The sequence below is a fragment of the Bufo bufo genome, chromosome 7, assembly GCF_905171765.1.
Source record: "Bufo bufo chromosome 7, aBufBuf1.1, whole genome shotgun sequence".
Lineage (NCBI taxonomy): Eukaryota > Metazoa > Chordata > Amphibia > Anura > Bufonidae > Bufo > Bufo bufo.
Genome location: NC_053395.1, coordinates 193,610,639 through 193,732,534, shown reverse-complemented (window position 1 = coordinate 193,732,534; position 121,896 = coordinate 193,610,639). Strand labels below are relative to the sequence as shown.

At 44.1% G+C, this 121,896-nt stretch overlaps 1 protein-coding gene across 1 annotated transcript; it reads right to left on the bottom strand.

The window, feature by feature from the left end:
- Positions 1–6,797: 6,797 nt before the first annotated feature.
- On the bottom strand, positions 6,798–76,101 carry SLC38A11 (solute carrier family 38 member 11). The gene is made up of 13 exons (XM_040440284.1): positions 76,066–76,101; positions 66,688–67,204; positions 66,457–66,577; positions 65,656–65,730; positions 63,189–63,323; positions 58,568–58,633; positions 53,532–53,638; positions 50,119–50,198; positions 27,263–27,333; positions 25,580–25,741; positions 20,167–20,279; positions 15,501–15,632; positions 6,798–7,135 (listed from the first exon to the last, which is right to left on the bottom strand). Exons 2-13 carry the CDS (start codon positions 66,724–66,726, stop codon positions 6,863–6,865), a joined length of 1,374 nt encoding a protein of 457 aa, XP_040296218.1. The 5' UTR covers positions 66,727–67,204; positions 76,066–76,101; the 3' UTR covers positions 6,798–6,862.
- Positions 76,102–121,896: the final 45,795 nt, after the last annotated feature.

Here is a 121,896-nt window from a genome sequence, read left to right as displayed (position 1 = left end):
ATTGCTTAACTCATTTAGTTGCATTTAGATAACATGTCTCATAAAGCATGTGTGTTAACCCTGCTACATCCGGATATATATTGTGACACAGTGAGAGGTTTTGTCTGGGAAAACAGGTATTTTCCTCCCAGCATGTGCTGATGGGCTGATTGACAGTCAGGTGAGGTCAAATACCGGACCTGATTTTAAGTGCCGGTCCGGGTTTTGGCAGCACCTGGCTGTCCTTAAATAGGCAGCTGGGCTCAGAAGCCAAGTCTCTGTGTTGGGATCTGGGAGCCTTGTGTCTGGATGAAGGCTTGCTACCTGTTTGGCGTGAAAACAGGTTGGTGCTGCTATCAGCAAGGACTCTTTGAGGCAGAATTGCCACATGGTGTGAATTACCACCAACACCGCAAGGTGACTTTTTGTTTGAATATGACTGCTTGTTTTGTCACTTGCCTAAAGTGTGAATAAAACACTAAACTGTTTGATCCAAAGAACTTGGATGGTTGTTGCCTCTATAAGGCGTCCGCTAATCCTGTCTACCAGAGAGAAACCCCACAATATATACTGTATACCGGTACATTTATATATAATTATACACTCATCAACTGTAATGTTATATCCACTCATTGATTATCTCAATACAATGAAACCTGTTAGGGGATCAAACTGAAATTGTGATGGCTAGATGACTGACAACATCAGAGCATCTCCAAAATGGCAGGTCTTGTGCATTCTTCCTGGTAATGCAGTGATTAGTACTTGCCAAAAGTAGTCCAAGGAAGAAATGTTGTATGTTGCACCAGTGACTGGTCATAGTTGGCCAGGACTCATTGATGTGAAGGATAGCCGCCTGGTCCGCTCCAACAGTAGAACTACAGTAACACAAATTGCTAAAAACTGCTGCTCACATCTACTGTTACCTGTCTGTGTACTGCTGAATCAATAACATCTTTTGACTTAGAATTGTAGAAATATCAATGAGCAATAAAATTAAAACCATAGTTTAATTAATACAAAATAAGAAGTAGAATTAAAGAGATCCTTCAATCACAATTTTTGTAAATATTCTATATAATGTTTTAATTTAAAAAATATGATATCATTATCATGGATATCATTTTTTGAAGTCACTCCCTGTATTGTAAGTCTTTTCCTGGATTTTTTACTTCCTTTTTGTTTGGATTTTAAGCATAGCAAACAGTCTGGCCTAAAGGGAATCTGTCACCACATATATCAGCATTAATCCAGCTGACTGTAAGCGTGGGTTCACATGACGTTTTATGTCTCCTTTTGACGTATACGTTAGAAAAAAAGGATACAAAAACGCAGAACACCACGTTCTTGTATCTTGCACAGTCCGGTAAAAAAAATGTATGTTTTTTTTTTTTACAATGGTAAAATAAAAATCATATGTTTTTTAATTTTTTACAGTGGACCTCTATGGTGAAGGATCCGACTGTATGGCATCAGTCTAAAGGCATCCATTTAACATATACGTTTTTTGTATACGTTAGACAGGTGGAAAAAACGTGACGTGAACCCAGTCTAATGCTGTTGGTCGAATCTCCATAGGTGGCTGCAATGTTAAATAACTATATGCTCTATATTATGTAAAGTAGCCCCTTGGTGCAATGAGGGCAGTGCCATTGCACCTCATTGCATCCAGAGGCTTTGCTCCCTGTCTCCTATGCTGCGCGCCCACCTGTCACGGACGTTCCAGCGACAGGTGGCAGGAGATCTGTGAGACTGGCAACACGTGGTTTGATCTGACATGTTTTCCATTTGGATCAAATGACGTATGTGTTGTTTCTGGTGCTTGCCACACCTTCTTTCCACAGGTGTGGTTATTAGGGTCATTTTACCTTCTCTATTTATAGTCGCTTCTCCCACAATGCTGTTTGGACCTTTGGATAGATTGTGGTTGGATCTCGGCTGAGTTCCTGGTGCTTCCATAGCCTCTTTGAAGTTAAGTCTTTCCTTTCCCTTTTGTATTTTGTTTTGGTTCTGTGTGTTGCATTTCCCTATTGTTTGTATTAGGCCTGTAGGAGACTCCTGTTCATCCTTCCTTTTAGAGGAACAGGTAGTCTCGTCCTTGCCATTAGTACCAGGGTCCTATAGGGCTTGATAGGACTCTAAGTATTCCTACTTATGAACTGACCTTTGTTCATACTGGTAGTCAATCAGGATTTTGGTTAGGGTTTTCACTAGGTGTCCATTTTCCTTCCCTAGTTCTCAGGCCTGATTCCGCCCTTTCCCTCCTATGCTCGGTGTGGTGTTTCCCTCCCACACCGAAGCATGACGCCACCGCTTTGACTGACAAGTCAGGCCATGAAAACATATTCATGCCTGGCACTGAAACCTCGTGTGAGCACATTCTGCCAGGAGGCGCCGTGAGCCCCATCCCTGTACAGCATGTGTGCTGTACAGCATGTGAAGCTTCCGCCCGGCAGTGTGTTCGGTGACGTTTTACTGGCTAGGGCAGCTCTAAATCACACCCATCAGTGCTGGTGACGTCACCGGGCTTCCTGGCAGCCCCATGAAAAGCCACTGGATCTCCAAAATTTAGATTTAGCTCAGGGCAAAGGAGAGCATCGGTGCATGAACTGCTCCGATGCTCAAGTCAGGGGGGCTGCCTGGGTAAAAATGGGGGTATGTCCGGGTTCAGCTCTGAACCCGGACAACCCCTGTAAGGTTTCAGGGCCAGGCGTAAATATGTTTTCAGTGGGGGTTGGCAAAGGAGACAGGGAGCCCTTTGGTGCAACAAGGGAGGGTCCCTCCCTTGTTGCACCAAAGGGCTAATTTACATATTACAAAACAGCTATTTTCTGAACATTGCGACCACCTACTGACATGGGACCAACAGCATTACATTCAGCTGACAAGTGCACATCTCACATGTCAGCTGGATTAATGCTGATATATGTGGTGACAGATTGCCTTTCATTTTTCTCAGCTCTTCACTGCAACCAGACAGAGCCCCCCTGTAATGACTCAATTAGAGAATCACACATTACATTAATCAGTGCAATGCTCCTCTGTGAGCATCTTTAACTAGGCCTATTAAGAGAACAATAGAGTTGTCATACTATTGTCCCAATTCTATGTCAACTACTATAATAAGGATTACCATGCAAATAACATCTTCCCTTCACAGCAGCAGTAAACTGACAATGGATTGCCTTTCTATATTAGAGGTCTTATCATTTATATTCCCTGCTACAGAATAACAGTATTTTGTATATAATTTTGAACGGCATAGTACTGCCATAATTAAAAGCTAAAACTGTCATATTTTTTTATGAATATTGAGTTAAAAGAAATACCCCTTTCTGATGGACATGTCCCTTTTATAAACAGGGTCAAATTTCTGAAAATAAATTGAGTCCTGATACGAATAAAGCTGTGTTCATATTACAAAGGAATGGATAAATATGATGGTTGGCCAAACCTTGCTTATTATTGCTGGTCTATTCACAGAGCGGTGTTCCTTTCCTCTTCCTCTGGAACTTCCTAAATATTACTGGTTGTTGCTGCCTGGAATTTCCTTTTATCCAGCTTAAATGTTAAATGTATTGTTGTGGTCTATCTAATGAGTTACCTCTGTAGGCTCACCATTCATTAATGTCCTACAATTAAACTGACACCAAGGGGGTCATTTATTAAGAGCGGCGTTTTAGACACCGGTTTTAATAACCCCTATATCTGGTGGTGGATCTGCTGAAGTTATGAAGAGCGCCAGTCTAAATGTAAGCCAGCTTCCGAGCTGACATTTAGACCATTTTCTGCACCTAAAACAGGTATATATAAATGATGAATAAGACGGGCCTGCCGACCCATCCCCGTCCCCACCCATGCCATGCCCACTTTTTTAGACCTGCAGTGAGCGGGGGAAAGTCACAGATTGTGGAGCAACCTAACACCATCTGTGCCTGAAATATGCCTAATATAGGCATATTTCAGTATAATAAATGACCCTCCTAATCTTTATCATTATACCCTTATATACAAGTTCCTATTAAGCATGGCGCCTCATCAAGTTGACCCAACAATCAGCTGATTCAATTACTTCCAGGCTATAGATTCTCCTTGCAACAGCCCCATTGTGAAGGCATAGGACCATTTTTTCTTCATGTAGTCTGGTCAAAGATGTGACTGGACCTCTGGTTTTACTTTTAGATATTATTTAGCCCAAGGAAAGAGGACACGTTTTGGGAAATGCTTTATATAAGAGTATAGTAAACCAATAATCACACTGTTGAGCATAATGGTTTGTCATGGTGACAGAGCTGTGAGATGGGGAAACAGCACTCATTGTTTGAACACTATTTGTGTGGATTAAATTAAATGTTTTGGACTGACATTCTGCTGTTTGGCCACAAGATGCCGCTGTTTCCTAATACAGCTACAGACTGCATATATATCTCCATATTCTTGAGAGAGGTGGGGTTTTACACAGAGTCTGGAGAGGAGAAAACGAAAGGCAGCCATCTTAGAGGGAGGTAAAACGAAGGAACTGTGTGAGCAGAGAATCTGACGGCATCTAGGTGTGAGAACATCCCTCAGTGACCAGAGCTGCAGCAAAGTGAAGCTGATCGTGTCCAAGACCCTGATCCTGCCCAGAGGAAGGAAGATTGCTGCCAGGAATGCTGATGAGAGCAGAGGAACAAAGCTACATACACTGCGGTACCGCATGCTTGTTGGAGAGGCATATGTTCTGTTCAGAGTCACCAGCGTAGGCAAAGCAGACCTGGGTCGGTAAGATCGTGCACGCACCTCATTACAATGTTGGCGCCTAGAGACTGAGACCAGGCCTGTAGTTAGTTAGGGTACTTTCACACTAGCGTTATTCTTTTCCGGCATTGAGTTCTGTCCTAGGGGCTCAATACCGGAAAAGAACTGATCAGTTTTATCCTAATGCATTCTGAATGTAGAGCATTCCGTTCAGGATACATCAGGATGTCTACAGTTAAGTCTTTTTGACTTTTCAGGACGGAGATAATACCGCAGCATGCTTTGGTTTTATCTCTGTCCATAATTCCGGAACACTTGCCGGAATGCCGGATCCCGCATCCGGTCCCGAGTGTTTCGGCAAAACGGATCTGGCATTGCGGTCTGCGCATGCTCAGACCGAAAAAAAATTGAAAAAAATAATTGCCGGATCCGTTTTTCCGGATGACACCACAGAGACGTATCTGGCATTTCAATGCATTTGTCATATGGATCAGGATCCTGATCCGTCTGACATATGCCATCAGTTTGTGTCCGTATTGCCGGATTCAGCGGACGGAACTGCCTGCCGAAATCCTCTGCCGCAAGTGTGAAAGTACCCTTAGTTAGGGTTAGTGTTACTACTGTTTATCGCAAGAACTCTATAACTTAAAGTGACATTTCACATTGGAGAGCTGATAAAACTCTCAAGCCAGGCTAGAGTTTTTGCTCAGGAGGAATACTCAGGCACGTGCTACAGGACCACTTATGGGAGGGGGAATACTTTAGTACTTGATAAGATTGTAAGCTGTTGTGCTGCACCGCAGGCTAGCTCCTACCACATACCCATACAGTGGTCCTTGTTTTTAGGGTAATAACAGGTAAGGTGTGGCAGTTTAGTTGAGCCCGCCAGTAGGTAAATTAGTGCACTTTCTCCCTGCATCCATAAGAGAGTGCTATGCTGTGCAGCACAAGGGTCTCAGCCTTGGGGCTGGGTGTATGTAAATGTATTGTATGTTCTCAGCATTTGTGAGTGTGTTTAATGCCACATTTAAGTAAAATTCTGTTTTGGCAAAAGCTGGTGTTGGGGTTTCTTTCCTCGTTCGTGACTTCACTGTATTCTGGGGAGCCCACCCCGGTACACGGCTTACAGAGCAACAAGTAAAGAAACAATCAATTGTGTTTTGCTGATGGAAAATGAATCAAATCCACGTATATGTACATACAGCATGTTAAATAATTTTGCAAATTACTAATTTTAATGTTGGAGAAATTTCCTTAAAGGGCATCTGTCAGCAGATTTGTACCTATGACACTGGCTGACTGGTTACATGTGCACTTGGCAGCTGAGGACATCTGTGTTGGTCCCATGTTCATATGTGTCCGCATTGCTGAGAAAAATTATGTTTTAGTATATATGCAAATGAGCCTCTAGGAGCAACGGGGGCGTTGCCATTACACCTAGAAGCTCTGCTCTCTCTGCAACTGCCACGTCCTCTGCACTTTGATTGACAAGTCCAGGCGGTGATAACATTATCACACCAATTTTTACTTTATGGAACTGTTTAACAGATGAAGAAGGAGCGTGGAGGTGGTAAATGCCATTAGAGATGTGCCCTTTAAGTACTGACTAAAAAGAAGGCCTCAAGTGATCCACTTAAAAACCTCATAGGACATGCACTTCCATGTGTAAATGTTGCTTCATTAATTTGTAAGTTGCTACATTCATTTTTGTTTATATGAGGTACAGTAGGAGGAATTACCGCAGCCCTTTACTTCCTCCCTGCTGATGTCAGCTGCAGGAGCAGACAGATAAATAATGGAGCAATATAGCTAAAATAGCTTGAATATGTGTTTGTCGAGGAAACTTGCTATTTAAGAAAGTAATGCGATCACTGCAGTCTATGAGTCAAACCATGTGTAGGAGCAAATGAAGGTGTGGTAAGCTAGAACGCTTTTGGAAACAGGGACCAGGACCGGGCTGCAGCGCCAATGTACTTGTAATACCAACAACATCAACTTCCTAAACATGATTATCTTGGTGAAGCTTTTATTTTTCACTTGAAATATCCTTTAACATAAAACATGTTTAAAATACACCCAAAGTAAGTAGAATTCATACATACAACTTCATAAATGAAATCAATGCATATGGTGCGGTAATGCAGAATTATTTTATTTCCGATGCATTCCTGTGGTATAAATGTGATACAGGAACATCAGTACGTGTAGAATTTGAGAAACAGTAAAACATTTCTTTTCCGTGACTACATTCCTGTGGATATAAAACGGTCATAGAAAACCCTACTGGCATTATCAGTATACCAAGCAGAAGGATGAAGCAGGGCATGGCATTGCTGATGTGGTACCAGTGATCCGACGAGAGCTTCAAATAGCAAGCGGTAGGAATAATGAAGACGAGAGGAGTCGCGCTGAGAAGGCCCTGCATAAAAACAGAGACATGTTAGAAGGAATTCAGATTTTGTGATAGTTTTAAATATTAAAGATGGTCCCAACCTACATTTTACATTCATTTATCTAGTATGGCACAGGGGCCGCGTTGCTTGCTTTTCCAAAATGTGTAGGTGAGTCCCAGACAATGGGTAGATCTACCAGACTCCAGGAAGGTTGGACTCTTCTCCTGCATGGATGCCTCCTATGAATGCTTGCACTACAGATTTCTTCTTGCCGAGTCTATACTATATTAAGATATATAGGAGTTTGTGGTACAGACTACAGGATAGGCACCCAGATGCTATCACTATGCATTCAGTTTTTTTTTGCGGAACCATTGACTTGAATGGAGCCACGGAACGTGATTTACGGGCAATAATAGGACATATTCTATCTCTGAACGGAATGGAGATACGGAAAAGGGAATGCATACGGAGTACCTTCCGTTTTTTTTGCTGAACCATTGAAATGAATGCTTCTACATACAGACCACAAACAGAAACTGCAAAAACGGAACGGAAAGGGAATGAAAATACGTTCGTGTGCAAGAAGCCTAAGAAAGAGAAAAAGAGTAAGGCCTCTTTCAAACGGGCGTTGCGGGTGACGTGCAGGAAAAGATGCGGGTGCCTTGCGGGAAAATGCACGATTTTTCCCCGCGAGTGCAAAGTGTTTTAATGCGTTATGCACGCGCGTGAGAAAAATCGGCATGTTTGTTACCCAGACCCGAACCTGGACTTCTTCACAGAAGTTCGGGTTTGGGTTAGGTGTTGTGAAAATTGTATTATTTTCTCTTATAACATGGTTATAAGGGAAAATAATAGCATTCTTAATACAGAATGTAAAGTACAATAGGGCTGGAGGGGTTAAAAAATATAAATAAAAATTTAACTCACCTCATCCACTTGTTCGCGAAGCCCGGCTCGTCTTCTTTCTTCTTCTTTGAGGACCTGGGAGGAAAAGGACCTTCGGTGACGTCACTGCACTCATCACATGGTCCATCACCATCGTGAAGGACCATGTGATGGATCATGTGATGGACCATGTGACGAGCGCAGTGACGTCACCGACGGTCCTTTTCCTCCCAGGTCCTCAAAGAAGAAGAAAGAAGACGAGCCGGGCTGCGCAAACAAGTGGATGAGGTGAGTTTAATTATTTTTTTTAACCCCTCCAGCCCTATTGTACTATGCATTCTGTATTAAGAATGCTATTATTTTCCCTTATAACCATGTTATAAGAGAAAATAATAAAGATCGGGTCCCCATCCCGATTGTCTCCTAGCAACCATGCGTAAAAATCGCACCACATCCGCACTTGCTTGCGGATGCTTGCGATTTTCACGCAGCCCCATTCACTTCTATGGGGCTTGCATTGCGTGAAAAACGCACAATATAGAGCTTGCTGAAATTTTCATGCAACGCACAAGTGATGCCTAAAAATCACCGCTTATGTGCACAGCCCCATAGAAATGAATGGGTCCGGATTCAGTGCGGGTGCAATGCGTTCACCTCACACATTGTGAAAGAGGCCTAAAGGGGTTGTCTCTCACATCAGCAAGTGGCATTTATCATGTAGAGAAAGTTAATAACAGGTCCTTACTAATGTATTGTGATTCTCCATATTGCCTCCTTTGCTGGCTTGATCCATTTTTCTATCACATTATACACTGCTCGTTTCCAGAAGTTACGACCACTACTGAAGCACAGATATGAGGGGGTGAGGACGACCACCAGAGAGCACAGCACGGCCAGCACTGCTGCATTGCCGGGTGGTCGCAATCCCTGGAAACGAGCAGTGTGATGGAAAAATAAATCCAGGCAGCAAAGGAGACAATATGGACAATCACAATACATTAGTAAGTGCCTTGTATTTACTTTCTCTACATGATAAATGCCATTTGCTGAAGTGAGAGACAACTACTGTACTTTTAAGGGTTTCTACCACCAGATTTTGAGATTTTCCGCTGACTGACACTAGCGATCTTGCCAGTGTCTGCACCACCTAACCGGGCTCTTGTATCACCTTTGTCTGCTGCCGTTAAGCTTAAAAACATACTTGTATTGATATGTAAATGAGCCTCTAGGTGCTATGGGGGCGTCTTTTCAGCACCTAGAGGCTCCGTCTACTCACTATTTCTGCCGCCCACCGCGTCCCTCCAGCCCGCCCCGCTCCTCTTGATTGACAGCCAACCTCGCTCCATCTCGAATTCCAGCACCTGCGCCGTGCGCTTCTATATTCGGCGCAGGCGCAGTGACTGTCGGACCGCTCTCTGCGCCGGTGTAACGTTACTTTACCCTACTTCGTGAGATTTCCCTACCTCCTAACTTCCGCAGAGTGAAGGCAAAAGGGCCAACAAGTGCTAAGCATATCTCTGGGAAATCCTTCAAGACTGTTGGAAGACCATTTCAGGGGACTACCTCTTGAAGCTCATCAAGAGAATGCCAAGAGTGTGCAACTACCTACTGGGCCGTAATATTTCCCTACTGAGGCTCTCCGGCGCATGCGCAGTGTCCCGGTGTGCAGCTGAACTCCGCTGTGAGATTTTCCCTAAACTGTCCTTTTGCGCATGCGCAGATCGTCAAAACTCAGGAACGCCTCCTCACGTCATTAGCGGTGCGACCGGAAGTTAGGAGGTAGGGAAACCTCACGAAGTAGGGTAAAGTAACGTTACACCGGCGCAGGGAGCGGTCCGACAGTCACTGCGCCTGCGCCGAATATAGAAGCGCACGGCGCAGGTGCTGAAATTCGAGATGGAGCGAGGTTGGCTGTCAATCAAGAGGAGCGGGGCGGGCTGGAGGGACGCGGTGGGCGGCAGAAATAGTGAGTAGACGGAGCCTCTAGGTGCTGAAAAGACGCCCCCATAGCACCTAGAGGCTCGTTTGCATATCAATAAAAGTATGTTTTTAAGCTTAACGGCAGCAGACAAAGGTGATACAAGAGCCCGGTTAGGTGGTGCAGACACTGGCAGATCGCTAGTGTCAGTCAGCGGAAAATCTCAAAATCTGGTGGTAGAAACCCTTTAAGCTTAGGTCCTTACAAGCCTCCTTTCCCCATTTCCTGTTTGAGACAGACTATTTGCTAGGGACATTCTGCTTCACAGCCCATTGAAAAGACTGTAATTGTTCTCCACCAACCTGTGTTCAGAAATAGATATTTTTTTTCTAGAAACAATGAGGCGGAGAACCTCTTTAAATTACATAATACTTTATACAATGTAACACTGTAACAAACTATACATTGATAGTATAAATAAATAATGATACCAATACATACATTGGGGGACATTTACCAAATCTGCTCTGCCTGTTTTGTGGCATAAAAATGTTGCAAGTGATTTTGTGTGCAAAATTTTGTGACTTTCGTTGAGCTGCTGCAACTTTTTGTGAGCTGCACCTTCCGGCAATGCTTTCAAGTTGGTCAGATTTTGCCAGTAGATACATTTTAAGGCCTCTTTCACACGACTGTATGGCTATTTCAGTGTTTTGCGGTCCGTTTTTCACGGATCCGTTGTTCCGTGTTTTTGTTTCAGTTGTGTTTCCGTTCCGTTTTTACGTTCCATTTTTCCGTATGGCATACAGGGAGTGCAGAATTATTAGGCAAGTTGTATTTTTGAGGATTAATTTTATTATTGAACAACAACCATGTTCTCAATGAACCCAAAAAACTCATTAATATCAAAGCTGAATATTTTTGGAAGTAGTTTTTAGTTCGTTTTTAGTTTTAGCTATTTTAAGGGGATATCTGTGTGTGCAGGTGACTATTACTGTGCATAATTATTAGGCAAATTAACAAAAAACAAATATATACCCATTTCAATTATTTATTTTTACCAGTGAAACCAATATAACATCTCAACATTCACAAATATACATTTCTGACATTCAAAAACAAAACAAAAACTAATCAGTGACCAATATAGACACCTTTCTTTGCAAGGACACTCAAAAGCCTGCCATCCATGGATTCTGTCAGTGTTTTGATCTGTTCACCATCAACATTGCGTGCAGCAGCAACCACAGCCTCCCAGACACTGTTCAGAGAGGTGTACTGTTTTCCCTCCTTGTAAATCTCACATTTGATGATGGACCACAGGTTCTCAATGGGGTTCAGATCAGGTGAACAAGGAGGCCATGTCATTAGATTTTCTTCTTTTATACCCTTTCTTGCCAGCCACGCTGTGGAGTACTTTGACGCGTGTGATGGAGCATTGTCCTGCATGAAAATCATGTTTTTCTTGAAGGATGCAGACTTCTTCCTGTACCACTGCTTGAAGAAGTTGTCTTCCAGAAACTGGCAGTAGGACTGGAAGTTGAGCTTGACTCCATCCTCAACTCGAAAAGGCCCCACAAGCTCATCTTTGATGATACCAGCCCAAACCAGTACTCCACCTCCACCTTGCTGGCGTCTGAGTCGGACTGGAGCTCTCTGCCCTTTACCAATCCAGCCACGGGCCCATCCATCTGGCCCATCAAGACTCACTCTCATTTCATCAGTCCATAAAACCTTAGAAAAATCAGTCTTGAGATATTTCTTGGCCCAGTCTTGACGTTTCAGCTTGTGTGTCTTGTTCAGTGGTGGTCGTCTTTCAGCCTTTCTTACCTTGGCCATGTCTCTGAGTATTGCACACCTTGTGCTTTTGGGCACTCCAGTGATGTTGCAGCTCTGAAATATGGCCAAACTGGTGGCAAGTGGCCTCTTGGCAGCTGCACGCTTGACTTTTCTCAGTTCATGGGCAGTTATTTTGCGCCTTGGTTTTTCCACACGCTTCTTGCGACCCTGTTGACTATTTTGAATGAAACGCTTGATTGTTCGATGATCACGCTTCAGAAGCTTTGCAATTTTAAGAGTGCTGCATCCCTCTGCAAGATATCTCACTATTTTTGACTTTTCTGAGCCTGTCAAGTCCTTCTTTTGACCCATTTTGCCAAAGGAAAGGAAGTTGCCTAATAATTATGCACACCTAATATAGGGTGTTGATGTCATTAGACCACACCCCTTCTCATTACAGAGATGCACATCACCTAATATGCTTAATTGGTAGTAGGCTTTCGAGCCTATACAGCTTGGAGTAAGACAACATGCATAAAGAGGATGATGTGGTCAAAATACTCATTTTCCTAATAATTCTGCACGCAGTGTATACTGTATAAGGGTGCATTCACACATCTGTGTGTGTTTTGCGGATCCAAGGATCCGCAAAACACGGACAGCAACAATGTGCGTTCCGCATTTTGCGGACAGCACATTGCCGCCACTAAGAGAATATACCAATTCTTGTCCGCTATTGCGGACAAGAATAGGACATGTTCTATTTTTTCCAGGATCTTAATTGCAGACCCGGAAATGCGGGTCCGCAATTCCGGATCGGGGCCGCACGTCGTGGGGCCCCATAGAAATGTATGGGTCCGCAATTCCGTTCTGCAAAATGTGGAATGGAATTGCGGATGTGTGAATGGAGCCTAAAGTAATTACATAAAAAAAATTGGGCTGGGCATAACATTTTCAATAGATGGTTCCGCAGAAACTAAACGGATACGGAAGACATACGGATGCATTTCCGTATGTGTTCCATTTTTTTGCGGACCCATTGACTTGAATGGAGCCACGGAACGTGATTGGCGGGCAATAATTGGACATGTTCTATCTTTCAACGGAACGGAAAAACGGAAATACGGAAACAGAATGCATACGGAGTACATTCATTTTTTTATGCGGAACCATTGAAATGAATGGTACCGTATACAGACCGTATACGGAACGCAAAAACCGGCCCACAAAATGGAAAATAAACGGTAGTGTGAAAGAGGCCTAAGTCATATTTAGGAAGTGTGACTTTTTAAAAATTTTCTAAAAAGTTGCAGCCAGCCACAACTCCATGCCAAGTAACCCCCAAGTGCACTTTTATTGTAATAGGTGCAACAACATTGCACTTGTGGCAGGTTTATAAACACCGTGCCCCATGTTCATAAATTTGGCGCAGGTTAGCATGGCATCTCCACTTGGAAAACTGACTTCAAATACACCTGCAATGATAAATTCCCCCCTATTATGTTTATAAGGTTCATAGTTCTTATAGAATACGGGTGAAACTTGAAAAATTTGAATATTGTGCAAAAGTCCATTTATTTCAGTAATGCGAAGTAAAAGGAATCGCATTAATGCAGCTTAACATTAGAATTTTGTGAAAAGGTTGAATATTCTAGGCTCAAAGTGTCGCACTCTACTCAGCTAATTAATCCATACCCCCTGAGCAAAGGGGACCTCAAAATTGTGACTTTGGGGTTTCATAAGCTGTAAGCCATAATCATCCAAATTATAACAAATAAAGGCTTGAAATATCTCGCTTTGCATGTAATGAGTCTATCTCAAGTGTTAGTTTCACCTTTTAAGTTCCATTACTGAAATAAATGAAGTTTGCACGATATTCTAAATTTTTCGAGTTTCACCTGTATATTGTCCAAGAGCTGTGATATCTCTGCTAGTTTTATGGTGTCCACAGTATTAGCACTAGGACCCAGGAGCCTCTAGCTGTGTCGCTACAGCGGTATAAATGCTCCTTTTCATAGCAGACCTCATACATTATAATTTAAATCCACTTAATTTTAGTGCCCGGCATGTCCCTAGTAAACCTGCAGCGCAGCCAAAAATTCCTGCATTCGCACCGCCTGTTATATTTAGACAAATCCCATATTTATGTGCAGATCCCAAGGGGTATATTACGAGGGAGTATAAAGTTCCGGTCTGCGCCAACCCTGTGAATGCTGGATTAACCCCTTAGCGGACAGACTGTTTCGGGGCCTTAATGACCCTTTGTGTGGTTTGTTTTTTTATCTTCACATTCCAAGAGCCAAAACTTTTTTTTATTTTTCCATCAACACAGCTGTATGGATGAGAGTTTGTTTTTTGCAGGTCAAGTTGTAATTTTTAGTGACACCGTCTTGGGGAACATATGATGATTTATGAAACTTTTATTTTATTTTTTTTATTTTTTATTTTTCCGTTTCTTTTTTACACTGTTTACCATTTGGGATCAGTAACATGATGATTGTAACATTTCTATCACAATCAGTGCAGCGATACCTACTATGTATGCTTTTTTTTTTTTTCAGTAAGAAAAAGTATTTTGTAAAGAAAACAGAATTTTCACTTGGGATTTTTTTCTTCCAGACTTTCATACATGGCAGACCCAGAGGCACATCTTGATCAGTGGAGTGACAGGAGTATAAGGTATTAAAATAGATTAAGGGGCATCTGTCAGCAGATTTGTACCTATGACACTGGCGGACCCATTGCATGAGCGCCTGGCAGCTGAAGGCATCTGTGTTGGAAATTTGAATATATGCAGATGAGCCTCTAGGAGCAACGGGGGCGTTGCCGTTACACCTAGAGGGTCTGCTCTCTCTGCAACTGCCGCGTCCTCTGCCCTTTGATTGACAGGGCCAGACGTTAAGATGTTTACACTGCTTGGCCTTGTCAATCATAGTGCAGAGATTGCGACAGTTGCAGAGAGAGCAGAGCCTCTAGGTGTAATGGTAACGCCCCCGTTGCTCCTAGAAGCTCATTTGCATATATTAAAACATCATTTTTCTCAGCAATGCGGGCACATATGGACATGGGACCAACACAGATGCCTTCAGCTGCAAAGCGCACATGTAGCAGGTCAGCCGGTGTCATAGGTACAAATCTGCTGATAGATGCCGTCTAAGTACCCGCTTCTCCTGGCACAGGACACCAATGCAACACATAAGGCGGCTATTGACATCCAATAGCCAAATGATTGTTTCTCTCCCTACTCCCTCCCAGCATCCCCATCTACATACAAGTTCAGTTCGTGTTCAATGGGGAGAGCTGGGGAAAGTGGTGGTGGATTATCTCCCTGGAGATCAAAATGATTAGGCAAAAATATTCACTTTGCCCGATCCTTCTCTCCCGTGACATCATCTTTTGGGTGGAGAGCTCCCTATACCCATTAGACTGTCGGCAGTCAGTTCGGCTGACAAAGGCAGTGGCCTTAGTGACCACCGTAGAGGTGCAGCCACACGGACAGGTTTCCTGATGCAGGTTTGGAGGCCAAAACCAGAAGAGGATCATAAAAGGAGTGAAAGTTTAAAGGACAGGTACGACTTCTCCTCTTTTTTGAATTCACTCCTGGTTTTGGCTTTCAAAACTTCACACAGTAATCTGACCTTGTGGTCGTACCGTAAAAATAACATACCAGATGGTCAGTCACTGAGAGGTGAAACCCTAGGTAAGATGTAAAAAGTTGGTCGACTTTCAGGGGCTCCTTAGCAATAACGTGCAACTACAGTATGATCAGTGTACATTTATGACGACATGATGGCACCTCACACACTTACATTGAGCTCTAGCACCATTCCTAGGCAGTCCGAAAATAAGGATATGACTGTGGTGAGAGATACAACCAGCAATGTGACTGCAAAATGATGGACAGTGGAAAGGCTCCCGCCGAAGAATACGTTGGAAATCACCTGGGGAAAGCAAAAACACATGTGACTGATTGTGTGACATGGAAATTTAATGCCCCCAAGTGGCATTACCACTCGTACCTACTGCTTCTCTCTGTGAGTGCTAATATCATGTTATCTTATGCATTTATTTCCAGGTCCCAAGACACTGTGCATTTATAATAATGTTTTGTAATTGTCCATGTATTGTGCCTGGTTCACCAGCAGGTGGCAGCAACTATGGCAGAGCTACACTTAGAGAGAATGGAACTCACCATTCCATTCTCCCCTCCTTTCTTGGTCAGAAGTGGGCCAGTCCTGTTTGCTACTAGGAGGAGGTAGGGAGTTCTGGTGTGTTCTGGTTGAGACTCCATGTTGGAGCTGCCAGGATTCTAACCTATTCCCTGGCATAATCCAGAGGAGTCAGACTACAGAGAGAAGTTGTAGCATCCTGCAGAAGCAGAGATTCCATTTAAGTCTGTTACTACAGCAGAGCCAAAGAGAAACCGATGTAGCAAAGTTGAGATTGTTTGCTTGCCAGAATTAATGCTAAAACCTGCTGGAACCAAGATAAAGTCTGTAAACCGTTTGGAGAAACGTTTATGCAAAGTAAAGCTGCCATTGAACTTCATCACAAGGTCTGGACTCAAATTGTTCACCCTATTTGTCTGCTTCAGAGCCATTGCCTGGGGTTCGAGTGTATCCAGGTAGGAGCACCGTAACACGTGCACAAAACATTAAGGGACATTATAGGCCACCCTATATCACTCGGCTATTCCAAGACCTGGGTACCAACACCATTTCTTAAAGGGACTCCGTCCCGTTGTTGCTTCATTGCAACTGGCGTCACAAAACACTTATATCATGTTAAAGGGACCCCTTGTGGACTGCTGTTGTTGTACAAGGTGGCCTTCACTGGAGCGTTTCTTCCATTACATCTCTATTACACCAGGTAATGCTGAAATTGACTGGACCTAATAGTCAAATAATGTCCATCATACGCTAACAAGGGAAGGTGGGTGCGGTAAAATGACATTTCTCACACCTTATCTACCTGATGCCTGTTATAGGGCGTGAAAAGGTTGTCCTAGCTTTCAAGCCATCTTGACAACTTTACCTTCTATAAAAGCAGGATTCCAGATGGTAGAGTTGTCGAGACGGTTTGAAAGTCCTTAGAACAGCCCCTCTTCCTAGACAGAATACAACCCCCTCATAAAAAGTGCTTGTATTCTGTTCATGATGTCGGGGAGAGAAGACTTTGGGACAAGAAGTTCTCAAGGTCTGCTCTGGCCTGTAATCGCAATCATTCCAACCTGATGGATTCCACATCATGGGATCCATCAGGTTCTGTCGTAGTGTCCATCATTTCTTCAGGGAAGACAGCATTGCTTGCTATTCTTCACGTCAGCACAAATATGGGAAACGCTGTACGCTCCCAATTGCTTTATAGAACATCAAGATTTTGTATGCCGTGAAAAAAAGATTTGGAGGAGCAGCGCCATCTACTGTTTATTTGTCAGCACTGTTCACATAGTCAAGATTTTTCAGAAAAAATATATATTTTATCATTTTTATTCTGGAAATGTAATTTGGAGAGCTTCTGTAAATCACAGTAAAAAACTTCTGTCTATACAGTTGTGTTCAAAATAACAGCAGTGTGTTTAAAAAAGTGACTAAAGCTCAAAATCCTTTTAATAGCTTTTATTTCCATTCACACAAATGCATTGGGAACACTGCACATTCTATTCTAAATCAAAACATGAAGAAAAATATATCAAATTTGTGTTGTTCCTCTAAAATAATTTAAGAAAAGTTCATATCAGACTGTTCAAAAAATTTGCAGTGTTTGTATTCTTCTTTACAAACTCAAACATTCACTATATAAACTGAAAAATGTTTGAAGATTTTGCTTTCCTTTGAATGACTTCACTAATATTTAGGCCTCTTTCACACTTGCGTTGTTGGGATCCGGTGTGCACTTCCGTTGCCGGAGGTGCCTGCCGGATCCGTAACAACGCAAGTGTACTGAAAGCATTTGAAGACGGAACCGTCTTCCAAATGCTTTCAGTGTTACTATGGCACCCAGGACGCTATTAAAGTCCTGGTTGCCATAGTAGGAGCGGGGAGCGGGGGAGCGGTATACTTACAGTCCGTGCGGCTCCCGGGGCGCTCCAGAATGACGTCAGGGCGCCCCATGCGCATGGATGACGTGATCCATGTGATCACGTGATCCATGCGCTTGGGGCGCCCTGACGTCACTCTGGAGCGCCCGGGGAGCCGCACGGACGGTAAGTACACTGCTCCCCCGCTCCCCGCTACACTTACCATGGCTGTCAGGACTTTAGCGTCCCGGCAGCCATGGTAACCACTCTGAAAAAGCTAAATGTCGGCTCCGGCAATGCGCCGAAACGACGTTTAGCTTAAGGCCGGATCCGGATCAATGCCTTTCAATGGGCATTGATCCCGGATCCGGCCTTGCGGCAAGTCTTCAGGATTTTTGGCCGGAGCAAAAAGCGCAGCATGCTGCGGTATTTTCTCCGGCCAAAAAACGTTCCGTACCGGAACTGAAGACATCCTGATGCATCCTGAACGGATTTCTCTCCATTCAGAATGCATTAGGATAATCCTGATCAGTATTCTTCCGGCATAGAGCCCCGACGACGGAACTCTATGCCGGAAGACAATAACGCAGGTGTGAAAGAGCCCTTAGTTGTATAACCGCTGTTTCTGAGAACTGCTGGACATCTGTGCTGCATGGAGTCACCACCTTTTGGCCCCTGTGAAGAGGTATTCCAGCCCAGGAGGATTGGACTACATTCCACAGTTCTTCTCTATTTCTTGTTTTTTCCTCAGAAACTGCATTTTTGATGTCGCCCCACAAGTTTTCTATTGGATTAAGATCCGGGGATTGAGCTGGCCACTCCATAACGTCAATCTTGTTGGTCTGGAACCAAGATGTTGCACGTTTACTGGAGTGTTTGGGGTCGTTGTCTTGTTTAAACACCCATTTCAAGGGCATTTCCTCTTCAGCATAAGGCAGCATGACCTCTTCAAGTATTCTGATGTCTTCAAACTGATCCATGATCCCTGGTCTGCGATAAATAGGCCCAACACCGTAGTATGAGAAACATCCCCATATCATGATGCTTGCCCACCATGCTTCACTGTCTTCACAGTCTACTGTGGCTTGAATCTAGTGTTTGGGGGTCGTCTGACAAACTGTCTCCGGCCACTATACCCAAAAAGAACAATCTTACCTTCATCAGTCCACAGAATGTCTCTTTAGGCCGTCAATGTGCTCTTTGGCAAATTGTAACCTCTTCAGCACATGTCTTTTTTTCCACAGTGGGACTTTGCGGGGGCTTCTTGCAGATAGCTCGGCTTCACAGAGGCGTCTTCTAATTGTAACAGTACTCACAGGTAATTTCAGACCTTCTCTGATCTTCCTGGAGCTGATTGTTGGCTGAGTCCTTGCCATTTTGGCTATTCTTCTACCCATTCGAATGGTAGTTTTTCGCTTTCTTCCACGTCTTTCAGGTTTTGGTTGCCATTTTAAAGCATTTGCGATCATTTCAGCTGAGCAGCCTATCATTTTCTGAACTTCTTTATGTGTTTTCCCTCCAATCAACTTTTTAATCAAGGTACGCTGTTCTTCTGAACAATGTTGGGAACGACCTATTTTCCTCAGAATTTCAGAGAGAAATGCACTGTAACCAGCATGTACAACATTTGCTGCCTTCCTTCCTTAAATAAAGGCAATAATTGCCACCTGTTTTTCAACGAATGAATGACCTCACTCATTGAAATTCACACTGCTATTATTTTGAACATGCCCCTTTCAGTTAGTGATTCAATTACACAAAATCAGCAGCATGCATGTCATGACTGTTGTGTCTGTTGGGTTTCTATTACTCTACTACACCTGCTAGTAAATTATTTGCCACGTAGAAGTATAATTTATACCAAAAACAGTGATTGATCAGGTTAATGATGTCTGACTGCTATTATTTTGAACACAACTGTATATCCTGGTGAGAGAATTTTCATATGGGACAGATTTCTTGAATGGGGCTTGCAGAAACCCATGCACAAGCTGAAGAAACAGATTTCTAGAGGCAGAAGTTTCTCCAACAAAGCTGCATCATCATCAGAGAAAAATGCCTCTTTCTCCCCCACTAAACTAAGGGTCCTTTTACACAGGTCAAGGATCGGGCCAATTAGCAACAATAAATGTTTGCATGAATGCTCTTCCCTGATAATTGCCCCATGTAAAGCCGCTGCCGTTCACCCGACAGACGAGCAAATGGTAGTTTGTCGAGTTATTGCGTCTTTCATCCTTGTTTGTCATCAGCAAATCCCTGTGTGTAAAGAAGGAAATGCTGCAGACAATGGAATGGTGTGGGGATGAACAATCGTATGAAATAATCATTTATCCCCATGCATTAGCATTGCCAGGCTTCGGCAGTCTTGTTGCAGAGCTCATCATAATTATTATATCTATCTATCTATCTATCTATCTATCTATCTATCTATCTATCTATCTATCCTTAACTCTTACCTCTCTAGTAACAAAACATTCCATCGGGTATGTGAGGATTACTGTCATTGCATAGAAAAGCCTTCCGATCGTGACCAGGTTATCATCCTTACAATAATTTTCAAACAGGTCCCCTGCAAAGGAAAGATTTTTAAGTATATGTATTATGGATGCTGAGCATGACTTAAAAGGGTTATCCAACCCCTATAATGCCCCCCAAAATGCCGGGACACCTCATACAGGTTATACTTACCCAGCTCCCCCACCCCCAGGTCGCTCCTGATGCCCGCTGCCGCATCTCCCCGTCACGTGGGGGGGATTTTGGGTCAGCCAATAGCAGGCCTCGACCGAGACGAGCCTCCCTAGCCCCCTAGTGCTGTATACCTGAAACCTCACATCTATCCATCTGTCAGGGGCGTAACTTCCATAGCGGCAGACCAGTTGACTGCTATGGGGCCCAGGGCAAGAGAGGGGGCCCAGTCTTAGTTGGCATCCTCTCCTCTTCTACTGGAGGTGAAAACTTGGTCAGGACTCTACCCTCTAAAGCAGGCATCCTCAAACTGCGGCCCTCCAGCTGTTGCAAAACTACAACTCCCAGCATGCCTGAACAGCCTACAGGTATCAGTTTACAGCAGGGCATTGTAGGAGTTGTAGTTTTACAACAGCTGGAGAGCCGCAGGTTGAGGATGCCTGCTCTAAAGGAACAACTTTTAGCAAAAGAGGCAGTGGGATATATCGCTCAAGGGTCATTGAAAAGGGTTTAGGCGCAAACCCTTCTGTCCTGTGTGGGGGGCCTGGTTTGATCCTTGCTATGGGGCCCTTACTTCTCTATGTACGCCACTGCTATCTGTCTAATTTCTATCTATCTATCATCTATCTAACTACAGGGAGTGCAGAATTATTAGGCAAGTTGTATTTTTGAGGATTAATTTTATTATTGAACAACAACCATGTTCTCAATGAACCCAAAAAACTCATTAATATCAAAGCTGAATATTTTTGGAAGTAGTTTTTAGTTTGTTTTTAGTTTTAGCTATTTTAGGGGGATATCTGTGTGTGCAGGTGACTATTACTGTGCATAATTATTAGGCAACTTAACAAAAAACAAATATATACCCATTTCAATTATTTATTTTTACCAGTGAAACCAATATAACATCTCAACATTCACAAATATACATTTCTGACATTCAAAAACAAAACAAAAACAAATCAGTGACCAATATAGCCACCTTTCTTTGCAAGGACACTCAAAAGCCTGCCATCCATGGATTCTGTCAGTGTTTTGATCTGTTCACCATCAACATTGCGTGCAGCAGCAACCACAGCCTCCCAGACACTGTTCAGAGAGGTGTACTGTTTTCCCTCCTTGTAAATCTTACATTTGATGATGGACCACAGGTTCTCAATGGGGTTCAGATCAGGTGAACAAGGAGGCCATGTCATTAGATTTTTTTCTTTTATACCCTTTCTTGTCAGCCACGCTGTGGAGTACTTGGACGCGTGTGATGGAGCATTGTCCTGCATGAAAATCATGTTTTTCTTGAAGGATGCAGACTTCTTCCTGTACCACTGCTTGAAGAAGGTGTCTTCCAGAAACTGGCAGTAGGACTGGGAGTTGAGCTTGACTCCATCCTCAACCCGAAAAGGCCCCACAAGCTCATCTTTGATGATACCAGCCCAAACCAGTACTGCACCTCCACCTTGCTGGCGTCTGAGTCGGACTGGAGCTCTCTGCCCTTTACCAATCCAGCCACGGGCCCATCCATCTGGCCCATCAAGACTCACTCTCATTTCATCAGTCCATAAAACCTTAGAAAAATCAGTCTTGAGATATTTCTTGGCCCAGTCTTGACGTTTCAGCTTGTGTGTCTTGTTCAGTGGTGGTCGTCTTTCAGCCTTTCTTACCTTGGCCATGTCTCTGAGTATTGCACACCTTGTGCTTTTGGGCACTCCAGTGATGTTGCAGCTCTGAAATATGGCCAAACTGGTGGCAAGTGGCATCTTGGCAGCTGCACGCTTGACTTTTCTCAGTTCATGGGCAGTTATTTTGCGCCTTGGTTTTTCCACACGCTTCTTGCGACCCTGTTGACTATTTTGAATGAAACGCTTGATTGTTCGATGATCACGCTTCAGAAGCTTTGCAATTTTAAGAGTGCTGCATCCCTCTGCAAGATATCTCACTATTTTTGACTTTTCTGAGCCTGTCAAGTCCTTCTTTTGACCCATTTTGCCAAAGGAAAGGAAGTTGCCTAATAATTATGCACACCTAATATAGGGTGTTGATGTCATTAGACCACACCCCTTCTCATTACAGAGATGCACATCAAGTAATATGCTTAATTGGTAGTAGGCTTTCGAGCCTATACAGCTTGGAGTAAGACAACATGCATAAAGAGGATGATGTGGTCAAAATACTCATTTGCCTAATAATTCTGCACGCAGTGTATCTAACTATCTATCTATCTATCTATCTATCTATCTATCTATCTATCTATCTACATATTTTAAAGACAAGATACATCCCCCCCCTGCCCCCAGGAATCATACATAACATGAATTGCTTAGCTTCACAGCTTTCCTCTCTTCCTAGCAGTGGTGAAAGTTCAGCCTAGAAGACTCATAAAGTTTAAGTTAATAATATAATGATCTCCTTTTTCACATAGAAAATTTGCATTGGAAATTGCACATCAGCAATTTTATATCCAGCGTTATAGGGAAAACATTTTCATATTTTCCATGAAGGGACGCTCATTTTTCAGCACGGAGGATTAAGAGACTGTAAGGGAATCTTTTTACTGTAAAAATAAACTTTCCAGTTAATAAAGGAAATATCCAGTAAGAAGAGCCTACATTAAAGAATGCCCTAAAGCAAGACATTGGTTAAAGGCGTTGTCCGGCCATCAGTAGCTGATCTGCGGGGGTCCGACACATTGCACACTGTTTTGGGTAGCTTTGTCACCGGAAGTTGGCGGCGGAGCTACAGAGTGCTATCAACATTGTACTGGAGGGAGCTTGTTACTACAGCTCTGCCTCCATGGATGTCACTTGTCTTTAATGGGAGCAGACCTGCGGTGACGAGCTCTGTCCGCTACACAGATGATGGAGCTGTGTAGTTCTGGCGCTGACTTCCGGCGATGGAGCCACACAGAGCAGCTGATCGGTGGGGGTGTGGGGTGTCAGACCGTCTCTGATCAGCTAGTATTGGCCTGTCCGGAGAATAGGTGGATAGTCTTATGTTGCACACGTCCCTATCAGCCCCAATATTTTATTAAAGATTATAAGGCATTGTGATTGCAGACGTGCAGTGAAAACCTTACTTTTCAAACAGGCGTTTGATCTTCCTATATAACACTTATTTGGTTTATATAATTTTGGGGGTTTTCTTAAATCTTAGTCTATAAATTCACGGTTGGTAATGTTCTTTTATTTTAAAGATACTTTTTCCCCACGTTTATTAAATTGTTTTGTTCACATTCTCTATATCTCGTCCGAACCCTTGGAACCTGAGCGTATTCAATAAGCGCTTTTTACAGACGTTTTTATCGGGCGTTTGTATCGGGCGTTTTTAATGGGCGGAAACAAGCAAACACCCATTTAGGCGCGTTCCCGCTGAAGTCTATGGGCGGGAACGCGCGACAATATGCCCCAAAGAAGCTCCTGTACTTCTTGGGGCATAGGGCATTTTACAGCGCGTTCGTATGCGCTGTAAAACGCTCAGGTGAGAACCATGCCCATAGGGAAACATTGGTTTTTGCCTGTTGAGTGTTTTACAGCGCGTAGGAACGCGCTCTAAAACGCTCAGGTGTGAACCCAGCCTAAGACTGCGTGTACACAAGACTATACATCATCATCATCATCGTATAGCCCCTTTAAATGAGTTAAATGCCAATAATGTATACACAACCACACATTGAAATACCAACATTACATTTTTATTGTTAGAATACATTAATAAATAGACATAAATACATAAAACTATGCAGGAGATGTAAAATATGGAACAAGAAGGTCCTCCAGGGCCCAGGGTTCAAATAAAAGATGAAAAAGACTGTATATATGCCAACCTGCTAGGTAGGTACCATAGAGGGCTGTGGATACTCGCATACACTACAGGATCCCACCACAAAGCATCCTAACAGTGCAATAACATGCCATAGAAGATAGCAGCAATAACACATATTAATTGTAATCAAACAGGAGGGTGCACTTAAGCAGAACAAGTGCACCCCCGATATATGGGTAAATAAAACGGTACAAAGCTGTTACCTAATGTAAAGCATACAAATCACCATATTACATGCTGTTAAATCCTATTGACCAGGTGGGAGATCACCACCAATACGGCCCACATACCCAGAAAACATGGTTATAGCAATAGTAAATAACAAACAGTCTATAAAAGCCCAGGTAACCCATAGTACAAAGATGTCAGTATTAATAAGTATAACAAGCCCTGATGATAACCAAAGTAGTGATAGTAATATAGTAGAAATGGGTAACAAACCTCAAGAGGGGAGGACCAGAAACCGCTTCTTCCAAGGGGCCTTCTCTGGTAACCATTTTTTCTGGGTATGTGGGCCGTATTGTGGTGATCTCCCACCTGGTCAATAGGATTTAACAGCATGTAATATGGTGATTTGTATGCTTTACATTAGGTAACAGCTTTGTACCGTTTTATTTACCTATATATCGGGGGGTGCACTTGTTCTGCTTAAGTGCACCCTCCTGTTTGATTACAATTAATATGTGTTATTGCTGCTATCTTCTATGGCATGTTATTGCACTGTTAGGATGCTTTGTGGTGGGACCCTGTAGTGTATGCGAGTATCCACAGCCCTCTATGGTACCTACCTAGCAGGTTGGCATATATACAGTCTTTTTCATCTTTTATTTGAACCCTGGGCCCTGGAGGACCTTCTTGCTCCATATTTTACATCTCCTGCATAGTTTTATGTATTTATGTCTATTTATTAACTTATTCTAACAATAAAAATGTAATGTTGGTATTTCAATGTGTGGTTGTGTATACATTATTGGCGTTTTGGTTTGTTCCCACACATGTAAAAAATTATTTTGCTATATGGTGGACCTTTAAATTAGTTGTAAGATTTGCTATGTCACGCACGCTGTACTGGTTGGTTGCCAGCCAGCTTTTCCAGAAACAGATACTGGTTTTGAGCAAATTGAAGTTTACGAATTTCAATCCGAATTTCAGGAAACACTTGATAGTGGCTGTGCTTGGTATTGCAGCTTGGCGCCATTCACATGAATGGGGCTGAGCCGCGCCAATGAATGTGACATCACATGGCCTAGGAATAGGCTTACAAAGTGCCACGGCCTCTTCATACAGATGATCGGTGGGGTTGGACCCCACTGATGTCATCCTTAGCACAGGCCATCGATATGAAAAAAACCTGCTTCTGTACATTACCTTGTGTGAATCCTGTAAATGACACATATCCAAAAACCGAATACTGGACACTGATAATTAAGGAGATGATCATTGAAATGTGGGTAATATTGGACCAACTTTTGACTGTTCCTTTTTCAAGCGATCCATAAATTAAAAAACAGGCATGGTGACACATGAACACTGGAAAAGAATGAAATGAGGATTCACTGAGTCACCCCATAAAACAGATGATAGAATTTTTAAGATACAACACAAAAAATATAAAATATTATTATTATTATTATTATCCTGTACATGATTATAAAAAAAAATTCTGCATTTTTTCCAGAAATAGTGCCGCTCTTATTCATAGGCTATCTCTGGTATTGCAGCCCAACCCCATTTAAGTGAGGTGAAATATCAAACGCAGCCCATGACGAGGAGTGGCGCCTAGACCTGTTTCATTAAAGGGGTTTCCCAGGAGTAAAATATAGATGACCTATCCTAAGGATAGGGAATCGATATCCTATCGGTGCAGTGGGGGTCCGGCACCCGGGGCCCCTGTCGATCAGCTGTTTGAAGAGGCTGCAGCTCTCTGATAAGTGACTCTTCACAGCATAGCAAGTTTACTGGATAGCGGCTGTGCTTAGTGGGGCAGCCCACGTCCAATCACTTGAATGGGACTGAGTTGTCCCATGTGACTAATGAACGTGATGTCACTGTCCTAGGAAGAGGACGCAGGGCTCACTGGACTTCCAAGACCTCTCCAAACAGCTCCACTGATCAGGTACTGATAACCTATCCTGAAGTCATCAATATTTTACTCCTGGATATGCCACCAAAATGAGTTTCTAATACAGTGATCCCTCAAGACACAATGGCCTCAGGATACAATATTTTCACCATACAATGGTCTTTTCTGACCCATCGTAAGTTGAAACCAGACTCAACGTACAATGTCTCAGACTCAGATCCAACCAATCAAGGTCCCTTCTCTGGTAGAATAGCCGTATTAGTTGCTATTTATCAGCTATTCCTGACTGTTCTATGTAAGGACTTGTTTTATCTGTCTTAGTTATCTGCTTATCCTTCTTAACTCTTCATTTTCTCTTATCTTGGATGACATTTTGGGGCTTTGGAACTTATTACTCAACTTTCAATGATTTCAAAATACAATGGTCGTCCTGGAACCAATTAATATTGTATGTTTAGGGGCCACTGTACATCATAGATACATGTGAGGAACATATCGGTCACATGTGGACTCTCAGACGGACATTGACTTCCAGATGGAAATTTTGAGGTCTCTTTAGAGCTATCAAACCTCATTAGCACTGCTTAGCGATCTATAAAATGTCACTGACTTGGGTAAATTCCCTTCATAGTTATCTCCCCCAGGCCTGTCAATCAGGAAGGAGAGGGAGGGACTGGCAGAGTAAGCAGGAGGAGCAAAGGTGCACAGAGTAGCTTGAGCCCGCCCTCTGTGCACTCAACTGTTCATTTGCATATGGATTAAAAGTACTTTTTCTGCAGAATGCGATAGCCCTACAGGACATTGTGCCTGGGTTAACAGTAAATTTCCTGGTGACAGAGTAACTTTAAGTAGCATGCAGTAGGGCAAAAGCATAAATGTGTGGCAGGTCACTTCATAGAGTCGATTCATCCTCTTTACATACAGCAAACGTCAATAATAAAGACAATTTTGCACACACAGATATTTACCAAAAGACATGACTCCGACTGCTTGTATCGCATTCCACTTTGCGAACACCCAAGCTCCTTCGGTATGTGGTCTGTAGAGCAAGCAATAACCTTAGGGTAACACATCATGACGGTGCTAAATGTAACACATTCATGTTTAAAGGCGTTCTCTCATTTTTCAATACTATTTGATCATTTTTCACAAAAGTTAAAGGGGTTTTCTGGAGGAAGATTTTTTTTCTTTTTTTTTTAAAGGGCCAGGAAGGATTAAAAATAAGAAATAAACAGTACTCACCTCACCGTTTCCCCAGCAATGCAGTTCTGACGCTGCCCTGGCCCCTACATAGCAAATACCTTACCATAGACTCACCTTCCATGTGGTGTAAGCAGCTCAAACAAACCCTGTATGGTCTGATCCTGCCGCCATACCCATCCATATGTTCTCCACTAATGTGCATATTGAAGAAGAGGACAGAAAGAAGCTTCTGCGGCTGCAGGATGAGGTGACACTGGGTTTGTTTGAGTCTGCACTTGACCTATAGACCTAGGATACATAATTTTTAATAGAAACTATTTACAAAGTTGCTTTATTTTTCATTTTAGATGCAAATGAAAAAAATTGGTTGTGAAGGTGAAGCTAGGACCCTCTTAGGTCGACAAAGAAAATGAGAAGTAGCTACAGTTTCACTTCATGTCAAAGGCAGACAGAGGTACAGCAACAAACAACTCCTGGACAATTGTGTCCATGACATCCTTTACAATAACTATTTACGAAGGTTGCTGTAATTTTATAAAGTTTTTCTTCTACCTTAGTTGCTCCTATCTCCCATTCTGGGCTGTGGTCACATGACCATGTCCATGCAGCTCTTTCTTATTTCCTGTGATGTTATGTCCATGGGCGGGGCAGTGATAGGGGAGTGTCTGTGTAACTAGCTGGGTGGGAGGAGCTATAATCTAGCTGTCCAATGTTAGGGGCGGTGCTAGAGTTGGCAAGGAAAGGAGAAGTGCATCATGGTTTTGGTTGGATGCGGCAACAGGAAGTGCTAAATGCAGGATGGAAACAAACCAGAGGGATTAGTTTACATGTTGAAAATGGGTCAGGGGAGTCCAAATTGAAAAGGCAAAATCATGGGGGAGATGATAATGAGGTAAGCAACTACATAAGCTTATGTGTTAAAAAGCATCATAATCCTGGAAAACCCCTTTAAGACTTGGAGTGGAGCTTTAAGCAAAAAGTTTGAAATAAACTTTCATAATGAACCCTATAGGATTTCATTATACTGCGTTCCTTGTGTACGTCAGAGCAGTGGCGTAACTAGAAATGACTGGGCTTCACAGCAAATTTTTGAACATCCTCTCCAGCAACTTCTTTGCAAATCCCTTTATCACGTTCGGATGTGAGAGGGAAACACCACACCGAACATAGGAGGGAAAGGGGTGAGGGAATAAGGCCTGGAGACTAGAGAAAGAAGATGGACACCTCCTAGTAAAACCCTAATCAAAGTCCTGACTAACTACCAGTATGAACAGACCCCAGAGGTAGGTGAGTTCATACACAGGAATACCTAATGTCCTAACTCACCCTATAGGACTCTGGTACTAATGTCAGGACTGAGACAACCTGTTCCTCCAAAAGGACGAACAGGAGTCTCCCTCAGGCCTTAATACAAATGACAGGGAAATGCAACACACAAAATAACCCAAGCAAAATACAAAAGGGAAAGAAAACACTTAACAAGTGGCTATGGCAGCACCAGAAACTCAGCTGAGATCCACACACCAGCTATCCACAACTCCAACAGAAGCTATAAACCGCATTGCGTAGTGGGAGAAACAACAATAAATAGAGAAAGTTAAATGACCACAATATCCACACCTGGGGAAGGAAGGTGCGGCAAGCACCAGAAACAACACAGACGTCTTTTGATCCAAATGGAAAACATGTCAGATTAAGCCACGTGTTGCCAGTCTCACCGATCTCCTGCCACTGTCGCGGGAACGTCCGTGACACCCTCCTCCTGTGCAACCCAACTCTTGGGCTACTCAAGATGGCTGTCTCAAACCAGGCCTGGCAGTCGCTCTGTCCGTTTCCTACACGTATATACTGTATGTCATGTCACTGTATATAAAGTCCTTGTATATAATGTCATTTTATAATACTGTTGAGGGGGCCCTGACAATAAAATGCTTTAGTTCTCCTGTTGGTGTTGGCCACTTCTGAGTTCGGCCCCCATACCAGCCACTTCCACTATAGCTATGCCCTGCGTCACCATACCATATACCTCAGATACAGGCCTCTGAGCTATGCCACTCTATAGCCATATGGTAGCATGTTGCCCATGGTCTCCTATGTTGAGAGAACTTATAGAAAGCAGTATGCAACTGGATGCCTCTGTATAGAATAGTGTAGTTGGCGCTATTCAGAATAATATGTACACCGGCATATACAAGCCTGACAGATACTAAAAGGTGGCTCCGTTTTTGGCATTTGTCAGGTGGATAGTTTCCTTTTCATATGGCAAACCAAACGGGCTCTGCAAACACCATGTGAATCCAACACAATAATGATGATTAGTGTTGAGCGAATCGAAGTTCACAAAGTGGACTTCAATCTGAATTTCAGGGTAAATTCGATTTGCTGCGAAGCCAAATTTGTGCTTTGTGGTAATGAATTGATTTAACCTGAAATCGTGCAAAAAACAAAACAAAACAACATACTTAACTGCTCCATTTGCTCGTGATGGGCCGGCCACTGCCATCTTGCTTGAAGATCTCACAAGAAATCCTGTGCGCGGTGACATATGACATCACCATGCCGGCCTGAGTGAAGACATCATCTCGGGCGCAAAATCTTCCAGCAAGATGGCAGCAGCCGGCCCATCGCGAGAAAATGGAGCAGGTATTATTTGAATTTTTTTTCATTTTTTTAAAAAGTTTTACACCGTGTTATGTATATTGGATGCTGCGATCATGTATGAATGCAGCATCTGAGAGGTACAATGACCGGGAGCGGTGCAATCGCTGCTCCCTGTCATTGCACCCACTGCTTACAAAGAAATGCGCTTGGTGACAAAGTAATTTATCACAAAGCGATTATATATTTTTTTTTTATTCCGCGAAGCAGCCAAATCAAATTTTCCAATACTTTGCTCATCTCTAGTGGTGATACTTCATACTGCACGGCCATAGTGACTATACATACTGTATATAGAGTCCATGCACCCACACAGTTGGACAGCTTTTCCGTGAAAAATTAAACAGAAAGGAAGTCTAGAAGAAAAATCATTCCTTATCGTCCATTTCCTTGAATTACCACTCTCAGCCCACTCAAGCAGAACATTCTGCACTTTGATTCCCAAGCTCGGATTTTCAGCGCCGCTCTTTCCCACAGTAATTCAGTTATTTGCTCTCACCGCAGTTGTTTACACAGCTATTGTATCAGCGGAACACACAGGCTACAAGATCCACAAGAACATTCTCTGATATGGAAAAGCTCAAACTGGTTTTTATTCATTATACTGGTTTCTTAAAGCGCCAGTAACAGTAATTGATCTATTCTGCTTTGTTAAAGGGTTTGTGCAGCCAGTTTATATTGATGACCTATCCTCAGGATAGGTCATCAATATCTGATTGGTGAGAATCCGACACTCGGGACCTCTCCTGATCAGCTGTTTGAAGAGGAGGAGGAGTTTCTTTCAGAAGTGCTCTAAATTGATTAATGCCCTAATTTGGAAACGACATAAACCGAGAATAGCAACTGCAATAATGCAGAGACCTAAACTCCAAGGGGGATTGGGTCTTCCGAATATTCATGAGTACTTCCTGGCTTCGCAGGTATCACAGTTAAGGGAATGGTGGGTAGGTAATTATGCGAAACAGTGGGTACATATAGAAGCAATATTATCCCCTGGTAGTAATTTAAAAGCTCTCTTGCTTGCAGCTCTGCACCCGACATTTATTTGGCCACCCCTCCCGTCGTTAGTATTCATGGCCTTGAAAAGTTGGGTCCGATTTCATAAATTGTGTACTTTGGAGTCGGGATCCTTCCCGCCCAGTGCCCCAGCGACTGTACTTAATTTTCTTATTCCGAATATTTCGGTGTCGTCTTGGACACGGGGCGGATTGGACCTTCTCTCCAAACTATTTATTTCGGATACCCTTTGCCCCTTTGAATATCTTCATGGGCAGTTCCTGATTCCACACACAGATTTTTATAAATATTTGTGTATTAGACATTTTTTTAAAACTAACTGTCCGTTTAATCTGGTGTGCAATCGGGAAGTGTTTAGTCTGTGGGCATTGGCTTCGCCACAATGCACACGACTGCGGCCTCTGTATATGATGATGGGGGATAAGGGATTATTTGTTAAAACGACCCCGCTGCTTACATGGGAAGGAGATTTGGAGTTGGTGTTCACTGATGAACAGTGGTCGGTAGCCTTTTCCTGTATAAAAAAAAATATTAGATGTGCTCTCCACTATGAGTCTCTGATGAAGACCATATTAAGGTGGTATTATACACCAGATCGCCTGAGTCATATATTTCCGGATCTCTCATGTTTATGCTGGCGGGGATGTGGCGATAGGGGCACATTGTATCACATTCTATGGTCCTGTCCGAGGCTGCAAGATATTTGGAGGGCTACATTCTCTCTCGCCTCGGATTTGCTGGGATGCCAGCTCCCGCCATCCCCCTCATTAGCTCTTTTATGGATTGATCTGGTTGAGATACCATGTGAGAGGAGGGTGGTTCTGGGACACCTTTTCCTTTCAACCAAACTGGCCATAGTTAAAAATTGGAAATCACGGTATGTTCCTTGCCTAACGGAGGTTATCCGAAGGTTAAACTCTACTTATATATATGAGCGTGTGCTGGCGGGAACTGAGGAGGCTGCTGCGAGGTTTGAGAGGGAATGGGGCATATGGAGAGCTTCACCGCTCGCAGTACCATACCCTGTTTGATACAATTAAGTATATTATACCTGTGTAATCGAGGTCCTGCACATGGGCGTATATCTAGAAAAATATGCCTGCGCAAATGTACCCCAATAATTGCACTGTACGTCTGTCGTATGTTAGTATGTTTTTATGTTCTTTTTATGATGTATTGTTAGTTATTTTTTTATTTTTGTCCAGTATTTCATTGTGGCACGTATATGTTTTACCAACGTCGCCAACATGATTATGTATGGTGTTAACTATGCAGCCACTTGTGTTTCTTTAATGATAACAATGTATGTCTTTTCTAAAACTAATAAAAAGTATAAAGCGAAGAGGAGGAGGCGGTGATCCATGCGAGCGCTACTTCCTCTTCATTACACTGCCTGTCGTCTCGCAAGTGCATTGTAAGTACTTGCTCTGTTCACTTGCATGGAGTGAGTACTTGTAATTACACTGCGCCGCCGCTGCAAGAGAGACGACATGTAGTGTAATAAAAGGAGGCAGCGCTCACATGGAGCAGCCTCCTCTGATCCTGAGGATAGGTCATCAATTTACAGTGGATATAAAAAGTCTACACACCCCTTTTAAAATGTCAGGTTTTTGTGCTGTAAAAAAATGAGACAAAGATAAATACTTTCAGAACTTTTTCCACCTTTGTGACCTATAAACTGTACAACTCAATTGAAAAACAAACTGAAATCTTTTAGGTGGAGGGAAGAAAACAAAAAAAAACTACAATAATGTGGTTGCATAAGTGTGCACACCCTCTTATAACTGGGGATGTAGCTGTGTTCAGAATTAAGCAATCACATTAAAAATCCTGTTAAATAGGAGTCAGCACTCACCTGCCATCATAGTGCCTCTGATTAACCCCAAATGAAGTTCAGCTGCTCTAGTTGGTCTTTCCTGAAATTTTCTTAATCGCATCCCACAGCAAAAGCCATGGTCCACAGAGACCTTCCAAAGCATGTGGGAAAAGGTGTTATGGTCTGATGAAACCAAGGTTGAACTTTTTGGCCATAATTCCAAAATATATGTTTGGCACAAAAACAACACTGCACATCACCAAAAGAACACCATACCCACAGTGAAGCATGGTGGTGGCAGCACCATGCTTTGGGGCTGTTTTTCTTCAGCTGGAACTGGGGCCTTAGTTAAGCTAGAGGGAATTATGAACAGTTCCAAATACCAGTCAATATTGGCACAAAACCTTCAGGCTTCTGCTAGAAAGCTGAACATGAAGACGAACTTCATCTTTCAGCATGACAACGACCCAAAGCATACATCCAAATCAACAAAGGAATGGCTTCACCAGAAGAAGATTAAAGTTTAGTAATGGCCCAGCCAGAGCCCAGACCTGAATCCGATTGAAAATCTGTGGGGTTTTCTGAAGAGGGCTGTGCACAGGAGATGCCCTCGCAATCTGACAGATTTGGAGTGTTTTTGCAAAGAAGAGTGGGCAAATCTTGCCAAGTCAAAATGTGCCATGCTGATAGTCTTTTTGGGTATGAGTCTGAGTGCTGTAATAAAATCAAAAGGTGCTTCAACAAAGTATTAGTTTAAGGGTGTGCACACTTATGCAACCATATTATTTTATTTTTGTATTTTTTCTTCCCTCCACCTAAAAGATTTCAGTTTGTTTTTCAATTGAGTTGTAGAGTTTATAGGTCACATTAAAGGTGGGAAAAGTTCTGAAATAATTTATCTTTGTCTCATTTTTTTACATCACAGAAACCTGACATTTTAACAGGGGTGTGTAGACTTTTTATATCCACTGTATATTGCCTGCACAACCCCTTTAAGGCATGTACAATTACCTCTATCATTTGTTACCTTCAGGTATAATACATTAATCTCTGTGTATACAGAAGGATATCACAGAGCATATATTCGCCCATTAGGTGTTCAGTACCACAGAGCACGGGGTACTTGCAATTTTTTGATGTTTAATACTAGTCATGTTATTTAATGTCCTTTAATGCCATGTATACCCAGCATGGTAATGTATGGAAGTGACAGAGTTAACTCTGGCACAGCCTCTACATGAAGCTTGGGTGTAGATCCTGGATCCACCCTTTAATGAGTCTATAGAGTTCTATCTTGGAGTTAGCCAGTAAAGAAAGAGTGAAGAAGGAACTCCATGTATTCCATTCCACACAGGACTGGGCTAAAACTACAGAGACTTACCGATCTCTAAATTATCTACAGAAATGAAAAAGAGATAAAGAGACAGTAAGGTTCAAAAATCTGCATGGCTGAGCATTAGAATCAGTAAGGCATCCTTTTACCTAAGCTATTTATACTTTACTGCAGTGAGAAGAATACTGTTCAGACACCCTTCACACATTGTTTCTCAAGTCCATCTGAGGAGATTTGCACTGTATCTTGGATTGGATATAGTACAACTCCCATCTTCTACTTTAGTAAAGAGAGACATCTATTCTGCTACATTTGGCCTGGTTACTGACTCCTGCACCATATTCTGGCCATGGCACTCTACACCTCCTACCTTGAACCCACACAAATACTGACTATATACACCTTTGGGGGAATTATTTTTTATTATTGCATTGTACTCATTTTGAGCAAAAATATATATTTTTTTCCAATTAGACTTTATTAAAATTTTTGAACCCCTGTCTCTGTGCAGCCTCGAGTTTCTCTAGAAGTAAGTTCTGAATTTTCACTCTGTTCCCTCAGGCAGCTCATCTGATGGGCTCCTTTATTTAATAAGTGTTTATGACCTTTTAGTAATTTAGAGATAAGGTTTATTAGATAACCAGTGAAAGTGAAAGTACCATTCACACAGCTAGACAGTTAACCCTTTGTGACAGAACATCTCAAAGTTTTTAATAAAGACAAATTGAAAAAAATGATTTTTAGCCCAAATTGAGTAAAATGCAATCATGAAAAAAAATTGCCCCGGAAGGTGTACATAGCCTTTAACTTCACAGGCACATCAACTACCATCAGGCCAGAGCCCCAGAATCAGGGTGTGCCCCGAGGGAAGAAAGGGTGCACCTGCCTTTTACTGCATGGCCCTAGGGAGCAACGGTGTGAGGAAAGCCACTGTGACTGACTGATACAACCAGAGCCATTACCACTTCCATCCTCCACTGAATATTAGACATCAGCAGTTTTTTCTATAGTATGGTGTAAGCACAATCATCTCCAGTGCTTGCCCACTCACTCCATCCCACCCAGTCCTAACAGCTATGTTGCCTTATTTAGTTAAATAGGTTATAAAATATGCATTGTCACTGACAGTTTTAAAGTTTTTTACATTTTTTTTTTTTTCAAAATATTTATTTTCAAATAAGTGAGCAGAACATTTTCTTTAATAAAATATGACCCTTTCCATATTTTAATTTGAGAAACAAATCAGATAACTCTGAATCTAAGAAGATGATAAGAACTGTTTCTACTCAGTGTCAGTGACAGGTTTTGTGACATCTGTGACTTCCAAAGTACAAAGGTGGTACAAAAAAAGTGTGATTCATTTATATACGGTATATATGGTTGCTGCCCTCTTGTGGTAACTCTAGAGAACTAATCCAAAAAGTGGCTACAAGTGATGCTGACTTTATTTCAGTGATAATGATTTTGACGTATTGTGAAACTACAACTCCCAGCATGCACACTTTCTTTGCTGTTCTTGTAACTCCCATAGAAGTGAATGAAGCATTCAGGGAGTTGTACAGTACTTTCTGAATAGCTGGAGCGCCGGAGGTTGCTGATCCCTGACACACAGTGTCTCTGACTATTTTTTTCCCAAACAAGTGCACAATTGATCCAAAATACAGGGGCCATTGTAAAGTTAGTAGAGCCTCAGTTCAAGGAGTTATTTGCATTTGAAATTATTAAAAAGTGATACCTTTGTGAAATTAAAAATTACTGTATAACAAACTATTTTTAAGATTACCAATTAAAGAGAGAAAAAACAATTCTGCAAAGCTAAATGACCATTTTGTTTAGGCAGTGTTCACGTCACTGCTATTTATTTCTAGCAGCAAAACAATGAAATTTACGGAAGTGCCGATTTAACCCAGTGGCTTACTTTAATGGCGTAGAAAGTAGTGTTGATCGAGCACCAAAGTGCTCAGGTGCTCTGGCAGAACACTTTGGGATGCTTGGGTTCTCTAGAGAGCACCAGAGCACAATGGAAGTCAATGGGAGAACCAGAGCATTAAACCAGGCACCGCCTGCTCTGAAGAGGGGAGGGTGTCTGCAGGGCCATCTTTAATATTGATTGGACCCTGGGCAAGAATTTACTTGGGCCCCCTGGATCCCGCCTTCCCAAATCCTAGCATGCAATCACGCCTTCTACCACAGCCTTATAGCAGCCCCCAGTAGCCTTATAGCAGCCCCCAGTAGCCTCATAGCAGCCCCCAGTAGCCTCACAGCAGCCCCCATTTGCCTCACAGCAGCCCCCAGTAGCCTAATAGCAGCCCCCAGTAGCCTCATAGCAGCCCCCAGTAGCCTCATAGCAGCCCCCAGTAGCCTCATAGCAGCCCCCAGTAGCCTTATAGCCGCCCCCAGTAGCCTCATAGCAGCCCCCAGTAGCCTCATAGCAGCCCCCAGTAGCCTCATAGCAGCCCCCATTAGCCTCATAGCAGCCCCCAGTAGCCTTATAGCTGCCCACAGTAGCTTCTCATCAGCCCCCAGCAGCCTCTCCATCAGCGACAGTCTGGTCCCTTATACCCTGCCACAGCTCTGCAACGGTGTGCTGTTTGTCATCTAAGCAAATTAGTTTCAGCAGGGCCTGTTGCCGATTCCCCACTGCAGTGCTACACTGCTTCCAGCTACTGACTGATGGCTGACTGGTGCTGCAAGATGAGAATTCATAGGTGAAAGTGGAGGAGGAGGTGGAGGAGGAGAAGGGGGGGTTGCAGCCATTAATGTAGGTGGTGGCGGAAAGCCTGATCGAAGTAGAGCCTGCAATCCTTGGCGTCGGTAGCACCTGTGTGTCACAGGTTAAGGGGAAGGGAAAACACCAAATACGCACAACAACGAATAAACAACAATCTAGGACTCAAAAGCTAAGGAAGAGGGATGGTGACCTCCTAGTAATCCCTAGGCCTTTCCCTAACTCCTGCCAGTATGAGCAGATCCTGATAGTGGAAATACTCATACACTGGATACGTAAATCCCTGCTAAAAATGACGAGCCCTAGGATAGGCAGCAGGGGATGAGACAGCTGGTTCCTTCCAGAATGAAGGAACCTGCATCTCCCTGAGGCCTATAAACAACACACACCAGATAATAAGAAACAACGAAGGCAACAAGTACTTAGCTTAGAGATGTATGGAGAAGCAGGAGATCCAAGACAAACCAGCACTAGCAACTCCAAGCAGAAACTATCAACCGCATGGTCAGCAGTGTGAGGCGGATCTAAATAGAGCCTCATCACTGATAATGAGCGGCACCTGAGGAGAGGTGAGATTCTGCCAAACAACAACATACTGTCACGGAACCATGAACCAGACGTACAACAAGAGATAAGTGAAAATAAGAAGGCTTTATTGAAAATAAAGCTGTAAAGCAAAAGTCCAAACGGATGGTGAAACCGAGCAGAGTCTTTGCGAAGCCAGAGGTCAGGAACCAGAAGGGTAGTCAGACGAAGCCAGGATCAGGAACCAGCAGGGTAGTCAGACGAAGCCAGGATCAGGAACCAGCAGGGTAGTCAGACGAAGCCAGGATCAGGAACCAGCAGGGTAGTCAGACGAAGCCAGGATCAGGAACCAGAAGCAGCAGCAGTCTTAGAAGCATGTGAACACAAGAGGACCAAGCAAGGAACTGAAGCCACAGACCTCCTATATATATGAGCTAGGCATCCAGCTCCTCCCAGGGGAAGGAGGAGCCGCAGGGTGGAAGGCTACAAGAAACCCAGAAACCTAAGATGGCCGCCAGCACATGTCAAACGAAGGAGAGCAGCAAGCAGGTAAGACCATGACAGTACCTCCCCCTCAAGGGCCCCTCCTCCGCGGAGCACAAAACGGTTTCTGAGGGAAGCGTGCGTGGAAGGCTCGGAGCAAGGCAGGAGCATGGACATCTGCGGAGGGAACCCAGGAACGCTCCTCTGGACCATAACCACGCCAATGGACCAAAAACTGCAACCGACCGCGGACCAGGCGTGAGTCCAGGATATTGCTCACCTCATATTCCTCACGATTGCCCACTTGGACCGGACGAGGCCGAGGAACCGAGGAAGTGAAACGATTACACACCAGTGGCTTCAACAGGGAGACATGAAACACGTTGGAGATCCGCATGCCAGGAGGAAGCGCAAGGGCATAGGCTACCGGGTTTACCCTGCGAAGCACTCGGAAGGGACCAACAAAGCGAGGCGCCAGCTTGGGAGTGGGCACTCGAAGGTTGAGGTTGCGGGTGGACAACCATACACGGTCTCCGACCTGGTAGGAAGGAGCAGGCGCTCGTCTGCGATCAGCCTGGAGTCTCTGGCGCTGCGCAGAGACCTCAAGGGACTTCTGGATCTGTACCCAAGAAGCACGTAGGACGGAAAGGTGATCCTCCACAGCCGGAATATCCTGGGGAGAGAATACCTCCGGTAACACGGCAGGTTGGAACCCATAATTGGCCATGAAGGGAGACGTCCCAGAGGAAGAGTTCACTGCCGTGTTCCTGGCAAACTCAGCCCAAGGCAGGAGGTCAACCCAATTGTCTTGGTGATCAGAGACATAGCAACGAAGGAATTGCTCCAAGGCCTGATTGGATCGTTCTGCGGCCCCATTGGACTGAGGGTGGTAGGCCGAGGAGAAGGAGAGATGAATCCCCAACTGGGAGCAAAAGGCGCGCCAGAACCTGGACACAAACTGACTCCCCCGATCCGACACAATCTCCTTAGGCAAACCGTGCAACCGGAAGACCTCCCTGGCAAAAATCGTGGCCAACTCTTGTGCAGAGGGTAACTTCTTGAGAGGAACACAGTGGCACATTTTGGAAAACCGATCCACAATCATGAGAATGACCGTATGGCCTCGGGATGCAGGGAGGTCCACAATGAAATCCATCCCCAGGTGTGACCATGGGCGCTCCCCGGTGGCTATGGGTTGCAGAAGGCCCAACGGAAGGTGCCGAGGGGACTTACTCTGGGCACAAACGGAGCATGCCGCTACATATGCGGCGATGTCGGAACGTAGGGAAGGCCACCAGAACAGACGTGAAACAGCCCAGGACAGCTGATTCTTTCCAGGATGCCCCGCGGTCTTGGAGTTATGGTAGGTTCGCAACAACCGAGTGCGCAACTCCTCAGGCACAAAACATCTGCCGTTGGGTCTCCCAGAGGGAGCACCAGATTGAGCCGCCAAAATCTGCTCACCCAGGGGAGAGGTCAGGCTGGTGCGAATGGCGGCCAGGATCTGATTCGGAGGTATGACCGAAGTCGGAATCGACTCCTCCCTGGACAGCTCGGAGTACTGCCGTGATAAGGCATCCGCCCTGATGTTCTTGGAACCGGGTAGGTAGGAGACCACGTAATTAAAACGTGACAAGAACAGAGCCCATCTGGCCTGACGTGGTGTCAATCTCTTGGCCTCAGAAAGGTAGGTCAGATTCTTGTGGTCCGTCAGGATGAGAACCGGAACCACCGAACCCTCGAGCAAGTGCCTCCATTCTTTAAGGGCCTGCACGATGGCCAATAACTCCCTGTCACCAATCTGATAGTTGCACTCCGCGGAAGACAGTTTCCGGGAGTAAAACCCACAAGGAAGCAGAGGACCCTCTGGTGTTCTACGCTGAGACAGAAGGGCGCCTACTCCCGTCTCAGACGCGTCCACCTCGAGGACAAAGGGCAACCCAGGGTTGGGATGCGACAGAATCGGAGCCGACACAAAGGCGGACTTTAGGGCCTCAAAAGCTCGGATGGCCTCGAGCGGCCAGACCTGGGAATTACTGCCCTTCCTGGTCAGATCCGTGAGAGGCTTGGCCAGCATGGAAAAGTCCCTGATGAACTTCCGATAATAATTGGCGAAGCCCAAAAAGCGCTGCAGGGAACGAAGACCACTGGGCTGGGGCCACTGTAAGACAGCCGAAACCTTCTCAGGATCCATGGAGAACCCCTCAGCGGAAATGATGTAACCTAAGAAGGTTACCTGGGATCGGTGAAATTCGCATTTCTCAAGCTTACCGAACAGCTTGTTCTCTCGTAACCGTTGCAACACTCGTCTGACATCCAGAATGTGGGCCTCCATGGATTCAGAATATACCAAGATGTCATCCAAATAGACTACCACACACTGCTGCAACAGGTCACGGAAAACATCGTTGATGAATTCCTGAAAGACTGCGGGCGCATTGCACAACCCAAAGGGCATAACCAAGGATTCGTAATGACCGGTCCTGGTGTTAAACGCGGTCTTCCACTCATCGCCCGCCTTGATCCTTACCAGGTTATATGCCGCCCTCAGGTCGAGTTTGGTAAAGACCGTGGCCCCTTTAAGGCGATCGAACAGCTCGGAAATCAAGGGTATCGGGTAAGCGTTCTTGATCGTGATGCGATTGAGACCCCTGTAATCGATGCAAGGCCTCAACTCACCGCCCTTCTTTTTCACAAAGAAAAATCCAGCCCCTGCCGGGGACGAAGATTTGCGAATGTGTCCGCGTGAAAGCGCCTCCCTCACGTACTCCTCCATGGCCTCATTCTCCGCTACCGACAGTGGATAGACTTTGCCACGAGGGGGAACGGCACCAGATTGTAACTCTATGGCACAATCGTATGGGCGGTGCGGAGGTAGGGCAACCGCGCGCACCTTATCGAATACATCCCGGTACTCCTCGTATTCAGGAGGCAACAGAGAGTCCGAGGAAGTACACAGCAACTTGACAGACCCATGGATGCAACTAGCCCCACACTGCGGTGACCACGAGAGGATCTCGACCGATCTCCAATCGAAAGTCGGATTATGCTTCTGGAGCCAGGGGTACCCCAAGACCACCGAGTAGTGTGGAGACGAAATAACCTGGAGGCAGACCGACTCTCTGTGAACGGCACCAATGGCTATCCCCACTGGAAGGGTCTCATGAGTCACGTGTGGCGGCAGAAGGGGTCTGCCGTCTATCGCCTCAAGAGCCAGTGGGGAACCTCGAGCCTGCAGAGGAATGGAATTGGCGGCAGCGAACACACTATCAATGAACAAACCACCAGCACCAGAGTCCACCAACGCCTGGGTCGTCACCGAGCCCCCGACCCAGGAGAGGACAACAGTGATCAGTGGTTTGTCAACACGGGAAACCGGGGACGAGGAGACTCCACCCAAGATCTGCCCCCGACAGGATCTCAGGGTACGAGCGTTTCCCGGACGGTTCGGACATGCCAACCGAAAATGCCCACCGAGACCACAGTACATGCATCGGCCCTCGCGTCTCCGGAGTGCCCTCTCCCCCTCGGACAGGCGAGCAAACCCCATCTGCATGGGTTCACCCCCAGACAAGTCATCCCCAGGAGGCGTGGGAGGAGAGGGAGGCACGGGTGGGACAGCAAACGTAGGCACCAATCTGTTAAAAGACCTCCGCAGGTTCTCCTTAAAGGAAGGTCTCTCCCTGAGTCTGGTGTCAATCAAAATCAGGAAAGAAATAAGAGACTCGAGCTCAACTGGTAGGTCCTTAGCTGCAACCTCATCCTTCAAGGCATCCGAGAGACCATGAGAGAAAGCAGCGACCAGAGCCTCATTATTCCAGCCCACCTCTGCTGCCAGGGTACGAAACTCAATGGCGTATTCAGCTACGGATAGTGAACCCTGTCTGATGGACATAAGGAGCTTCGCAGCAGAGGCAGCACGAGCCGGCACATCGAATACCTTCCGAAGAGAAGCAACAAAACCGGAAAACTCGGCAACCACCGGATTGTTGTTCTCCCATAAAGGGCTGGCCCAGGCCAAGGCCTTGTCCGAGAGCAGCGAGATCAAGAAGCCCACCTTTGATCTCTCAGTAGGAAAGGCATGTGGCAGCAACTCGAAATAAATGCCCACCTGGTTAAGGAAACCTCGGCACTGAGTTGGCTCTCCCCCAAAGCGCTGTGGAAGAGGGGCAGAACCGGTCATACCCCGAAACACCGCAGGCGCAACAACAGGTGTCGGGGTAGACTCTGGCGCAACAACCGGAGCGGCAGTAGGAGCGAGCCCAGGAGCGACAACCGACCCATCGGCAACGGGAGCGAAATGAGCCGTGCGTTCAAGCAGGGTTTGCAACGCCACAGCGAACCGACCCAAAAGGTGATCCTGCTGATCAAGTCTGGCAACCAGCGTGGGTAGCGAGGATGGCCCTGTACCGTCAGAATTCATGGCTTGGTCCTAATGTCACGGAACCATGAACCAGACGTACAACAAGAGATAAGTGAAAATAAGAAGGCTTTATTGAAAATAAAGCTGTAAAGCAAAAGTCCAAACGGATGGTGAAACCGAGCAGAGTCTTTGCGAAGCCAGAGGTCAGGAACCAGAAGGGTAGTCAGACGAAGCCAGGATCAGGAACCAGCAGGGTAGTCAGACGAAGCCAGGATCAGGAACCAGCAGGGTAGTCAGACGAAGCCAGGATCAGGAACCAGCAGGGTAGTCAGACGAAGCCAGGATCAGGAACCAGAAGCAGCAGCAGTCTTAGAAGCATGTGAACACAAGAGGACCAAGCAAGGAACTGAAGCCACAGACCTCCTATATATATGAGCTAGGCATCCAGCTCCTCCCAGGGGAAGGAGGAGCCGCAGGGTGGAAGGCTACAAGAAACCCAGAAACCTAAGATGGCCGCCAGCACATGTCAAACGAAGGAGAGCAGCAAGCAGGTAAGACCATGACACATACATAGAGGAAAACAGAGAGATCTGTCAGATAGCCTCACGTGCAGCAAGTCTATCCGATCTTCTCACCTCTCTCACGATGAGGGACTGTGACACTGTGCCATCCCAGGGTACGACTCGCTCCCGGCCTCCACAACGTTCACCCAGTGTGCCGTCAGGAAATGTAGCGTCCCTGGCCAAAAGCACTTGTCCAGGTGTCAGTCGTTAAATGGACTTTCCCAATAACTGCGTTGGTCAGGGCACGGGTGATGTTACGGGACACATGCTGGTGTAAGGCGGGGATGGCACACACTGTGAAAAATAGTGGCGGCTGGGGACTGAGTAATGAGGGACGGCCGCCGCCATCAGACTGCAGAAGGCCTCAGTGTCCACAAACCTAAATAGCCACATTTCCAAGGCCAGCAATTTAGAAAGTTGCACATTTAGTGCTATGGCCTGTGGGTGGGTGGGTGGCTGGGTATTTGCATGGGCATCTGTATGCTGCACTGGGACACAGAAGTGGATGTGCTAGCTGATGGTGCTTGCGAAGGTCCAGGTGCAGGGCAGGAGGCATCCGGGCCTGCGTCTTCGACAGGGGATTGGCCAGCACGTAACACAGGGGAAGAGAAGTCAGTGGTGTGACCTGCAGACACTGATTGTGGACCTAGGCGCTCGGCCCACACATTGGGGTGCTTTGATGCCATGTGGCGGATCATGCTGGTGGTGGTGAGTTTGCTAGTGCTCAAGCGCCCCTGCTCATTTTGGTACGGTACAAGTTGCAAATGACAATTCTTTCATCGTGCGCACTTTCCTCAAAAAAGCGCCAGACTGCGGAACACCTACCCCTTGGCAAGGGATATTGCCGCAAAGGGGTCCTCCGGGTTACAGTTGCGGGCCTGTTTGGTGTGGCCCGCCTTCATCGTTTTGCCACCCCACTGCCTCTATCAGCCTGTTGCGGTGCTGCGGATCCCTCCCCCTCTGTACTGCTGTCCTAGCTCGGATTGCCACCTTCCCAGGTTGGGTCAGTGATTTCATCGTCCACCACCTCCTCTTCCACTTCCTCACTCTGGTCATCCTCTTGACTTGTTAACCTAACAAGTGTAACACCCCAGAGTCCTCTACCCCATTACTATCTCCTAAGAGTCTTTATACTGTCATCAGATATAATTTACATTATGTCTTCCACAAATTTGCATATAAAACCATGTTAAATGCAATTGTTCATGTAATCTGCCTGGTTACCAGTAGGTGGCAGCAACTCATTGGCAAGTACAGCTTAGTGTTTAGTGCATCTAAGCTGGAATGGTTTATTCCAGCTTAACTCCCCCTGTGTGTGGAGAAGTGGGCTGGTCCCACATCCTGTAGCATGGGTGGAGAAGGAAGTTAGAAGTAGTGTTCCAGCCACCCCTGTTGGGGAAGGCTGTGTGATAGTGTCTCATTTTATGCTGTATTTTAAATGCAGTTATGCTATGAGGATGGGCAAGAGCAACCGTAAGCTACTTCTGTGTTTTACATGATTAAGGGTCCATTCATATGTCCGCAATTTTGTTCCGCATTTTGCGGAATGGAATTGCGGACCCATTCATTCCTATGGAGCAGCCCGAAAAAAATAGAACATGTCCTATTCTTGTCCGCAATTGCGGACAAGAATAGGCATATTCTATAGTGCCGGCAATCTGCGGTCCGCAAAATGCGGAACTCACATTGCCGCTGTCCGTGTTTTGCGGATCCGCGGCTCCATGGATCCGCAAAACACGTTGCGGACGTGTGAATGGAGCCTAAAAGGGTTTTCTAAGATGATCAGACACCCAGGACCCCCGCCGATCAGCTGTTCGCGAAGGCAGCTTTGCCTAGGCCGTATGATGTCACGCTCATCGGTCACATGGCCTAAGCGCAGCTCAGCTCTATTGAAGTGAATGGGGATGAGCTGTAATACCAAGCACAGCCTCGATACAGTGTGCGGTGAGCAGATAGAAGTCTGCAGCGCTACTGTGCCTTCTCAAACAGCTGATTGGCTGGATGGGTCATCAGTTAAAAAATCTGGGAAAACCCGTTCAATTAAATAAAGTCCTACTTTTATATCGGAACTGGTGCAGTGCTGGATTATATGGATTGACTTACAGGTTTATGGGCCCCAATGAAGCGTTTAGAGTCCTTTAGGAAATATTTTTATATACAGATGTTGACAATATTACGTAACAGCTGCACGCCGGCGGGGAGGATCAGAACGGCAGCGGTGGAATGGTGGGCGATTCAACAAGTAGGTATTGCTTATTCTGTTATTTTACACCATCCTCTGCCTGTGCTCAAATTTCTGCCAGTATTGTGCATCCTATTTAATACATGTTTACATAAAGTCCACCGAGCAGGTGCTGCATCTCTCTGCCCTGGCTCATAGAGGGGGGTCTTTACCACCAGAGCGCCCTCCAAGACCTCCATATGCCCTAACAAGGCAAATGAAGAGAAGTCGTCCTAATGGCACAACCCCCTTTAGGCCGAATGCACACGGCCGTGTCCCGCGGCCGAGAGCAGTCCGTGGTATGCCGGGCTGGATTCCTGTTCAGAGCAGGAGCGCACGGCGTCATTGGTTGCTATGATCTATACGAGTGTATTACTGTACAGCAGCGGCGGCATGAAGCGCACGGCGTCATAGCAACCAATGAAACCGTGCGCTCCTGCTGTCAGCAGGAATCCAGGCCGGCATACCACGGACCGCTCTCGGCCGCGTGCATTCGGCCTAAACATATAAATGCCTCGTGCTTGGTAAACAGTCAGTGGTTTCCATGGTTGATACGTCTTCCACGATTGTCTTTTTTCTTAAAGTTTAGTTCTGTTTTTGATAAATAAATAATGTTTATAATATGACAGAATCATTTTCAGTATGTTATATTTCTATGGCAACCAGGACATCATGGCCGGGACTTTACACTCTGGGAATATCTTTAATTCTGAACATTTTGTAAAAATTAGTAACAACAAGAGATCATTTAGGGACAGAAACACAGAGAAGAAAATTACTAACAAATCTGTCTGCTGTATTTGGCCCATTGTCACGCCCGTTGTAGCCTCTCCTCAAGCAGCGCTGCTAGCGTCCAGTTACCAGGGCGACCAGGTCGGGTTTCTATATGCAGTCAGCCAATCAAAGGCCGCACTCGCAGATCCGGCGCACTGATATCATCGGTCATGTGACGCCAGATTTGTCATGTGACCAGGAAGCGTGGCCTATTTAAACAGGCAGCCTGCTGGCCACAGGTTGCCTGTGATTGGTATTTGCACCACGCTAGCCTGCTTCCCTTATCTACTGACCTATGTGATTCTGACCTCGGATAACCTTTACTCTTTCCGCCTGACCCGTTTGGATTTGACATGACTTCCTGGTCGCTGACTTCTGGCTACTTCTGGTTTCTGCCCTCAATTTCTGATTAGGTTCGGTTTGGATTTTACTGGTATTGTATTCGGCTTTATACCTTTCTGATTTTGCCTACTATTGTCTGTGCCATTCTGTCACTAGTATTTATTGTTTCCTTTACTGTTTGGACCCTGCACTTATTTGTCCTGTATGTTCTGCAGTGATGGGAGGGTGGATATAGAATTTGGCCCACACTGCCGCATCCTGGCCCCAGACTTCAGGTCACACTGTGCGTATCCTGAAATCTGGGGCCTTACAGCCACCTACTACATTATTTGTACACAGAGAGTTATCATCGTGTTATCTGTGGTGTTACATAGGACTGCAGGTGATATCCACTACATTATCTGTTAAAAGGGGCGTGGCCACAGGTTGGGGGGGGCGCCAGGGTCAGCGTCAGCTACGGGCAAATGCTGGAGCTCACTGCTCCTGAGGGGGCCCACTGAGCTGCTATGTGCACTTCCATCAATACAGATGTCAGCAGTCATTGCTGTCATTTCACTTACGCAGTACCCCTCTGGTGGGTCCTTTGAGTCACATGAGGCCGGCTGCTGCAGAGCTTCAGACACGCCCCCTCTTCACTGAGCAGCAGGTTACCTTACCAGCTTCAGACACGCAGAGTTTGTCAGTGAGTCTGCACTGTGACTGTCTCTTCTCTGTGGGAAAGGGGGGAAGGGGATGCAGCTTCATGCATTTTAGTTGTTTACTGCAACATCAAGCAGTTTGCCTCCATGGCACCTGCCCCCCCCCTTCATATCCTGTCCTATCTCATCCTCATGGATCCCCTTCTGTCTCCTATCCTCTCTCATGTATCCAGAGCTCCTGTTCCACCCTCCTATCTCCTGTTGCTGCCCTGCTCAGACCTCCTGCCCCTACTTCTTGTATGAATCCCCCTCGTAGCCCCTTCCACCTACTTGCTGTGTTCACCCCTCCTGTCCATCCAGGGCCCCGGGCCCCTGTCTTACTCCTCTGCCTCTCATTATGGTGGCGTCTGAACCGCATTCACTATATGGACCTTCTAACGTCACAGGGTCATGTGACTGTGCCCCCCACCCTGTACTGTGCCACCCACCCTGTACTGTGCCCCTCACCCCGTACTGTGCCCCCTTATACCCTGCATTGTGCCCTCTTACCACACCCTGTACAATGCCCTCTTATACCCTTTTATCCGGTCACTGCACAGAGGTGTTATCCGGTCAATGTATGGCAGTGGTATCTAATAACTGGATGGTCATAACTGTATCCCTTTCCCTGCCCAGGTTATCCTTTTTTAGACCTGGCATGAGCGGGAAAATGATGCAGATTGCGGTGCTAAGGACCTTTGCGTCACAATCTGTTTCAGAAATACGCCTAATATAGACATATTTCTATATAATAAATGACCACCTAATTGTATTATTATTCGGGGGTAGGGCTAATATCTTTATAGTATATAGATTCTAGTGTATTTTACTGTGCCCTGTATTTCCGAGTAGATAAATGATCCTTGGGAGACACAGTCCTCACCCCTGACCACTAGGACCAGGTAGCGCTCTGTCAGTTTATGGCGGCCTCCCCTCTCCTCCACATTGCTGCGCTGTGTACTAGTGCTTATTCTGACACTAGGGCTGGGTACACATCCTATTTTTGCATACCAAAAATGTATGGGTTAACAGATGCCTCAGACTGATGCCGTACAGTGGCGTCCGTTCACCATACAGTTCCATTGTAAAAAAAACATATGCGTTAACGTATGCATTTTTTTACTGGACTCTGCAGGATACAAAAACGTGGAGTGCTGCACATTTATATACATCAAACCGATAGGAGAAATGTGATGTAAACCCACTGGGGAAGGGGGGGGGGCGGGAGGCATACAAAAATATTCTGTGGGGCCCAGTCAGTTCTAGCTACATCACCGGCCCAACGGTGACATCATGACGTGTGTCTCACTGCTGTAGTGGGCCAGAGGAGAGAAGGAGCGCAGGGAGCTGCTGTTAGTGAATGACAGGACCGCCGGCTCCCCTACGCTCCCGCAATGATAGGTATGTGAGGGGGCCACTGGGGGGTTCATTACACTGTGAGGGCCCCTTACACAGTATAATGACCCCCAGTGCCCTCCATTTAGTATAATGATCTCCAATGACCCTTCATTCAGTGTGATGACCACCAGAGCCCCCATTCAATATAATGACCCCAGTGACCACCATACAGTATAATGACCCCCAGTGCCCCCTGCATACAGTATAACCCCCAGTGTGGGGGCCACTGGGGGTCTATTCTGAATGGGGGGGCGACTGGGGGTTATTATTCTGAATGGAGGGCCACTGTGGGGTCATTATACTGTGTTTGGGGGCATTGGAAGGTATTATACTGTGTGAAGGGCCACTAGTGGTCATTATACTGTATAGGGGCCACTGGTGGGGGCCACTGGAGGGACATGTAAATGTATAAAAATGCCCCAAGGGGACCCACTGGAATTTATTGCCCAAGGGCCAACATGAACCTGGAGGGGGCCCTGGGGGGGAGGGGGGAGCAATACTTGGCTTGCCCCGGGTGCTGGCAACTCACACTACGCCACTGCCCCCCCCCCCAATACTTTAAAAAAATTGTACCCCCTCACAGTAGCATTGCCCTCATTGTACAACCTTCACAGTAGTTTTGTACAGATGTGTGCCCCCTCACAGTAGTTATGCCCACATTGTGCCCTCTCACAGTAGTTATGCCCACATTGTGCCCTCCAAGTCTTCAAGATATTTGAATGTTTATTCCCACCAAACAAGCGATGTTTCGACTCTGAGTCTGATTAAGTTTTCACCCCCCAGTAGAAGAGGAGATAATCCCAACTAAGACTGGGCCCCCTCTTGCCCAGGGCCCCATAGCAGTCGCATGGTCTGTCGCTATGGTAGTTACGCCCCTGATCATGGAAGCTCTGATACAATCATTGTTCATGAACTTTGTGCCTACTTTTATATGTGTCTCAATGATGTAGAGATGTAGCAGAGCTAAAAAGCAGAGCTGTTTACATTAAAAGGCGTTGTGCAGGCTATTTATATTGAGGACCTATCATCAGAATACACCTATGCCCAGCACCCACCTCGATCAGCTGTTTGAAGGGGAGGCGGTGCTCTGCGCGGGCGCTGCTTCTTGTTTATTACAATGCCCATCATCGGCATTGTAATGACAAGTAGTCGCTACATTCACTTGAACGGAGCAAGTAGTTGTAATTACACTGCTCCACCGCATGTAGTGTAATAAACAGAAAGCAGCACTCGCATGGAGCGCTGCCTCCTCTTCAAACAGCTGATCTGTAGGATAGCTCATCAATATCTGATTGGCAGGAGTCCGGCACCCAGCACCCCCGCCGATCAGATATTGACGACCTATCCTGACGATAAGTCATCAATATAAATGGCCTGAACAACCGCTTTAAGTAAACAATGGCAATAAAATATTAATTGACTTTTTCAATGCCTTTTGTCACAAGATAACCATGTGGCGTGTGTTATCACAGCTTCTTTTAGTTCTGTGTAAAAGAGCAGAAGGGCACACGAGACCAAGGTTAGATAACATACAGTCACATGATTGTAGCATCATATACAACCCTTTCACGATAACTAAATGCAAATCACCCCCTACAAAAGTGTAATATATGCTACTTATATGAGACAATAGCCAAATAGCAATGTCTGGTATAGTCTAGAAAGTTACATGATAATAATCTAGAATTTAATAATTTCCATTATGAACAAATTAAATACTTACATTGTGACCATGTAAGATGAGGCGCGAATAATAACAATCACCAGGACGATTATGGTTAAGAGTAGGGACATCAGAGATACCTACAAGGGAGCAACAACAATGTACAGTCAATCTATCGATATTAAATTCATATTTATATCTAATGGATTAATGTAATCAAATTATACTTCCTATTAAAGATACCTGGGGGGGGGGGGGGGGGGGTCATTCATTAAGACCCTGCGCTGGCTGTTCTGCCCAGCAGTGTTAAAGAAAATGCTTCTATTTCACGTCTCCTATTTCGGTGGTGATTAGTTTGGTTATTTATAGGCTATATCACCATCTAGCGGTCTTAAAAATGTACTACACTTTGTTTTTCTGTTAATAAAGATTATTGTATTGTGGGAGGTGCAAAGCATTGTGGGACTGAAATGCATCCTGGGAGAGAGAAGCCTAGTCTCCAGTCATCAAGGACACACCAGCTGAGCTGCATATCTCCTTCTTAAAAGCATATCTGGTGAGAAATCTACCTCTGTCTTAGGGACACTGTGTTATGCAGAGCTGTTCGGTCAGTTGTATTGTTACTCAGGGAAGTTTACTGCGTTAGCTAGCCATGAAGTCTTATGTACAGGCAGACATTTTACCACGTGCTTCAGTGTTATATACTTATTCATGTTATTTGTGTTCTTATAGTTTTACCTCAAATACTCCTGTTTTACTAATAAACAAGTTAGACTACAAAGAACAGTCCTCTTATTTGGAAGACAGGAATGGTTTATGCTGAATGTAAGACTGCACACTGTGTGAACGTGTATGAAGACAGAAAACTGGCGGTGGATCCGCCAAGGTTATGTAGAGGCATCGCCGCTTCTAAATCTACACCAGCTTTCTTGCTTACGTAGTTTCAGACCACTTTCTACATCTAAAACAGGCATAGAAAATTATAAATGAGACGGGCTCCTTTCCCCACCATGCCCACTTTTGTAGACCTGGCTTGTCACAGAAAATTTGCAGATTGCAGCGCAAAGAACCTTAGTGCTCAAATGGGTTATCTGGGCTAAAGATATTGATGAGCTATCCTCAGCATTCGCCACTACACAGTGTACAGATCCATCTGCCTCCAGCTCTGTGCACTGGACCGCAGCAGCCTGAAACAGCTGATCAGCAGGTAAGGGGTGCCTAGTGTCGGACCACCACCGATCTGATATTGATGACCTATCCTGAGGATACAGTAGGTCAGGTAAGGGGTGCCTAGTGTTGGACCACCACCAATCTGATATTGATGACCTATCCTGAGGTCAGGTAAGGGGTGCCTAGTGTCGGACCACCACCTATCTGATATTGATGACCTATCCTGAGGATACAGTAGGTCAGGTAAGGAGTGCTTACTGTCGGACCACCACCGATCTGATATTGATGACCTATCCTGAGGATACAGTAGGTCAGGTAAGGAGTGCCTAGTGTCGGACCACCACCGATCTGATATTGATGACCTATCCTGAGGATACAGTAGGTCAGGTAAGGGGTGCCTAGTGTCGGACCACCACCGATCTGATATTGATGACCTATCCTGAGGATACAGTAGGTCAGGTAAGGGGTGCCTAGTGTCGGACCACCACCGATCTGATATTGATGACCTATCCTGAGGATACAGTAGGTCAGGTAAGGGGTGCCTAGTGTCGGACCAACACCGATCTGATATTGATGACCTATCCTGAGGATACAGTAGATCAGGTAAGGGGTGCCTAGTGTCGAACCACCACCGATCTGATATTGATGACCTATCCTGAGGATACAGTAGGTCAGGTAAGGAGTGCCTAGTGTCGGACCACCACCGATCTGATATTGATGACCTATCCTGAGGATACAGTAGGTCAGGTAAGGGGTGCCTAGTGTCGGACCACCACCGATCTGATATTGATGACCTATCTTGAGGATACAGTAGGTCATCAATATTAGTAGCCAAAAGAATGCTTTTAAGTGCATTAACAAAAATTCTTTCTATACTTGAAATAAAGAGCATTGGTTAAAGGGATTGTCCACTTTAAACAAATCCGTTTAGTTACCCCCAGTGCTATACCAATCACAGCATTTGACCTCTAGCACTGAGCTGTGAATTGTGGAGGGAACCTGTTAGCAAGTGTTTCAATTCCCTGCAGCGCCACCAGAGGCAAAATGAAGTATTACACAGACTAGTAAAATCAATAGTCTGTCTGCATTAGTGCATAGACGTGCCAGGTCCTCCAGACAGAAAGAGATGCACTGATTATTAATTAAGGGGCACATTTATTAAGACCAGCATTTTAGATGCCGTTCTTAATAAACCCCTATACCAGCCGGCCTCTTCATAACTTTGGCCGCTTCTAAATGTAAAACAGCTTCCGAGTTGTCTTACATTTAGACCTTTTAGATCATTTTGACCTTTTCTGGTAAATAAGAAAGGCCTGCCGGCCCGTCCCCTTCCTCGCCCCCACTTTTAGACCTGGCGTGAGCAGTAAAAAGTCGCAGATTGCAGCACAACTAACCATTGCTCCACAATCTGTGCCTGACATAGGCGTGGTTCGGCCTCATAAATGACCTCCTAAGTCTTTATCTGAGAACCTCTTCTGTTTCGGATCTCCATATTAAAGTGTCATTAATGGATATATACAGAAACACACACCAACGTTAATGTTAGCATCAGCCAAATGATAGTATTATTATTATTATTTATGGTCTGTTCTGGGCAGAGACGTCCCTATATGTGGTAACAGAGCACTGTCGGGCAACTTTATTAAAGGGATATGAGCAAACAGCTCTAATAAGAGCTATCCCAGGGATCTCAACTCTCCCGGAGGTTCAGGGACTCTCCCGCTATTAGATAGCGGCTCCCTGACACCAGCATGTGAAACAATATATCCTGGAAAGGTTTATCTCAGTCAGATAGCAGAGCAGAGAGATAAGAGAAGTGACAGGACACAGAGTTTAGATTACAGGTTGAATTAACCCTTTAGGGTCAAATTGGCTTCTCAAGGAGATATATATGTTAAAGGCATCTCTCCTTCTGTCTCATTCAGTAGCTCTAGAACTATTGAGAGAGATGTATTTTTTTTTAAATACATTTACACATTTAACCCTCCATTTTAATTATATTATTTACCCCAGTGAAAAATTCACACCCCTTGGATGCTTTAATCATATATATAAATATGATAATTTGGGGCAGGGTAATGAGCCCAGTCCTCCACACCATAGAGCAAAGTGTGCAGATACTTCATATTTTTGGAAAATGTAATAAAAAGTTTGTGGGGGAAAAAAAAAAAACAACTCCCTGAAATGAGAAGTGCACCTCCCTGAAATGAGTTTTTGCAGGTTGGGATGTCTGCTATCCATAAAGACTTAGAACAAGGGTCATAATGCTGACTGAAGAAGGAAGCTTTGTTTCTATACTGTACCTTTCCCAGTCTTTGCATGTTACGGTATAATGCTATAGGAAGAGTAATGACGATTGTGGTGCTCAGGATAGCAAAATGGCGGTCAGCAAGTATGCTTCCTGGAGTAACTGCATGGAAACAGAAATGAAGACACGTTTTATACTATGTAACATACAGGTTCATTTTCTTTATATTTTGATCTATCTGTCTGCAATCTGCGGTATATAAAATTAAAATGCAAAAGATAGCGACTGATGGACCGTATGCAGTGAGCTTATATTACTTATCCAACGGCTCCAGTGTTAAGCTGAAACTTTTAAACCATTTTAGATGAATAAAAGAACTTTATTTTTTCTCTATTCTTGGAAAGTAGTGTTGATCGCGAATATTCTAATCGCAAATTTTTATCGCGAATATCGACACTTCGAGAATTCGCGGAGATGTAGAATCTAGTGCCATATATTCGTAATCGCGAATATTCTCGCTTTTTTTTCCCATCAGTAACCTCCCTTCTTGCTTGTCGGCCAATGAGAAGTCTGCAATATCTTTGAGCTTAGCAACATCCCTAGCAACCAATAGGAAAGTTGCCTACCCCTTACTATATAAGAACCTCCCCAGCAGCCATTTTCTGCAGTTTTTTGCAGTTCTGAGAGACAGCGGTGACATTGCTGTGCTCTGTGCTTTCATCTGGATCCTATTCCTTATCCATTTACATTCGATAGTTAGTTAGTTTATATATATAATACAGAGAGTTAGTGGGAGATAGTCAGTGTAGGTTATATCCTGATATAGTGTAGCTGTTCCAGTGCAGGGTGTTAGGTAGTGTGATAGGGATTACTGTTTCTCTGCTGTCCATACATACATGCTACAGACATAGCGCTGTGATGTCACAACAATACTTGCTGCACCAATCAGCAATATCTACTCAGACCTGATAAAATGTGAAGTCGCATGTATTGCGGAAAGAATATGCGCATCATTAGTGCCGATTTGCGCAATTGCGGAAATAATGACCACATCACGAATTCTAGAATTTGCAAATTTATTGCGAATATTATGCGAAAAATTCACAAAATATTGCAAAAACGAATATTGCCTATGCCGCTCATTACTATTGGAGATTGCGTCTGTTTTGTTTTTTATCTATCTTACTGTATATGTATTTATTATTATTATTAATAATTTTATTATCATCATTATCATCTGTGTATTAATCTAATATCTGTACTTTAATTATGTTATTTAGTCACAGTAACAAAACATTAAAAGAGTTGTGTCACAAAACATATTCTACATTTTTCAAACCACCAGCACCTGGATCTTGATACTTTTGTAATTGCATGTGACTAAAAATTTAGCTGAGGCTACTTTCACACTGGTGTTTCTGGGTCCCCCTGTGAGATCCGTTTCAGGGCTCTCACAAGCGGCCCAAAACGGATCAGTTCAGCCCCAATGCATTCTGAATGGATAAGGATCCGCTCAGAAAGCATCAGTTTGCCTCCGTTCAGCCTCCATTCCGCTCTGGAGGCGGACACCAAAGCGCTGCTTGCAGCGTTTTGATGTCCGTCTGACGATGCGGAGCCAAACGGATCCGTCCTGACACACAATGTAAGTCAATGGGGACGGATCCGTTTACATTGACACAAATATGGTGCAATTGTAAACGGATCCGTCCCCAATTGACTTTAAATGTAAGTCAGGACGGATCCGTTTGACTTACACTTAGACTTAGATTTTTTTTGGGACAGAATAATGCAGACGGATCCGTTCTGAACGGATACAAGCGTTTGCATTATAGGTGCGGATCCGTCTGTGCAGATACCAGACGGATCCGCACCTAACGCAGGTGTGAAAGTAGCCTTAGCCACTGAGTTATTCAATAAACTGTATCTGTATAGCGCCACCTGCTGTCTGTTCTTTGTCGGGTTGAACATGCTCAGTTTAAATCTTCAACTGCCACCAGCCTTATGTTCTGTTAGAAGCTGTGGCAGTTACAGGGAAAGAGCTGCAGCAGAAAGGGCACACCCCTGAGCTGCCAGGCTGAAGAGAATCTGGCAGAGCAATTGGAGCAGTGAATGTGGAGATCCCTGGATCCATGTGAGGTACAGGGCTGGTTCTAGCTTTGTTAGAGAGATATTGTCATGTACTATATGATGTCTGATTTTCATTTTTTACACCAATCATGGCATAACCCCCTTTAAGGGACTATTACAAGGGTCAATGTCAGGCCAATAACACGTGACAATCAGTGATATACATTGATATCATTTAAAGGGCCTTTCACATGACGAATATGATGAATGTATTCGTCATATTCCTCAAATGAAGATAACAAAGTATTCTCCATCTTCGTTTTAGCTCCATATTCGTCAACTTCGTTAATTCTAGCAATCAAATAGGAAGGTTGACTATAGAGACAGCTGTGTTTAATTCGCTATGCGATTATATTATTTTGCTTTTTTTAAAAATAAATAGAATAATTTTAATAATTATCAAGTATTATAATTATTCTATTTATTAAAAAAAAAAGAAAAGTAATATAATCTCATAGCGAAATAAACACAGCTGTCTCTATAGTCAACCTTCCTATTTGATTGCTAGAATTAACGAAGTTGACGAATATGGAGCTAAAACGAAGATGGAGAATACTTTGTTATCTTCGTTTTGAAGAATATGACGAATACATTCGTCATATTCGTTAATTCTACCAAGCCAACCATAGTAAACCAGGTCCAAGTTGAAATCGCAATGCGATTAATTCAAGTTGTACTGATCGCATTTTGATTACAACTTAGCACTGCTATATTCAATATTAGGCTAGAATTAACGAATATGGAATATAGCAGTGCTAAGTTGTAATCGCAATTCGATTATTATAACTTGAATTAATCGAATTGCGATTTCAACGTAATTCTCACATCCGACAGTACATTCTAGTATGGAGGCATTTCGATGGTGATGGGGACGCTCCATGAGCACGGAAGTCGGCAGAAGCGGCAACGGTCACTGACTGGAGCAGCCAGGAAGCCAGGAATCCTCAGGACAGCTAAGAACTACTTTTGGGAAGTGGGGAAAAAAACAAAAACGAATATTCGAAATATCGAATTTATAGCACTATATTCGAAATATACGCGAAATAGCGAAGTGCCGATATTCGCCCAAAAAATTAGATATTCGAATATTCGTGCTCAACACTATTGCTGATTAATCACTCACTGAATCCCTGGTCCATGTAAAAGGACCTTAGGAGTATGTGCACATGAGATGGGAATGGAAGTGGGAAGCAAATAATTGCACTTTTCTCTGTGTTTTTTCTGCTTTTGAGGTAATGGTTTTCACAAACAGAGGCAAAAATGTGTATTTGCTTGCACTTTTGTTGCAGTGTAAGGCTACTTTCACACTAGCGTTCGGGGCTCCGCTTGTGAGCTCCGTTTGAAGGCTCTCACAAGCGGCCCCGAACGGATCCGTCCAGCCCTGATGCATTCTCAATAGATGCGGATCCGCTCAGAATGCATCAGACTGGCAGCGTTCAGCCTCCGCTCCGCTCAGCAGGCGGACCCCTGAACGCAGCTTGCAGCGTTCGGGTGTCCGCCTGGCCGTGCGGAGGCAAACGGATCCGTCCAGACTTACAATGTAAGTCAATGGGGACGGATCCGTTTGAAGATGACACAGTATGGCTCAATTTTCAAACGGATCCGTCCCCCATTGACTTTCAATGTAAAGTCAAAACGGATCCGTTTGCATTATCATGAACAAAAAAAAAAAAAAAAAAAAATATATATTTTTTTTTTTTTTGTTCATGGTTATGCAAACGGATCCGTTCTGAACGGATGCAAGCGTTTGCATTATAGGAGCGGATCCGTCTGTGCAGATACCAGACGGATCCGCTCCTAACGCAAGTGTGAAAGTAGCCTTATAAAGGTGTGATTCTCTCTTCTGCACAATCACTGCTCTGTGTACCCTTACTGTGACTTTCCTCCATATTACTGTACTGTATATACAATATCAAGGGATTTATTTTGGGCTGTATTCACATTTTGTTGTGTTTTTTATTTTGTTAAAGAGGACCTGTCACCTCTCCTGACATTCCTGTTATAATGGCTTCATACGTTCTCCATGTAATAACAATTCTGGAACATCTATTCTTATGACTCTATGTTGTGCCATTCCTGTATTATTTCTACTAGAAGTTATGAATGAATTGCCAGCAGTCTGCAGTAAGGGTACAGAGGGGCGGTAACCAGTTAGGGGTGTGTCCCTGCACAGTCTCACTCTATCCAATCAGTGCTTCCATTGTCAGACTGTGCAGGTACACACTCCTAACTGGTTACCTCCCCTCTGTACCCTTACTGCAGACTGCTAGCAATTCATTCATAACTAGTGTTGATCGTGAATATTTTAATCGTGAATTTTTATCACAAATATTGGCATTTGCGAATATCTAGAATATAGTGCTATATCTTCGTATATTCTAGATTTTTTTTCATCAGTACCCATGATCCCTCACTGCTTCTTGCTTGTGGGCCAATGAGAAGGCTGCAATATCTTTGACTTTAGGAGTAGTGCTGATCGTGAATTTTTCAAATTCGCGAATATATGACGAATATTCACCCAAACATTTGCGAAATATCGCAAATTCGAATATTGCCCCTGACGCTCAGCACTGTTCATAACTTCTAGTATAAATAATAAAGGAATGGTACAACAAACAGACATAAGAATAGATGTTCCAGAATTGTTGTTACAGGGGGATTGCACGAAGCTATTAAAACAGACATGTCAGGAGAGGTGAAAGGTCCTCTTTAAGCTTTTTTTGTATAATTTACTCAAATGTTTTACTGTAATTTCTAGAAACACATAAAAAAACATAAAAAGTTGTGACAAAAATGTCAGATGTGAGCACAGTCCTGGAAAAGCAAGTATATTCCTCTGCTTCTTCTTCGGACCGCAAGCGATCTGCCCATATAAACCACTATCAATGAGTACAAACGACACGGCAGAGACAATGTTATTACGTGAGTTTGCAACCATTCGAGACACTACTGAAGGAAACTCACCTCCTGGGATTCGTTGAAATATTTTTGGTAAAATGTCTCCTGTGATGATATTGTAGCTGATCATTGCTGGAAGATATTAAAACTTCAGTCAGTCACAACGTTTTTTATTTTTAAGCCATACAATTATGATCCATAAATGTCTATTCGTGCTCTGCACCAGTCTCTTGACTCCCATGGGTCAGCAGTCACTTGAACAGAGAGGACTCCAGATGGGAGCGGCCTGGTGGTTCCCCTGCAGCAGAGTCCAGATCCCTGTACAGGATTTAAAGGGTGAAAACCAGGGGGCCGCTTTGATAATCCCTGTAGGAGTAGCCTCAATTCAAATCTGATCAGGAATACCTTTGGTGTCACCAGTCAGCAGGATCAACCCTATTAAAGCAGGGGTCAGCAACCTCTATCACTCAAGCTGCTGTTAAAATACAACTCCTAGCATGCGGCATTCGCTTCTACGGGAGTTTCGAGAAAGCTAAGCAAGTGTGCATGTTGAGAATTGTAGTTTTGCAACAGCTTGAGTGTCGGGGTTGCTGAACCCTGAAGTAGACATGTTGTCTGGAAGGGTTGATCCTGCTGATTACAATGATACCTGTCTTGTTAAAAAAATCAGTTGTGGATTCCGAATAAAAAATACTTTTATCCTTTATGTAAATTAGTTCATGAAGGGGGCGGGGATAGCACTAAAAAGCTGCTGAGCGATAAGGGGAAAGGCTCTGCTCTTTAGTGCACTAAAACCCTCATTTATGTAATGAACTAGCAGAAGGACCCGGCTTCACTCGGGTATATTTCATCTATTTCATATAATGTTTCTGTGTGTTGTTAAAAGATATCGACAGTATCCCCCTTAGCACTGACCCCCCCACAGTGCCCCACCACTTTAAAATGGGACCTCCACAGCAGTGATGGCCAGTTCGCAGTGTTCGCCAGCGAACACATGCGGGCTGCCATCTTTAGTAAGGTAGACTCACCCGTCCGGTGATGCACAGATAAGCCCTTACCTGTGCCTGTGCCGGGAGCCGGTCTGAAATGAAATGCAGTCACCGGGAGCAGGCAGTTCTGAGAACAGCCGCCAGGGGCCTTCATCGGGTTGTTCTCGGAACTGCCTGCTCCCGGTGACTGCATTTCATTTCAGACCGGCTCCCGCCACAGGTAAGGGCTTACCTGTGCATCGCCAGACGGGTGATTCTACCTTACTAAAGATGGCGGCCCGCATGTGTTCGCTGGCGAACTGGCCATTACTGCTCCACAGCAGCCCATCCCCTTAACTTTGACCTTCACAGCAGCCTGCCCCTTTAACAGTGAGTTTCACAGCACCCCACTCCCTTGACATTGACCTCCTAAGGGGCCCGCCCCCTTAACAGTGACCTCTACAGTACCCCGCTGCCTTAACAGTGACCACTACAGCAGTTGCCCCTTTAATAGTGGCCCCTGCCCCTTAACAGTAACATCCACAGTGAACGCCTCTTTAACAGTCATCTCCACAGTGCCCGCCCCTTTAATGCTAGGGCTACACGACGACATGTGTTGCGCGACATTTTGTCAGAACTATTTTTATAATGATAGGCTATGGTGTTGCATTGCGACATGTGACATGCTGCGACTGCGACACGATAGTCGGAAAAAATTCATCCAAGATGGATTTTTCTGCGACTGTCGTGTCGCAGTCGCAGTATGTCACATGTCGTGCGACACATGTAGTAGTGTAGTCGCGCGACACATGTCGTCGTGTAGCCCTAGCCTAAAGCTGACCTACAGCAGTAAAGAAAAATGGCTGGGTTGTTATGGAAACCTGGAGTAAAACTGTGTGTATGTGGAGACTAAGGACCTGCGAGCTTCTATTGGCTGATAAGGGACATGTGACCGTGTGTATGGCAGTTGGGATATAAAGAGAAAGACTTGCAGGTTTGAATTGGCTAATGCAGGTCATTTTTTGGGAACATCTCAGGAACGGTACGTCCTATAGACACCTAAAACCTTCCTGGACACCTGATGTACCTGTGTGCCAAATTTGGTGAAGATCGGTCCAGTCGTTTGGTCACGCATAAATAACAGACAGACAGACGTCGGGTCAGGCAGAAACTCATTGTATAGCGGCATGTTACCTCCACAGTATTCTTTCCCAGATAGTAAGTGATATGTGCACCAAGTTTAGTAAAAATGAATCGATGAGTTACAGAGCAATATGTGTGCAGCAAAAACAGTTGGAGCATACAAACTCCATGCAGCTGCTGTGTAGGGGCGTATGACCCCCACAACATTTCTTTCCAAGGGATGTGTATAGCAAGTTTCATTGAAATCAATGGTTGCGTTTTTGAGTGATAGCGGAACATACATACATACATACATATATACAGTACAGACCAAAAGTTTGGACACACCTTCTCATTCAAAGAGTTTTCTTTATTTTCATGACTATGAAGGCATCAAAACTATGAATTAACACATGTGGAATTATATACATAACAAACAAGTGTGAAACAACTGAAAATATGTCATATTCTAGGTTCTTCAAAGTAGCCACCTTTTGCTTTGATTACTGCTTTGCACACTCTTGGCATTCTCTTGATGAGCTTCAAGAGGTAGTCCCCTGAAATGGTTTTCACTTCACAGGTGTGCCCTGTCAGGTTTAATAAGTGGGATTTCTTGCCTTATAAATGGGGTTGGGACCATCAGTTGCGTTGAGGAGAAGTCAGGTGGATACACAGCTGATAGTCCTACTGAATAGACTGTTAGAATTTGTATTATGGCAAGAAAAAAGCAGCTAAGTAAAGAAAAACGAGTGGCCATCATTACTTTAAGAAATGAAGGTCAGTCAGTCAGCCGAAAAATTGGGAAAACTTTGAAAGTAAGGGCTATTTGACCATGAAGGAGAGTGATGGGGTGCTGCGCCAGATGACCTGGCCTCCACAGTCACCGGACCTGAACCCAATCGAGATGGTTTGGGGTGAGCTGGACCGCAGAGTGAAGGCAAAAGGGCCAACAAGTGCTAAGCATCTCTGGGAACTCCTTCAAGACTGTTGGAAGACCATTTCAGGGGACTACCTCTTGAAGCTCATCAAGAGAATGCCAAGAGTGTGCAAAGCAGTAATCCAAGCAAAAGGTGGCTACTTTGAAGAACCTAGAATATGACATATTTTCAGTTGTTTCACACTTGTTTGTTATGTATATAATTCCACATGTGTTAATTCATAGTTTTGATGCCTTCATAGTCATGAAAATAAAGAAAACTCTTTGAATGAGAAGATGTGTCAAAACTTTTGGTCTGTACTGTATATACGTCCTTTTTTTATACATATAGAAGATATATATATATTGTAGGGATTCGCTCTGGTAGGCAGGGTAAGCGGATGCAGTACAGAGGCAAAAAACAGTTTGAAAAGCAAAATTTCAGTGTTTATTCACACATAAGGTATAGCACAAAACGCAAGTCACTTTGCAGTCTTGGTGTCTGTTCACACACACGAAAAGTTCATAAAGCAAGAAAGTCACCTTATCTCCTGGCTGTTAGTTCACACCCTGCTGGCCGTTCTGCCTCGTCAAGTCCCTAAGCAGGCTTAAGGAGGCCTGTGTCCCCTACACCCGGGTCTCAGCCCTCCAACTCGGCACAAGCCTCAGATCCCAACACAGAGAGATTCCCTCTGCTGATCGGATATTCGTAAAATACACATAATTTAGCTAATATAGTGCTATAATATTTTTTTATAGTCAAATTTTTTTGTCTCTTCTGAACTCTATTTTTGGAAAAAATTGACACTATAAAAAAAAATATACTACAGCATTATATTAGCTAAAATGCAGTCTATATTTGTATATTACGAATATAGCAATATAGCGAATATTCGTAATATACACATATAGACTGCAATTTATCTAATATAGTGCTGTACATAAAGAGGAAAATTATAAATCAGTAATGAGAATCGTTACTGATTTATAATTTCCCTCTTTATGTAGGATAGTTTATGTTATGCGACAAATGGACAATTACATATGCGAGTGAATCGGGTCGCATAAGGGCTGTATGCTATTGGGTTGGCTTGGTCGAATAGACGAAGATAGAGAATATAGCGCTATATTCGACAATTCTACCAAGCCAACCCATCAGTGATAGTAGTAATTTTTACTATCACAAAATTTGTGATCCTAAATTACTAGCACTAATTTAGTGATATTAAAGTAAATTACTAATATGACTAATGGGTTCAGATGGAAAAAAATATTTTAATATATTCAAAATATTCGCGAAATTACGAAGTTGTAATATTCGTACGAATATTTCGCTATTCGAATATTCGCGCTCATCCCTAGAGGCAATATGGATAATAACAATACATTAGTAAGTGCCTTGTATTCACTTTCTCTATGGGATAAATGCCATTTTCAGAAGTCAGACGACCCCTTCAAAGAATCTTAAAATAAAAATCTTCATCAGCCATTTATCTTAATATGTCATATTTTATTAAGGACCCCAGAAGAATTAAAAAAAATACCAAAATTGGGTAAATGCTGAATAATCCTGATAAAATAAGAATTATTACTATTATTATTATAATAGAAATTGGTAGAAATGAAATTAGCCATCTTTATTTTTTGCTAGTTCAAATGATATCAGTAAAAATAATCCTACCGGCAAAGGGATATAAAAACTGCAGCAATGACACCAGCAGATATCCAGGAAATCCAAACGTCCTGCTGACAAGAGCTTGATATGTGCTAGTGCCAGACATCTCGCCTGCCTTAATCAGCAGTATCATGGAGTAATCTGCAAAACAGATGGCGAAGCGCAATCTGTTACATAAATTCACTGAAGCTGAATTACAAGAAATACAAACATCTCAGCCCCACAGCAGTCACTGCATTATACTATTCTACTGGTTAAAGGGATTGTCCAGGTCCTCTCCCCATGTTTGCATGGATTTTCTTCGGGTACTCCCGTTTCCTCCCACAGTCCAAAGACATACTGATAGGGAACTTAGATTGTCAGCCCCATTGGGGACAGAGTGATGCCAATGTCTGTAAAGCGCTGAGGAGTATGTCAGCAATATATAAGGGAGTATAATAATAAGTTAATGGAGCGGGTAAGCCATCAATTTGAAAATAAGAAAGTTGGGGTCAGAGGGATCTAGGGAGACCTCTAGTGGTCAATTTCCAAACTGTTTTGAAATAAAATACGCTGTATATTGTATAGAAAAGGGCAGCGTTTTCTAGAGTCTATTGTATTTTTTCATACAACTTGCTTTTTTTGCTAGTTCTATACAAACATCGTAAGCATGTGTAATGGTGATGGTGCTGACCTGTCACAATTAAGGACACGGTGGCTCACAGGCTAGCACTATTGCTTTGCAAAACTGAGATACAGGCTCCTAATCTAACCGAACCGACAGACCAACAACTGCAGGAAGTTTGCATTTTCTCCCGTACGCATTTGTAGGTTTTATCAAAGTACCCAGGTCTGCTCACATTACCAGTAGAGAAGAGCCCGGTGGGATATTTGCTCTGGATACTATGTGCTAGGGGACAAACGAGGACAGGACCTGGTGTGAACAATTACACTGCGTACAGCGCTGCATAATATGTTGGTGCTATATTAAAAAGATTTTAAAAAATTGTTAAAATAATTAACATGGCGCAATATTGCACACATGAGTGTTGGAATCCAAGGATAAGACATGTCACCCAAATTCTGGAATGTGCATTCTTCATATCAGAGGTGCAGAGGTAGCAGTGGAGGCCAAGCCCTGGTTCCTGGAGGGGTCTGCACACCCATCTGCCACATAGGAAAGCACCTACATAATAAATGGCGCTTGGTAGGTGGTGTCCCTCTTATACATTGTGGTCCAAGAGTTAAAGTTACACCTCTGCTTTATATGATGATCACATGATATGGCACCCATAGGTTTCTACAGGCCCTTACTGTACCTCTGCATGCTGAAGGTTTGTGTTTTTTTCAATATTTTTTTTTACTTTATTATTATTATTTTTATTATTATTATTATTATTATTTTAATTATTTATAATTTTTTCTTTGTTTATTTATTTGTTCCTTTTTAACTTGAGATTGAACAGCCATTAATTAAAACCCTTTCAACAGGCTTCATCCTTCTTTGTTCCTGTCCCCTTGTCTCCTCTGTTTGCACCCTGGGGGCTAACACATGGAAAGTAAACCGGGATCTGTTCCTCTAACTCGTTTATTAGAGCGGCATCATTTCTCTGAGAGATGTTTGTGCAGCAAGATCGCCCCAGAGCAAAACTCGCCCTGAGATAAGCAGCGGGTAACATCTATCCTAATTTAGGGGAAGTGACAGCATGGCAATCAGGAGGAAGAATATCACCAGAGCATGCCGAGGGTGTTCTATTGGAAGTTAATTCTGGGGATAACACTGTTAACATGCTTGATTTTAAAAGGATTTTCTGGCCTACAGATAGGATAGGTCATCATTATCAGATTGATGGGGGTCGACACCCAGGACCCCCCCACCTATCAGCAGTGGTGACTATACAGTGTTCGGAGTGATAGCAGAACGCCTGCGCCGGTGCACTTCAGCTCAGCTCCCATTCACATGAGCACCAGATTTCCCCATGTCCAAGGGGGCCAGTGAAAGGGATTGTTTGCTTGGGACAGTTCCCTTTTTGCTAGAATCTGACAATAAGAACAGGGGGTTAGGCTGGGGCTGGGCCCACCACCATTCAACTGCATTCAATAGGGGAGCCTGGAAGCAAGTGTTTTATTTTTTTTTCCCTGCAGCGCCTCTACAGGGGATATAAAGAATTACAATAGAAATCAATAGGCTGTTCTTATAATGCACAAAAAGCCGGGTCCTCCAGAACAAGAGATGTGCTATCTAATAAATGAGGATCCCGGAAAGGGCACCCAAGTTGGTTTATTTTGGCTGAAGGATGGGCCACAACATTACAGATTGTGACCCTTTCCTTAAATCTAGTTCAGACATAGGACCTATTTTATCCTATACAACCATTAATAACAGCATATAAAAAAATCATCCCAGACTTGGGCTGTGGGGCATACGTTCCCTCCTGCGGCAGAAAATAGCCATTATAGATCAGATAAGAATTGCATGACATTTATTACCTACCCGTAACATACGCCACCGCAAGCAACAGTAAAATTCCCAATGGTAATCCGGCCAGTTTCATAGAATAAGGCAACCCTAGCAAAAGAAAATGTGTACTAATAAGTAAAAACTATAATAAACCACGCTCACTGTATGTACTGCAAGGGTCTGATCCGTGTACAGGTCTAGAACGTTGCAATTAGTGATGACGTGTCCCTCCCTGTAATACAGGAACTTCTGTGACCTCTGTGGTTATGTGGACCCCTGGGCATCCCCACCACGTCCTGTGTGTTCCTTACTGAAGATACCACAAGGCGTATTATTGGGTTTTTCCAAATCCCATTCACATGCCACATGATTTTTGGATGTGCCACAGATTTGCAGATCTGCCCTGTACCTTGCACTTTTTTTTATATGATTTTACAAATATTACTCTTTTTAACGGAACAATGAAAATCTGCAAGTAGGTTTATAATAAATATGTGCAGATGAAATTGGCAACAGGTTATAGGGGGTGCGGAGGTTGCAGCCACCCGGTAGTCACTTAATTGGAAGTACTATAAATTGCATGGGGTCAATGAGGTCCCTAGGAGAGGTTTTTGCATTGGAGCCCAGGAGTCTTATATTACGCCTGGTATCTGTGAGCATAGACCACTGACCCCCACAAAGCGGAGCATTTCTTAAAAATGGTTTGAATTAGACCAATAGATGTAAATCACTGATATTAGAGAGATTAATATTTTCGAGGGCGCATTATATTATGGGGTGGCGCATTATGACATGCGGGAAGTACATGCATCAGACTGCGGTAGGTGAACTTACCTATCATCCCTGTACCCAGGATGGCATTGATCAAGTTGAACCCTGCCCAAAAGATATTACTAGAAAACCTTCTCTCCTTCTCATCTTCCTCAATCAGTAAACGGCCATCATCTACATCAACCTATGGGCGAAAATTACTGTATATAAAAGAGTACTCAAAGTCATAGTAAATACCGTATCAGTGTAATATAATAATACTGACTAATACAGTCATCATCATCCGGCGTGTACCTGCTCCTGCCAGCTGTTTTCTGTCGGTGGAGTCTTCATTCTTGATGCTTTTTCCTTTCTCGCTATTCTTGTCTGTTTTTCCAGTTTATCATCATTTCTTCCTGTGATTCAGCATGGAGAGCGCGACGGTGACAGTCGTACAGACGAGAGCGGATGATTGAACCGCCCTATATACCTTGCCCCAAAGGCAATGACTAAAATGGATGATGTCCAATAAGAAGGGTGAAGGATGGTCATGAAATCCAGCAGGAGAATATTACCCGGCTCAGATTATTGATAACACGTAACTTAATAAACGCACATGGGAACCTAAAGACATTAGGGACTACTTAATTTCATAAAACATGAAGTTCTATTAACAGGACATAAAAATGAGTCTGACCACACAGTTATAGCAGAGCTGAATATGTCAATGTGGAGTTTGTCATTTTGTATGATGTGGGGGTTGTTGGTAAAACTTCACATGACCTGGTGCATATCTTTTCAATAGGGATGTTGTTGTTTGGTCCTTTGTATCCTTTAAAACAAATAGAATTTTTATCCTTTAAATTCCAAATTATTTGTTAAACCGAATCAAAACAGTTTGAATGATATTCAAAAATCTCTATACATTTTTAATTATACTCCGCTCCAATATGAAGCTTGTGCAGTGCCCAGACCTGAGGTGTCTGCAATTGCTGTTATTTTGTTATGTATTGTATTATGCACTGTAATGTTCATGTTATGCATTTGGCAATTCATTCGAGTAGACAAGGTATGGTTGGCAGGAACAGGGCTAACCACCATGTTCTTCTTCTCTTGGTAGGATTGGGCTGCTCCTACTTCCTTCCAGGAGGGGGAGTTCCAGAGTAGATACAGATAGGAAACACGTGCCTCAGTTAATACTCCTAGATCTTGTTACTCCATTCTCCTGTGAGACCACCATTCCAGAGAGATCATCAGAATCAAGAACACTGCTTCATTGTGCCTAGACAACAGAGCGAGCAGCAAAATCACAGGTGCAGGTGAGGGACTATGGCTCAGACACTCATCACCTAGAATAACCAACAGGCTGAACTAACTTCAAACCTGTATTTCACAGTGAACACCTATATCCACAAGTGCCTGCAAGTGCCATTAAATTGCCACGCAACCAGCCACCGCTCTTCCTCATCTGGTGCCAGAAACTGCACTTTGTATTTAATACTGTTGGATGTGCCGTCAGTTATATCTTGCACTAAGTAAAGAGAGACTGTTATACTTTTACTTCCGGTCTGATTCTTCAAACCACCTTTCCACTGTACCGATCCCCAGGGAGCAATGGCTTTAGGGAGTACACCATGACACATCATCTCATCAGGGCCACTACCACTCCCATCCTCTGAACTGGCTACTCAGGAGCTCGTTGCATTTGTAGTGCTATAGGATAGGGACAGATAATATGACGGCATAAGAAACACATAGTCTGGGGACCCCATCACCTTGGGGAACTACGGGAATTCCCTCAACCACACATACTGTCTATCTATCATCTATCTATATCTACTTATCTACACAAATATCTAAATATACACCCATACATTGTTTACATGCATATACAGTACACAGTGCTCAGATTTTCTGATGTCTTCGGATACATGTTTAAATGAAATGTGCTGCAATGCAGAATTAAGTGCATTTACCGTGCATACTGCAGAATGGCACATACATGCTTGTGTACTGTGGGGTTTCACTCTGGTAGATAGGGTAAGCGGGCGCAGTACAGAGGCAAAATACAAGTTCTTAACTCAAAACGTCAGTGTTTATTCACTTGAGGCAATTTCACAAAACAGCACGTAACTATGCAGTCTTGGTGTTAATTCACACACAATGGAAAGTTCATATAACACTAGAGATGTCGCGAACATAAATTTTTCCGTTTGCGAACGGCGAACGCGAGTTTACGCAAATGTTCGCGAACGGGCGAACCGCCATAGACTTCAATAGACAGGCGAATTTTAAAACCCACAGGGACTCTTTCTGGCCACAGTAGTGATGGAAAAGTTGTTTCAAGAGGACTAACACCTGGACTGTGGCATGCCGGAGGGGGATCCATGGCAAAACTGTCATGGAAAATTACGTAGTTGACGCAGAGTGTGGTAAGTTAAATTCGCAATGCGATTAATATAACCTGCATTAATCGCATTGCGATCACAACTTAGATCTGAGTTCCTAATGGTTGTATTGCTAGAATTGACGAATATAACGAATATAGCACTATATTCTCAATCTTCGTTATATTCTAGCAATACAACCATTAGGAACTCAGATCTAAGTTGTAATCGCAATGCGATTAATATAACCTGTATTAATCGCATTGCGATTACAACTTAGATCCAGTGGCGTTGCGAGGGGAGTGCGGTGGGTACGGGCCGCACAGGGTGACACCAGTCTGATGGGGTGTCACCCGCGGCCCGCCGGCGCAGGAGTTCTCACTCACAAGTTCAACTTCTAAACTTCGCAAGCTAGCCAGCACGTCGCGCCGTCACGTGGTAAAGGGGGACGGGGGTGTGACTCACTGCAGCCTGGTGAGTGGTGGGGCGCCACGGCAGCTGCCCTGCAGGAGTCTCTGGTGCCGGGAGGAGGAGGTAGGTAGAGCGGCTCTGACTTTATAGACCAAATTATTTTAATAATACCTCAATAATAATAAGTTAATAACCTAACCCCATTCATAAATTACTGGTGGATTATTATAGAGACGGCCCCAGGCCAGGAGACATAAGGGGTTGGGTTGAACTGTGGGCTGGGGCCACCCGGCCACATTTACTAATCTTTGCTCATAAATATAGACCCATATGGTGTGGACTGGTAATTTTTACTAAGGAATATAGTTTAAACGTTTATGTGCAAAAGAGAAAATAAGAAGTCAGCTCCAATCAGATATCTGCACATAGACCAAGACTCTGGAGATTGGAGACCAAGATTGGAGCTGACTTAGTGACTTCTTTTTTTTTCTCTTTATCTCTTTATTATGGCTTTGGGCAGGGGTGACACCATTTTCTACCGCACCGGGTGACACCAGCCATAGCAACGCCAACCATTAGGAACCCAGCTCTAAGTTGAATTCGCAATGCGATTAATATAACCTGTATTAATCGCATTGCGATTACAACTTAGATCTGAGTTCCTAATGGTTGTATTGCTAGAATTGACGAATATAACGAATATAGCACTATATTCTCAATCTTCGTTATATTCTAGCAATACAACAACTATTAGGAACCCAGCTCTAAGTTGAATTCGCATTGCGATTACAACTTAGTCAAATTTGTGACACTGCAGCTTCCGAATAAATCTAAAATGGATGCTGTCCAGGAGGTGGGAGGGTCTGGGAGGGATGGTCTGCTGCTGATTGGCTGGAATGTGTCTGCTGACTGTGAGGTACAGGGTCAAAGTTTACACAATGATGACGAATAGGGGGCGGACTGAACATCGCATATGTTCGCCCGCCACAGCGAATGCGAACAAGCTATATTCTCCGGGAACTATTTGCCGGCGAATAGTTCGGGACATCTCTATATAACACAAGTCACCTTGCTGGCAGTTCTGCCTCCAATAGTACACAGCAGGCTTTAGGGGGCCTGTTTCTCCAGCATGCGGCTCTCAGCCCTCCAGCACGGCACAAAGCCTCAGATCCCCAAAACAGAGACATCTCTGCTGAGCCCAGCTGCCTATTCAAGGACAGCCAGGTGCTGCCAAAACCCGGACCGGCACTTAAACTCCAGTCCGGTATTTGACCTCATCTGGCTGGAAACCAGCCCAGCCGCACATTCTGGGAGGAAAATACCTGCCTTGCCATACACAACCCCCCACTGTGTCACAGTACACACACATATAGTGGCCTTTCCGCGAGCAAATGCATAAGGTGAGTATGTATTTTTTGTTTTAAACTCCTGAAAGGCCTCAATGTGACTGTCAGATGCCACGTTCAGCGTTGAACGTGGCATCTGAGGGGTTCAATGACGGGGGACGGCACAATCGCTGTTCCCTGTCATTGAGCCTGCTACATACAATGCAATGAATTAAATTTATTTGTGAACTTCGGCTAAGCAGCCAAATCAAATTTTTGATAACTTCGCTTATCTCTACTTACAGCTAATGAAAACTCAAAAGTCAGTATCTCAGAAAATTAAAATATTGTGAAAAAGTTCAATACTGTAGACTGATGGTATCACACTCTAATCAGCTAATCAACAAAAAACACCTGCAAAGGTTTCCCAAGCCTTTAAATGGTAACTCAGCCTGGTTCAGTAGGTTACAAATTCATGGGGAAGACTGCTGACTTGACAGTTGTCCAGAAGACAGTAATTGACACCCACCACAAGTGCTGTATCCAAACATATTAATGGACAGTAGAATGTAAGGAAAAAGTGTGGTAGAAAAAGGAAACACAAGCAACAGGGATAACCACAGATTTGAAAGGATTGTCAAGAAAAGGCCATTCAAGAAATAAGGGGAGATTCACAAGGAGTGGACTGCAGCTGGAGTGCTTCAAGAGCCACCACACACAGATGTATCCAGAACATGGATTAGGAACAAATGGGCGGCACTGTGCTTCCTTTAGGGTCCAGGTGCACGGTCAGTAGGTTGAATCCCCAGATACTTATGATAGAAAGACCAGCACTCCGTAATTCCAATAATGAAAAAGGATTTCTTTATTCGTCACCCATATGTGACGCGCGTTTCGACACCAGTCTGTGTCTTTGTCAAATTACAGGTGATAACAGCTCAATTTCACATATACAATACACCATTTAACCTCTTCACGACCGCAATCTGTATATATACGTGATAGCTGCACATACCCCGTGCAGCTATCACGTGTATAGACGTCAAGCCAGCTCTTTAATCCAAGCGCTGCAAAGCGCTTGGATTAAAGCTTCTGCCCGAGCCCTGCTGCTGTCACGGACAGCATACAGTCTAGTAATGCCAGCAAGGGGCCAATCAGAGTGGCCCCTTGCCGGCAATCGATCCGATTGGTTAGTCTGTGCAGACTAACCAATCGGATCGCGGCAGTGTTAAAATGCCGGTTTCAGGCTCTGATCTGCGCTCTGCAGATCACAGCCTGAAATCGGTAATGTGTCCTGAAGCCCCCGATCTGTGCCCCCTTCTTGTCCTTCTTCTTACCCTGCCCCCGATGCGGTCCGCCCCCTCCTGCCCGATCTGTAATAAATAAAATGCTGCGCCCTGCCCCCGATGCGTCCGCCCCCTCCTGCCGCCATCTGTAATAAGTAAAATGCTGCCCCCTGCCCCCGATGCGTCCGCCCCCTCCTGCCCCGATCTGTTATAAGTAAAATGCTGCCCCCGATGCGGTCCCCCTTCTGTGTGTGATGGCGGCGGGTCCATTCCTGAGCCGCCGCCATCAGCAGCGTGTGTCAGCTCTATGCTGACACTGCTGTAACCGCATAGATGCCGCAGTAGCGGCATCCATGGGGTTAATAGAGGGAGGGGGCTCCCTCTCTCTCAACCATCAGGGCTGCTGCGATCGCAGCGCCCGATGGTTGCCATGGCAACCGGACGCTTTGCAAAGGCGTCCGGTTGCCATGGCATAGGCGTCCGGTGCTGCCACCTACAGGCATCTGATTGTATTATACTTTGCAATGCAAAAGCATTGCAAAGTATAGTACAACCATCAGCCCCACTGGATCTTCAAGATCCAAGAGGGAACTGATAAAAAAAAAAATTGAAAATAATAAAAGTAAAAATAAATAAATATGTAAAAAAAAAAATCCTTTTCCTATAAAAAAAAAACAAAAAAACTAACAAAAACCACACATATTAGGTGTCACCGCGTCCGTAGCGACCATCTCTATAAATATATCACATCATCAACCCCGTCCAATAAACACCATAAAAAATAAAAACGGTGTAAAAAAATAAGCCATTTTTGTCACCTTACATCACAAAAAGTGCAACAGCAAGCGATCAAAAAAGGCGTATATACCCCAAAATAGTACCAATCAAACCGTTACCTCATCCCGCAAAAAAAGCCCATATTTAAGACAATCGCCCAAAAAATAAAAAAGCTATGGCTCTCAGACTATGGAGACACTAAAACATCATTTTTTTGGTTTCAGAAATGCTATTATTGTGTAAAACTTAAATAAATAAGAAAAAGTATACATATTAGGTATTGCCACGTCCGTAACGATCTGCTCTATAAAACTGTCACATGACCTAACCCCTCAGATGAACGCTGTAAAAAAAAAAAAAAAAAAAGGTTCCAAAACAGCCAATTTTTTGGCCACCTTGTCCCATAAAGTGTAATAATGAATGATCAAAAAATCCTATGTACCCAAAAATGGTACCAATAAAAACCTCAACTCTTTCTTCAAAAAATGAGCCCCTGCACAAGACGATCGGTAGAAAAATAAAAAACATATGGCGTTCAGAAAACCAATCCAGCAAAATCTGCCTTCCAAAAACCATACGGTGTTCCTTTCCTTTTGCGCCCTGCCGTGCGCCCTTACATCAGTTTACGACCACATGTGGGGTGTTTCTGTAAACCGCAGAATCAGAGTAATAAATATTGAGTTTTGTTTGGCTGTTAATTCTTAATGTGTTAAAGAAAAAAATGTAATAAAATAGAAAATCTGCTAAAAAAGTGAAATTTAGAAATTTCCTCTCCATTTTCCTTTAATTCTTGTGGAACACCTAAAGGGTTAATAACGTTTGTAAAATTGGTTTTAAGTAACTTGAGGGGTCTAGTTTCTACAATGGGGTCATTTATGGGGGTATCTACTATATAGGCCCCACAAAGTGACTTCAGACCTGAACTAGTCCTTAAAAAGTGGGTTTTGGAAATTTTCTTAAAAATTTTAAGAATTGCTTCTAAACTTCTAAGCCTTGTAACGTCCTAAAAAAATAAAATAACATTTCCAAAATGATGCCAACATAAAGTAGACATATGGGGAATGTTATGTAATAAATATTTTATGAGGTATCACTTTCTGTTTTAGAAGCAGAGAAATTGAAATTTAGAAAATTGCTAATTTTTATTTATTTTTGGTAAATTTGGGATTTTTTCATAAATAAAGGTGATATATATTGACTCAAATTTATGACTGTCATGAAGTACAATGTGTCACGAGAAAACAATCTCAGAATGGCGTGGATAAGTAAAAGTGTTCCAAAGCTATTACCACTTAAAGTGACGCATGTCAGATTTGTAAATTTTGACCTGGACACTGGGGCATCAATGACCTTTGGTCATGAAAGGGTTAAATACAATTCAAATAACCCGCCTCCTAGTCACGTAAGTAGTCACATGACCGGGATCGGACTGATCCGCCCCCAGCCATATGACCAGTCACGTGAGTGCAGCATCATATTGCTACGCAACCAGCCCAAACTAAGTTGCATCTATCTAAAGACAGAGTGCGGAAAAATAAGCTACTAGATATCTGGGTAATCCCTAATCGATTACAAATCAGAAATAGACATTTTTCATAGTACACCATTCAGATACACTTTAAATAAACCGTATCCTAATCATGCAAGTGGTCACGTGACTCGGGTCGGAACTCAGTCAGATGGCCAGTCACATGATCATAACATCATATTGCTACGCAACTCGTCCAAACAAAGTTAAATCTGTCAAGGGACAGAGTACGGCAGAATATATATCAAGATCCATACTTTGTTTTAAACATCTGAGTAATCCGTGATCAATTACAAAACCAAAAACAAACATTTACACAAAAAACTCAATTATCATACGTTCCACATATTGATTCTGATAAAACTGCTCAATGAGTATTCCTTATTGAAGCCTTTGGGGGCAAGCGTCTCAAGTCAATGGATCCAATATGCTTCACGTTGGTGGAGCATCTGGATCCGATTTCCTCCACGTCAGGGTAGGTTCACTTCCTCTATAATTTGAAAACGCAGTTGTGAGATGCGGTGATTTTTTTCTTTAAAATGCTGAGGAATAGGTAACAAAGTGTTTTCCTTCCTAATCGTGGACTTATGTTTCCCTACTCGGTCTTTTATGCGCATTGTTGTCTCTCCAACATAGCACAACCCACAAGGACATTTAAGTAAATAGATCACAAAGCTACTGTCACATGTAAAGTGACCCTGAATGGGAATTTGTTGTCCTGTATGTGGGTGTGAGATGTTGGAGCCTTTAATAACGTTTGTGGTCAGGACCTAAACGAGTGGAAGATGCCCAACCACCACCCCCCTACCTAATTGGCCTGAGGTGTGCCTTGGCCTCACTAGGTCGGTATGCCTGAAAAAGGGGGCATACCCTGAATGTGATGGTTGAATGACTGAATGAAGAATGGGAATGGGTGGGCAGGGGACGTCCGAATGCCGACGTGCTGCCTGGGAGAGCCAGACTGCTCAAGACAGGTACCGGCCCCTCCCACAAATCCAGGCTAGCCTGCGGCCAGCCTTAACACTTGTGGTCAGGACCTAAACGAGTGGAAGATGCCCAACCACCACCCCCCTACCTAATTGGCCTGAGGTGTGCCTTGGCCTCACTAGGTCGGTATGCCTGAAAAAGGGGGCAAAACCCACCAGTGAGGGAAGGATTGGCCTGAGGTGCTACTCTGCCAATGTACTAAATGCTTGTACCAGCTCCGCTTGTGGCTCCGGGATATACCGTACAAAGCACCCCGAGCGCCAGCGCCCCAAGTGTTTAATGATATGCACAGGGACTCCATGCTTGGACGCTGCGGATGCCGCACCGATGCGGAAAGAATGCCCCGAGAATTGAGCCGGATTCAATCCTACACTGGTCAACAGGATGCGAATATGTTTGATGAACTGGCTGGACGTCAGTGGACCAACAGGGAATGGAAGTAATGGGTCGGTGGGGCTGTGAAGACTAAGGGCCAGCAAGAGGTTGTCCAAGACTGTCACTGGACACCATGCGTTTGTGGTCTGGAAGAACTTAACTACATGGCCGGGACCTACCTGCCTTGTTTTGTTGTGAGGCAACTGCGAATGAGTTACTGCCCATCCTGACTAAATCTCCCTTGCGGAGAGCCACCGCCCCTTGTCTGGCCTGTGTCACTTCACCTGGTCTTAAAAACCCGTAAAACGCCAAGTACATCGCCACCTTGATCACCATGCTGGGAAGGACTCCGAATGGTGACAATGTGAGAACTTCCGACAGGCTACGAAACGTGTCCCCCTTAATAGGTCGACGGACCGACTTGACCGTGACCTGGCTTTTTTGAATGCCTCTGAGGATGGCCTTGATCGGGTGAGCTGAAAATATAGAGGGTCTGTCTGGCTCTTGAAGTGCCAAAAAATGCTGCACCCCAGCCAAATATAGCCTAATGGTGTTGTAGGATAAAGCCAATACCGAATGACAATAAGACACGAAAGCCACCATATACTTGACCTGACCTGTGTCACCTCTAGGATATGCCAACTTAAAGTTCGAAAAAACCACCCACGCTCGGCGGTACGACCGCAACGTACTGGCCGACAAAGACTTGGTAATGAGTGAACTGGCGACCACCATCAGAGAGTCTAATCCAAGACCAGCAGCCGCCAGTCCGGTACCGGGGTGCCCACTGAGTCTGCTTCTGGGTTCTGTAAGAAAAAGCGAGAAAAATCAAAACGAGATAAAGCATCAGCTGCAACGTTGCTGACCCCGTCCAAAAACAGGGCATGAAAATGAAACCCCTGTTCCAGAGCTATCCAGGTCAATCTACGCATGAAAGACATGATGAGTAACGATTTAGATCTGCCCTTGTTAATGATCTCTGCGGTCGCCATGTTGTCAGTGTGGAAAACCACTGTGTGACCCGACCACCTATGCCCCCAGACTATAGCAGCTGCTACGATAGGATAGATCTCGAACAATGCCGACATCTGAGAAAACCCCGGCAACTGTAGCACGTGTGTGGGCCATGAGCCGGCGAACCAATGTGAGCCAAATATGGCCGCGAAACCTACCGAGGCAGCTGCGTCTGAAAATACGTGTGGAGAATCAGAAGTGGCCCTCGGAATAAACATGGAAATGCCGGTCCACCCACTGAGAAATCTGTCCCACATGAACAGATCTGCTCGGGCGTTCGCATTAAGATGCACTGATGCGTCCAAATCACTGGTCTGTTGTAATAAGACTAGCAATCTTGAAATGAATGATCTACCCTGAGGAATGATCCTCATGGCAAAGTATAACATGCCCAACAGAGACTGCAATTCTCTCTTGGTGCAAACCTGAGACATGAGCAAGGAACGGACACCTGATTTGATTCTGTCGAGTTTGTCTTGTGGCAGACTGGCTGACATGGCACGTGAATCCAGAGAGATCCCCAAGAACGTGACAACCTGCGCAGGCCCTTCTGTTTTGTGTTCGGCCACTGGAATGTTTAACTCCTTGAAGACCTGCAAGAGAACCTGCAAGTCAACAGGTGCCTGTGAGGGTTCTTCGATCAACAGAAAATCATCCAGGTAGTGGATGACATTCTGGCAACCCTGTTCCAACAAAATCCATTCTAGTGTCTGCGCTAACCTGTCAAACAGACTGGGGCTGCTCTAGGAACCAAACGTCAACTTGGTGGCGAAATAGTACGCATCTCTCCATTTGATGCCATGCCACTGCCAGAGAGATGGGCTAATGGGCAGCAGTTTGAACGCATCAGAGACATCTGCTTTGGACAGCCAAGCCCCCATGCCTGTCGGAAGAATGACCTGGTCTACGGAAGTATACTTCAAGGAAATTCCTCGGACGGAATCAACGAGTTGAGACTAGGAACGTGGGAAGAATGTGGAGAAGACAAATCATAAATCAAACGAAATTTATTGGAATATTTTCCCTGCACCACCCCCACCGGGCTCACCCTCCAAGTGCAGAAAGGAGGGGACTGGAAAGGACAATGATGAAACCCTTGTCCAGCTCAACTGCCAAGAGTGAATCCACCAGACCAGCATGTTTAGAAGCCGACTGCAAGTTGGGGCATTCATGAGTCTGCTGGGGCAAGGTGATGAGCCCAGTGTGAAACCCCCGTGAAAACCCTTCCACCAGGAATGTACGGAACGGCTGAACCGGATGAAGCCGCAGCAGCTGGTCTAGTGCCTCCACATTCACCCGGCTCAGTCACGCCGGCTTCAATGTGCAGACCGTGACCGGATGTGCCCTAAAACATGTGGCACAGACATGCAGGAGCCTGCACTGGCTGAAGTTGCAGATGGCGTAGACCACTGCAAACAACACAACAAACACCACAAAACAACAACAACAAAAAAAAAACAAAGAAAGAAAAAGAGAAGAGGAAAAAAACAACAACCTGTTAACCCTACGACCTGCTGCCCGTAAGCTGACAAACAAGATGACGGAATCTAAGCCCCTCCCCTTCCCCCCCCCAGCAGCGTGAAACGATTGAACGAAAAGCCTTCGAGGCTGACAGGGAGTATGATAGTCGTTTCCACTGACGTATGAAGCGAGCCCGAGTTTGTTTGAATCTGTGACGTGGCAGATTAATTAAAAACGAATACTGCGGGCTAAAGAACCTACAGACGTGGTAGGTGATGTATGTAAGTATAGGATTTGTGGAAAACAGACCGTATGACGTATGACACTAGTCTACGAGATGAAACGGGGTGTGTATGTCGTGCGAGCGTGTAGCTGTATTGGCGGATGTACCTATGCTAGAGGTGTATGGATGAAGCTTGGTGGATAAAGGTTTTTTTATTTTTTTATTTTTATCCCAAAAAATTCTCTTTATTTGAACAACCCACTCTTTTTTTTTTTTTTTTTTTTAACTTTATTTAACAATCCACTTGTACCCTTTTTTTTTTTTTTTCGTCAAACTGCCTGATGTGCGAACTATGTGTCTAAGGTATGTATGTAGTGTATGTGATGAGTGTCAAACATGTGCACAAGCAGCAACCTTGTAAGTAATCAACTCAGTAATGGCACCAGGACCCAGCTGCCAAAGTTTAACCTGCTGAGCCCAGATGACTCGCAGCCCCTGTGTGAACTTAGATACAGGTTATGCTGAGACAGGCAATGAGCTCCAACTATGTGACAATGCTGCCCATTGGTGCCAAAACTTGAATTGCATGTGCCTGAACGCAGTGAGGAGAAGCGATCCTCCGGCACACTTCCCCCTCTCTACACACCCTCCTACCCTCCTCCACGTTGCCACGCTCCCCAAACAAACCAGTTATCTTGGAAAACGACCTGAACAGCTTGCAGACTGAAGGGAAAGGTACACCCGGCTTCTCTGAGATCCGACTCGTGCAGGACGCTTGCTGATGACGTCACACCCGGAAGTAGCAGACGTCCGAATGCCGACGTGCTGCCTGGGAGAGCCAGACTGCTTAAGACAGGTACCGGCCCCTCCCACAAATCCAGGCTGCCAGCCTTAACACTTGAACAGTGAACACAGTTAAGACAGGGAAATGTTCCCTTCTTAACTGTAGAGAGAGTGAGCTGTCGCAGGAGTGTCCTGTCACTTCCTATGTCCGCCCGAATAATCATATCTCTGATGTTTTTGTTACGCTTGTAGCACATCATGGGTAATTCCCTGAACTCCTGAATTGTGGGATATGATTTTTGTAAGATGTTCCAATGTTTATTAATAACCGCCTTAACGCGATCCATCCAGGGGTGATATTTAACAATTAGTGGTATTCTCTGTCCTTTATCTATCTTCTTTTGTGGTTCTATGGGACTTTCTATCTTATCTCTCTGTTCATGTAACAGATGGGGGGGATAACCTCTATCCACAAATTTCTGGGTCATTTCCTGTATCCTAAGATCACGTGTGTCCCGATCCATTACGATGTTGGCCACCCTTTTAAACTGCGATTATGGCAATGATTTTTTTACAGTTGAGGGGTGATTACTGTGGAATGACAGCAGGCTATTTCTGTCAGTTTTTTTTGACATACAAGTCAGTGGTAATCCTGTTGTGTGTGTCTGTGTGTCTGTGTGTCTGTGTCTGTCCCTTTGTGTGTGTGTGTGTCTGTCCCTTTGTGTGTGTGTGTGTGTGTGTGTCTGTCCCTTTGTGTGTGTGTGTGTGTGTCTGTCCCTTTGTGTGTGTGTGTCTGTCCCTTTGTGTGTGTGTGTGTGTCTGTCCCTTTGTGTGTGTGTGTGTGTCTGTCCCTTTGTGTGTGTGTGTGTCTGTCCCTTTGTGTGTGTGTGTGTGTGTGTGTGTCTGTCCCTTTGTGTGTGTGTGTGTGTGTGTGTGTCTGTCCCTTTGTGTGTGTGTGTGTGTGTGTCTGTGTGTGTGTGTGTGTGTCTGTCTGTCCCTGTGTGTGTGTGTCTGTCCCTTTGTGTGTGTGTGTGTCTGTGTGTCTGTGTCTGTCCCTTTGTGTGTGTGTGTGTCTGTCCCTTTGTGTGTGTGTGTGTGTGTGTGTCTGTCCCTTTGTGTGTGTGTGTGTGTGTCTGTCCCTTTGTGTGTGTGTGTGTCTGTCCCTTTGTGTGTGTGTGTGTGTGTCTGTCCCTTTGTGTGTGTGTGTCTGTCCCTTTGTGTGTGTGTGTGTGTCTGTCCCTTTGTGTGTGTGTGTGTCTGTCCCTTTGTGTGTGTGTGTGTCTGTCCCTTTGTGTGTGTGTGTGTGTGTGTGTGTCTGTCCCTTTGTGTGTGTGTGTGTGTCTGTCCCTTTGTGTGTGTGTGTGTGTGTGTCTGTCCCTTTGTGTGTGTGTGTGTGTGTGTGTCTGTCCCTGTGTGTGTGTGTGTCTGTCTGTCCCTGTGTGTGTCTGTCCCTTTGTGTGTGTGTGTGTGTGTCTGTCCCTTTGTGTGTGTGTGTGTGTGTCTGTCCCTTTGTGTGTGTGTGTGTGTGTCTGTCCCTTTGTGTGTGTGTGTGTCTGTCCCTTTGTGTGTGTGTCTGTCCCTTTGTGTGTGTGTGTGTGTCCGTCCCTGTGTGTGTCCCTGTCCCTTTGTGTGTGTCTCTCCCTGTGTGTATCACCATGCCCACAGTGTTCCTATGTCTTGACGCAGCTGCTTCAGAACGTTCTATGCGGGGCAAGAGAAAGAAGATGGAAGAGGAGGCAGCGCCAGCATGGAGTCCGTGCGATAGACACAGGGAGGCACACTAAGGACGAAGGTAACACTTCCACATGATCTACACTAGTGTTATCTGTGGTTTTACATAGGACTGCAGGTAACACTACTACATTATTTAGCACTAGTGTTATCTGTGGTTTTACATAGGACTGCAGGTAACACTACCACAAGGTTAGCTCACACAGGGCGCCTGAACACCTAAGGCCGGCCCTGGCCGCGCACCCCAGCGCCAAGGGATGACGTCACTGATGTAATATGCCTCTTATATGTAGAGAGCGGTGATGTCACAGATGTAATATATTACTTATAAGTGATCTATTACATCAGTGACATCACCACTCTCCACACATAAGTAATATATTATATCAGTGACATCACTGCTGTCCACATATACCGGTAAGTAATATATTACATCAGTGACATCACCGCCCATCACATATATGTGGACAGCGGTGATGTCACTGATGTAAAATATCACTTATATGTGGAGAGCGGTGATGTCACTGATGTAATATAACATTCTATGTGGAGAGTGTTCATGTCACTGATGCAATACAGCGCTCCAGATGGCGACCAAAATGTTCGCCAATGCGCCTTAAAATTTGCAGATGGCGACAAGACTTGTCATAGGCTACAGGCCTGAGGTCTATTTGGTAGTGAAATCCCAGCGCAGGCAGGCGTGATGATGTCATCACGCCCGCCTGTGCCAGGACGCGGTAAGGTGTGCGCGTCTGCGTTGCACCATCCCTCGCCGTACCAGCAGCTAGTGAGCGCCAGTGAAAGGACACAGGTGAGTATAAGATTTTCGCTTTTTTTTAAGGTGTGGAAAGGCGGGATCCAGGGGGCCCAAGTAAATTCTTGCACAGGGTCCAATCAATATTAAAGACGGCCCTGTGTGCTGGTGTTGGTCCACTTTGTTATATCAAGTCCAAAGTCAGCCCAGCCGTCTACCATGAATTTTTAGAGCATTCCCTCTGCTAACAAGCTTTATGGAGATGCTGATTTCATTTTCCAGCAGGACTTGGCACCTGCCCGCACTGACAAAAGTACCAATACCAAGTTTAATAACCACAGTATCACTGTACTTGATTAGCCAGCAAACTTGCCTGACTTAGAGAATCTACGGGGTATTGTCAAGAGAAAGATGAGACACACCAGACCCAACAATACAGACGAGCTGGAGCCTGGGCTTCCATAACATCTCAGCAGTGCCACAGGCTAATCGTCTCCATACCACGCTGCATTGATGCAGTAATTCATGCAAAAGGAGCCCCGACCAAGCACTGAGTGCATGTACTGTACATACTTTTCAGTAGGCCAACATTTCTGTATTACAAATCATTTTAAAATTATTTATAATATTCCCATTTTCTGAGATCCAGACATTTGAGTTTTCATTAGCTGTAAGCCATAATCATCAACATTAACAGAAATAAACGCTTGAAGTAGATCACTCTGTGCGTAATGAATCTACAGTATATGATATATGACATTCACTTTTTAAATAGAATTATTTAAATAAATGAACTTTTTGATGATATTCTAATTTAGTCAGATGCAGTCTCCTTCTAACAAGGCTAGGACCAGCCTTGTACCTCACACAGATCCAGAGCTTCCCCATGCATTGCTCCAAATGGTTTGCTAGATTTATATCAAGCTGGCAGCCCAAGGGTGTGTCCTTTCTGCTACAGCTTAGGGAACATGTCCTTTCTGCTGCATATCAGGGAGCGTATCCTTTCTGCTGCAGCTCCCTTCCTATTACAGCACAGGAGGTAGTTGAAGAATGGAACTGAGCACGTGTGACCACCTGGAGGTGGAAAGAGAAATAAAAACAAACAAACAGCAGATAGCTTTAAAGGGTTTTCCTGGAGTAAAATGACCAATTCTCAGGATACTGTAGGTCATCTGTATCTGATTGGTGGGGGTCCAACTCTCAGCAGTTTGAAGAGGCCGTAGTGCTCCAGTGAGTGCTCCGGCCTCTTTCTAGGACCAGTAATGTCACGTTCATTGGTCATATGGCCTAGTTGCATTTCAGTTCTATTCAAGTCAAGAGGCCTGGGCTGCAATACCAAGCACAACCACTATACAATTGATGGCGCTGTACTTGGTATGAGAAGGCTCCTCTGAGCACTGTGGCCTTTTCAAACAGCTGATTGACAGGGAGGCTAGAAGCTGGACCCTCATTAATGCTGAGATAGGTCATCAATATTGCACTCCAGAAAAACCCCTTTAGGAAAGCTGACAAGCTCTGCAGACACTATCATAGTGGTCATTCTGACCGTCACCTGGTGTTCCAGAAACTGCTGAACACAATAGTCTTGGAAAGGCTCTGTGTGCATTACTGCAGGGCTATGGAAAACCAAGACATTGCAGTATTAATGAGTTGTACCAATAACTCAGCTCTGCTACATCTGGGGGGATAGTATATAGCGGTTTTCTTCAGGCGACATCGCATGTGTCTGTTTCTGTGTCAGTTTGACAGATAAGAGTGATGGATCCCCAGACAGAGGCATATTATACATGGTTTCCAGCACTGGACAGTCATTTCCAGGAACATTTGGTTGCTGATGGACAGATGATATTAGGCTCGGACGAAATGACCACTGAAAATGACCATCATTCAATTACAGTGTGTTCTCTAGAAAATCAATCCGCAAGTTCTTGTCTTTTAAATAATAAAATGAATGGATTTTCCTGTGATGTGCGCCCAGTGGTAATCATGCCTTGTATGAACTTTGAACAAACTGCTTTTTCAGAGCCGTGTCTGATTAAAGGGATTTTCCAAGTGTTTAATGCTGATGATCTGTCCTCAGTATCAGGGTGTCCAACACCCGGCGCCCCCACCAATCAGCTGTTTACATAGCCAGCCTCCTCGCGGGGTACAAAGCACAGCGCTGTATATTGTATAATGGCTATGCTTGGTATTGCAGCTGAGGACTAATCACTTGAATGGGACTGAGCTGCACCCAGGGGGCCATTCTGCTGCCTGATGCGAAAATTGAAACGGCCCCCCCTTTCATCCTCAATTCTTAACTAGGGATGAGAGAATTTCTAAAAAATTCCATTCGGCTGGTTTGACGAATTTTGTGAAAAAATTTGGTTTAATCCGAATTTATTTGCGGCGAATCGTGCAAAAAAACGGTTATTTCCTGGCTGCAGAGAGCCTTTATAGTGGTGTAGAACACTGTGCCTTGCAGTAACACGCATAGGGAGTCTGCTGTAATAGTGAAACATTACTGTGAGTCAGTATGACATGCAGATGACAGGCGTCGCTATTAGAATCACTGCACACTTCACTTGTTACGGGGCCAAAACTGACCAAATAACTCAAGTGTGAACTCTTACAGGTCAAAGTTAGCGTCAAGTAGAAGCGCACTCCTGTTACGCCGTCGGCAGCGGATTCCACATAGATTCCTACAAAACCTGTTCTATTAAAACAGGCATGGCTAACCTGTGGATCTCCAGCTGTTGTAAAACTACAACACCCACCATGCCCTGCTGTAGGCTGATAGCAGCAGAGTAGGTAGTCTGGGCATTCTGGGAGTTGTAGTTTTGCAACAGCTGGAGAGCTTCAGGTTGGCCATCCCTGTATTAAACGCTTATACAAGTAGAGCCCCCTGACAGAGTGGAGAGGGTAAAAAATAAACGAACCAGCACCTCCACAATAAGTGAATATAAGAACGCAGGTGCACGCTACCTTGGCTAAAACACACTTGGATACGTAGAACTACAGGTAACAGCACTCTGCTAGTCAATTGCGCAAAGATATAAGCAAACACTAAAAGAATAAATGCTTGGGGGTCATACTTACTGCAAATGCAGCTAGAAGCTTTTTGCGAATATAATTGATCAAAAATATTTCGGGCCCATCTACCGGTCGTCAAGGTCGCTTCTAATCAGATGGGTCCTACTCTGACATGCCTCTCCTGGGCTTACAGCCTACAATCTGGTTCGTTTATTTTTTCCCCATTGTCACTGCCACTAGGGGAGTGGCTCCCCCTGGTGGTGAGATTGAACCGTGCACCACCAGCCCATTTACCATGTGCTTTTAATTAGATAGCTTGTACAGCTGTATTCTACCCAGCCCATACTGCAGGCTCACAACCTGGGAGAGGCATGTGTAGGATGCAGCTTGGTACTACTTTGCCCAGATTGTAGGCTGTAAGCCCAGGAGAGGCATGTCAGAGTAGGACCCATCTGATTAGAAGCGACCTTGACGACCGGTAGATGGGCCCGAAATATTTTTGATCAATTATATTCGCAAAAAGCTTCTAGCTGCATTTGCAGTAAGTATGACCCCCAAGCATTTATTCTTTTAGTGTTTGCTTATATCTTTGCGCAATTGACTAGCAGAGTGCTGTTACCTGTAGTTCTACGTATCCAAGTGTGTTTTAGCCAAGGTAGCGTGCACCTGCGTTCTTATATTCACTTATTGTGGAGGTGCTGGTTCGTTTATTTTTTCCCCATTGTCACTGCCACTAGGGGAGTGGCTCCCCCTGGTGGTGAGATTGAACCGTGCACCACCAGCCCATTTACCATGTGCTTTTAATTAGATAGCTTGTACAGCTGTATTCTACCCAGCCCATACTGCAGGCTCACAACCTGGGAGAGGCATGTGTAGGATGCAGCTTGGTACTACTTTGCCCAGATTGTAGGCTGTAAGCCCAGGAGAGGCATGTCAGAGTAGGACCCATCTGATTAGAAGCGACCTTGACGACCGGTAGATGGGCCCGAAATATTTTTGATCAATTATATTCGCAAAAAGCTTCTAGCTGCATTTGCAGTAAGTATGACCCCCAAGCATTTATTCTTTTAGTGTTTGCTTATATCTTTGCGCAATTGACTAGCAGAGTGCTGTTACCTGTAGTTCTACGTATCCAAGAGTGGAGAGGGTGTCAGCAGTAAGTTTGTGTTGACGTCACTGATTATTTTGCCCTTCCTTTGATCCGTCAGGACAATAAACCCCAAAAAACGGAATTGCTAATGCAAAAAAAAAAAAACAGGAGTGGATCCAAAACAGAGATGACATGTGAATGGAATATTTGCAAGTCTTCTGTGTTTTGTACCCACTCCTGCTTTTGGCTACCAAATCATAAGCCAATTCTGATGCAAAATAGGGACCATGTCATGCAGGCCTTACAGCTGTTACACAGACATGATCTGTTGTGCGTCTCATTTTTTCTTCCTTATGACAGATCAGAAGGGTCAAATAAATGATGATGTCAGCCAGGCCGAAAGGCAAAATAGTGACCCAGCCATAAAGTGGGGAGGGTGTGAAAAGCATGAGAAGTCCACAGAGTGGCCCTATGACATAGTAGTGAGGTGGAAGCAGCTTGAGGAGACCACAGAGTGACCCAATGACAGAGTCTGCAGGTGGCAGCAGCATCAGGAGGAGGCCAAAGAGTGGCACAATGACAGTGTGGAGGTGGCAGCAGCAGCATCAGGAGGCCATAGAGTGGCACAATGACAGAGTGTGGAGGTGGCGGCAGCAGCATCAGGAGGAGGCCACAGGGTGACACAATGACAGTGTGAAGGTGGCAGCAGCATCAGGAGGCCACAGAGTTGCACAATGACAGAGTGTGGATGTGCCAGCATCATCATGAGGAGGCCAGAGAGTGGCACAATGACAGTGTGGAGGTGGCAGCAGCAGCATCAGGAGGAGGCCACAGGGTGACACAATGACAGTGTGAAGGTGGCAGCAGCATCAGGAGGCCACAGAGTTGCACAATGACAGAGTGTGGATGTGCCAGCATCATCATGAGGAGGCCAGAGAGTGGCTCAATGACAGTGTGGAGGTGGAGGCAGCAGCGTAATCAGGAGGCCACAGGGTGGTACAATGACAGTGTGGAGGTGGCAGCAGCAGCATCAGGAGGCCACAGAGTGGCACAATGACAGAATGTGGAGGTGGCGGCAGATACAGCATCAAGAGGAGGTCACAGGGTGGCACAATGACAGGGTGTGGAGGTGGCAGCATCAGCATCAGGAGGAGGCTACAGGGTGGCACAATGACAGAGTGTGGAGGTGGCAGCAACATCATTAGTAGGCCACAGAGTGGCAAGGTGACATAGTGTGGAGGTGGCAGAAGCATCATCATGAGGCCACAGAGTGGCACAATGACAGAATGTGGAGGTGGCGGCAGAAGCATCAGGAGGCCACAGAGTGGCACAATTACAGAATGTGGAGGTGGCGGCAGAAGCAGCATCAAGAGGAGGCCACAGGGTGGCACAATGACAGGGTCTGGAGGTGGCAGCATCAGCATCAGGAGGAGGCTACAGGGTGGCACAATGACAGAGTGTGGAGGTGGCAGCAGCATCATCAGGAGGCCACAGAGTGGCAAGGTGACAGAGTGGGGAGGTGGGTGGCAATACCAGTACCAGCTGAAGATGGTGGGTGAAAAAAGGAGCACTTGGCATCAGATGTGTGGCATCAGGTGGGTGGCAGCATCAGAATAGTAGCTGAGGCAGGTAGCCAGAAGAAACCGGTCTCTTTTGTCAAAGTGTTGGTGTGGCACCATGGATGATCTAGTCTGATGCATCAGGCATTTATGGGTGGAAATCCTAGCTGATCCACGCCTGATTCATCTTGACAAAAGGTCAGTCTTTCCACATTTTGGGTGGACAGGTGAGTTCTTCTTAGGGTAACCACGCAAGCAAGTGAGCATGCATCGGGCCATTTGTGCAAGTGACTCGGAGGGACTCCCTGCCTCCATCTCCACTGCATGTTGTCATAGACCCCAATCTTGTATCCAACATAAATATGAAACGCTAAATAATTAACCACACTTATCATTAAATATGTTTTTATTGTTGGAATATAATTGACCACAGTGCTTAATGTTACCTAATAATTATATTTCATTAAACCATATTATTAAATACCAACATAAATAAATACTGAATAAATAATATCCAACTAGTCCACTCAGCGAGTGACTATTACCCCAACCACCATAGAGCGAAGCTAAATGGCTAAACAGCACCGCAGCCGATTTCGATAAAATTCTGTAAACCAAAATTGAATATGTTAAAACCAATATCCGATAATGATTGTTTTGAGCGATTGTATAATCCTTCAATAAAGCCTTCTAACGTCATGTGTCTATAAGACATTTCTTGAATACCAGCCATAAATTTCTCCATTCTTTTGTTTATTCGAATTCATATTTTTTCCATAAAGTACAATTTATTTGAGCTCCATTCCCATCTGGGTACTATTTCTGAAATTGGGATTTTGGATTATTGGGAATTGATTATGAATTTCTGAAATAGTGTAAGTGAATTCTCTTATTAAATCATGAGTACGAATCCTAACCATGTCAGATGATCCAATGTGAAAAATTATCATATTAGGATCTGGCCACAATTTATTGACCGATATACATACAGATTAAATGTTTTTTATTCGTAGATCATTTATCCCTCTCCAATAAATGGATACCTTGTTACCTAAGCCTAAATTCTCAGATTTAAATTTAATAGATGCTTTAAGAAACAAGATCATCTCCGAGTATCCAAATAATCTTCTGTTCTGGAAAAGATTATAACAGCAATTCAGGTCTAATGTACATTTTATACCTGCTTGAATTCAATTTACCTAATTTCTTTATGGTACTTTCTTTAAAGGGAGTCTGTCACCACAATTTGCCCTTATAGACCACCTACATAGCGCTGTAGCATAACTATAGATCAGTCAAACGGTACCTTTGTCTTTTTGTTTGGATGTTCACCAGGGGCAAAAACTGAGTTTTATTCATATGTAAATGAGGGCTTTCAAGTGCCCAGGGGCGGCGTTCGGGCTGTAAGTGCTCAGGTCGCTCTTCCTTCTTCTCACATATCCCTTCCCCAGCCTGTTGCTTGGCCCGCCCTGTAAGCCTCTTACGTCATCCAGTGTACTGGCCGATATCCCGCCGGCGCATGGTTTAGTTCTGCTCTTGATAGAATTTTTCTTTTTAAACCTTTAATTTGCTGTTTTAATAAATTGTTAGACGTGAAAAAGCAAATGCCCGATAGGATTTTTTGAAGTCACCTTTATGGCCCTTTTTTATAAGATTAAAAATTAATAGGATGACATGTAAATTGTTGCCATCCCATATAATGAAATTATTGGCAGAACAATATGTTCTCCAATAATTCCATGCGGTTATGTATCATACATACATACATACATATGTACATACATACATACAGCACTATGTATGTAGCATGTATGTACGGACAGCAGAACCTATCAGTTACACTATATCACTATCTAACCTACACTGATTATCTCCCACTAACTATCTGTATTATATATATATATATATATATATATATATATATATATATATTTATATATATATACAGTACAGACCAAAAGTTTGGACACACCTTCTCATTCAAAGAGTTTTCTTTATTTTCATGACTATGAAGGCATCAAAACTATGAATTAACACATGTGGAATTATATACATAACAAACAAGTGTGAAACAACTGAAAATATGTCATATTCTAGGTTCTTCAAAGTAGCCACCTTTTGCTTTGATTACTGCTTTGCACACTCTTGGCATTCTCTTGATGAGCTTCAAGAGGTAGTCCCCTGAAATGGTCTTCCAACAGTCTTGAAGGAGTTCCCAGAGATGCTTAGCACTTGTTGGCCCTTTTGCCTTCACTCTGCAGTCCAGCTCACCCCAAACCATCTCGATTGGGTTCAGGTCCGGTGACTGTGGAGGCCAGGTCATCTGGCGCAGCACCCCATCACTCTCCTTCATGGTCAAATAGCCCTTACTTTCAAAGTTTTCCCAATTTTTCGGCTGACTGACTGACCTTCATTTCTTAAAGTAATGATGGCCACTCGTTTTTCTTTACTTAGCTGCTTTTTTCTTGCCATAATACAAATCCTAACAGTCTATTCAGTAGGACTATCAGCTGTGTATCCACCTGACTTCTCCTCAACGCAACTGATGGTCCCAACCCCATTTATAAGGCAAGAAATCACACTTATTAAACCTGACAAGGCACACCTGTGAAGTGAAAACCATTTCAGGGGACTACCTCTTGAAGCTTATCAAGAGAATGTCAAGAGTGTGCAAAGCAGTAATCAAAGCAAAAGGTGGCTACTTTGAAGAACCTAGAATATGTCATATTTTCAGTTGTTTCACACTTGTTTGTTATGTACAGTACAGACCAAAAGTTTGGACACACCTTCTCATTCAAAGAGTTTTCTTTATTTTCATGACTATGAAGGCATCAAAACTATGAATTAACACATGTGGAATTATATACATAGCAAACAAGTGTGAAACAACTGAAAATAAGTCATATTCTAGGTTCTTCAAAGTAGCCACCTTTTGCTTTGATTACTGCTTTGCACACTTTAGGCATTCTCTTGATGAGCTTCAAGAGGTAGTTCCCTGAAATGGTCTTCCAACAGTCTTGAAGGAGTTCCCAGAGATGCTTAGCACTTGTTGGCCCTTTTGCCTTCACTCTGCGGTCCAGCTCACCCCAAACCATCTCGATTGGGTTCAGGTCCGGTGACTGTGGAGGCCAGGTCATCTAGCGCAGCACCCCATCACTCTTCTTCATGGTCAAATAGCCCTTACTTTCAAAGTTTTCCCAATTTTTCGGCTGACTGACTGACCTTCATTTCTTAAAGTAATGATGGCCACTCGTTTTTCTTTACTTGGCTGCTTTTTTCTTGCCATAATACAAATTCTAACAGTCTATTCAGTAGGACTATCAGCTGTGTATCCATCTGAAGGTCCCAACCCCATTTATAAGGCAAGAAATCCCACTTATTAAACCTGACAGGGCACACCTGTGAAGTGAAAACCATTTCAGGGGACTACCTCTTGAAGCTCATCAAGAGAATGCCAAGAGTGTGCAAAGCAGTAATCAAAGCAAAAGGTGGCTACTTTGAAGAACCTAGAATATGACATATTTTCAGTTGTTTCACACTTGTTTGTTATGTATATAATTCCACATGTGTTAATTCATAGTTTTGATGCCTTCAGTGTGAATCTACAATTTTCATAGTCATGAAAATAAAGAAAACTCTTTGAATGAGAAGGTGTGTCCAAACTTTTGGTCTGTACTGTATATATATATATATATATATATATATATATATATAAAAGCTAACTAACTATCTAATGTAATGACACAAGAAAGCACAGAGCACAGCAATGACACTGCTCTCTCTTTCATAACTGCAATAAACTGTAGAAAATGTCTGCTGGGGAGGTTCTTATATAGTAAAAGGTAGGCAACTTTTCTATTGGTTGCTAGGGATGTTGCTAAGCTCAGACAAAGACATTCCAGCCTTCTCATTGGCCCACAAGCAAGAAGGGAGGTTACTGATGAAAAAAAATCTAGAATATTCGAAATTACGAATATACGGTATATCAATATATTCTAAATATTTGCGAATTCTCGAAGTGCCGATATTCACGATTAATATTCGCTATTCGAATATTCACGCCCAACACTATTGACTACTACTTTTGATTTGGCGGATAAGCAATTTATGGAAAAAAAACACACCCTTGTTGTCTGAGAATAGTAAAATCCGTTTGTTTTTGAAATTTTCATGCCAAATAGTTAAAGCTACCAATACTGGAAAAAGTTCTAAGAAATTGATGTTTTTTTATGAATGGTTCATCTAGCCAATTTTTTGGCCATGTATCTGCGGACCATTGGTTCATAAAATTTGCTCCATAACCCACTGAAGCTGCAGCATCAGTGAATAACTGTAGTGAATCAGAATCTATAAATTCTTGCTGCCACATAGTTCTACCATTGTAATCTTCCTGGAAACAAAGCCAGATTTGAATATCATCTTTTATTTGTTTTGTAAGCTGAATGTGATCAAATGGGCTGCTTTTCCCCACTGTGGCAGAATACATACGTCTAGAAAAGACTCTCCCCATTGGTATAACTCTAGTTATGAAATTTAAAGAACCTAATGCTGATTGTAAACGTTTAATGTAGTTTTCTTGGATGTTAACAAATTGTTTAATAAAATTCTCAAGGACGATATTTTTTCTTCCAGTCATTTGAATTCCATTTTTTCTGTATTTATGGAGATACCCAAAATTATGGTATCCTTTGTTAGTTATACCGTATTTTATTCTGCTAAAGGAATTTGGAAAAACTCAGCAATATTTCTAAAGGTGTTTAACAAATTCATACAATCATTGGTTTTTTCCTTAATAATTCATAAAAAAAATCGTCTAAGTAATGGATTGTGTAAGCTCCGCTTGAATGACTTTCTAGCATCCATTGTAAGAATGCTGAAAATGCCTCAAAGTAGAAACAGGATAGGGAAAAACCCATGGAAAATGCTTTATCATAATAACATTTTCCTTCAATTTGAAAGCACAAAGAATTATACCACACTGGGTTAATAGGCAATAATCTGAAGGTAGATTTTATATCCGTTTTTGCCATCAATGCATTCCTTCCTGCTTTTTTAAGTAGTGTTAATGCTTGATCAAAGGATGCATAGTGTACTGATGTCAATTTTTTATCGATTAAATCATTTACTGAGTTGTCTTTTGGGTATGACAAGTGATGAGTCGGTAACTGTTAGCTTCTTTCTTAGGGACTAACCCTAGTGGAGATAATATAAAAATTTTAAAAGCGGGTTGCAAAAAAGGACCAGCAATAGTGTTGGGCGAGCATCTCCTCCCCGCACGTTTGTTGGCTGCTGGCATTACAGTGACTGGCTGGCCGGAATGCGTTATCAGATGCTATATAGCACCCGATGACACATGTTCAGCTCAGTATTAGTCAGGGAGAGTTGTGCTGAAGAAAGGACAGATAGTGTAGGGAGTGAAATACTAATATTTTTATTGAAAAAACTTGTTAGAGACCCAAAAGTCCTTTTAAGGACTATTGTTGTATCTGGCAGCAATATAATTATTAGCGCAACCTGCGCTAAATTGCGTGGAATTGTAATAGAGACCCAAAAGTCCTTTTAAGGACTATAGTTGTATCTGGCAGCAATATATATTTTTAGCGCAACCTGCACTAAATAGTTAGCAATTGTTTGGCCGCTGCAGACAGCAACATTATCTGCGCTACATCTCCTGTCTAACATGTGCGCAGCCTAAAAATATCTGTGATATCCAGTGTACTTTTTCCGTAGACAGTGTCCGCTGCGGACAGTTACATTACCTGCGCTACATCTCCTGTATAACGTTTGCGTATCTGAAATATCAGTGATATTCAGTAAAAATTTTTACTGCTGGTGGCAGCGACATTACCTGAGCTACATCTCCTGTATAACATTTGCCCATCCTAAATATCAGTGACATTAATTCAGTGTAATTTATAATTAGCCGCTGGTGACAGCGACATTACTTGCGCTATACCTCCTGTATAACGTTTGTGCAACCTAAATATCAGTGACATTCATTCCGTGAGTTTGCTTGAGTAATTAATTTCTCTTAAAGGTGCAGGTCCGAATTCTTCACTGCCACTTACGTGAGTGCACAGCAACTGACATCTCCTTTCTTTTAAAGGTTTCTCCACGCGACCTCCAATCAAGATGCTCCAGAGGACTTCAGCCTGCACCAAGTACAACTGTTATCAGGTAAGTAATACTTCACACACACATCATTTACGCATGCAAATAACTGGGGGCATGACACCATGTCCCCCTTATTTGCATCCACAAATATGGTTTCCTCATACTGCCACGGTGTGTCTAGGTCCTCTGCCTCCTCTTCCTCATCGCCCTGTAGCTCCTCTGGCTGTTCCTGCTCCTCCTCTCCTGTCACCTGTGTAGAAAAACCACCCATTTCGCTACACATTGCTTGTGCTCCAATGTCCTTCTCCTCCTCCAGTTCAGCCCCCACAGGGCTCATGTGGCCATGAGATATAGGCGCCACGTCTCCAGTCCCCTGACCAGCCAGATTTACCAGCATCTGTTCCAGGACATGAAGCCGTGCAATTACATTGTTCATCCCATAGTCCTGGTGACTGACAAATAACGTGGCCTCCTCCAAGCGCCTGAGCAAACGGCAGATGTCACGCATAAGCTGCCACTGGCTGGTCACACAGGGGAGTACTCCTGTCCGCTTGGATCATCAAGAAATCATTTATGTCCTTTCTCTGTTTCATATAGTCAGTCTAACATATGGAGGGTGGAATTCCAACGGGTGGAAATGTCGCATATCAGCCTATGTTGGGGGATGCCCTTCTGCCACTGCAGCTCAAAGAGGATGTGCTTTGCGGTGTACGAGTGGCTGAAGTGCATGCAAAGTTTCCTGGCCATTTTTAGGATGTCTGGGTGGAAGACTTCAGGAACCGCTTGACAACCAGATTGAACACGTGTGCCATGCAGGGCGCATGGCTCAGCCCTCCCTGACGCAGCGCCGACACCATGTTCTTCCCAATGTCGGTCACCATGGTTCCGATTTTGAGTTTTTGCGGAGAAAGCCAGAATTTGATTTCTTGATGAAGGACACGGAGCAGTTCCTTCCCTGCGTGACTCCGTTCGCCCAGGCAAACGAGGTGCAGAACAGCGTAACACCGCCTTGCCCTGCACATGTGGTATGCTGGAGGGGCACTGTGAATTGTCTCTGCAGTGGAGGCTGAGGACACGGTGAAGGATGAGAAGGCAGAGGCGGACATTGTCGCAGGACGAACAGCGTGAAAACGTGGAGGCGGAAGCGGCATCATCCGGCCAAGTTGCTGGTGTGGCTGTGCAGCAACCGCATTCACCCAGTGGGCCGTAAAGGACATGTATTGTCCCTGACCGTAGTTACAGCTCCACACGTCGGCTCCACCGACAGGCTCAAGGACTGGCCCACCTTCTGTTCTACATTCGTGTGCAGGGCTGGTACTGCCTTTTTAGCAAAGAAATGACAGCTTGGGACTCTCCACCTCAGCTCGGAACAAGCCATCAGTTCTCTGAAAGGTGCAGAGTCCACCACTTGGAAAGGAAGGGGCTGCAGCACCAGCAACTGTGCCAGGAGCACATTCAGCTTCTGCGCCGTTGGACGAGTGCATGCATACTGTTGCTGACGTAATGACTGACGAGGAGTAGGAGGAGGAGCTGGAGCATTAGGACCAGCAGATAATGGGAAGGACAGACAGCGCCCTTCGGCTGAGGTGGTGGAGCCTTGACTGCCTGAAACCGGGTGCATGCCACTGGGTGATGCAGCAGTTTCTGCGGCAGGCTGGACCACCACATCGGAGCCACGGTTCTCTCAGACCACTTTATGGTGACGCTGCATATGTTGATGCAGGGCCGTGGTGCCAAAATTGGCACCCTGGCCACGCTTAACCTTCTGCCCACAGATTCTACAAATGGCCATGTTCACCTCCTCCGGCGGCTTAACAAAACACTGCCACACCGCTGAGTAGGTGATATTACCCCCAACACTCTGCACTGACTGATTGCTACATCCGCTGCTTCCGCGAACCCCTGTGCACCACTACTTTCCAGGCAGGTAGGCTCCTGCGAAGCAGGTGGTCTACCCTGGGCACGTTTGGCTCCCGACCTCCCACTGCTGCCACCCTGCTGACCCCCGGCCACGCTAGCGACTTGCTGGCTCCGCCGCTGCCTCACGGGCAAGCTGCCACCCTCTTCTCGCGATGATGATGGAGTCCCTAATTTACCCGGCTCCCAAGTGCGATCAGCTACATCATCATCATCGAGTACTGTCTGCACATCACTGATGTCCTCCTCAACAGTCTCTGGGTCTGGAAACTGACTGCTCGCAACACCAGCTCCAACGCTACTCTCCTCATCTTGGCTGGCCAGTAGCTGCTGACTGTCCTCTAGTAGCTCGCCCTCGCTGTATATAATACTTCTCTGGCTGAGGGAACAGAAAAGGACAGAGGCAGGTTGAGGACAGGTTAGGGCACAGGGCCTGTCCCGGGCCATGCCAAATAAGGGTTGTGTCTGACAAACCCACTGACTCTTGGCTGGGGGTGTCTGATGTCACTTGGGACAAAGTGGATGACTGAGTCAACCATTCAAGAACCGCTGTGTTGCTGGTCAAGACACGACCGCTAGATGACACCGGGAGCTCAGGCCTCTCGCTGCGACTCCTGCTGCCACGCCCCCTTACTCTGCTGCGACCTGTGCTTGCGCCAGAAACATTTAGGCCTCTACCACTCCCCTGTGCAGGGTCTGGCACTTCTCTGTCTCACATATTGTTAGATAAATAAATAAATAAAAAGGAAATTAAAATACCCCAAAAAAGTCTGTAATTTTCTCACTTCACCACACAACAGCTAATAAGCCCTTTTTTTTAATTATACACGCCCAAAAGGCTTTAAAACAGATAACTGCACCGCTGAACGACATATATATATATTTTTTTGCCACTAACACACACTAAAAAAGGCTTTAGAACATATAACTGCAACGCTGAACGTCAAATATATATTTTTTGCCACTAATACATGCCAAAAAGGGCTGAAATTTTCTCACTTCACTACACAATGGCAAATACTTTTTTTCGTGCCACTAATACACGCCAAAAAGGGAACATATAACTGTACCCCTAACGGCGAATAATATATATTTTTTTTGCCACTAATACACGCCAAAAAGGGCTTTAGAACATATAACTGCACTGCTGAATGGAAAATTTATATTTTTTTGCCACTCATTTTTTTTAAATCCAGAGGGAAACAAACCAGGCTGGTGTAGTGAGCTGCATTTATATTTATATAAGGAGATATATAACGCGAGTTTGACCGCGACGCGTGGTTGATTAAGTGTGTGACTTAAGATTCAGTGACTTTAGATTCAGGGACTTCAGTGGGGGACTGCAATTAACCTGTTTCTTATTACTACATTGTATTGTATTTTTTGCTTTTGTGGTGTAATCCCCATTTAGTATGTGTTGCACAATTGACAACGCAGTCCAGTGCACATCTTGCATGATGTATGCAGTCCTGGAACAGCCGTTCCAGGGTGTATTTCTTTGTTCAAGATGTGAGCAAATTACCCGTTTGGAATCGCTAATCGAGTCTCTAAACGGGCAAGTTGCAACACTGAGAGGCATTGACAATTTGCAAAAGAGTTTGCTTCTCACCGAGCAAGCACTCTTTGGGGTAGATGAGGGGGAGGGTGACAGAGAGGAGGCTGAGGAAAGTGAGGTAGCTAGCTGGGTAACAGTTAGAAAGCGGGGTAGAGGGAAGAGTGCCAGGGAGGCTAGCCCTGATCTGACACTCCCCAACAAGTTTGCACGTTTGGCAGATGAGGGGGATGTCGGTTCAGGGAGAGCACTGCCGCAGCCGGACACTTCCTCTGCCAGTCAGGGGAATGTCAGCTCCGGTAAGCAGGGGACCAGGAGAGCAGGGCAGGCCAGACAGGTGCTGGTAGTGGGGGACTCAATTATTAGGGGGACAGATAGGGAAATCTGTTACAAAGACAGTGATCGCCGAACAGTGTGCTGTCTTCCTGGCGCTAGAGTTCGACACATCGCGGATCGGGTTGACAGATTACTAGGAGGGCCTGGAGAAGATCCAGCGGTCATGGTCCATATCGGAACCAATGACAAAGTTAGGGGTAGGTGGAGAGTCCTTAAAAATGATTTCAGGGATTTAGGTCAAAAGCTTAGGGCAAGGACCTCAAAGGTAGTATTTTCCGAAATACTACCTGTACCACGGGCCACACTAGAAAGGCAGCGGGAGATTAGGGAAATTAACAAGTGGCTCAAGAACTGGTGTAGGATGGAGGGGTTTGGGTTCCTGGAGAACTGGGCCGACTTCTCTGTCGGTTGCAGGCTCTATCGTAGGGATGGGCTGCACCTCAATGGGGAAGGGGCAGCTGTGTTGGGGAAGAAGATGGCTAGAAGGTTGGAGGAGTGTTTAAACTAGGGACTGGGGGGGAGGGTAATTACACTATAGAAGGGGAAGATAGTGCAGATAGAGACCTGGGGCAAGGTAGTGGGACTGGGGGAGGAATGGAAGGAGGGACTAGAACAGTTCAGAAGGAAAGGTGTAGGGTAAAACATATACATAAACCTCTCAAATGTATGTATACTAATGCCAGAAGCCTGACTAATAAAACTGGTGAACTGGAATTAGTGATGTGTGAGGAGGACTATGACATAGTGGGAATAACTGAGACATGGCTGGATGATAGCTATGACTGGGCGGTTAATGTACAAGGTTACAGTCTGTTTAGAAAGGATCGCCAAAACCGGAGAGGGGGAGGGGTTTGTCTTTATGTACAGTCCTATCTAAAGCCCACATTTCGTGAAGATAAAAGTGAGGGACATGAACATGTGGAGTCACTGTGGGTAGAGATACATGGAGCTAAAAACAACAATAAATTACTAATAGGAGTTTACTATAAACCACCTAATATACCAGAGTCCACAGAAAATCTACTACTAAATGAGATAGACAAGGCGGCAAATCATAATGAGGTGCTTATTATGGGGGACTTCAACTACCCAGATATAGACTGGGAAACGGAAACTTGTATATCTCATAAAGGAAACAGATTCTTGGCAATAACTAAAGACAATTACCTCTCCCAACTGGTTCAGGACCCGACTAGAGGGACGACCATACTGGACTTAGTATTAACCAATAGACCTGACAGAACAACAGACGTGCAGGTTGGGGGACACCTGGGAAATAGTGACCATAAAGTAATAACCTTCCAATTATCATTCAAAAGAGCGTTTCTACAGGGAGGAACAAAAATACCAAACTTCAAAAAAGCTAAATTTAGCCAACTAAGAGAGGCCATAGGCCTAACTAACTGGGACAAAGTCCTCAAAAATAAAAATACAGCCACAAAATGGGATATCTTTAAAAACATCCAAAAATCTCATTGTGAGAGGTACATACCGTATGGGAATAAAAGGTTAAGGAACAAAAAGAAACCAATGTGGATAAACAGAACTGTAAAGAAAGCAATAAATGACAAAAAGAAAGCATATAAAACACTAAAACAGGAGGGTGGCACGGAAGCACTGAAAAACTATAAGGAAAAAAACAGAACATGTAAAAAACAAATAAAAGCGGCCAAACTAGAGACCGAGAGATTGATTGCCAAAGAGAGTAAAACTAACCCTAAAATGTTCTTCAATTATATAAATGTTAAAAAGTATAAATCTGAAGGTGTCGGCCCTTTAAAGAGTAAGGAGGGGGGAGTCGCAGAGAGTGACGAGGAGAAAGAAAAGCTGTTAAATATTTTTTTCTCAAGTGTATTCACTGAGGAATATAAACTGTCAGATAAAATGCTGAATGTTGAAATAAATTCCCCATTAAAAGTGTCCTGTCTGACCCAGGAAGAAGTACATCAGCGACTTAAAAAGATCAAAATAGACAAATCGCCAGGACCGGATGGCATACACCCCCGTATCCTAAGGGAATTAAGTAATGTCATAGCCAGACCCTTATTTCTGATATTTGCGGACTCTATACTGACAGGGAATGTTCCACAGGATTAGCGCATAGCAAATGTGGTGCCAATATTCAAAAAGGGTCCAAAAACAGAGCCTGGAAACTATAGGCCGGTAAGTTTAACATCTGTTGTGGGTAAACTGTTTGAAGGTTTTCTGAGAGATGCTATCTTAGAACATCTTAACGGAAATAAGCAAATAACGCCATATCAGCATGGCTTCGTGAGGGATCGGTCATGTCAAACTAATTTAATCAGTTTCTATGAGGAGGTAAGTTCTAGACTTGACAGCGGCGAATCAATGGATGTCGTGTATCTGGACTTCTCCAAAGCATTTGACACTGTACCGCATAAAAGGTTAGTATATAAAATGAGAATGCTCGGACTCGGAGAAAACGTCTGTAAGTGGGTAAGTAACCGGCTCAATGATAGAAAACAGAGGGTGGTTATTAACGGTACATACTCAGATTGGGTCACTGTCACTAGTGGAGTACCTCAGGGGTCAGTATTGGGCCCTATTCTCTTCAATATATTTATTAATGATCTTGTAGAAGGCTTGCATAGTAAAATATCAATTTTCGCAGATGACACTAAACTGTGTAAAGTAATTAACACTGAAGAGGACAGTATACTGTGTATATACTACAGAGGACAGTATACTACTACAGAGGGATCTGGATAGATTGGAGGCTTGGGCAGATAAGTGGCAGATGAGGTTTAACACTGACAAATGTAAAGTTATGCACATGGGAAGAAATAATGCAAGTCACCCGTACATACTAAATGGTAAAACACTCGGTAATACTGACATGGAAAAGGATTTAGGAATTTTAATAAACAGCAAACTAAGCTGCAAAAACCAGTGTCAGGCAGCTGCTGCCAAGGCCAATAAGATAATGGGTTGCATCAGAAGGGGCATAGATAACCGTGATGAGAACATTGTCCTACTACTTTACAAATCATTAGTCGGACCACACATGGAGTACTGTGTACAGTTTTGGGCTCCAGTGAACAAGGCAGACATAGCAGAGCTGGAGAGGGTCCAGAGGAGGGCAACTAAAGTAATAACTGGAATGGGGGGACTACAGTACCCTGAAAGATTATCAACATTAGGGTTATTCACTTTAGAAAAAAGACGACTGAGGGGAGATCTAATTACTATGTATAAATATATCAGGGGTCAGTACAGAGATCTATCCCATCATCTATTTATCCCCAGGACTGTGACTGTGACGAGGGGACATCCTCTGCGTCTGGAGGAAAGAAGGTTTGTACACAAACATAGAAAAGGATTCTTTACGGTAAGAGCAGTGAGACTATGGAACTCTCTGCCTGAGGAGGTGGTGATGGTGAGTACAATAAAGGAATTCAAGAGGGGCCTGGATGTATTTCTGGAGTGTAATAATATTACAGGCTATAGCTACTAGAGAGGGGTCGTTGATCCAGGGAGTTATTCTGATTGCCTGATTGGAGTCGGGAAGGAATTTTTAATCCCCTAAAGTGAGGAAAATTGGCTTCTACCTCACAGGTTTTTTTTGCCTTCCTCTGGATCAACTTGCAGGATAACAGGCCGAACTGGATGGACAAATGTCTTTTTTCGGCCTTATATACTATGTTACTATGTTAATACACGCCAAAAAGGGCTGTAATTTTCTCACTTCACCAGACAACGGCTAATAAGCCCTTTATTTCCCCACTAATACAAGCCAAAAAATGCTTTAGAACATATGACCGCCGCACAAGGGCAAATAAGACATATAAATATTTCCTTGTAATAAACCCTGTTAATGGCTGTATCAAACAGCACTTGCACCCCAATGACAAGAACGGTTTGCTGGAATTACAGAGCTGCATAATGGCAATTTGGATCCGCAGTCAGTGCAGCAAGGTGTAATAGGATTGTTCCTATTACCCAGGCTGTAAACTCTCCTAATGAACCCTGTTCTGCTTCAATACTGTGGAATGATTCCTCCCTATCCTTTCCCTGAACTTCTATACAGCAAAATAAAAGTTTTCAAGTCTTTCCTACCACTATCCCTATCGCCTGCTGATGTCTCTCCCTGCACTAAGTACACTGGAAAATGGCTGAATCCAAGATAGCTGAGGCTATTTATTGGGTTGTGACATCACAGGGCTGGCTGGCTGCTGATTGGCTGCATGCATGGCATTGTGGGTGATCCCTCGTTCCCAGAGTTCCTTGCTCCATGTCCTAACACGTGCAGCAGCCATTTTAGGAAAAAATGCGATTCGTTACCACTAAGCTCGAGGAAATTCGGATTCGGTGCAAATCAAATTTTTCCTGAAATTCGGATCGAATTCCACTTCGTCAGCTTCAATTCGCTCATCTCTATTCTCAACCTAACCTCTTCCTTTCTAACATTAGATACAGCAATATAAAACATACAGGGTAAAAAAGCACCACATACTTCTTACATCCAGTGATGTCTCTTTTGACATAGATATTCTCTTTCCTTATCTTCTACTTTCAGTAGACGGCCATGATGATTTATTTCAGCCGCGTCTCGTCTCTGCGGAGTTTGACTAAAAGAGATCTTAGTTTCCTACTTTTTTCATCCTCCCACCTTCTGATCACCCCATCCTGCCACCGCCAATATTCTGCCAGCTGTGCTCCTCAATATTATACTGTAAAAGCAGACCATCTGAGAATACTAGCACCACACAGATAGTGCCCCCTTCAATAATTATAGGCACACAGTGCCCTAAAAATAACTGCACCAAGCAAATAGTGCCCCTGACACTAATAATGTAAACAATGTCCCCCAAAAATAATAGTTTTAAACTGATACTGTGCCAAGGTGCCCCAACAGTAATAGAGCTCCCAAAAGTCCCACCAATAGTAATACTTATCTGCCAGAGTGCACTTAGTAGTAATAGTGCCGCCTACAGTAATAATGTCCCCATTGTACCCCAGAAGTAATAATGTTCCCATAGTGCTCATACTAGTAATCAAGATCCCTATAGTCCACCAGTAGTAATAAAGTTCACCATAATGTCCCCCAGTAGTAATACTTCTCCTAACATGTGGCAGTAGAAAAATGCCCCCTTATAATGTGTGCCAGTGCAAAAAATGCCCCCTTATAATGTTGAGCCAGTACAAAAAATGCCCCCTTATAATGTGTGCCAGTGCAAAAATGCCCCCTCCGAATGTGTTAAACAGAAATCCGCATATATCGCAGAAGCGTAGCTCAGGAAGTTCTCTTGTATACTTCCCACACAGCCCAAATAGCAAAAGATCCCGCTATATTATATTAACATCTTTATTTTATCATTATTCATACCCCTTTTGGACTGATAGTGTCCAGAGAGAAAATTCACAAAACCTCTTCTTGTAATAGTATTTTTTCTAATAGGTCCCTGTTCACACTAGTTATCTCTTCCAACACCATCCATCTTGTATTGTGCTTTATCTGGATCCGTGATTTGGACTTTTTTTTAAAAAACATGGACTTTGGTATGTGTTGATTAAACTTTTTGAATAATGATGAAATAAAGAAGATGTTAATATAATATAGCGGGGTCTTTTGCTATTTGCCCATAGAATGTGTACCAATGCAAAAAAATGCCCCATAATGTGTGACAGTAAAAAATTGCACCCATAATGTGTGCCAGTACAGCAAATACCTGCTCTTTGTGCCACCATAAAGTGTGCCAAAGCCCCCTTCTGTGTGCCAGTGCAAAAGATACTTCCTCTTAGTGCCCCCAATAGAGCCAATGTTTCCATAGTGCCCCCATAACGTGTGTAAATGCCCCTTGCGTGTGCCAGTACAAAAAATACCCCCTCTTAGTGCCCCCAGTTGAGATAATGTCCCCATAGTGCCCCATAATGTGTTCCAGTATAAAATTCTGCTATATAGTGCCCCTAGTAGATGCCCCCATAGTGCTCCTCTCCCTCCTTCCCCATATTGCCCCCTATAATGTATGCCCCTATATAGTGCCTCCAGTAGATGCTCCTATAGTGCTCCTCTCCCTTTTTCCCCATAGTGCCTCCCATAATGTGTGCCAGTTGTGAGGCAGTGACAGGCCTCACGGCTGCTAGGGGAGAGATATGGCAGAAGTTTCCATTTCTTCGCTGTCAATCAGCAGGTCAGAGGCCGCACCAGGTGGAACAATCAGTCTGGGATAAGAGCCCAGTCCAGACTGTTAGAAGGAGGAAGAGTCTGTGTGCAGCAGAGGCCTGGGAAGGCTCTGTACAAGTGGGCTCAGCCGAGCTGGCTGAGGGGCCACGGGGCTAGGTGTTAGCCTGAACTTTGGTGGGGACTCCGCGAGGTCTTGGAATCGACGGTCGCTGGGCCAGAGTCAGGAGGACTTCTGGGCCACAATCCCCCAAAAGGTACTGGACTTTGTTACAGCCTGGAAGTGCTGGATTGTTAGGCTGGAAAAAGCAGCATGTTCTTCCCGTGTGTGAACGGGGCTTTCAATGAGGTAGGGAGTCCTCATGTTTAGTTAGAGCCCAGCCGGGCAGGTGTTTTATTTGTATTGTTTGTTTTGGTTTTGCTGAGGTGCCAAATAAAAGCAATGTTTGGCACCTAACCCTGTGGTCGATGAAGATCATTGTGAGAATGACCCCCGAATAAGAGGCGATCCCTTACACACTATATAATGCCCCTATATAATGCCTCCAGTAGATGCCCCCATAGTGCTCCTCTCCCCCTTCCCCATAGTGCCTCCCATAATGTGTTCCAGTATATATTGCCACTAAATAGTGCCCCCAGTAGATGCCCTTATAGTTCGCCTCTCCCCCTTCCTCATATTGACCAAATAGCATGGTGTCAAGTGAAATAAATAAACTTACAAATAATAAACTTACAAACTTACCTCCATGCCACTGTCAGCGATGCGGTGCATTCCTCTTCCAGCCTGTGTATGCTGATGGATCATGCGGTGTGATGATGATGACATCATCACGCCCCCTGCGCGGCCTCTAATAGGCTAAAGCAGTGATGGCTAACCTCTGGCACTCCAGCTGTGGTAAAACTACGACTCCCAAGATGCACACTTGCTTGGCTCCTCTCAGAACCCCAATAGAAATGAATGGAGCATGCTGGGAGTCGTAGTTTCACCACAGGTGAAGTGCTAGAAGTTAGCCATCACTGGGCTAAAGGCACTAGGCCTGAAGTATGTCAGAGAGAACAGAGGGGCAGGGAGACATCGCACCCATGACCCCCTGCAGCATTCAACTGTATTGCCGCCTTGAGTACGTACGGTGATACAGTTGAATATAGAGAGAAGAGAGCTTCGACAATGGAAGCGATCATTTCCCTCGGTCCTGCCACCGACCTGTAGTGCCCCAGAGCGGGCACTACCATTCCTACACCCTGCTACTGTCTCTAATAAGCTAAAAAATAATGTCACCTGTGTACTTGATTCCAGGTCCTTTGATATTGTGCCTTAAAGGGGTATTCCCAACACATACAATGGCGGCATAGTGCTAGTATATGCCCCCAATGTCTAATAAACCTGCATCTACAAGGAGAACAGAGAGGGAGAGCTGTGGCTGGAGGACCCCGGGGTCCGTCCACCACCAAGCACTGTGCCTGGTTGTCCAGCGGGTGGCAGTGTATCCAGCAGAGAGAGAGATCTTTAGATAGAATAAAACTTAGTGGGCTAGTCCTGCTTCCTACCAAGGGAGGCGTTGCAGGACAAATTTAGTCTAGTCTAGTGTTGGAAGCAGAAAAGTCAAAATGAATGCCCCCCCATGCAGCAGGAGTCTCCAAAAGGAAGCAGATCATGAGTATTGCAAGGGGGTCAACGGCCAAAAGGGGTACTCAAAGGTACCAGAAATGTCAGAAAGTCCAGCTACCAGACCAAAGCCAGAGTCTAGCACAGCAGAGAAAGATAAAGTAAGGTATCCAAGTTTGCCTGCCAGTTTACACTAGAACCTGCTGGAGCCACAAGAAAGAGCACTTATTGTCTGGATGCAAGTTAATTTAAGTAAAGCTGTTGAACTTTTACCAAGTCTGGACTCCTACTCTACCCCCTATCACTCTCTTCCTTTACTGTTGCGGAGTCTAACCCTGGGGAGCAACAGTATCCAGGTAGGAGCACCGTGACACACCAAACTAATAAGGCCACATCACCACTTGGCATTCCTAAAAACCTTGGACACGACCGACCCTGGGGAAGGCGGCATGTTGCAGACCCCTCTTTTTTCCAGGGCCCTGTCTCACCTAGGCCATGTGACCAATGAACATGACATCACTGGCCTAGGAAGAGTGCAGGCACTCACTGGAGCGCTGCGGCCTCTCCAAACAGCTGAACAGGAAAGGTGACGGGATTCAAATTGCCACCGATCAGATACTGATGAACTATCCTGATGACAGGTCATCAGCTTTAAACACTCAGATTTAAGTATTTAAAGCGAACCTGTCACCATGATTTTGCGCATAGAGCTGGGGACATGGGCTGCTAGATGGCCGCCAGCACATCTGCAATACCCAGGTCCCATAGCTCTGTGTGCTTTTATTGTGTTAAAAAAACGTTTTGAGTGATATGCAAATTAGCTGATATGAGTCCTGTAGCCGGAGATGAGTCAAGCGTCAAGGAGCCCAGCACCGCCCGGCATCCTCCGAATCTCCTCCTTGCCGGCTGACGTCACAGAGCTGGAGCGCCGAAATCTCGCGATGCGCGAGCTATCGCATGCATAGTTCGTTCCCTGTGCTGATGCCAGCACAGGGAATGAACATGATGCCGACACTGCGCATGCGCTAGCTTGCGCATTGGGAGATTTCGGCGCTCCAGCTTTGTGACGTCAGCCGGCAAGGAGGAGATTCGGAGGACGCGGGGCGGTGCTGGGCTCCTTGACGCTTGACTCATCTCCGGCTACAGGACTCATATCAGTTAATTTGCATATCACTCAAAACGTTTTTTTTTAACACAATAAAAGCGGAGAGAGCTATGGGGACTGGGTACTGCAGATGTGCTAGTGACCATCTAGCAGCCCATGTCCCCAGCTCTATGCACAAAATCCTGGTGACAGGTTCGCTTTAAGGTATTACAAAATGACATAATATTTGATACATTTCTGACATCAAACTGAGTCTCTCACCAGGAGATTCTCAGATAAACCAGGCACAATGAGGGACATTTACTAATGGTTTTATAGCACTATTGTGGTGTAAAAAAGTTGCAAATTATGGTGCACGCCATATTTGCACCATAGATTGCAACTTTTAAGTTTCTCTACACTTTTCTGAAGTGACAAGAAAGGAGCGGAGCTTAGCAGAAGGGGCTTAGCACAACCCGTTGGATATCTTATAACTAAATTATAGCTCAAGTTTACGCCAACCTCGGACTAGCGTAGATTTGAGTCTCTGGCACACGGCAGGGCAGAGATGTGCCTAATTTTTAAGAGGCATTAATTAGGAGCATATCACTCCAGCTCAGGGAGATCAAGACTGGTGTATGAGCATGCCAGTCTTGATAAATCTCCCCAATGTCTTGTAGAACTAGCTCATCTGAACTTCATTATGGAGAAGAAGTACTTCTAATGCATATGAAAATGAGCAGTTAAGTGCACCAAGGGCGGACCCAAAGCACTCTGTGCACCCTTGCTCTTACTGCTTCCTCTACCAGCCCCTCCCACTCCTTCTTGATTGACAGGGCCAGGAGAGATGACTGCAGTATATCTAGCCCTATGAATCAGGTATGAGAGAGGGGCTAGCAGATGAAGCAAGGGTGCACAGAGTAGCCTGAGTCCCCCATCGGTGCAGTTAAAGTGTCACTCACTTTTCAAAAAACTTTAGAAATATCGTAGCGACATATCAGAGGTTTTGATCGGTGGGTGTCTGAGTGCTGAGACCCCTACCAGTCGCTAGAATGAGCAGAGTGAAGCTCCCATACTGGAAGCAGGGTGCATTTTCTTTAAGGCCTCTTGCACATGAACGTATTTTCATTCCGTGTCCGTTCTGTTTTTTTTTTTGCGGACCGTATACGGAACCATTCATTTCAATGGGCCCGCAAAAAAAACCAGAAGGTACTCTGTGTGCATTCCGTTTCCATATTTCCGTTCTGTAAAAAAATAGAACATGTCCTATTATTGTCCACATAACGGACAAGGATAGGACTGTTCTATTAGGGGCCAGCTGTTCCGTTCTGCAAAATAGGGAATGCACACGGACGCAAAATGCATACGGTCGTGTGCATGAGGCCTGAGGCTCCATAGCAAGGGATGAAATTGCTGGTAATATCAGGTGAGCCACGACCTTGGTGACTTCATCAAGATATTTGTCAGGGACATGTGAAATACCCCAATAGGGTATCTGTAAATTGGAAATACAAAGAAATAATGATTACTGTAGAAAGTGAGACTAGCAAAGTAACCTGTAAAAATATTCAGCATTTAAATGTGGAAAGTTACATGAAAAAACTCAATTTAAATGTTAATTGGCATACCCAAAATGGACACAAGAGGGCGACATTTCACCTCTTTTAATAACCATTGGAAGGCTAATACAAGTATTGAGACTATACATACTTAACTATTATAGTAGTATTTGATTTTCTAATAAATATCTAATAAATTTTCAGTTCTTCAGATGTCCAACAATTAAATTCACAACACTTTTTCTTAACTTGCTATTAATTGTATTCTACAAACTGTGTTAGTATTTTTTTTTTAGCCCAAGCTTTGGTTATGTCCTCATTGTTTCAGATTGCTATGATTATAACTTTTTCTTTATTTTGGTGAACCCAAAGTAAAAAATCTTTCCTTTACACTCCTCACTGTTGATCTGAATCTACAGTAGCAGTATGAACTGTGGCTTTAACCCTTTTTGCCCCAGAGGATTTTCCGTTTTTGCATTTTCATTTTTTACTCCCAGCCTTCCCAGAGCCATAACTTTTTATTTTTCCATTCACATAGACATACGAGGGCTTGTTTTTTGTAGGATAAGTTGTACTTGTTAATGTCATCATTTAAAAGCTAGAAAACAAATTCCAAATAAAGTGGAACTGGAAAAAAAAAAAACACCATTCCGCCACAGTTTTATGCATTTTGTTTTTATGGAAATGACTTTTCTTTTTCATCGCCATATTCTGACCCCCATACGTTTTTATAGTTATATCTTTGGAGCTGTGCGAGGGCTCACTGTTTGTGGAGTGATCTGCAGATTTTATTAATATCATTTTTTGGGGGGAGTGCTGGTGAGTTTTTGATCACTTTTAGACCTCATGCACACGACCGTTGTTTTATTCCGTGTCCATTGCGCCGTTTTTTGCGATTTTCTGCGGACCCATTGATTTTCAATGGGTCCGTTGAAAACTCGGCTAATGCACCGTTTGCCATCCGCGTCCGTGATCCGTGGTTCCAGTCCGTCAAAAAAATATAACCTGTCCTATTATTTTCGCAGAAAACGGTTCGCGGACCCATTCAAGTCAATGGGACTGCTAAAAAACGCGGAGGCACACAAGATTGTCGCCCGCGTCCGTTTTTTTCCTATCATTTGCATGGCAAACCTGTCTTAGATTTTTTTTTACTTTCCTTTATGTCTGGTGATCCTCCAAAAATAAAGGAAGACACACGGAAACGGATCACGGAACAACGGAACCCCATTTTGCGGAACGGAACACAACAACGGTCGTGTGCATGAGGCCTAATTCAAATTTTTGGGGGAAGTGAAACAATGAAAAATGGTAAATCGGCCATTTTGATTTTTTCCAGTTACTGCATGGGATAAATACATTTATATTTTATTAGTTTGGGCATTTTCACACGCGGCGATGCCTACAGTATGATGTTTTTTTTTTCTTATTTTATTTTAATTTTGGGGAAAGTGATCTGAATTTTTTATTTTTCTATTTATATTTTTCTATTTACCGTACTTTTCGCCCATAAGACACAAAGTGGGGGTGGGGGGGAAATGTCACTGCATCTTATGGGGCAAATACTAATGAGCACTTCCATTTTGGACGCACTCATTAGTACCGGCGGACCAGGAAGCGGTGAATGCAACGCTCTCCGGGCTCTGTACTCACCACTTCCGTGTCCTCGGCTGTCGGATGTGCTGTGACTGCGCACAGCGTGAGTGTGCTCTGTGACCTCACGCTGTGCGTGTCAGATCACAGCACAGCTGACAGCAGGAAGAAGAGAGAGAGCTGGATCCTGGGAGCCCGCAGAGTCGGGAGCAGGAGAGGTAAGTAGATCAGTGCCGTGCCTGGGGAAGGGGTCCGCCCTGGGTGCCCGCTCTCAGGGGGGTGCCAGAAGCAATGAGCGCTTCCATCAATACAGATGGAAGTGCTCATTGCTAGAGCACTACCGCCCACATACTACGGCGGGGCACAGGAGCGCATAGTTCCCTGCCCCGCCGCCGATCACCGCCAAAGGCTTCAGGCCTAGTAGAAGTAAAAAGTAGAACTGGCTTAGTTGCCCATAGCAGCCAATCAGATTCCACCCTTCATTTTTGACAGCTCTTTTGGAAATCCAGTTCTACGTTACACCAGTTTGATAAATTACCCCAATTATGTCTACTGGAGTCCCTATTTTTTCAGCAGTATAGTACCTGGGGCATTGGGGGGCACAACAGGCACAGTATTGGGGATGGCAGCAGGATGACATGAGGATGGGGAGGTTGATGGACAAACTGAGAAATCTAACGCGTCTGTGTTACAAACTCTGTAGAGACGAGATGCGGCTGAAATAATTTGTCATGGCGGTCTAACGGAGGAGAAGAGGAAAGAGAAGGTCTACATGACAGGAAGCGGGGGGTGCCAGAGAAAGGACCCGGTGCCAAACACCCTAGGCACGCCACTAAAGTGGATTTTTTTATTTATGTGATCTGAGGCTGGGGGCTTATTAAATGAGGCTGGGGTCTGATCTGAGGTATGGGGGTCTGATCTGAGACATATAGGGGTCTGATCTGAGGCAAGGGGGTCTCATCTGAGGTCTGATTATAGTGCCGTACTATTATAATAGTGTGGCATTGTGACGGCACAGGCTCAGGAGCTGTGCCCGCGCCATCACTTGCAGGTGCCAGCTGTTTTTGGTGCATATTTAAACATAAAATTTTTGTCCACAAACGTTACTTACATTTTTATATGCCAGTCCCTACTGGAATGAGATTGCAATTTTTTATCTGGGACTTTCTTCTATCTCCAGAATAGGGCCTCCAAAGTGAAGGAGGTCATGCTGCATCCTTTCACCGCTATGGGAGTTTAGAAAATAGTCAAGCTATATCCGACAGTTTCATAGCGGTGAGTGTAGAGGTCTTAAAAAATGTAAGCTGTGTTGTGATTGGTTGCTTTGGGCCGTTCATGGGCTGTAAAATCAATGGGTTCCTTTACTTCCTGTTTTGTGAATTAAGGTTATTAATGCTTATAGTCATAAAGACATCTTACCAAACCTATGAAAGGATGAAAATATCACTCCATGACTAATAATTACAGGCAGTGAGTTGTATAATCAATATTCTCCATTAACTGTAAATATAGTCAAGTATAAGAAGGCAGGGCGATATAATAACCTGTGTTCTATATCATTTCTGTGGCCCCGGGATGAATTAAAAGTAGCCCCAAAGTAGTCCTGGAGGCTGGTGGTCTATACATACTTGTGACCAGGGGCGTAGCTAAAGGCTCATGGGCCCTGGTGCAAGAGTTCAGTTTGGGCCCCCCTTCCCTCAGTGCTTTGTAGCCAGGGGCAGGGAAGCACATAGCCACCGTGCTGCCTGAGGTAAAAATTGAAATGGCACCCCTCACACGCCAAATTTTTGACCTAACCCCTTCCCTCCAGCCAGAGGTGTAACTTGACCAGCATGCACTTTCTATAATACCGGTGTCTTCTTATGCGGCACAAGGGTCTTTGGGTCCCTTCAGGCTCCTTGGCCCGGTAGCAACTGCTACCTCTACACCCTCTATAGCTACGCCCCTGTCTGTGAACATTTGCATAACCAAAATGTGACATTTAAGTCCTGTCTCAGGAACGCAGGGGAAGGCCCCTCTGATCAGTGGGGGTCTGACACCTGGGACCCCCAATGATCAGCTGTTTGAGAAGGCATCAGGCCTCATGTGAACACTGCAGCCTTCTCCATGCTCACCAAGCACAGCGCCGTACATTGTATAGTGGTTGTGCTTGGTATTGCAGATTGGCCCCATTCACTCCTATGGGGCTGAGATGCACCTAGGCCACGTGACCAATAAATGTGACGTCACTCTGCCTAGAGTAAGCTGAGTGCCGCAGCCTTCTCAAACAGCTGATCGGCGGGGGTCCCGGGTGTCAGACCCCCACCGATCAGATACTGATGACCTATCCTGAGGATAAATCATCAGTATAAAACTACCGGAAAACCCCTTTAATGGGTTTATGGTAACATCCCTGAAGTCTAGGGCAGTAAAAGGGTTACACTTTCTAATTCTGGTGCTATAGAATACTTAAGAGTTTATTGTCAGCATCTCTGGTGGTCCAGGCCAATAAATAGGTTAATGTCAGCATCCCTGGTGGTCTAGGCCAAGAAAAAGGTTAATGTCAGCGTCCCTGGTGGTCTAGGCCAATAAAAAGGTTAATGTCAGCGTCCCTGGTGGTCTAGGCCAAGAAAAAGGTAAATGTCAGCGTCCCTGGTGGTCTAGGCCAAGAAAAAGGTTAATGTCAGCGTCCCTGGTGGTCTAGGGCAGAGAAAGGATTACTACTGTAAAGCATTGTATTACTCGACCCTTTAGGCTCCATTACAGTCATTCTAGTAGGACGGCTGTGACTAGAATGGACAGATATCCCTCTGTTACACAGACCTTTCTCTGTGCCCTTATCTCTTTGAAAGGCTTCTCCCATGATCCCCGTCTCATACAGACTGACCCCCATTCCCCCTTTCATACACAGACTACTCCTCATTCAGTTAACTTTGGGTCGGGAGTCAGGCAACCCTAAAGAGATCCTCAAAAAATTTGGACATTCAGGTACATTCATCCTCAGTATCACAGCTGAAACATGGAAACAGTCTGGCAGGGTATTTCTAGCAGGGGCGGATCCATCATTGTAAAAACAGTAGTGTGCAACACATGATACGGCACATTTTCCTTTATTTTGTCACGCTCCCTCACCACTACCTGAAATATGTTCAGTATACCACACGACCACCACCAGAAGACATGGCCTGGGACAGGCATCATTTTTTTCAGACAGGGACAAGTGTACCCTACCACTATATCTAGATAGCCAATAATACCGCCTTGCAGTGACCATATAATGGTCAGATACCGGGTCCATACAGACTCTGCGCAGAGCATCATCCCACTGCAGACTATAGTTCACATGGTCAGGTTTCCTGATGCAATTTTGGAGGCCAAAACCAGAAGTGAATAAAAAAAAAAAAAAAAAAGGAGAAGATTTATCTGTCCTTTAGGCAGGTAGAATACATAACAGGTCTCATAATTGGGGATGAGCGAATTGACTTCGGATGAAACATCTGAAGTTGATTCACAAAACTTAGTTTCAATACTGTACGGAGCGAGCGCTCTGTACAGTATTAGAATGTATTGGCTCAGATGAGCCGAAGTTATTACTTCGCGTAATAACTTCATAAATTAATTTCTACTGTAAAAAACCATTTCCCGAACTCGGGTTCAGTTCCAAGTGATACCTCGCTCCGTACAGTATTGAAACAAAGTTTTATGCGAATCAACTTCGGATGTTTCATCTGAAGTCGATTCGCTCATCCCTACTCATACACACTGCAGAGATTTGTGGCCTTTTTTTTGTTTAATGTTTCTATAAAAAAAAATTGTGGTGTTTCCAGCACTTTTGCCGTTTTTGATGCTTTTTACTAAAAAAAAAAAAACTGTTCCAGATATCTGTGGAATATATTAAATGCAAGACACAAGTGTTTTTTGCAACTAGTGTTTTTTCAATTTGCTGACTTTTTTGCATCTTTGGTGGGGGTTTTTTCGACACAGAATGTTGATATATAAAAATGAATCATTTTATAGCAGTAAAAAAAATGCAGTTTTTGTGCTGCTTTTGTGAGTTTTTGAGTTGAAAAACTTCTGAAAAAAACTTCTAGAATAAAATATTGTGTGTGAAGAAGGCCTAAAGGCTCATTCAGACAGTGACAAAAAGGCATGTGAGGACCATTTACAGAACCAATTAAAATCTATGGGTCTTTTCACACGGCTGCTTTATTAATGGGTGGTGAATAGCGGCCGTCAAAAAATAGGACACGTCCTAATTTTGCCTGTTTTCAGGACCACCGGGACCCCATTGAAATCAATGGCCCCATTTTTAATGGCTGTTAAAAAAGAGTGCACTGTGTAAAAAAAAAAGACTTTCAGGGGTTAAAATTAAAAATAAAATTTATCTCACCACTTGCACATATGGGAACACTTACTCCGCATTGGAGGCAGCAGGACCGTGACGGCACATACTACGGGAAGTGTCAGGGCCTGCTGCCTGCCTTGGTGAAGTGAGTATTTTATTTTTTATTTATGTATTAAGTGTGTGTGGGGGGGGGGGGGGGGGAATGTGGGGTCTAGGGCATTATATACGGTACAGACCAAAAGTTTGGACACACCTTCTCATTCAAAGAGTTTTCTTTATTTTTATGACTATGAAAATTGTAGATTCACACTGAAGGCATCAAAACTATGAATTAACACATGTGGAATTATATACATAACAAACAAGTGTGAAACAACTGAAAATATGTCATATTCTAGGTTCTTCAAAGTAGCCCCCTTTTGCTTTGATTACTACTTTGCACGCTCTTGGCATTCTCTTGATGAGCTTCAAGAGGTAGTCCCCTGAAATGGTCTTCCAACAGTCTTGAAGGAGTTCCCAGAGATGCTTAGCACTTGTTGGCCCTTTTGCCTTCACTCTGCGGTCCAGCTCACCCCAAACCATCTCGATTGGGTTCAGGTCCGGTGACTGTGGAGGCCAGGTCATCTGGCGCAGCACCCCATCACTCTCCTTCATGGTCAAATAGCCCTTACTTTCAAAGTTTTCCCCCTTTTTCAGCTGACTGACTGACCTTCATTTCTTAAAGTAATGATGGCCACTCGTTTTTCTTTATTTTTTTCTTGCCATAATACAAATTCTAACAGTCTATTCAGTAGGACTATCAGCTGTGTATCCACCTGACTTCTCCTAAACGCCACTGATGGTCCCAACCCCATTTATAAGGCAAGAAATCCCACTTATTAAACCTGACAGGGCACACCTGTGAAGTGAAAACCATTTCAGGGGACTGCCTCTTGAAGCTCATCAAGAGAATGCCAAGAGTGTGCAAAGCAGTAATCAAAGCAAAAGGTGGCTACTTTGAAGAACCTAGAATATGACATATTTTCAGTTGTTTCACACTTGTTTGTTATGTATATAATTCCACATGTGTTAATTCATAGTTTTGATGCCTTCAGTGTGAATCTACAATTTTCATAGTCATGAAAATAAAGAAAACTCTTTGAATGAGAAGGTGTGTCCAAACTTTTGGTCTGTACTGTATATGGGGGAATTTTATATACAGGGGGCACTATGGGGCATTTTATATACAGGGCGACTATGGGGCATTTTATATACAGGGGGACTATGGGGACATTTTATATACTGGGGACACTATGAAGGCATTTTATTTACTGGGGGCACTATGGGGGCATTTTATATACAAGGGGCACTATGGGGCATTTTATATACAGGGGGCACTATGAGGACATTTTATATACAGGGGGCACTATGAGGACATTTTATATACAGGGGCACTAGGGGGGCATTTTATATACAGGGGGCACTATGAGGACATTTTATATACAGGGGGACTATGGGGCATTTTATATACTGGGGGCACTATGGAGGCATTTTATTTACTGGGGCACTATGGGGGCATTTTATATACAGGGGGCACTATGGGGCATTTTATATACAGGGGGCACTATGAGGACATTTTATATACAGGGGCACTATGGGGGCATTTTATATACAGGAGGCACTATGGAGGCATTTTATTTACTGGGGGCACTATGGGGGCATTTTATATACAGGGGGCACTATGAGGACATTTCATATACTGGGGCACTATGGGGCATTGTATATACAGGGGGCACTATGGGGACATTTTATATACAGGGGGCACTATGAGGACATTTTATATACTGGGGCACTATGGGGCATTGTATATACAGGGGGCACTATGGGGACATTTTATATACTGGGGCACTTATGGGGGCATTTAATTTACTGGGGCACTATGGGGGCATTTTATATACAGGGGGCACTATGGGGGCATTTTATTTACTAGGGGGCACTATGGGGGCATTTTATATACAGGGGGCATTTTATATACAGGGGCACTATGGGGGCATTTTATATACTGGGGGCACTATGGGGCATTTTATTTACTAGGGGGCACTATGGGGGCATTTTATATACAGGGGGCACTATGGGGGCATTTTATATACAGGGGGCACTATGAGGACATTTTATATACAGGGGCACTATGGGGGCATTTTATATACAGGAGGCACTATGGAGGCATTTTATTTACTGGGGGCACTATGGGGGCATTTTATATACAGGGGGCACTATGAGGACATTTCATATACTGGGGCACTATGGGGCATTGTATATACAGGGGGCACTATGGGGACATTTTATATACAGGGGGCACTATGAGGACATTTTATATACTGGGGCACTATGGGGCATTGTATATACAGGGGGCACTATGGGGACATTTTATATACTGGGGCACTTATGGGGGCATTTAATTTACTGGGGCACTATGGGGGCATTTCATATACTGGGGCACTTATGGGGGCATTTTATTTACTAGGGGGCACTATGGGGGCATTTTATATACAGGGGGCATTTTATATACAGGGGCACTATGGGGGCATTTTATATACTGGGGGCACTATGGGGCATTTTATTTACTAGGGGGCACTATGGGGGCATTTTATATACAGGGGGCACTATGGGGGCATTTTATATACAGGAGGCACTATGGCGAGATTTTATATACAGGGGGCACTATGGGGGCATTTTTTTTATATTGGGGGCACTATGGGGGCATTTTATATACAGGGGGCACTATGGGGGCATTTTATATACAGGGGGCACTGTGAGTGGCGTTATAGACACTTATGGCACTAGGGGGTGCAATTATAGATACTGGGTGCAATATGGTGGGCGTTATTTTTATTGGGGGGACTACAGAGGGGCATTATATATACTGAGGGCTCTGTGGTGGGACATAATATATTCTGAGGGCACTGAAGGGGTTGGGGTTTAAAAAAAAAATAATCTTTTGTTTTAACGTTTGAAAAACTGATGCAAAATGAACATTAAAAACTGACAGTTTATCCATTTTTAACATCCGTCATGTGAATGTAGCCCAGGCTAGATCTGCACATAATTGTATCTATGTGTTTTGCAGCTTTTGCTACATTTTTAACATTTTTTATAGTGCCATTTTTTCAATTGCAGTGTATTTTTTTCAGTACTTTATTGTGTTTATATATTTTTGACTTTTTTTTTTTTCTTTTAATGCCGCACGCTCTGTACATGCCATTTTTTCAACCATTTTTTTTTAGACTTCCTCGGTCGGTATTCACACATTGGGGATAATTTATCAAGCCCTGCTCTCCGAAATTGTGGAACCAAAAAATCACAAAATAGATTTATCGACTACAACTTTTGAAAAGTTGCTGAAATTGTCTCAGTCTTAGGGCTCATGCACACGAACGTATTTTATTTCCGTGTCCGTTCCGTTTTTTTTTTGCGGACCTTATACGGAACCATTCATTTCAATGGGTCCACAAAAAAAAAGGTAGGTACTCCGTGTGCATTCCGTTTCCGTATGTCCGTATTTCCATTCCGCAAAAAAATAGAACATGTCCTATTATTGTCCGCATTACGGAGAAGGATAGGACTGTTCTATTACGGGCCAGCTGTTCTGTTCCACAAAATATGGAATGCACACGATCGGTATCTGTATTTTTGCAGACCGCAAAATAATATACGGTCGCGTGCATGAGCCCTTACTCCAGTAAAGAGGAGGTTGTAGAAAGCAGATCAACATCTCAAGACAGAAGTGCTAAATGCAACAAATTTATCAAACATAACGCTAACTTTGATAAATCTGGCGCAAATTTTGGCATGGCAGACTCCTGCCACACTGACTTTAAAAATTCCCCTCATGACGAATCTCCCCATCGATTTTTTTATGGTGTTTTTGACAACTTTTGCTTTTTTTTTTTTTTTTTTTGGTCACAAAAATGTCAACTCCAGATGTTAGCTGAAAGTTTCTATGGGAACTTTGAAACAATGGACACATATTTTTTTCTTTATAATTTTTTTTTTTCATCCATGGCATTTAAAAAAAAAAAACTTGGCTGTTTTTAAAAGACATTTTTTGCATACCTTTCTCTATAGGGGAAAAAAAACACCTGAAAAAAAGTGCATGCAGTTTGTATGTGGTTTTTTATCTGCGAAAAAATTGCTTAAAGGAATTTTCCATGAGTACAATATTGATGACTTCTCCTCAGGATAGCTCATCAATATCTGATAGGTGGGGGTCCGACTCCTGACCCCACTGCTGATCAGAGTTTGAAGAAGTTGCAGTGCTTGTTTTAGGCCTCATGCACACGGCCGTTCTAATGCACGGGCCCCATCCGTACGGCAGCTGCGACGGATCCAGAACCATTCAACTTAGAACAAGTTCTATTTTTTGGCGGTGCGGAGGCACGGATAGAAACACCATGGAAGCACTCCGTAGTGCTTACGATCTGTGTCTCCGTTCCGCACCGCATCTCCCGGATTGCGGACCCATTGCCCGTGTATTGCGGCCTAAGGCCTTCGCGAAAGAAAAAAAAGGCCTTCAAAAAATTGGGCTTCCAGCGCTGTGAATAAACACCATGGTAACAGAAAATGCACCAAAAGTGAGAAAAAAAAACACCACGAAAATAAACAGTTTCTAGCAAACATCTGCTTGCACCATTTTTTTTTTTTTTTTTTGCTGAAAACGGAGAAAATCTGTGACCACAAAAATGCTACCAGAAAAAATAGAAACCATTTGTAGCACCATTTTTCCCTGAAAGCTTGTAGAATACATGACCACAAAAATGCTACAAAAAATAAATAAATTCTAAGTCAAAGGGACATAAAAATGTATGTGTTAAAAGAAAAAAAAGGGTGCAACGCGGACGTCATCCGTCTTTTTTGCAGAACGGTCGTGTGAATTTGCATAAGGAAACAGGACTGTATAAGTATAGGGCCCATAGAGCAGGGATTAACCACCTCAGCCCCCAGTGCTTAAACACCCTGAAAGACCAGGCCACTTTTTACACTTCTGACCTACACTACTTTCACCATTTATTGCTCGGTCATGCAACTTACCACCAAAATGAATTTTACCTCCTTTTCTTCTCACTAATAGAGCTTTCATTTGGTGGTATTTCATTGCTGCTGACATTTTTACTTTTTTTGTTATTAATTGAAATTTAACGATTTTTTTGCAAAAAAATGACATTTTTCACTTTCAGTTGTAAAATTTTGCAAAAAAAAACTACATCCATATATAAATTTTCCTCTAAATTTTCTTGTCTTTGATAAAAAAAAAATGTTTAGGTAAAAAAAAAATGGTTTGGGTAAAAGTTATAGCGTTTACAAACTATGGTACAAAAATGTGAATTTCCGCTTTTTGAAGCAGCTCTGACTTTCTGAGCACCTGTCATGTTTCCTGAGGTTCTACAATGGCCAGACAGTACAAACACCCCACAAATGACCCCATTTCTGAAAGTAGACACCCTAAGGTATTCACTGATGGGCATAGTGAGTTCATAGAACTTTTTATTTTTTGTCACAAGTTAGGGGAAAATGATGATTTTTTTTTTTTTTTTTTTTCTTACAAAGTCTCATATTCCACTAACTTGTGACAAAAAATAAAAACTTCTATGAACTCACTATGCCCATCACGAAATATCTTGGGGTCTCTTCTTTCCAAAATGGGGTCACTTGTGGGGTAGTTATACTGCCCTGGCATTCTAGGGGCCCAAATGTGTGGTAAGGAGTTTGAAATCAAATTCTGTAAAAAATGACGAGTGAAATCCGAAAGGTGCTCTTTGGAATATGGGCCCCTTTGCCCACCTAGGCTGCAAAAAAGTGTCACACATCTGGTATCTCTGTATTCAGGAGAAGTTGAGGAATGTGTTTTGGGGTGTCATTTTACATATACCGATGCTGGGTGAGATAAATATCTTGGTCAAATGCCAACTTTGTATAAAAAAATGGGAAAAGTTGTCTTTTGCCAAGATATTTCTCTCACCCAGCATGGGTATATGTAAAATGACACCCCAAAACACATTCCCCAACTTCTCCTGAGTACGGAGATACCAGATGTGTGACACTTTTTTGCAGCCTAGGTGGGCAAAGGGGCCCATATTCCAAAGAGCACCTTTCGGATTTCACAGGTCATTTTTTACAGAATTTGATTTCAAACTCCTTACCACACATTTGGGCCCCTAGAATGCCAGGGCAGTATAACTACCCCACAAGTGACCCCATTTTGGAAAGAAGACACCCCAAGGTATTCCGTGAGGGGCATGGCAAGTTCCTAGAATTTTTTATTTTTTGTCACAAGTTAGTGGAAAATGATGATTTTCTTTTTTTTTTCATACAAAGTCTCATATTCCACTAACTTGTGACAAAAAATAAAAACTTCCATGAACTAACTATGCCCATCAGCGAATACCTTGGGGTCTCTTCTTTCCAAAATGGGGTCACTTGTGGGGTAGTTATACTGCCCTGGCATTCTAGGGGCCCAAATGTGTGGTAAGGAGTTTGAAATCAAATTCTGTAAAAAATGACCTGTGAAATCCGAAAGGTGCTCTTTGGAATATGGGCCCCTTTGCCCACCTAGGCTGCAAAAAAGTGTCACACATCTGGTATCTCCGTACTCGGGAGAAGTTGAGGAATGTGTTTTGGGGTGTCTTTTTACATATACCCATGCTGGGTGAGATAAATATCTTGGTCAAATGCCAACTTTGTATAAAAAAATGGGAAAAGTTGTCTTTTGCCAAGATATTTCTCTCACCCAGCATGGGTATATGTAAAATGACACCCCAAAACACATTCCCCAACTTCTCCTGAGTACGGAGATACCAGATGTGTGACACTTTTTTGCAGCCTAGGTGGGCAAAGGGGCCCATATTCCAAAGAGCACCTTTCGGATTTCACAGGTCATTTTTTACAGAATTTGATTTCAAACTCCTTACCACACATTTGGGCCCCTAGAATGCCAGGGCAGTATAACTACCCCACAAGTGACCCCATTTTGGAAAGAAGAGACCCCAAGGTATTCGCTGATGGGCATAGTGAGTTCATGGAAGTTTTTATTTTTTGTCACAAGTTAGTGGAATATGAGACTTTGTATGAAAAAAAAAAAAAAATCAGCATTTTCCACTAACTTGTGACAAAAAATAAAAATTTCTAGGAACTCGCCATGCCCCTCACGGAATACCTTGGGGTGTCTTCTTTCCAAAATGGGGTCACTTGTGGGGTAGTTATACTGCCCTGGCATTTTCCAGGGGCCCTAATGTGTGGTAAATAGGTAAATGACCTGTGAAATCCTAAAGGTGCTCTTTGGAATATGGGCCCCTTTGCCCACCTAGGCTGCAAAAAAGTGTCACACATGTGGTATCGCCGTATTCAGGAGAAGTTGGGGTATGTGTTTTGGGGTGTCATTTTACATATACCCATGCTGGGTGAGAGAAATATCTTGGCAAAAGACAACTTTTCCCATTTTTTTTTATACAAAGTTGGCATTTGACCAAGATATTTCTCTCACCCAGCATGGGTATATGTAAAATGACACCCCAAAACACATTCCCCAACTTCTCCTGAGTACGGCGATACCAGATGTGTGACACTTTTTTGCAGCCTAGATGCGCAAAGGTGCCCAAAGTCCTTTTAGGAGGGCATTTTTAGACATTTGGATACCAGACTTCTTCTCACGCTTTGGGGCCCCTAGAATGCCAGGGCAGTATAAATACCCCACATGTGACCCCATTTTGGAAAGAAGACACCCCAAGGTATTCAATGAGGGGCATGGCGAGTTCATAGAAATTTTTTTTTTTTGGCACAAGTTAGCGGAAATTGATATTTTTAATTTTTTTCTCACAAAGTCTCCCGTTCCGCTAACTTGGGACAAAAATTTCAATCTTTCATGGACTCAATATGCCCCTCACGGAATACCTGGGGGTGTCTTCTTTCCAAAATGGGGTCACATGTGGGGTATTTATACTGCCCTGGTATTCTAGGGGCCCTAAAGCGTGAGAAGAAGTCTGGAATATAAATGTCTAAAAAAATTTACGCATTTGGATTCCGTGAGGGGTATGGTGAGTTCATGTGAGATTTTATTTTTTTGACACAAGTTAGTGGAATATGAGACTTTGTAAGAAAAAAAAAAATAATTCCGCTAACTTGGGCCAAAAAAATGTCTGAATGGAGCCTTACAGGGGGGTGATCAATGACAGGGGGGGTGATCAATGACAGGGGGGGTGATCAATGACAGGGGGGTGATCAATGACAGGGGGGTGATCAGGGAGTCTATATGGGGTGATCACCACAGTCATTGATCACTCCCCCTGGAAGGCTCCAGGGAGACGCCTGTATGTGTTTTGCAGATCCGATCCATCTATCAGTGGATCCGTAAAAATCATGCGGACATCTGAATGGAGCTTTACAGGGGGGTGATCAGGGAGTCTATATGGGGTGATAACCACAGTCATTGATCATGCCCCTGTAAGGCTTCATTCAGACGTCCGGATGCGTTTTGCGGATCCGATCCATCTATCAGTGCATCCGTAAAAATCATGCGGACATCTGAATGGAGCTTTACAGGGGGGTAATCAATGACAGGGGGGTGA

Bases quoted from the DNA above. Each gene is read 5' to 3' on its own strand.
- SLC38A11 (XM_040440284.1), bottom strand. From the start codon at position 66,726: ATGAAGACTCCACCGACAGAAAACAGCTGGCAGGAGCAG. The intron at 66,578-66,687 runs GTACACGCCGGA...TTTCGCCCATAG, and splicing joins AAAACAGCTGGCAGGAGCAG to GTTGATGTAGATGATGGCCG. The intron at 53,639-58,567 runs GTGAGTTTCCTT...GTTTCCATGCAG, and splicing joins ATTTCAACGAATCCCAGGAG to TTACTCCAGGAAGCATACTT.